Source organism: Neltuma alba, unplaced genomic scaffold, assembly GCF_004799145.2.
Source record: "Neltuma alba isolate B1F8T4 unplaced genomic scaffold, ASM479914v2 tig00011322_pilon, whole genome shotgun sequence".
Lineage (NCBI taxonomy): Eukaryota > Viridiplantae > Streptophyta > Magnoliopsida > Fabales > Fabaceae > Neltuma > Neltuma alba.
This window is the reverse complement of record NW_021636029.1, coordinates 128,475-271,494: the sequence shown is the minus strand read 5'-3', so window position 1 is coordinate 271,494 and position 143,020 is coordinate 128,475. Positions and strand designations below refer to the sequence as shown.

The 143,020-nt window shown below is 33.0% G+C and overlaps 14 protein-coding genes and 2 pseudogenes across 21 annotated transcripts in view; 9 read left to right on the top strand and 7 right to left on the bottom strand.

The window, feature by feature from the left end:
* LOC114711920 (transcription factor WER-like) overlaps window positions 1-195 on the top strand; it is a 1,401-nt gene extending 1,206 nt beyond the window's left edge. Inside the window, exon 3 of the mRNA XM_028896350.1 lies at window positions 1-195. This exon is cut by the window's left edge and continues 279 nt beyond it. Within this exon, the coding sequence (XP_028752183.1) occupies window positions 1-64 (64 nt within the window). The 3' untranslated portion in view covers window positions 65-195.
* A 10,867-nt stretch (window positions 196-11,062) lies between these two features.
* On the top strand, window positions 11,063-12,225 carry LOC114711940 (transcription factor WER-like). Its single transcript, XM_028896376.1, has 3 exons — window positions 11,063-11,267; window positions 11,392-11,521; window positions 11,632-12,225. The coding sequence occupies exons 1-3, from the start codon at window positions 11,105-11,107 to the stop codon at window positions 11,963-11,965; spliced, it is 627 nt and encodes a 208-aa protein (XP_028752209.1). The 5' UTR covers window positions 11,063-11,104; the 3' UTR covers window positions 11,966-12,225.
* A 15,798-nt stretch (window positions 12,226-28,023) lies between these two features.
* LOC114711922 (transcription factor MYB8-like) lies at window positions 28,024-29,515 on the bottom strand. The gene is made up of 3 exons (XM_028896353.1): window positions 29,241-29,515; window positions 28,989-29,118; window positions 28,024-28,877 (listed from the first exon to the last, which is right to left on the bottom strand). The coding sequence occupies exons 1-3, from the start codon at window positions 29,371-29,373 to the stop codon at window positions 28,208-28,210; spliced, it is 933 nt and encodes a 310-aa protein (XP_028752186.1). The 5' UTR covers window positions 29,374-29,515; the 3' UTR covers window positions 28,024-28,207.
* A 7,088-nt stretch (window positions 29,516-36,603) lies between these two features.
* LOC114711924 (transcription factor MYB114-like) lies at window positions 36,604-39,190 on the top strand. The gene is made up of 3 exons (XM_028896355.1): window positions 36,604-36,846; window positions 37,042-37,171; window positions 38,593-39,190. The coding sequence occupies exons 1-3, from the start codon at window positions 36,693-36,695 to the stop codon at window positions 38,936-38,938; spliced, it is 630 nt and encodes a 209-aa protein (XP_028752188.1). The 5' UTR covers window positions 36,604-36,692; the 3' UTR covers window positions 38,939-39,190.
* A 1,429-nt stretch (window positions 39,191-40,619) lies between these two features.
* On the bottom strand, window positions 40,620-44,424 carry LOC114711929 (ubiquitin-like protein ATG12). 4 transcript variants are annotated; one of them, XM_028896360.1, is made up of 6 exons: window positions 44,221-44,424; window positions 44,053-44,146; window positions 42,443-42,511; window positions 42,297-42,359; window positions 41,272-41,328; window positions 40,620-40,957 (listed from the first exon to the last, which is right to left on the bottom strand). In XM_028896360.1, the coding sequence occupies exons 2-6, from the start codon at window positions 44,131-44,133 to the stop codon at window positions 40,898-40,900; spliced, it is 330 nt and encodes a 109-aa protein (XP_028752193.1). In that variant the 5' UTR covers window positions 44,134-44,146; window positions 44,221-44,424; the 3' UTR covers window positions 40,620-40,897. The 4 variants fall into 4 exon arrangements, with proteins under 4 accessions (XP_028752193.1, XP_028752191.1, XP_028752192.1 ...); XM_028896358.1 differs by having other exon boundaries at window positions 44,053-44,111; window positions 44,221-44,415; XM_028896359.1 differs by having other exon boundaries at window positions 41,272-41,325; window positions 44,053-44,111; window positions 44,221-44,415.
* An 11,149-nt stretch (window positions 44,425-55,573) lies between these two features.
* On the bottom strand, window positions 55,574-58,875 carry LOC114711876 (transcription factor MYB8-like; annotated as a pseudogene).
* A 4,431-nt stretch (window positions 58,876-63,306) lies between these two features.
* LOC114711923 (anthocyanin regulatory C1 protein) lies at window positions 63,307-65,388 on the bottom strand. The gene is made up of 3 exons (XM_028896354.1): window positions 65,218-65,388; window positions 64,951-65,080; window positions 63,307-64,125 (listed from the first exon to the last, which is right to left on the bottom strand). Exons 1-3 carry the CDS (start codon window positions 65,348-65,350, stop codon window positions 63,552-63,554), a joined length of 837 nt encoding a protein of 278 aa, XP_028752187.1. The 5' UTR covers window positions 65,351-65,388; the 3' UTR covers window positions 63,307-63,551.
* An 11,395-nt stretch (window positions 65,389-76,783) lies between these two features.
* Window positions 76,784-99,862, top strand: LOC114711928 (probable cinnamyl alcohol dehydrogenase 1; annotated as a pseudogene).
* LOC114711925 (disease resistance protein RFL1-like) lies at window positions 96,341-98,786 on the top strand. Its single transcript, XM_028896356.1, has 2 exons — window positions 96,341-96,592; window positions 98,362-98,786. The coding sequence occupies exons 1-2, from the start codon at window positions 96,350-96,352 to the stop codon at window positions 98,668-98,670; spliced, it is 552 nt and encodes a 183-aa protein (XP_028752189.1). The 5' UTR covers window positions 96,341-96,349; the 3' UTR covers window positions 98,671-98,786.
* Window positions 99,863-102,509: 2,647 nt separating the features above from the next.
* Window positions 102,510-105,152, top strand: LOC114711921 (probable cinnamyl alcohol dehydrogenase 1). The gene is given in 7 exon segments (XM_028896352.1): window positions 102,510-103,183; window positions 103,379-103,492; window positions 103,571-103,626; window positions 103,629-103,800; window positions 103,980-104,265; window positions 104,401-104,551; window positions 104,669-105,152. Coding segments are annotated over 7 exon segments (1,065 nt in total). The 5' UTR covers window positions 102,510-103,094; the 3' UTR covers window positions 104,866-105,152.
* A 1,347-nt stretch (window positions 105,153-106,499) lies between these two features.
* LOC114711926 (protein ELF4-LIKE 4-like) lies at window positions 106,500-108,055 on the top strand. 2 transcript variants are annotated; one of them, XR_003737178.1, is made up of 3 exons: window positions 106,500-106,574; window positions 106,715-106,771; window positions 107,373-107,455. XR_003737178.1 is itself a non-coding variant. In XM_028896357.1 (2 exons), exon 2 carries the CDS (start codon window positions 107,382-107,384, stop codon window positions 107,757-107,759), a length of 378 nt encoding a protein of 125 aa, XP_028752190.1. In that variant the 5' UTR covers window positions 106,763-106,884; window positions 107,373-107,381; the 3' UTR covers window positions 107,760-108,055. The 2 variants fall into 2 exon arrangements, 1 of the variants encoding a protein (XP_028752190.1); XM_028896357.1 differs by lacking the exon at window positions 106,500-106,574 and having other exon boundaries at window positions 106,763-106,884; window positions 107,373-108,055.
* Window positions 108,056-108,325: 270 nt separating this feature from the next.
* On the bottom strand, window positions 108,326-111,627 carry LOC114711930 (uncharacterized). Of its 3 annotated transcripts, none has more exons than XM_028896363.1 (8): window positions 111,416-111,627; window positions 111,218-111,304; window positions 110,957-111,012; window positions 110,486-110,581; window positions 110,301-110,378; window positions 109,310-109,372; window positions 108,895-109,068; window positions 108,326-108,661 (listed from the first exon to the last, which is right to left on the bottom strand). In XM_028896363.1, the coding sequence occupies exons 1-8, from the start codon at window positions 111,597-111,599 to the stop codon at window positions 108,482-108,484; spliced, it is 918 nt and encodes a 305-aa protein (XP_028752196.1). In that variant the 5' UTR covers window positions 111,600-111,627; the 3' UTR covers window positions 108,326-108,481. The 3 variants fall into 3 exon arrangements, with proteins under 3 accessions (XP_028752196.1, XP_028752197.1, XP_028752198.1); XM_028896364.1 differs by having other exon boundaries at window positions 108,574-108,676; XM_028896365.1 differs by lacking the exon at window positions 108,326-108,661 and having other exon boundaries at window positions 108,697-109,054.
* A 635-nt stretch (window positions 111,628-112,262) lies between these two features.
* LOC114711900 (40S ribosomal protein S3-2) lies at window positions 112,263-114,630 on the top strand. The gene is made up of 6 exons (XM_028896324.1): window positions 112,263-112,408; window positions 112,502-112,649; window positions 113,264-113,435; window positions 113,717-113,771; window positions 113,927-114,058; window positions 114,194-114,630. The coding sequence occupies exons 1-6, from the start codon at window positions 112,379-112,381 to the stop codon at window positions 114,371-114,373; spliced, it is 717 nt and encodes a 238-aa protein (XP_028752157.1). The 5' UTR covers window positions 112,263-112,378; the 3' UTR covers window positions 114,374-114,630.
* Window positions 114,631-115,701: 1,071 nt separating this feature from the next.
* On the top strand, window positions 115,702-122,540 carry LOC114711898 (developmentally-regulated G-protein 2). 2 transcript variants are annotated; one of them, XM_028896322.1, is made up of 12 exons: window positions 115,702-115,810; window positions 116,116-116,208; window positions 117,467-117,534; window positions 118,284-118,360; window positions 118,567-118,747; window positions 118,950-119,006; window positions 119,971-120,045; window positions 120,166-120,285; window positions 121,103-121,273; window positions 121,495-121,608; window positions 121,711-121,881; window positions 122,067-122,540. In XM_028896322.1, the coding sequence occupies exons 2-12, from the start codon at window positions 116,139-116,141 to the stop codon at window positions 122,160-122,162; spliced, it is 1,200 nt and encodes a 399-aa protein (XP_028752155.1). In that variant the 5' UTR covers window positions 115,702-115,810; window positions 116,116-116,138; the 3' UTR covers window positions 122,163-122,540. The 2 variants fall into 2 exon arrangements, with proteins under 2 accessions (XP_028752155.1, XP_028752156.1); XM_028896323.1 differs by lacking the exon at window positions 115,702-115,810 and adding an exon at window positions 115,942-116,042.
* Window positions 122,541-122,650: 110 nt separating this feature from the next.
* Window positions 122,651-125,157, bottom strand: LOC114711897 (putative pentatricopeptide repeat-containing protein At5g37570). Its single transcript, XM_028896321.1, has 2 exons — window positions 124,057-125,157; window positions 122,651-123,285 (listed from the first exon to the last, which is right to left on the bottom strand). The coding sequence occupies exons 1-2, from the start codon at window positions 125,096-125,098 to the stop codon at window positions 122,651-122,653; spliced, it is 1,677 nt and encodes a 558-aa protein (XP_028752154.1). The 5' UTR covers window positions 125,099-125,157.
* Window positions 125,158-138,227: 13,070 nt separating this feature from the next.
* LOC114711919 (protein BIG GRAIN 1-like B) lies at window positions 138,228-140,026 on the bottom strand. Its single transcript, XM_028896349.1, has one exon. The coding sequence runs from the start codon at window positions 139,595-139,597 to the stop codon at window positions 138,401-138,403; it is 1,197 nt and encodes a 398-aa protein (XP_028752182.1). The 5' UTR covers window positions 139,598-140,026; the 3' UTR covers window positions 138,228-138,400.
* Between the last annotated feature and the right edge of the window lie 2,994 nt (window positions 140,027-143,020).

The following is a 143,020-nucleotide window of genomic DNA, read 5'->3' as shown; positions in this document are numbered from 1 at the left end:
TCTGGAGTGGGTTAGCCAGTTCCTTGAACTTGATGAAACAAATCTTGGACTCTTCTCACAATAAAAACCTTGTTGTATAGTAAATTTTGCTATGTGGTGTTAATAAATGGTAATCACGAGGCCAACATGATATTCATAAGCTTAAAGCTAGTACCGGGGAATGTATATAACATCAACGTCCTTAATTATTCAGAAGTGATGTAAGGTCCTTATTTTGTGTACTCCGTTAATATAATGGCACACTTGTCTGATTAGGAGAGTGACCTTTGTGACAAAATTGAGTGTTCATCGATAAAAGAGATTCTCTTATTTAGTGTGTGACGTCCGATAAAAGGATACTTAGAGGCACGCAAAATGAGAGTCTTCTACAGATAATACAAATTATACGAATTAACTAGTCCATGCTTATATTATGAATAAATATTCTAGCAAGGTGATGGAATTTAGAAGGACTCGGAAGCACATTAAATCACAAGTGTTTCGTTCGAATTTATTGGTTGGCAAACAAAAAAGAAAACCGAATTTATAGATGTCGCGTGGTATGCTGTGGTTCCTAGAACAACTTATTTAACTCGGTATATATCAAGGTAATTAATTAGCGGAAGAATGGTGAAAAGTGAAAAGAATAAGACAAAAGGACTGATGATATAGTACTGCCATGTGAAGGCACAGGGATGACGAGACCCGAGAATGAAGCCCAAATAAGGGAGTATTCACTATTTGGTCGTGTGTGTGTGTATATATATAATATTCTTCTGTCAAGTTACATCAATCAAAGAGGCAGCCAAAATCATTTTGAGTTCTATTTGTGCATGGAAAACACTGAAGCTGTGGCGACATGCTGAAAAGCAAACTCAACAATAGTGACGCCGGCGATATAACATCTTTGTGTCTACGTGAAATATAAAATATAAAGTTAATACAACTGTTTATTCTCATATTTTGATTAAATTTTGATTTTGATTTGTGTAAGTTTTGAATCATGATTTTTTGTTCCTAAAGCTTTTTTTCATCCAAAACGTTAGTTTATATAGCTTTACAAAGACATGGCTTTAAGTTTAACGGCTATTAAATATTAAGAATAAAAATTAAAACTAGTTAAAAGTATAAAGATCATAATCAAAACTCCTTATTAAAAAGTACAAATAAAGGATAACTTATTAAATACGCAATTGAGGACAGAGAAATTGATTGATTTTGACTCACAAAACCAATTTTGAGGGGAAATTTCGATTTTTTTACAATAAAATCTGATTTTTAATATTCAAACACATATTCTATTATTTTTTTTAATTTTCAAATCTGATTTCATCAACTTAAGAGGGTGCAATCATTCTCATTTTTAGTAGGTATAACTCTTTTTAATTATGTGTAACATATCTTTATTTATGCACATATAATTTTGGTATTGAAAACTTTTACACATAATTAGTAAGTCACGAACGACTAGAGAAGAACTGTGATAATTGAACCATGTCCTTCTGATAAAAAAAATTTGCCAAATGAGGATTTTCCCTAAAAAGGGGGGAATTGAAGACTTTGTTAATTTTTAGTTTTAACAAGAGTCCCCTGTACTTCTAAAAAGTTTAAATGTTAATTCTTATACTTTGACGAGTCTTGGCTTTTGTCTATATACTTGATACTATAAAACTCTGATCTAAATCCTTTTGAAACTATAGGTATGGAGATTTTGGATGGAAGAAATTATAAGGACCAAAAACCATGATCTAAAACTATATAAAACAAAATTTGGCCAAAAACAAAACTATAAAACAAAATCAAAATTCAATTAAAATGTAAGGATTAATAATAATATTAACTTAATATAAAATTTCTATCAATTTATACAATTCTGAAGGTATGGATAATGCGATCTACTTTTTAAAATTTTATAACCCCCCCCCCCGGGTTGATAATAAAAAGGCAAAAACTTTAATGAATGGGCGCTGACTGTGTGCGTGTAATTTGAACATACGATGCCTTACCTATATTTACCTACTCCTCATTATTTTTCTAAAAATAAACTGGTTATGCAGAAGTGATGTAATATCCTTTTTTTGTGTACTTCACTAACATAATGGTACAATTTTCTCAATACTTTAGGATAGTGTGACTTTTGTGACAAAATGAAGTGTTTTCACTTTTCAAACCTTGCTAGAAGAGATTATCATATCTAAGAAGTATTTGGAAACCTTGTAAAACACTTAAAAAAATATTTTTAAGTAAGTCGAGATAAAACTGTTCTAATAAACTTACTTCAAATACTATAAAATTATTTTTAAAAAACTAATTTAAAGTCCAAACACCTTTTTATTCTACGATATGCAAGCAAAATGGGAGTCTTGTAGTTGATAATATGAATCACACATATTAATCAAACCCATGCTTACATATTGGAAATGGATATTCTAGCAAGGCGATGGAATTTAATTTAGAAGGGCATGGAGACATAAGTAATCACAAGCGTTTATTAGTTCGAATCTATTGATTGGCGAAGAAAAAACTGAAGATAGACTTCACTAGCGTTATTATTTGCTCTAATATATTCTTCGGTCAAAAAGGTTACATCAATCAAAGAGGCAGCTAAAATAATTTTGAGTTTTCTTTGTGTATAGAAAACACTGAAGCTGTGGCGACATGCTGATAAGCAAGTTCAATAATATTGACACGCGTATAGCATCTTTATGTCTACCAAAAATATAAAATTTCCATCAGTTATTATACAATTGCAATTCTTAAGGTATGAATAATGTGATTGATTTTTTTAAATTTCACGCACCACATTACATTCACACCAGGCCATTGGTTGATAATAGAATAATAAAAACTTTAATAAATGTATGCAAAACTGTGTACGTGTAATTTTGAACACGCACCATACCTAGCTGTATTTACCTACTCCTCATTATTTTTCTAAAAGCAAAATTGTTTGGTTGGAAGTGCATTAACTTTTGTGGCTCCAACGAGGGAAGAGATTTAATAGAAGAATAACACCGTCGGTACAATTATGGAGGATAAGCAACCAAAAACAGAGAACGAATCAAACTGCACAGGGAGTTAAATAATAGTACTGTCAATTCTTTACATAACTTGCCCTTGAAAATTAAAAAAAAAAAAAGGAATCGAAAGTTCAAGGTATGGTCATTTCCCACTACTTCACTGACTTTGTTCATCGCCATAAATATAGATAAATATATAAGGAATAGGAACAGACTCTTGGAAGCCATTCAGAAAAAGGAAAGCAGTAATAAAAACAACGAACATATGGTTCTTGATTGGGAAATGACTTCAATGAGTGCAGAACAAACAAAATCATCACGATTGTGAAATGATATGATGATCATGAAGCGATCGATTAGTAAGACTTTATTAGGATTTAGGAGGGACCTACAAATTAATTGTGAATAAAAATATTGATAATGAAATTAGAACTTGATCATAATCACTACTGGTTGAGTCATTATTGAAGTCAATTATTAATTTTTATGAAGTGATAGTCTATATGTATAGGTTCTTCTTTAATTTTTTTTTTCCCGAAGCTTTGGTTCGCACTGGAGATAATGAACTGAAACAGTAACAATCGTGCAGGGTTAGAACATAAATTCCCTAAGGGTACAGTTTCATTATTTTGGGCATAGATTCAGCTGGGAAATGGATGGGAATTTATGAAAGTACTTTGTATTTAAGTCCTTTCCAGTTTTTGTCCAGCCAACTCCCAACTTCAGTACTTTCAGTTGCATCATCATTTAAATTTACCGTCTTAAATGCACCAAACTTATTTTTAATCTTTTAATATAGCACCGTACCCACCAAAAAACACACTATTTATACAATTTTTTTAATTACAAATTAAAATTTAAAAAGCATCGGTGACTTCTTAAGTTTGTTCAAGAAGACGGATTTCATAATGGGAAAATTTCAGGAAAAAAATCATGAAATTATCATTTTCAAATTCAGGCACTTAAGTGTTAAAAATAATAAAGAAAGAAGTGATGCCTGATCTAATATTTTATAAATATAGTTAAATAACTAAAAGGAAAAATGACAGATAAAGAAGCTTCAAAATGTGAAATGCCAATTTGGAAAGCTAAGGAAATGTAATTACCTATAGGGAAGTCCTTTCCAAATTGAAAATTTGAAATTCAGTGAAATGACAAAAATGCCCTTTGTTCTTTTTTTTTTTTTTAAATCCAGCCCCTCACCGGCGACCGCCTCTAGCCACCGGCGCCGGCCACGATGTGGTGGCTGCCGGTGAAGGATTTTTGTGACAAGATTTTTTTTTTGGGAATAGAATAATATTGGTTCAAAGTGGTGGGGTGGGATTTGATCCCACAACCCCTTGGCCATTTGGACCAACAAAAGGATAGCCATTGGGCTATCAAAGATTTCTTAACTTTATAATGCAAACAAAAATATAAGTTAACTCTTTTACTGTGACTCCAGCTCGTGACAACAATTTATCTGAGGATGACAAGTCTTAATTGAAAAATAACAAGTCTAAATTTGATATTAACAAAGCAACTTTTCCTTATACATAACAAATAGCAGCATGTGTATTAATTAAAAATGATCATAATTTATTTAAAAATGACACGTCTTTGTTGAAAAATAACAACAATTTATTCGGTATTTCTTGTTATGTATAAGAAAAAGTTGCCTTGTTAATATCAAGTTTAGACTTATCATTTTCCAGTAAAGACGTGTTATTTTCAAATAAATTATGGTCATTTTTAATTAACGTAGATGCTATTTCTTGTTATGTATAAGGAAAAGTTGCCTTGTTAATATCAATTTTAGACTTGTCATTTTATAGTAAAGACGTGTCATTTTTAAATAAATTATGATCATTTTTAATTAATGCACATGCTGCTATTTGTTATGTATAAGGAAAAGTTGCTTTGTTAATATCAAATTTAGACTTGTTATTTTTAATTAAGACTTGTCATCCTCAGATAAATTGTTGTCACGAGCTGGAGTCACAGTAAAAGAGTTAACTTATATTTTTGCTTGTATTATAAGGTTAAGAAATCTTTAATAGCCCAATGGCCATCTTCCCTTTTGTTGGTCCAAGTGGCCAAGGGGTTGTGGAATCAAATCCCACTTCCGTCACTTTGAACCAATATTATCCCATTCAAAAAAAAAAAATCTTGTCACAAAAATCCTTCACCGCAGCCACCACACCGGTGGCCCGCGTCGGTGGCCAGAGGCGGTCGTCGGTCGCCGGAGGCCAGTCGCCGGTCGCCGGTCGCCGGCCACCAGTGAGGGGCTGGGTTTTTTTTTTTTTAAAAAGAACAAAGGGCATTTTTGTCATTTCACTGAATTTTAAAATTTCAATTTGGGAAGGACTTCCCTATGGGTAATTACATTTCCTTAGCTTCCCAAATTGGCATTTCACATTTTGGAGCTTCTTTATCTGTCATTTTCCCTAACTAAAATGCCTTTGTATATTTGGAAAAAAAAAATCAAACATGTTATTTTCAGTACATTTTTTTATCATTATCAGTTTGCAACTTATTAATAAATATCTTGTTATTGCCAACACATTTATTATCATTTGCTGTTTAATATATACTTGTCATTACCAGTTCAAAACTTGTTAATAAACTTTTTGATATAAGAATATTTAAGTCATTTAAGTTACTTTGCAAAATATCAGATCAAATATCACTTTTTTCTGTGTCATCTTCAATTCTAAAGTTCCTGATTTGAAATATCACTTTTTTCAGCTTTTTTATTTGTCATTTTTACTTTCATGATTTAAACCGTATTTGTAGAAATATTTATATATTATTCATCAACAAAGCTCTCTCCACGAATCCATTCCCCCTCACACCTCGTTTCTCCTCCTTGATTGTCATTCTCCTCTCCTATTGCTCATGGTTCATTTTAGACTAACATACAAGTCCCACATTAATTAATTAGAGAGTTAATTAAAAATATATTTAGAAGTTAGAAGTAATTTCCAAAAAAAAATCACAAAAAAGACTTTGAAAATAAAAAAAATTACATACAGGGATTTGTTCACAAAAATTATTATCATTTGCTTATCAATTGTTGTAAAAACCAATACTAATATTGTAACAGGTCCTCATTTACAATTTTTCTATTTTTAAGGTCTTTTTTTTGTTGCAATTTTCTCTAATTCCTATTAAATGCTTTAAACTATTTTGATACTAATATTAAGGACTTCATGCATTTTCATCAACTTCCCTTGATCTCGTTAAAAATGACGTTTGTTTTCAGTTTTGTTGTCAACAATATAATTCTGCCTTGCCACACGTGCCCCATTCCTGAAGAGAGAGGTTCAATGTTTATTATTATTAATTTAAAAAAAAAACTCCCATATTACTTTTTTTTTAAATTAAAAAGATAAACACTAACGTCTCAAATTACAAATGAGATCAAACTCACAACTTCTCATTTACAGAAAAATATCAATACTACTAGGCTACAAGACGCTTCCTATAATACATTACTCAACCCATATTATCCAAAAGCTAAAACATGTCCTCCATTCTGGACCAAAGACAGCTATAGTACCAATAAAAGAGTAGCTATTTTACATCAAATAGATACAAAATCAAGTATATTTCTATATTAATTTTTATGTTAATAAATATGTGAAATGTCTTTAATAAATGTATACGGGTGGCAACAATGAACCAAAATCACGGATACGTGTAGTACAGTCAAACGACTGTATATGAAACTATTTGTCGTACTCGTCGTCAGTCTCAATTAGAAGAATAGTGGCATGCACAGTTGGTAATTAAAAGGAAAAATATTAGAAGCGGACCCAACCATATATGTATTATTTGATACTTAATACTGCCTCCTGTAATAATTGTAACATCTTGTTTGTAGATTATAAACAAAGTCTTACAATTAAGACCAAAAGTAATATCTTCATCACAACATGACCAATATATTATTACCATATATATATGTTTGTTGCCTCATGTCTATAATATAAGAATTAGTTGACTAATTTGAGTAGGTTAAAAAAATTAATTGAGTTAGTTATTTGTAATAAATAGGTGTTATCTTTCCTAAAATATCCTTACTAGTCAAGTGTATTAACTGAAACTTCCATTACTACAAGGACTATCTTAAAAAAAAGATAAATATGAGAGACAAAGTGGATTGGGGTTTTATATTTATGATCAAATTAAAAATTAAACTAGCTCTTATAGTACTTCCGGTCTTAATATAAAGACTCATTTAATTTTATTTTGGTTCTAAATATAGGAATTTGATCTACTTTGTTTCTTATATATATTTATCCATTTTTTTTCAAGATCGTCATTGTAATAATGGTAGTTCTAACAAATACATTTAATTAGTAAGAATATTTTAGAAAAATAATAAATATTTATTATAAATAACTAACTTAACTAATTTTTTAAAATAATTTATTCAAATTAGTCAATTTGTTTTTATATTAAATACTGAGTTAGTATAAAGCACAGGAGGAGATAGTATATATATAGCTTAGTCGACATTGGATGCTAACCATGTCGAGGCAAAATCTATAAATTTTGTCCCCCCCTTTCACACACTTTATTCGGCTCTTGTTTTGTTTTCAAACCTGCTCCCTAAAATTACTTATTATTTATTCTTCACCATATGCATTTCATTTTCATTGCGTTTTGCCTTACAACTAGTTGTTATCATGCTTATTGATCTGCTCATTATTTTATTCCTGTTACTTTTGCTAAAGGCTTTCCATGACTCACGCAATTTAATTAATTATATGTCATATACTAAATATTTTAAAACTATTTCATTTATTTATCTAAATATATTTTCAGCACTATGCTCCCGTACAAATAAAAAGAGTTATTTGGCAAGGAGGATAACAAAGGGACGTTGGTTAATAATAAGATCATGATTGTTATAATTTTGAATTTATTAATTAATGTAATTTATAAATACTGTGTAGATATTTATTTAAATTTTGTACATCTTTTTTCATATTTATTTGTCGCAGACAAGCTAAGGGCATAATTATACTTCCGTAAATGAAAAAAAATTCTTATCGTCATACGTGATTTTCTATGCAATAACTTTTTCCCCATTAATCGATTAAAATCAATATATTGATGGTGAATGTTTCCTTTCCCCTTTGTAATTTTTAATTTTTCAAAATTTTAATATCGTCATACATGATTTTCTATCCAATAACCTTTTTCCCATATTATGAAATTATTGTAAAAAGTATTGACAATATATGAAAATAATAATAAAATTGGCACATGACATGACTCTTAATGCACATCTAGCTATGAGTGTGAATTATATTATTTCTTAGATTAATTTCCCGTCAATCTTAACTATAGGTTTAAAAAAAAAAGGTTTCACAATTTATTAGGAAAAAGTTTGTTAGTTTTCTCAGTTACGTTTAAAATTAAATATTTCCTCAAATGCCCACATGATTACTTATAATTAAAACGGTAAAGAGTTGAATATATGGAAAAGTGTGTTTAGCTTCTCAATCATGTTTGGCCAAGATAGATAGATAAATAAATAAATAAATAAAGGCTCATGATTCGCGAACACATATACCAGTATAATATAAAGAGGAGACGGGAGCCCTTTATTAAGGGACTGGGCTTGATTGTTGTCATCAAACTTTCTAATTAAAAGATATTCCAATAATGCTAACGAAAGATTGACCAAGATCTCTCCTAAATTAAACATTGGCCGTACGCTCAGCCAACTTCACTAATGCAACGTGCATGTGACATGACATGGACAACAAAATCTTTTCCTCGAACTCGCTGCCTTTGACCATCACTTACGTTTGTTGGCACTAGCTAATCATTTCAGGGTTTAGATACGTCTTGAAATTTATATAAATTAAACTATATTATGCATATGCTCAGCATTTCATACAATTTTTAGCTGGTGACAAACCCAAAATGGATATGATAAAAAGGGACAAATCAATGCAAAAAATTTGATCTTATAATAAGAAATGGAGGGAGCATATGTTTTACATGTTTATTACCCTTAATCAATTTTAATTGACTTCTTAATCAACGTAATTTAATCATTTATAACTCATAAAAAAAAACCGGAGAGAGTATATTATACAGTTGACTTTAATTTTAATTTGTTGTCCAAATGAACAATACTCGTGTAGAAGTAAAAGGCGTGAAGTTTGAAGAATGAATTGCACATTTCGAATGCTTTGAATGTATCAAAATAGAGTCATTCTCTTCATGTTTCCTAGTCGTTCTCTCATTTCCATTAAAGAAAGTTATTGACCTTTATGGCACCAAATTCATTTTACTTAATGAACAAGCAATGTCCGAATGGATTCGTATATTCTTCGCTCTTGTCAACACCTAAGGTAGCTTATTCTTATTCTCTCCTTCACTCTTTCTTTGTGTTCTCAGCATTCTTCTAATGCCTTGTTTGTTTTCTCTTCATGTTATTGACTTTGCATAGAAATAAACAGTTCCCTCATGGTTAGGGAAACAAATTTCTAGGAAAGTTGTTGAACAACTCTAGGGGAAGCCACAAACAATTACTTTTAATTTCTTGTCTGCTTTACGTTTTATCACTAAGTTTCCCTTTCGGTGTTAGGAAAAAAAAATCAAGGTAAACGATTTTCAACTTTAAATCAATGAGTTGTCTTGATCAGACGTTTTTAGTTTATATATAATTCACCTACGGCGATCAACTTGCAAAACCCCTCTCCTTTTTGCTAAAATTCTCGATGCTTTGTTTTATATACATAAGAGCGTTGGTTCTCATGTAATAATAATACAGCTTTTACCTCTGATGGTGAAATAAATACTTCAGTTTTAGCAACGTCAGATCATGAAGCACAGAAGTACCTGCACACACGCGCCCGCACATACGCATAAATGTTTAAATTAGTGGAGGCCAGAGAGGGGATATTGCAGAAATTTGAATATAATTTAATGAATTAGCTGTTGGATCAGAAGTTACACAATAAAATACGTGTGCTCAGAACGAGTACAAAAAGACGCAGGCCTAGAGTCCTCAAAAGAGAAACGCAGAAACATAACCAATAATCCCTGTTCCTCATGCACTCACACCGACAAAATAATGTTATCTCTACACTTTGACAAGTGTATTAGTATATTCTCTCATTTGATGCCAATAATTTCATACCTCATTACACTACTTAAATATTTTATCCATTCCTTTCGTTTCGTTATAATACTTTAATTAGCACATGCAAAGCAAAATGAAGAACACTCAGATTACAGATCTATCAGCTAAATGCCAAAAGCTATATATTCTACATATATACCTACTTGTATAAATACTTAATTAGGGCTTCACTTAATTATATATACAGTCACAGTAAATCTGTGAGATTCTTAAATATAATTTTTTAATGATAAAAAAAATCACTAATCTTTGCATTACTTAGCTGGTGACATGAAGATTCAGTGAAATTTTATCAAAACATGCACATCAGTAGACCCATTGTCTAAACAGCTAGAAATTCTGAGCTTTTTAAATCGTATATGGTCCACACACCAAAACCTATTTTGACGATAATCACTTTTGCTTTTGACACAGTACTAATGGACTGATACTTGATCCACGTCTTTATATATATATATTTTTAGCAGTTGTTATCTATCATTTTTGCAATTATGAAACCCTTTATATATAGCCGCCTTTAAAAAACATCTTTTTCTTCTGTAATGCATGTTTTTATCTTGGCCGGCTCCTGGAATGGATGTATACCACGGCCTCTTTGTAGCAGTCATATATTATATTGTAGCAGACATTCTTTTCAGCATTACAAATTAAGGAAAAGAAAAGGCTAAATTAAAAACTAGAAAGTAGAGTTTGTATGACTCGATATATTGCTTGATCATGTCCTTTCTCTCCCTGATACTGACAAGCGTCTTAATTACGATAGTCCCTCTTTCTTCAAGGCACTTTTCGTATACATATAACTGCAAGTCGAAGAATTAAACTTCACACACTCCCAAGTTCACTATATATATATATTTATATATATAACTGCTTCTCACTCACACACACCAGTGTCGTTGAGCTTTCCTCTCACTCTCTTTTATTTCCCTGTTAAAAAGTGCTGAAAGAAAAGCCAATGGCTTGTAGGACTGATGATAATAAGAGCAAAGTGAAAAATGAAACCATGAAGAACGGAGCTGTCAGCAAGGGAGCTTGGACACCGGAGGAAGATAGGAAACTAGCTGAGGTTATTGAAGTTCATGGGGCCAAGAAGTGGAAGTCCATCGCTGCCAAAGCGGGTATCATTCCTTCTTAGAAATAAAGAATATGTTTTGTTTGTTGCGGTTGAGAGGCACAAGGATACTTGTGACGTGGCCATCATAATCTAAAAAGAAAACTCGATGATTTTGGTTGATGTTGCAGGCCTTAATCGTGCTGGTAAGAGTTGTAGGCTGAGATGGTTGAACTATCTTAGACCCAACATCAAGAGAGGAAACATATCAGAACAAGAAGAGGATTTGATACTTCGACTTCACAAACTCCTTGGAAACAGGTTAGCATTATATGTAGCCTTGCTTCGAACCTAATGATGATTATTTTGACATAAAGATTTTAATGTATATGGAAAAATAATAGGAAAAAAAATTGTTCATGAATCTTTAGATGGTCTTTAATCGCCGGAAGGCTGCCGGGAAGAACGGACAATGAGATAAAGAACTACTGGAATTCTCACTTGTGCAAGAAGATAAAACAGAGGGAGCAGCAATCAAGTGGGAGTTCAATCAGACAAGAGAACCAAAGAGTGGTTTTGGAGGAAGCAGTTCCTGAAGAGAATTCTACAGTGCGAGCTGATGATGAAGCCGCATCAAAAGAACCCGATGTTGATAATGTGGATGGGTTCTTTGACTTGTCCAATGAAGAAGTTCAATTTAATCTGGAGTGGGTTAATCAATTCCTTGAACTAGACGATGCCACTCTTGGACTCTTCTCACAATAACACCTTTATCAGTTCTGTTCTCTTGGTGTAATAAATGGTAGCCGAGACGAAAATATGCTCTTCTAGTCCGTACAACCTTCCTGCATCATGTAGAATATTAGTGCACGCAGTGATTAAGTGATGTACACATTCAATGTTTAGATTATTGGATCACTTGTCGCCGCTTCATAGGAGTATGCATGTCTTAAATTTCCCTTTATGACTTAGAGGTTATGTTATCATTATTCTATGATTGGGTATGAAAAAATTATGCTTTGCTACATAATCCCCTCCCTAAATATAATAAACAGTTGCCAGAAATACGTTAAGAAATCTATCTGTCTAAATGTGCCCCTAATTAAATATAGATATTTTTTAAAAAGATAATTTATTAAGCGAGTGGGACAAATCACAAAAGGGGGAGTTTTTAGTAAGATTATTTTTTAGAATATCATGCAATTCTAGGGACACATATTAAAAAAACCTACTCGTTCTTGTCTTTATTATAGGGCACATTTTAGGAGAGATATAAATATACAATGGTTTTTATTATAAATCATTTTATGGGGTATTAATTAAGTTTTTCAATATCACGCTTATTTAAAGTTGCTAGCTATGAGAGATAATGTAATACAAACGCAAAAATTTCTATTTAATATGGATAAAATTAAAAATTGATGATTTTATTTCCATACAAAAGTAATGATTTAACTAACTTTCCTCAGTTTCAATGAGGTTGTTAGAGGTGTCTTAGAGTGAAAAGAAGGAGTAACTAACATATTTACTATTTAGGGACGAAAGGAATTGTGTGTGTGTGTGTGGGTGTGGGTGTGGACAGTCTAGGAAGGGGACGGACAATAACAATAGTAGGTTAAGAAATATGTGACCAAAAGGGCGTTTGGTTCAATTTCTGCCAACCATCTTTTATCTACTGATATTTATTAATTATAGCGTTCTTTTATTTTCGTAGTGGGGACAACTGTATTTTATTTTCAAACATTTAAAACTGAGAGATTGATTAAAAAGTGGAAAGATAGAACTATGAATAGGGAGAGAGAATGCGGGAGGAGGGTGAGAAGAAATTTTAATATTGATGTCTTGAAATACATATGGCCAGTACTGCCATGATTTTTCTAATTACTCACTTGGATTATATAAATGCCGAAGATTAGTGCATAGTTTTTTTTTCAATGTTTATATTTCGTTTTTTATAGAATTAAAAACTAGACCATTGATATAAACATAGTATAATTCAAATTGTATGTACTCCTCTAGTCCTATGTGTAGGATAAAAAAAGAAGGAATTTTTTAGTCCTATATATAGGGTAGAGAGAGAAATTTTTATACAAATATAAAATTTTACCTTTTATTTATTATTGTAAAGACTTTGTTTTTAAAAGATATAATGTATATTAAATAGGAATAAAATTAAAAAGTTGTTGAATTTTACAAGATAATTAATAAAATTTAAGATTTTTCTGAATTTATGTAAAACATGCTAGAAGTGAATTATAAATAAGATAACAGAAGTATATCATATGGTGGTTCATAAACATTGAGAGAAGGAGCAGCGCATTCAAATGTGTACATAATAATTATGAAAGCCTTCACTTGGTTTAGGAGAATTATAAGTATTGATCATGTTATGCACACATTTATGAAATAGATAGTACTACTATATGATAACCGACCGGCTTGTTTGAACCGGGAATTCAGGCTTGGTCTGACGGATTACTCCAAATAAACTCCATAAATTACATTCCTTCTGGAAGAATATATATCCAGAATTCATCCTGCATCATATTAGAGGGACATAAGGAGTCTGAGATAATCCCAACTAGTCACGATTTGTTAAACAATGTAATCTCTTATAAATTTTTTTAATTATGTATTGATAATTGATTGATGGTGATTGATATGATAGAGGTTTCCGGGATGGAGGAGAAATAAACAATATGTGCATAGTTGAAATTTTAAAAAGAATGAGTTGGGGCAAAGGCAAAAAATGGAGAATTACCAAGAGATATCAAAATAAAAATTTAATTACCAAAAAACCCTAATAATAAGTGACCAGCTTGAATCTGTTGTCATTTTCTATTTTCAAACTTGTTATTGCTTACTCTTTACTTGTCAATAGATTTTAAAGCAATTAAATCCCTTCCTTGAGACCTGATTATAATTTTTCAAAAAAAAAGTACAGATTTTGATTCTCTAATTTTATATGACGTTTCATCCGTTTCATTATTTTTTCAATTTTATAAAATATTTTTCACTTTTTTAACCTGAAACATCTTATAAAATTTAAATTAAAGAATGAAAAATGTAAACGCATCCTTTCAGCTAAAAATTGATAACACAAAAATACTTAAAAGCATAGAAACTTTGTCGTTTTTCAACATTTGCAAAAGCCACATGCTTCGATCCAAAATTATAAACGGAAAAGACAATTTAATTCGTCTTATCAAAAATTTAATGTCAATTGAGTCTCATGATATGAATTTAATTAATTGCATAGAATTCTCTTAGAACTTGGATGTTATCTCTAGCACAAGTAAAATAGTAAAAATACCCCTCTTTTCTTCTCTCTCCTTCCCTGAACTACAATAATTAATCACTGATACAGACCAATTAATATTTATTTTTTACCAGCGACCAATTCGAAAAAGTTACCATATAGACATATAGTCCAGATAAGAAGATTAAATATTGAGAAGTCTCCAAGAATTTAATTTTTTAAAAGTAAATTTAACTTGTAAATGATACCGCTCGACTTATAAATATAAGTTATTAAATATAACTTATAAATATGAATTGATTAGCATCTCTATCTTTACATTTTTTTACTATATATTCTAAAGTTAATTCATGCTTAAATTACAATTCATTCTTCTGCTTTTTCAATGATTCTCTTCATAAATTACATATTCATTTATAATTATTACTCTTTTCTTGCAATTTATTTATTCAAATTTTATGAGTCATTTTTTAAAATTTAATTTTTTAAATATTTTTTTATAAGAATATTTCTTAAAGTTTAAAGAACCTGTGAAAATACAAGTGGGTTATAAATTTTAAAAGTTAAATAAATATTTCTTACTTGTAAATGATCACACGTATGTAATAACAAAAAGGTTTTGCAACTAATTTATGAAATAAACATATAACAAAGAAAGAGTTGTAGAATTTGAAGAAATAACATGTGCAAATGGAGGAAACAATTATGAATAAATTTGTAAATGAAAATTTAAAAAATAAAAAAAACGATAAGTTGTAAATTTTAAAGTTTAGTTTAACTTGAGTTCTTATTTTAAGAGAAAGACTTGTAAATAATAATACTCTATAATAATTCGCCGCGACAGCAACGACAGTGAAGAGAGGACAAAGAAAAAGGAGAGGGCGGGGGCATCTGCAGCGATCCTTAAGTTATTTGGATTCTTTGCTTATCTTTAGGCCCTTTTTTTGTTTAGGTATTACTAGTGGAGAAGGGTGGGAGGATCCTATGAATTTCAGAATCCTCAACTCTCAATAAGAATAAGACCGACTCCTTATGTTAGTACATAATACTATCAATTTAATAATTGCTCTTAATATATACAATTAAATGTTTTGGGATGACGTAAAATTTTCATTTACAGTATATATATAATTATAAATAAAAATATCAAGAATCTAGTATCATTTTCAACCAAGAGTGTGGAAGAAATACAAACATATATATATATATATATATTTATATATATATGCTTACTCACGATCAGCACAGCATGCAACAAGTCCCACAAACACAGTATGGACATTATAAATTTTTAATACGTCACTATTAATCACTAATTATTGTTTATTTGTGGGTGAGAATGAGAATTGACAATGACCTACAGTGAACCTATAATATAAAATTAATAATGATGAAAATGTACATATAAAAATAAAATATTTTTAATTAATTAGCCTAGTAGAGCATGGCCTAGCTAGCTATCTGGCTAACAACAAAACTATGCAATTTCTTCTCATTCCATATTATTAATATATATTGGAGACTATGCTAGTGTCTTTCAAGAACCTAATTGATGTGAAGTTAGTGCTTTCATAACTATTCGCTCGTGGTCATTAGTCTAACTTCGGTTAGCACACGTGATATTACGGTCCCCTCAAAAATTCATTAATATATATATTTAACACTAAATTGTATATTTTCAACCGTTCTTCCCTGAAATATGTAATCAAATTTGTCTCATATATACAATTACTAGCTACCGAGCATAAGGACTTACTTTTTCCACCATATTCTTGTATACTTCCAATTTAATTTTCGGTTTTAAATATAAGATTTATTGGACTGGAAGAGTATAAAATATGATAATCACATAGGACTTAGGACTATATATATAGGAGTCTTCCTAGAATTGTGCAATTTTAAGAATACTGCCAAGCGGATTAGTTTACTTATGTATATAGGATCTATGATTAAGGGGGTGAGGCTGTTCCCGGCGGGGGATTAAGGAAATCTAAATTAACGATGTTTAAAATTTTGATAAAGCACCTTTTTAGTGACAATTTTTTACTACTCTACATAAAGTAAATTGTTTGGAAGTGTTTGATAAATTATTGGGGCTCTATAGTATTGTTTTGCGAGTTGGAAAGAAGAAAAAGACTGAAAATCATGATTCATGAGATTCCCCTTTATCCCTTCAGTCCTATCACACATGTCACTTTCCTCGGACAGTGCTAAAGCTCTTTGATTATTGAGAAAATTAAAGGCAATTGGGAAGGTATTATATAAAAGATTTTGCTTATTTTTTTTATATATGTTGTGTTAAAGGATATAAACTTTTAATACTAATTATATCTTCATATTACCATCATTAAATGTTTGTTATTTTTTTGCATAATAATTGAAATGTACGCAATTTTTTCTTCAAATTACACAATGTTATATATCGTTTACTTTAATTTAATCATCAACATTAAATATAAAATTATAACAATTCAATTACTTCCATGTCATGATTACTTTTGTTTAATTTTGTTGTCCTAAAAAGCGTATAATTTATTTATCTGAAAACTTTAGAAATATAAGCATTTTTTAGTTTTTGAGTAATTAAAAAATATTTGAAGATTATGAAATTACTATTAACTTACTAATTAAGAGATATCAATATGGACTAACCAAGGAGAGATGGGGTTGGCAAAAAAAAAAAAAAAAACCAAGGAGAGATGGGTAACGTTTAGCCCGCATGAAGCCCAAGCTAATCAAGACAGAGGATGGGCCCTCCCAAAAGAGATCCAGTTGAGATAATTTGCACTATTTTGGGTCCTAACCCAATCAATGCCTTGACGTATATAAAGGTTCCGCTTCATTTAAAAAAAAAAAAAATCCTATCCATCTTTATTTGTGCAATATCTGTGGCATCTTTTTTATAAAATTATTCTATTATTCTTTTTTTTTTTTGGGTTACATGAAGGGCGGGATCGACCCCACACATTACCAACACACGCACACACTAAGTGCCACTCCGCCAAGAGGCCGTTGGCATTCTATTATTCTTAATATAAAAGCTAAATAATTAATTTATAAATATTAAATAAATTATTTTAACGGATGTGTGTTAATTTTCTTAGAATACCCTTTTAGTCAAGTGTTTTGTAGCTACCTTAATGAGAACTCTCATATTATGAATAATCAATACGGATACTTTAATTCACTCAAAAAAGCTGGCAAAAAAAATTCAGTCAAAAAAATAGGGATACTTCAAAATAAATAAGTTAAATTAATTATTTTGCACAAAAGTGTGTTAATTTTTTTAGAATGCTCTTATAGTCAAGTGTTTTGTAACTACCTTAATGAGAACACTCATACTATATATAATTAATAGGGATATTTTAAAAGGAAAAAAAACTTATGAGTCAAAGTGAAATGAAAGTCTTGTATATTTAATACCAAAGTGAATCCTTGTCCAACTCTTATAATTAGAACTGGTGGCAATATTATGCTCTCCCAGTTCTTATTATAAGTTTTAAATAACTAATTCTTAGATAACAAATAATTAGTTAAAAACAATAAATAGGTTAGAAATATATTTTTGTTTTCAAATTTACCCTTATAATAAATGAGAAAAAAAGATAAAAGAGAATGTATAAGAAATTGTGAAAAGAAAGATCATAGTAAGGAGAGAGAATAAATATTAAGGGCAAAGTTGAAAAGAATGCATTAAATGTTAAGATAAACATTAAATCGAATCTTATAAAATGGATCATACTTTTTCCTAAATTTGAAGCTTACAAATAGGATAGGAGGAAATATTAAGTAGCTGGTGTTTTTGTGTGTGTGTATGTAGTGTATATAACCAATTTAGTGTCCATAGCATACTGGCAAAATGAATTTTGAGGTCTCAAAATGGTCACCCATGAGCTGAAAGCATTTTAGTTGCTTATTTAATGTATGAAGTTCAGCAGTACTTACATTTTATTTTATGCACCGCAGTGGCTGGCGTATAAATCCGTTGATCGACGCATGAATTTTCATTCAAGAAGAAACCCAAATTTAATGTGTATTTGCCATGTCAAACCACAAATCCCGAATTGCTTTTGCCATAAATGCTTTAAATTCTTATACTAACTTAACACATTTTCACTTGATCCATATTCCTCGATTTCCCTTTTTTTTCCCCTCTCTTTTTGCCAAAGCATATTCCTCGATTCAGTAGAGTACCTGTTCTGCAATTTTACTCACTGTTGGAGAAAAAACCTTTAAGGATGGTTAGCAAATATTTTTCATAGTAGCTTTTGAGGCATAATAAATTCTATTGATGTTATAAACGAAGAATTTTAAAACGGTTTATAGCCGTTATGAAAAATAACTTTTCACAGTAGTTTTATAAAGTAACTGCTGTGAAAAAGTAATTTTTCACGGTGGACAAGGCAAAAGGCAGCAAAGGGAGGGCCAAAAGTGACGGTGAAAGATGAGGATTTGTCAGAAAATGCAATTTGGATGGTGGGATTGACGAGGGAACGATGGGACTATGAAACTATGAAAACGCATAATAGGATTTATTTGAAAAATTTTCACCATGATTATCTATATAATTGCCTTGAAAAGTCAACCATCACCACCCTATTATTACAAAAATGCCACTACTTTTTTGTTATAACATTTTTTTAACCACCATAAAATGGTGTTGTTAAATGTGGTTTTTGTGGTAGTGACTATAACTAGCAGGTCTTCAAAATCTGATCCAACCCTCACCTAAAAGAGCTAAAAGCATTTATTGGCTGATAAATTTAAATGTGTTATGAATATTATGTGAATGTCCATTTACTCCTTCTTCTTCATCTTCACCAAGTAACTTCCACTACCTCCACCATCCATTACTTCTCCACTATCCATTACTCCTCCACTATCTATTCACTCTTGTAACTCACCTCCATTCATATTCATAGGATTGATTATCCACTATTTATCATTTAAGGATAATTGTAACCTATGTGTAAGACTATGCTTATAAACAGGACAAGTCATTTGTGTTGTAGTGCAAGTGAAGAATACAATAGTTCTCCCATTCTCTTGTCTTCATCTTTCTCTACTCTACTTTTGTAGCTTCATTTTGGTTTCATTTCATAAGAAAATGCACCGATTATTATTATAGGACATCTCTAACGATCTCACCGAAATTAATAAGAGGTGTCATTAACTTTGTTTGAAAGTGAAATAAATTTCCAAACTTAACTATATTTAAAAGTATAAATTACATTCATGAAATTAGAAAAGCAGATTGTATCAAACTTTAAATAGAGGCAATCCTAAAAATTTGATGCCTTATAATAAAGATGAGTAAAGTATACATCTTGTTCTTTAACTTCATATAAGGTTTAGATTTGGTCCCTTAATTTTAAAAAGTATATTTTTTATCCTTTAACCCTAACATTGTTAGGCTTAAATGATATATTTTTTTGGTGTAAAAATCATGTTTGTTTTAAAAATTAAACTTAGTATATTAGCATTTAAAAATATTTTATTAGCATTTAAGATGTCAATGTCATCATTTTTTGTCTATAATCTTAGGGTCAAAAAACTAAAAATATACCTTTAAAATTTAAGGGATTAAATTAAAACTCTATATAAAATTAAAGGACTAATTAAATGTATACTTTAGCCATTCTTATGCTATTTAATCACCTATCTAAGTAAAAATAAAACTTAAAATTGGAAGAATTACAAATAGGTTCCAAGTAAGAAAATTAATTATTTTATCAGTTTCATTTACATATCAAACTTCAACATTTACATGCCAAACTTCGGCATTTACAAGTAGTCGGGCTTGGGCACATAGATAATTAATTTTTTTATTTGGCGATTGCGTGCAATTCTTTCTTTAAAATATGTATTGTATAGGATATCTGACCAGCTTAGTGACAAAATCATTGTAATAAATCACACGATAATAATTAATTAGCAATTATACAATCTTGGCACGTTTGGCCCCGCCAAAAAAAAAAAACTTGGCACGTGAACCTATCTAACCTACTGTTCCTACCATCTGACAAAGTCAAAAGAAACGCGGGCCAAAATAAAAATGATTAAGAGGCTTTTGAGTAGCTATATTTTATTTAGGAAAATGACAATTTGGTCGCCAAAGACCAATTTGATAATAATTTAATTTGTCCCACTTTTGTGATGATCGTCTCTCTTAATAGTCCTGCTGAATCTAAGATAGATTTGGATTCTATCACCTGGAAAAAAGAAAAAAGAGACAGATCACCTTCATTGATTTTAGTTGCCTCTGCTTGCTTCTCTTCTATTGATTGTATTTGATGACCCAAGATCGGAACTAAAAAAGAATGAGGAGGAAGAAAAATGATGACGATGTTAGAATCCTTAATCTGTATATTATGAATTTAATTGATTGGATTGCTTTATTTGGTTTGTTTGTGTTGCGTTTGATTTTTATTTTGATTGGATTGTTTTAATCCATTTGTCGTCCATAAAGATGAGACCAATAATTAAGCTAGCAGGAAAAAAGGAGGAGGGAATGAAGAAATAATTGTGCGCGGGGTATTTGGTCTTTCTATTATTTTCTTATTTAATTAAGCATAAAAATAAGTTTATGTCCTACATATTCTTAATATTATATCGGAAAGTTTCATGGCCATCATCGTCATCTTCATCTCATCTAATTTTATTCCATTATTTACTTTCTTTCTATCATCATCCTTTAATTTTCTGATAATCAAACATGCTCTTAATCTTTTGACTGCCATGAATAGAAGATGTGAGGTTTAATTATAGGTAGATAATTTGAATATTAACTTTGACCATCTGGTAGGATCAGCCTGCAATGAACAAACTTTTTCTTGTAACGTTTTTTTTTTAAATTTTTCAATGGCCACAAATTAAATAAATCATCACATACAAGACTTTTTATATGATTAGGGGTTGGGTATTCTGTCAACAGAGACCACCAATCCACCATCCCATATAATATTGAGTTTTTCAAATATGTCATTTATTAAATATTCGGATTTTATGTGAAGGATCACGGTAGTTTTTCCCTAGCATTTGGAATATACTTTCTGTGTATTTAAATAGATGAATTGAAATCCAAAGGAATAAATTTATTTTATTTGTCTTTTTCGTGAAGTGTCTCATAGTTTCTCTGTCAGTTTCTTAACATGAGAACCAATTAGAATGTTAAATTTAATCCTGAATATACTTTAATTCACTTAGTCTTCTATATTTATCATTTTTCTTAAAACTAATATACCCAACTTATACTGATATGAAATCTAATATTGCATATAGGGATATTTTAGGGAGATTATGTTAATTTTTCATATTTAATTTTGACCAAAATTAATTAAGTAGCTAATAAAGAGAGCATTTCAAAAGTCTGTTGCGAGAGCTACATGTTCAAAACCGAACAAAACTCGATTGAAACAACCAAATTTAACTGAACAGAAATGAGTAGCGCAGGTTTAGTTTAGTTTTCACGATGTCACTTTTGTTCATTTTTCAATTCACTTTTATTAGTTTGAACCAGACGAATGCGCTCGAAATTATAATCTTCATATTTTCAGAATATTGATCAATTTTATTTTTGACTGAAACCGAACAGAACAAAAGTTTGGTAGAGTCCTAAGTACGTGAGGTGAAAGAAAAAGATAAATAATACTCCTCCGATCCTTAATATAAGACCCATTTAACTAGTTTGATTAGATTAAGGAAGTTAGGTAAGTTAGTTAATTATAAGAAAAGTGACATATTTTTCCTAAAACACCATAATCATTTTTCTTAATACATTCTCTCCCTCTTCTACTTGATTATGGTTGAGAGAGTATCTATAGGGGTAATTTAGAGAAAATTGATAAATATGAGAAATGGGTCTTATATTTAAGACCAAAACCAACTTAAGAATTGGGTCCTATATTAAGGACCAGAGGAGTAGTATCTACGCTCTCAAAATTATGTAATCTTATTCATCAAATCCATTTTGGTTGAAAGTTTGTTAAATTAGTTACTTATAATAAATACTACCTCTGGTCCTAATTATAAGAGCCAGTTGACTAATTTAAGGAGATTAAGGAAGTAAGTTGAGTTAGTTATTTGTCCTAACTAGGTGTTGTTTTTCCTAAAATATCCTTGCTAATCAAGTGTATTGACTAGAACTATCATTATTAGAATGACTACTTTGAAAAAAAAATATAAATATGAGAGACAAAATGGATTAGGGTCTTATATTTAGGACCAAAATAAAAATCAAATAGGCTTTTATATTAAGGACCAGAGGCAGTATTTGTTATCTTTCCTAAAATATCATTGCCAATCATATGTATTAGCTGAAATTACCATTTGATGAAACATTTAATATATATAACTAATATGAAGATTATCTTAGAAAAAATAGATAAATATGAGATACAAAGTAAATTAGGGTTTTATATTTAGGATCAAATTAAAAGTTAAATTAGCTTTTATATTAAAAACAGGAGGTAGTATATGTATAAATAAAACAGACTAAAACTGGAGTATATAGGTGCTTATAATTTTTATCACAACAATAATAAATTTAGAATTTATACTTGTGGAGACTCTTTTTGATTGATCAATCGATCGATCAAAAGCTCGTAGAATCTTAATTATTCTTAACAGAGCACAAGCATCGAAATAGTATGGAAGGAATGGTAAATTCACTGTTGCAATGAGGATGAATTACAATAGAGTATATAAAGACGTAGAGCACGTGATATACATGTGTGAAAGCAGAAAAACAATGTACATGTAGCCCTAATACACTATTCTGGAATTGGGCTTTGTATTGGATTGAGTCTTGAAGTAAGTTGGGCCAGAGTCTGTTCTAACAGCCCCCCTCAAGCTGAACGGCAGTGAGTGCACAGTGAGGCTTGATCTGAGTACTTCAAAATGACATTTATCCAGAGGCTTGGTAAAAATGTCCGCAAGTTGATTCTTGGAAGAGAGGAAGGCAATCTTTAGAGTTTTGGCAGCAACTCTTTCTTTGACAAAATGATAATCCAGTTCAATATGTTTAGTCCTGGAATGCATTACCAGATTTGCAGCCAAGTAGGTTGCTCCAAGATTATCACAACATAGTGTAGGAGCAAAGTGCAAAGGGATACCAAGTTCTTTGAGCAGAGTTTGAACCCAAATGAGATCACAAGTAGCAAGAGCAAGTGACTTGTATTCGGCTTCAGTAGACGAGCGTGCTACGCTTTGCTGTTTCTTGGAGCTCCACGAGATCAGATTAGGACCCAAAAAGACACAAAATCCACCTGTAGAACGTCGATCAATATGGCAACCAGCCCAATCAGCATCAGCAAAGGCAAACAAAGAAGTCAAAAAAGACTTTTTGAGAAATAGACCAAAGTGAAGAGTATGGCGCAAATAACGCAGGATACGCTTCACTGCCTTCCAATGAACATCTCGAGGGTTGTGAAGAAACTGACAGACCTTATTAACAGCATAGGATAAATCAGGCCTGGTGAAAGAAAGATACTGGAGACTACCAACCGTGCTTCGATACAAGGAAATATTAGTGAAAGGCTCACCATCAACTGCCGTGAGTTTGGTAGAGGGAGCCATGGGTGTGCTAACAGATTTACAGTTTAACATTTTGGTTTTCCTTAGCAAATCAATAATATACTTGTGTTGCGATAGAAACAAGCCTTGAGAAGTAAAATGAGCCTTAATACCAAGAAAATAATGCAAGAATCCAAGGTCCTTAACAGGAAAATAGCGGCCAAGTTGAGCAATCAAAGCAGTGATATTATCATTATGGGAGCCAATAATTAAAATGTCATAGACATATACTAACTATACACAAAATGAGAACCTGAAATTCTGGAGAAAAGAGACGTGTTCGATTTGGAAGGAACAAAGTCGAGATGAGTAAGACAAGAACTTAGTTGAGAAAACCATGCCCTTGGAGCTTGCTTAAGGCCGTAGATGGACTTATGAAGCTTACAAACATAGTCTAGAAATTGTGGATTTTTAAAGCCTGGAGGTTGAGTCATGTACACATCTTTGACCAGTGTACCGTGGAGAAAGGCATTCTGAATATCCAGTTGCCGCATAACCCATCCCTTTGACAGTGTAAGTGAGAGGAGAAGCCGTATAGTAACCGGCTTAATAACAGGGGAGAAGGTATCGGTGTAGTCAATACCTGGTGACTGATGAAATCCTTTGGCAACTAAACGAGCTTTGAACCAATCAAGAGAGCCATCTGAGTGAAATTTCTTACGGAAGACCCACTTGCAACCCACGATATTTTTGTTGGGTGGAGGAGGGACCAATGACCAGGTATTTGCAGAGGAGAGAGCTTGGAGCTCAGCTTCCATAGCAGAACGCCACTGTGGGTGACGAAGTGCAGAAGTAACAGATGAAGGTGTATCATCAGAAGTCGAGCCAAGAGAGATGTGATTTGATTTGGGTGGAGGCCAAGGGATCGTACCATCTGTGAACTGCTTTGGCCGAAGGCTGTGAGTCTGAGCACAAGTGAGCATGCGATGGGATGGTGCAGGCAGGCCAGGCGGCGAAGAGGGAGGAGAAAGAGACAGATCTGAGTGAGGTGAGAGAGAGGACGCTGAAGGACGAGGAACAGAACCTGCGACAGATAAAGGAGAAGAGGGCGGTGTGGTGACAGGGGAGGGAAAGCAGGCAGATGGGGAAGGAAGTGGATTGGGCCGTTGGGATATAAGAAACGGGCTGGAAGTGGGCATAGATGGGCTTGGTGGAGTGGGGTTATTATTATTATTATTATTGGCACTATTATTGTGAGGAGAAGGAGAGCCGGGAGAGATGATTGGGTTGGACTGATGAAAAGGTGGAGAAGAGGGCAGAAAGACAACAGAGGAAGGGGAAGAAATAAACGACACACAAGATTGGGTCTGAGGAAAATAAGACTCATCAAAAATCACATCCCTAGAGATGTAAGTCCGTCGAGTTTTAGGATCAAAGCAGAGGTAACCATGGTGATCAGTGGCATAACCAACAAAAATACACAAAGTCGATCTTGGTTCAAGCTTATTTTTAGCATATGGACGAAGATTAGGCCAGCATGCACATCCAAAGACTCTCAAAAAATTATAGTCAGGATTGTGTTGAAACAAAAGTTGATAAGGAGACTTAAAATGGAGGGACGCAGAGGGCAACCGATTAATGAGGTAGACTGCAGTCGCAAATGCATGAACCCGGAAACGTTGAGGTAAAGAAGCATGATGAAGAAGCGCTAATCCAAACTCAACAATGTGACGATGCTTGCATTCAACAGAACTGTTTTGGGCATGGGAGTACGGACAGGTGAGACGATGACCAATGCCTTGAGACTGAAGAATGTGATGTAAAGCTCTATATTCCCCTCCATTATCAGTTTGAACAAATTTTATTTTAGTGTTAAAGAGATTTTCAACATGACGTTAGAAGGAAACAAAGACTTGAGAAACATCTGCTTTGGTGCGTAAAGGATAAAACCAAGTGAATCTAGTAAAATCATCAACAAAAGATACATAGTAGCGATAACCTGAACAAGATAAAACAGGGGCAGGACCCCATACATCAATGAAAATTAAAAAGAGGGGATGAGGGGAACAATGGGAAGAAGGTGGATGTGGTAAAACATGACTTTTAGGAGTCCTACAAGCAAGACAGGAAGATGATAGAGACGAAAAACTAGGTAGAGAATATTTAGATAAAACACGCTGGACTATTCTTCGTGTAGGGTGACCAAGACGAGCATGCCACTGATCAGCAGAGGTTTTGATCCCAAAATTTGCTTGAGGAGTTGATGAAGAAATGGGATAGAGCAGTAGCTTAGTTGGACCTTGGAGTAGAATTTTCTTTGTGAAAAGATCCTTCAAAACAAAATGAGAAGAGTAAAACTCAAAATACACATAATTATCTAAGCAGAATTTAGAGACAGAAATTAAGTTTTTGGAAATGGTAGGGATATGCAAGAGATCAGAGAGAAGAAAAGTGCCATGACTGTTGGACGGTGTAGGCAAGGGAAGTAAGCCTGCTTTAGAATGTGCTATAGGTGCAGTAGAACCATTACTCATGCTAACTTGGTCGTATCCGTGATATGGAGCTGCTCCTAAGTTGAGTTGTGAGAGATCAGAGGTCATATGGTGTGTAGCTCCGGTGTCAAAGTATCAGTTACTATCTGGAACATGTGATAGGGAGGAGTGATGAGCCTCGGCCAGGGATGGTGGTGGAGGAGCCGGATAGGCATGGTTAAAACGATTGAAACAGGTGAGGACGGTATGACCATGTCTATGACATAAGTAGCAATAATTGTCAGAAGGAGTGGTGGAAGAAGAAAAAGCTGGAAAAGGTGAGAAAGTGGTCCTTCCCCTGCCACGTCCTGTACGACCACGTCCTCTGAAAAAACGGCCAGCACGTCCCCTTCCACGAAAAGTACCACGGAAAAAGGCATTTGAGGTTGCTGGTTGTCGACTCACAGCATTGGCAGAAATATCAACTGCCGAAGGAAGATGAATTGTGGTGAGACGAGCTTCATGGATGAGAAGGTAACTAAGGACCTCTTCTGGAGATAGCTTGTGAGTCTTGGTAGTTAAAGAGGCTACTATGGACTCAAAATCAGACCCTAGACCATTTAGTAAAATGAGGATGAAGTCCAGGTCATCCACTGGTCGTCCTGCAATGCTAAGAGATTCGGCCAAAAGTGTAGCTCGTTTGTAATACTTAGAGATTGACTCAGAGCCTTTCTTGAGAGAAGTGAGTTGATGATGGAGATGGAGTAATCGAGCTTGAGATTTCTGTGCAAACAGTGTTTCTAAAGCAGCCCACATGGACCTAGCGGTTTTATTTTTAATAACTTGACCGATCAAAGGTTCAGTCAAGGAGGAAATGAGAACTGAAAGAACATACTGGTCTTTAGAGAACCAAACAGTGTATTCGGGATTAGTGACACCTGTATCAAGAAGCTATGGAGGAGGGGGAGCTGAGCCATCAATGTGAGAGAACAGTTGTTGGCCATATAGGTAGGGAATCATTTGGGCTTTCCATATAGTATAGTTATCAATGGTAAGTTTTGATAGAAATGAAGTGAAACGGTGAAGAAGAGGCAGAAGCTAAGGTAGGAGATGAAAGAAGAGACAAAGAGGTGGATTGAGAAGAAGGAGAGAACGTCGAGCTTACAGAGGGAGTTGTGGATTCAAACATGATTTAAAAAAAGAAAACATTGTGCGAAAATCAAGGAGAGGAAGAGCAGGGAAGCGGCGACTGCTCTGATACCATAACAGAGCACAAGCATCGAAACAGCATGGAAGGAATGGTAAATTCACTGTTGCAATGAGGGTGAATTACAATAGAGTATATAAAGACGTAGAGCACGTGATATACATGTGTGAAAGCAGAAAAACAATGTACACGTAGCCCTAATACACTATTCTGGAATTGGGCTTTGTATTAGACTGAGTCTTGAAGTAAGTTGGGCCAGAGTATTCTCAATATATTTGTTTAGACTATTTGAATTTAAATTGTCAGATCACACATATACTAAGCTAGCGCTCACATTGAGAATTCAATTGACAGGAAGAAAAATTCCCATTATCAGAAAGAAAAACAAATGTTATTTATGAGCACACATGGCTACCTAATAACCATAACAGAAATGGAATAATTTATAGTTTGAGATTTCCCACATCGAGCTATAATTTCAACGTCAATATAATAATACAAGATCGAAATCTTTGTGCAGTGAAACATCCCAGAAGTAATTACAACTAGTATACGCTTTAGAAGATTTCAAAGCCAATCGAATTCATCGTCTCCATCAGAGCCGACATTGATTGGAAATCCTCAGGACTATGCAATATGGAATCATCGGAAACATTATTCAAGCAGGTTTCATTATTAGAAATCGTCGGAGGAGACAAATGATAATAACAACCTTGTTCATCACTGGTGCTGGCGGCGCTACTGTCTGCTTCTTCCACAGCCACAACTTTATTCTCAAAACAAGATGGTTCTGGTATGTCCGTATTCAGAAGATCTGAAAATACACCCTCGTCGATCTCAAAATCCACCATGAAATCCAACAGGTTGTTTGTGACGATTCCCTCGGAATCCACGAAAGGTGGAGCGTCCATTGTTTCCTCATCATCGCAGGTAACGTTCGTGTGATTACGAGGTTGGAGTTCTTGGCTAAGTATCACATTGGTGCACCTTGTTGCTTTGGGTGGAATCGGGCATGGAGCAGCCGTTTTTTGTGGGGGTTTTATGTCAAACTCTGGATCCGGGTCGGAGTCTTGCCCGGCTAAACTCGAGGAGCCGGGTTCAACGCCATTTGAGGTAGTGAAGAATTTTGAGTTACCATTTTGAAGCCTCTTTCCGATGTTGGTGTTCCAATAATTCTTTATCTCATTGTCTGTTCGTCCCGGCAGTCTTCCAGCTATCAAAGACCACCTACGTACGTATAAAACACATAATTCATTGTTAATAACGTTAAATACGGACTAAATTAAGATGATCGAAGGAACAGATATATACTTGAAGCAGAGAGATAAAAAAAATTACCTATTTCCAAGAAGAGTGTGAAGCCTGATAATGAGATCCTCTTCGTCATCAGTAATATTTCCTCGTTTGATATCAGGTCTTAGATAATTTAACCATCTCAGCCTACAACTCTTCCCACATCTCTTCAGACCTGCATATATCATTGTGTGTGTTTGTGTGTATCAGTGATTCAGAATATATATAAATATAAAAAAGCTATACATATACATATAAATATACATATACATATATATATATATATAAATGGCTAACCTGCTCTTTTGGGAAGGTGTCGCCATTTGCCTTCACCATGAATCTTGATGTATTCAGTCAGAATCTTGTCTTCAGCAGCAGTCCAAGCTCCTCTATTCAAACCTTCCTTTGCACAGCAAGGCTTCCTTCCCATCTTCTCTTTTTCTTCTGTTCTGTAAATTGAATAAGGACAGATCTGAGAGAGCAAAGGAAGATGCTATATACCTTCAATAATTTGCCAACTTTTTGCTTCGTGATCACTACTTTTTGATCCTCTCTGTATTATATATTAATTATTCATTTAAATCTGTATGCATGTTATATGAAATTATAAACGTGCTCATAAGGGAGCTAGAGCTTTAAATTATTGAAAACTTAGAAGTTCGCAAATGTCTACTACCGTCAATTGTTAGCGGTCCCCCTTGAAGGTCTCTGTCTGGTGATATGGACACGCAATTTATTTAATTAAAATTTTCAAAGAATCCAAAAGACATCTGTTTGTAGTTTGCAAGTGCCGCATGGGGAGCTGGGGACCATCCATCAGCTGCCTGAGTCCTCTCAGCAGACCCCTTTTTTTGGTTGTCGTTTAGTGTTCACTACACACACACATATATTTGACCCTCGTGTTTACTATACATTCACCGATTTCGAAAATTTTAATTATCATAAATTAAAGGTAAAAATATATATTGAATCTTTTAGCTCTATACAAAGTGTTAGTTTAGTTTTTAACTTTAAAAAGCATTTTTTTAATCTTTTAATTCTAAAATTGTTAGACTTAAATAATAATTTTTCGTAACAAGATTATTTTACAAATTAAATTATATTTAAGAATATTTTATCAATATTTTAAATCCCTATATCATTTTTTTATTAACAGTTTTATAGTCAAAGTACTAAAAAATATATTTTTAAAAGTTAAGAGACTAAATATAATTAAAACCATATATAAAGTGAAAATACTAATAAAATTATATATAACTTGAATCGACCGCAACAAGTAGTAAACATTTAAACATGATTATTGATAATGTGATCAGGTTATGATTACGAAGCCTTGCATAACCTGATGACATTATTAATTTTCATTTATTCATTTAAAAGTCAGTTAAATTGATATATTAAGTAGTACCGATAATATCTTTTCTTAATGACTGATCAGTTTTTAATTATTAGAGCAAGCTCTTCCCCAAAAAAAAAAAGATTTTGGATTCTAAGAAACCTTTCTAATTATCTCTAAGAAGAGTCTAAAGGAATGTACATGTTTGATAGATGACATAACTTGGTGTTTCAGACACAACTGAATTTCCATATGTATTGTCCTTCGTATTATTGTCAGTGCCTAGCTATATATATATATATATATATATATATATATGAAAGGAAGTGGGAAATTGAAATTCTAACTCACACACACGCAGAGTCAAACGCGGACGCTATATTCCAATCGCATAATTTACTTCGAAATCATGTAATTAATCATTTATCATGTTGTGTGTGTGTGTGTGTATTATAAGATGACTAACCCAACGGCCCTTCTAAAGCCATGCAACGCGGTATCTTATCCCTTCCATCTAACGTTCCTCAAAAGTTAGCTGAATATTGCTTATATATAAATGTGTGTATATATAAATAGCTTGAGTGTTGAGTTGTTCAATGAACTTCGTAAACATGTTTATTAACGAAGTTCACGTGTTCATACTAAGAAAAAAGAAGAAGAAAAACGAAAGGGACATTCATTTAATTAATACGATTTACACCTTTAAATCGTATTGGGAAAAAAACTAACGACTCAAAAATGACCCATGAGTCCCACATTAGTCGGGTTACTTTGGAAAAGAGGCAGCCCTGGGCTCGTTGCATGTTTCTCCTGGATGGTCTTATTAGTATTGTAATTCTGAGACTTGTTACAGATATATACCTTTATATATATAAAGTTACAGTAGCCTCTGCTTCCGATTTATAGTGTTTATAACAGATTGAGAAGTCATTACCAATATGAAACAAGAAATTATTAATATTGTGAGCCGTTTAATTTGAACGGTACTATGTATATGGTTATCACGAGAGGTTTGGGAGATTGATTCCCAATTCAAGAACCAAACAAGGAACAAGCCAAACTACGTACAGAAGTGGAGTCTGCGGTTGCATGATACTGAGCTTTAATGTGGGAGCAAGTGACAGATTGATTGTTTTTGTCGTGCCTATTAGAGACGAATCATCAAGAAATATGCAGTTGTCTACCACGTGTAAGTGGGATCACAAGCCCAATTGGCATTGGAGTAGGCCCACGAAACGAGAGAACATGTGTAGAGAAATAAAGATCAGAGAGCAGTTATATACCTTTCACACGCCATAATTAAAAACCGACCAACTATATCTGGGGATCGGACAACTAGATAATATCTGAATGAGTCATTGCTCTACTTCATATTGATCTTATAATGCCCAAAAGGCTCCCAAAATTGAGTGCTAATGGGACGTCTCTTGTTGGCGAAGACTTTCCTAGCTACAACTAATGTGTGTATGTAAAATCAAAAATTGAACAACCATATAATATCTGTCAAATGTATTAATTATAATATCAAAATAAATTCTATTTAACTATGGAAATCCAACTCATCAGACTTCTTCATGACGTTGATGATCACTAAAGACATGAATATGAGGCAAATAAATTAAAGATAGTTACGAGACAAGCACTAAAACCGTAAAGTCGCTAGTTGGGAAGACAAGCCTTCAAATCTGTGTAGTTCTTAGAGGGTTGGACAATAAAAAATTGATACTTTTTTAGTTCTAAATATAAGACTCATTTTATAGTATAATTTCTATTTCGGACCGGAGGAGTACTATGTAAGATTGGATGAGGTTACACAGAGAAAACTGACCAAAAAGAGCAAGAGGAAAGCAGGAGGTAAATGAGTGTGCATTGCCCATTTCTTTGTCAACCCCGATGCTTAGCGTTCAAAACATATGAAAAGGCTCTCCTCTTGAGTATAAATGGATTACAATATCAATTTATGAAACATGAATAAGAAATTATATTACCTCTATGATTGAGAAAACAATGCCTTGTGGTGCCACAGCAAGATCCGCTAATGCCGTGGATTGCTCTCCTGTTTCCAATCTTCCGTATAGCTGTTTGTTTCATCACACAGCCCCGGTTTGCAATTTTCAGCATAATCAGCCGTTTCTACTAATCTCAGAACCACTCCAAAAAAAAACAAAAAGATTTTGCCCCACTTCTTTATTCTTCGATTTTGATGGTGATGTTTGGCTAAAACATTGTTTTTGTTGGAATCCTTCATATTATATTGTTCATGATCTCCTGTGATTACAAGAAATCTTCTGTCACTGCTGATTGATTCTCTAACTTTTGCAGGAATCTTTTTGTACAAATCAAACGTGGTAAAAAATGGCAACCCCACCCATACACGTACACATGTGCACGATAATGCTTGAAATATGCAAAATGTAAAGCAGAATAATCAAATAAACTTACATTAGATGGAAACAAAAATAGCCAAAACATAGAAATCCACCAAATTAAAGAACAAGATGGAGGAGGAGGAACTAAAAGGAATTAGAGAAATCACTGGAATACGAAGGATCACATATGCAATTCTCATCTCAAATCTTAAAATCTCTTAAAAGTTTGTGTAAAAAAAAATTAGGCGTTTCATATTTTTTATTACTTAATATTTTAATGAGTACATTTTGAAATAAAAAATAAACAGGTACTTGATAAACATTAAAACATAAACTTAAGTTAAAACTTCATCAATTTTTTTTAAAAGATTCAAATTTCATTTGAATGATAAAAAATAAAATTCTTAGTAACCCAAAATTTGAGGGGACAGTGGGCAAATTGAAAGACAAGGAGATAGGTATATGTGAGGGGGGTGGGTTCACGGGCAGCCCCGAAGATGGAAGGTGACAGACTGATAGGGAGTTATGAGCCATATATGCACAGGTGGTTTTTGGATTTTATTCATCTTGGCTGTTTTTTCCTGCGTGCTTCCCCTAACGGCTTAATTAGTTGATCTTCCCAAAATTGAAAATTGACGTCTCACTTGTTTATGCACTTCAAAATCTCTCCAATTTTATACTACCTCCAATTGTAAAAACTGTATAATTTTACTGCTAGTTATTTATAATAAATAAATATTATTACTAACAAAATAAAAGATAAACGAGTATTATTTTTGCTAGAATATCTTTGTTAATTATGTATATTAGAATGAAAACCATTTAGCATGTGTGTTCATCATGGGGACCACTTTGAGAAAAAAAAATATATGAAAAAAAGTGAATTAGAATATTATATTTAGAATCAAATTGAATCTCTAACTATTTCTTATATTCAAGACCAGAAATAGTAGATATGTACACATATCATGAAAAAATAAATAAATATATAGACGACAAAATGAATTAGAGTTTTATATTTATAGCCAAATTGAACCTCTAACTAAATCTTATATTTAAAATTGGAGACAATATATACGTGTATACGTATCATTTTATCCATCTACCACTCTTAACTGCTATTAAAGTATTCAAACATATTAAATACAATATATAGAAATAATACTACAACAATAATGTTTAATATGCACGAGGTACAGTTTGTTAAAAAGGAAAATAAGAAAACATTTGTCTAAATTAGTACTTTAATTTTTTCTAACTATCATTTGATTTGGTAATCCCTAACTAACTAAGCAACCTCCTTTAATTAATGAATTTTTATTTAAGGTAATTTTAAATTTTGCAAGAATTAATTAGACGTAGTTAGTTTTTTAATTTACGCATGATTATTGTTAGCATGGGTTATAAAAAGGAATGGAGGGATTAGTTTTACGAATTACAAATATCTTAAAAACTCAAAATATTTTATCAAATTTTTTGTACCATTTTGCATTTCCAAATTTCAGACCCTCATAATAAATAATAATACTCATTAATTTGCATGGATTAATTAGCGATATGAAATTTCTCTATATATAATGCATATATATATAAAGGCATTATACACAAAATAAATAATAACTTATGTTACATGTGGATTTTCTTCCAGACATGGGTTTTTTTTTTTTTTTTGGTTTCCTTCCACTTCATATCATTTTAGATATACACAATACTAATTCTTTCTCTCTGTTTTTTTCCCCATTCTATAATCAATCTATATTGAAGTAGAAGTTAGGCAATAAGAACAAGGATTACTATAGACTCCTCAAAAAGAGAAACAGAAAGAAGTGCGCCTATCTTCGTCGTGCACTCATCGAACGCTTCCTCCAATGTATTCTCCTTCGTCTTCTTGTTTTGCTTTTCAAATTTATTCTCCGGTTACTTCATAGATGCTTCTATGAAAGAATATTCTCTCATGGCAAAAAAAAAAAAAAAAACTTATTGCACTATTGTATTATATTCGATCCTTCATTTCATTTTAATACTTTTTATGTATAGCACATGCAAAAAGTACACAACGACATTCCTACCTACAAGGTGACTCATTGATATTATATCACAAAACGTTATACATCCTCCAATCTACCTTATATTCAGTTCATTTCACTAACCATTTCTTTTTCAAGTTTTTATACATTAAATCTGAGAACTTGGTAACATAAATTGTTACCAATCAGTTTCTTAAATTTCTTTTAAAATTTTTAACTCACAAAGTCATTGGGTTGATGAATATTTGGTAACATAGAAGAGACAAACAAGAATTGATGAGCTGATACTATTGCAGGTGTATACAGTATTTTTTTTTCCCGATGAAGAGATAGCATAGGACAAACTACCCTATGCCTGCAAGTGCCAGGTGTATACAGTATTTGATATATGGACACAGATCGTTTTTCTAGCTGAAGAATATGAGAAGTCCCAAACACTAACATTTACCAGGCAAGGTTTTGTCTTTCTGGTGGGGACAATTCGTATACTTTATTATATATATGTATATATATTTATATAAATCAAGAGGGCAGATGAGGCCATATTCCTGAAAATAATACGTACGGCCTCAAATTAAATACCTATCCCCACAAGATTCCCCAGGATAGCATCATCTTTGGATTATATAATAATTACACTTAACATTTGGACAAACATAAAGCCAATGCCCAATTGTTTGTATGAAAAATGTGCTTAGAGTAACTGATTGAAAACGAGGAGGGAGAAATCAATTCATCGTCTTCACAATGTCAAATAAAAATGCCTACATTTCTACTTCATGTTTGTTCATCTCCAATCAATTTTTATTTTAATATTGCTCACATTTACCCCATATATTGAACTTTCTCTCGTAAACTTGGTGGTAGTTGCAAAAAATTTGGTGAGAATGTGACCGAGTTCTTTAAGGAGGGGAAACAAAGACAATATATAAAACGGTTAAAGTATAAATTTACCTTGAAAGTTTACACTTAGTAGCATTGGGTATCCAGAAGTTTTTGAGTGCAAATTTGTCCTAAAAATTTAATATGGTTTCTGACAAGTATTATTGAAACAATATTAACAGATAACTAATGATCACTGAGCCACTCGAGAATAATTCAGATAATAACGACGAAGGGAGGATTCAAATGCTCCTGATGAATTAGAAAAGGATAATGATCAATGAATTTTCATCTATTTTTGGATATTATATTATTTTTAAAGTTTTTTCAATTTCAATTTTAATTTGCTTTGGATGCTATTTGAGTAGCTTTCAATAATTTTAATTTTAACCCTGAAGTATTTTTCTCAAGTGTATCTAGTATTGGGGTGTATCTAACATCCCGAAATATTTTTTTAAAATGCGTCTAATATCTTGAAGTTTTTTTTTGCCTCGGCATTGAATGCACCAAAAAATATTTTTCAGTGCTGGACACATCTAAAAAAAATACTGAGGTATTAGAGGCACACAAAAATACTTCACGGTGTTAGACACACTTAAAAAAATACTTTAAGATGCTGCTTTAATATATTGGATATATCTAAAAAAATATTTTAGGATGATAAATGCGACTTAACCGTGGTATATGTACCTTAACCCTATCGTGTATGTCTGACGGCCAAGAAAATGTCAGCCGATATGGGGTCAGAAGATATGCCTAGTCTGAAATCCCAGTCAGTTCATTTTTAAAAAAATAATTCATCTTGTTTGATAATTTTGATCACTAAAATTTAAAATGAATTACACGGACATTTTAACGACACATTTTATTTTAGTAAAAGCCTCCCGCAACTAACCATCTATTGCTCAATCATATACACGTCTATACATAACTGTCAGCTGAGAACCTCTTCTACACTGGGAGCAAGTCATAGTCGTCTTAGATATATATATATATATAGAGAGAGAGAGACACACACACACACAGAGCAATTTTAACTTCAAAAATACAACAAAGCCGTCCCGGGGCTCAAGAAAAAGTCTGTCTCGTTATTCTCTTTCTTATCTCTTCCCGAAAAGCTCCGAAGGAAAAAGCAATGGCTTCTGAGACTGATGGTTGTACTAAGAGGAAAGTGAAGGCAGCTGAATCCATGAGCAAAGCACCTTGGACACCTGAAGAAGATAGGAAGCTTGCTGAGGTTACTGCGGTTTATGGGGCAAAAAGGTGGAAGTCCATTGCAGTCAAAGCAGGTATATAGGTGTATATATATATCGATTGTTTGCTAGTGATTATACGTATAAAAGAACTAATTATCGATTTTTAGTTAAGACGATTGGTACCAAAAGATTCTAATGTGGAGCCAAGTGAAGTTTTGGTTTTTCAGTAAAAAGTTGATGATAGAGACAATAATATAATGATGAAGAAGGTTTTTGGTTTTTACGTAGGCCTCAATCGTTGCGGAAAGAGTTGTAGGTTAAGGTGGATGAATTATCTCAGGCCAAATATCAAGCGGGGAAACATATCAGACGAAGAAGAGGATTTGATAATTCGGCTTCACAAACTCCTCGGAAATAGGTCAGTGCATTACCTAATTATATCTATAATTTACGAATCGTTATCATTAATAATATCATAAAACTTGTTCTCATATGTACTCCTTACGAGAAATGGAGCCCACGCCGTCTTTTAACTTTGAGTTAATATACACATAAACGTATTTTTCACATGCACTGCACGAAGTATAAGAAAAATGAATTCGTGCTCATGTTTTTTGAGTACTATTGCATCTCGATACTAATATGTCGGTATTAATGATGATATTTTGTTGATTTGAATGGGTACAAAATACTACCTCCCGTCTTTAATATAAGAATTAGCTGGAAATCTAATCTAATCCTAGATATAAGATTTTAATTCACTTAGTCCCATATATTTATTTATCTATTTTGCCCATCTAAGGAATCTTTATGGTAATTGCAGGAATTATTTCAAAACATATGATTGACAATAAAATTTTAGGAAGAGAAGCACTCACTTACTACAGATAACTAACTTTTTTAATATTTACAAATTAATTATCTAGCTCTTATATTAAATATAAGAGGTAGTATAAAATTAGAAAATAAATGGGAAAATGGAAGAAGAGATATTGGCAAGCAATTACAGGGCGCGGAGCTGTACATGGACCCAATAAATAGTACGTGGCCTTCTTTTTATCCACAAGCTATGTAAACCACGGATTTAAGATTGACCTTATATAGCCCCCCCCCCCCAAAAAAAAAAGCGCACACGATTCTTTGATGTCTAATAATTAATTAGTGAATCATCCTAAAATTTTAAATTTGTGTAAACAATTGTCGTTAATTGTCTAGGCTGCTTATATAAATGAAAAAACGTATGTTAGGAGGTTTACACAAATGTGACCTAATTAAGTTTAAATAGATTGGGGGTATTTAGATAGAAACCAAACTATGGTTTCAGAAGTATTGTTACGGTTTATGAAGTAAATATGTGAAGGAATTTGTCTCGTTTTGCGGAAAAGTGCTTCTGAAATCATGGTTTGGGTGTTGTCAAACACCCCCATATGTACGTATCTAACTTAGCTGGGGTTTAAGAGAGTTATTTGAAATAAATAAAGGCTTAAAGGGATATATGTGCTGTCACTAAGGTGTAACTCTATTAATGAAATAACGGACTAATAATCAACAATTGGGAAATGCTTTGCAAAAACTGACAAGTTTAAGCAAAATTAATTGTCAGGATTTAACAATTAACTAAGGGACTCATTTGCACAAATGGAGTATCTTGGACATTCCAAACTTTCCAACTAAACTCTTCAAATTTGTCAAAGCCTTTAACATGACACACATGGTATTGTATATTGAGCCTCTACTCAATTTCTTCATACATTATATATAACAGCCTTTGGTGAGAAGTATTAATAAAATGATGATACCCGAGTTTTCACTTGAAAGCGATTAAATGTTACGTTGTAGGTGGGCTTTGATCGCCAGGAGACTTCCAGGTCGAACAGATAATGAGATAAAGAACTACTGGAATTCTCATTTGAGCAAGAAGCTTAAGCAGAGGGAGAAGCACCCAAGTGGGAGTTCATCCAGAGAAGAGAACCAAAAGATGGTCGTAGAACAGAAGATTCCTGAAGAAGCTAAGCTAATTAGAGAACAGGTTTCCCCTCAGGAAGCTGTAGACTCGTCATCAAAACCCAAGTTTGATATTGATGGGGTCTTTGATTTCTCAGAAGAAGGTCCCTTGAATCTGGAGTGGGTTAGCCGGTTCCTTGAACTCGATGATAAAACCTTGGGACTCTTTTCACAATACTAAACGTAAATGGTAGTCATAAGGTGAACATGATATTATTCTGTAAGCTTATGGAAGCATCCTTTTGTGTTATTCATTATTGCATCACCTGTCTGAATATTAGGAGTCTGACTCTTGTTACAAATTGTGAAGATAATATTACCTCCGATCCTAATTATAAGACATCATTTGTAGTCTACAATTATGATCGGAGGTAGTATTAATTATGCAAGTTCAATTGTGGAAGCATGGTATGGATGATTTGTGTGTGTTTTGTTTTGGGGCTAGAACAAGTTAACTTTTTTTGTTTCTTTTGGGTATTAAAAGAATGTGACAAAGATATATTATTAAAAAAGAGGGAAGACTGGAAGAAAAGATAGAAAGATAGAAAGGAGATGAGAATACACATAGCGGACAAAGGTTAGCCTAGAAGAAAGTGATGGGCCCCCTATAATTAAATAATCCAAAATAAATAAGTGTCGGGTTACATCATTCAAAGAGGCAGGATAAGACTCTGGGTTATGGTGATGGACAAGTGGGAAATCCATTAGCATGTGCATAAGATATATGTGTGTGTGTGTGTGTGAATCGTTCAGAATGATGAATAAGGATTGAAATTAAAATTAAAAAAATATTCAAATAGTATTTAGTATGATAAATTATTTGTCACATACGATTGGCTAAGTCTATATATGTGGAATGAGAGAATATTGAAGGGACGCAGTATTTTCCAATCCCACCTCTATGAGTTTATGTAATCCCATAAAACAAGCAATAACTCATAGAAGATATTCTTTTAATTATTTTTTCAATCATAATATCAATCCTTACCTTTCATTCTCAATCTTCCTACCAAGTGGAACCTTAATTATTTATTCTATCCCATTTGTCATGCTCTCTGGTCACATTTTCATGTTTTTTTTTATATTTATTGCTTTTAAGTAATTTCAATTAATTATTCGTTATAGGCGCAATAATTATTTGAAGCTAAGGGAAAATATGTATTTCTTAATAACTATGATATTTAATACCATCAAGTGATATTCTTCTATTTCCCCCCGCTTTTTGGGCCAGATTGTCGTTCCTGCTTCACCCTTCACACAATGCATTGCTTTTACACCGGGACTCTGAATTTGTAAGATCACTCCTATCAACGTGAAACAATGGTGGCCGTCATTAAGTCAATTAATGAAGGACCATTAACACTTGAGACATTCCTTCCAGCGAAGATGCCCTGAATGAATGCTCAGCCTTCCTGCATTTGCATTTTCTGCATTCTCTATCATCTTCCGTTGTTGGAATAAAATTTACAAAATTTAGCAGGCTTCTCACTTCCGCCTACCAACTCGCAACTTCATTGCCTTCTTTCTTTTCAGGGAGGCATCGTGTAGGAAACCAATAACTAATGAATATGCAAATATGTAAGAGGTAAATCCCATTAACTACTCATAATCTCATAATTATATGGTATGTACTTGGAATCTCTGTCTACTAATGAATCCATCTTCCATAAGAAGTGGATTTAAAAAGCTCTGATCAAGTTGCTACCTACAAGAGCTAAAAGCATTCAATGGTTGATAACTTAAGATGTACAGCCGTCCTTACTCTTTATGCTTAAGTTTTCACAAGACTGCTTATTTTCCCTGGATGCTAGTCATTAGAATATGGATCTCTGCACTTTTCATGCAGAAAGAAAACCAGAATTAGTCTCTGCATCAGGTAGAAGTCTTGCTCATCACCAATAAATCAGCAGCCATTAACTTATTTTTGTATGGGAAACGAATCATTGGTGATAATTTCTACTTTCTACAAGGGACTGTCCCAGTTAACAAAGTCCTGGTTGAAACTGTTGATAAGCACGATAATGACTAAAAGATGAATTATAGATTAGCACTCCAACATTTTAAGCGTTGGACTCCCAAACCCAAAAATTAAATCAAACGTTATGTACTTCAGTTACAAATCAGCAGTCACTATTGAGAACTAGCCCCATGCCATGGAACAAGCGTAGTTAACCACCAATTTGCCATCGATCCCAAAATTCTGGACAACATGGAGAGCAACGTGAGAAATCATAACATAAAAGATGCAATATGATAGTGAACTAGAAAACTAGCACTTGAAACACTTGCCCATTTTATGATAAGATAAATAACGATAGCACTGGTAGATTAGCTTGTGAAACAATAGAAAACAAAATTAGTTCTTTCTTCTTCTTCCTCTTTTCTAAATTTTGTTTTTCTTTGCGCCCAAATGCACTCTGACTTGAGAATTGATTTGGGCATGAATTAAAGCATGTGATCCCAACGTCACGGAATTTCTTCCTAACTCCATCATTTAGGTATTCATAATCTTACCGTGTCCCTGACCTCTCGCTTTTCCAAGGATGAAATGTAACGGGTTCCAACCCCCTGCTACAACCAAAATATACAATCGCGACATGACGGAGGTTGTAGAGGAGCAAAACAAGGTAGTCATGATGAAGAGGTAAGTGGAGCAGTTAAAGAGGTGTTGACATAAGTATATAAAAGGGGAGAAAGGCTGAGGAGTAAGGAGAGGAAAAGTTATTCAGTCAAGCCTTAGAGGAGAGAGCCAACCTCTCAAGACTTGGCAAACTTGTTATGGTTTGAGGATTTAGCTCTGTATTGCTGCGCTTGGGCATGTGTTTCTGTAGTAAAATACTTTAGTTCTTTTATTCATCTTACTTGCCGGTGTTCAGAGTCTGTAATCCATTTTTGCACTTGTGTCATTTGTAGTACCTTTGCCGTTCAATGTCCTATAGCAATGGTATATCAGTAGCCTTTTCATAATCTTGTCCTTTGTTGCTATGTTTCTGCTCTTTCTAGGCGTAACAGGGCTGTTGGGTTCAATCTTGCAAGCTGTTATAGTGCAATGTTTTTTCAGTGAAATAGTAAAACTTAAGTTTCATCATTTGGTTTGATCTCTGTTCATATTGTTCTGAGTTCAGTTAGAGAATTTACTAGTTCTTAACAAAATGTGAAGTGAATGTCCGGAAATGTCTGGTGCATTTTTGGGGGAAAAAATCAGACTGACCGCTAGAGGTTAAAGCATGTCAGCGTAATTTCTTATTCTCAATGAGTAGTCGTAACATACTAGGAGCAATGTCATTTCTCTACTTTCTAAGCATGAAGCAATGATGATAAAATCTAAATCAAACATTATCAGAATCTTATGCATTCTACTGCACACACATGAACCGAGTTACAACCTCTCCACCAATTCTGTTCTAACAAGGATGGAGAAATTATTATCATCGAATGAAATAATTCACTTCCAAAAATAGTGTCAGAAATAAGAATAATTAATCACAATAAAGATTATCATTGAAAATTAAAAATAAAAGGAGTCATTAACATCTTACATTATACAAATCAATAACTGATTCATCTGGGTTTGGTGAGAAAGCACTATTTACGTATACAAACTGCACAGCCATGAAATAAAATTCAGTATTCATTTGTGGAGTATTTGACAATCAACGTGGTAATAGGTACAGTGATCGTTTACCAATGTCTCCCTGTGGAGTTGCCGGCGAAGAAAGTCTATCACCTTAGCAAATTTATCAGTCCCAGGAATCTGCCATATCAGCAGTATGTAAAATTCTTATTTTTCAGGAATTCATTATCATAGTACACGAAAAAAGGCTTCACAACAAAATTTACAAGCATTCACAAAAAAAAAATCAATTTCAGATATTCCAAAATGGGTTAATTCAATTAATTCATTGTTGACTAGACTTTGAAAACATAATCATACACCTTGAACTTTTTCGTTTTTCGTAACATCAGGAAAGTTTAAAGCCTGAACCTCTACCTAGCCAACCCACCCTTGCCGTCTGAGTAAGGCTTAGGTGTTCCGTAACCCTGTTTTTCATTCAAGAGAAACTGTTTTATTCCGTCTAGAATCAAAGACTGCAAATCCATATAGATAATAGGCATGAAATTATAAATTCAAAGAGCGACTCATTCCATTCCCTTTCCCTGATATCAGGATGAGAATTGGAGCATGAGAAATCATTCAAGCTACATGCCCCGCTAACTCTTCACATATTTAATAATGTCTGCACCCTCTAAAGATAGATCATGGACTACAACTTCACCCAATTAGAAGTCCCTATCCATTTAGGTCATCATAGCAGAATTCAGTAATTCACCAGTTCACTTTTGGAGTATCCCTATCCATATTAGAAGCCCAAGTGAAAGCAAATCTAGCTCCAGTTATATAACTGAAACTGCTTCTTTCTTCATTATTCTATCCATTAATAGCTCTCCAGGTAATATGCTCACTGTGATGATTGTGGGAAACAGAACAACTGCAGCTCAGCAATCATGATACCTTCTTGGTCTCATGAGCACCACACAATGTTGATTCCTACAACAGTTTCTTAAACTTTTTGTTTCCATTCCTAGTCCAATAATGCGTACGTTGATCCTGGGTGGCTTGGGCTGTTTGATGCAAATCACGGACCAAATGAAAAAGAAAAGCCTAAACTTTATGACTGAAACTTCTTTCATTCATAAACACACCAAAAATGACACCGACAGACTCAAAAGCTCAAGTGAGTCAATATTTAGTTGGATGAGATCCCGAACCAAACTACATCGTCATTCAGTTAACAACTTTACGCTCAAAGGATTGAACCCAATTATCATTTGACCTAAATTACATCAATTGTTTCAGGGGAAACCTTGCTTCGACTATCCATGATAAAAGCTACTTACTTTAGTTTAGATCTATCTTGATCCCCGACAGGGAATGCATGGCCCTATTAGTTGAATCAACTTTATGATTTGGAACAAACTGTTGGAAACTACAATAAGCACCTTTCTTACTAGTTTAGGTACCAAATAATGCAGAGTGTATTCAGAGGAGACCCACAAAAAGGAGAAAAAAAATTTTCTGTCAAATGTAAAATATGACCACATATAATTTTCCCGCATCACTTTTCCAATTAAATTCTACAACAATCATGTTGTCATTAAAAAATTAAACTATATTTTTAAAAAAGAGGGGAACTTTGAGGGTTCAACTACAAACGCCACAGGAAAATTAGCAATTTGACTGAAAAATTAGACAACCACTATAAGAAGTAGAAGTCCAACTCCATCGATAAATACCTTGAATTTCGCTTGCTTGAGTATAGGAGCATCACCGGTGGCTCTCAGATGGACAACCACTGCACCAAGATTAAAGCCCATATTCCAAAACCGTCTGAATAATCCATAGTACAGTTTAATGCGGACATGAAATAGAATCGAATTGTTGATTCATCTGTTGAGACTCACCTTTGCGAACGGAACTTGGTGAATCAGTAGCCATGGCCTTATGAAATCAAGGACCCGCACAGAAATCGAAAACTTACTCCCCGATCGGATCTTCCCCTCTATTTCCCGACCGGCCTTCTCCGGCCGAAAAAACGTAATTTTCCTCAGTATTGAACAAGATACGGCCAGAGTCTGGGCAACCAGAAAAAACAAGATACGGCCAGAGGGGAAAGCAGGCGCACAAAGCAAGATGCAAGAAGCGTGCGTAAATGTTTTGGTCCTCTTGGGCCTTAGCCGTCATGTTTTTGTTTTTTTAAATTTTTGGCCCTCATTACCTCTCTGATGTAAGAATTGATTGATTAATTTAAATAGATTAGAAAAATTTATTAAGTTAGTTAGTTATAATAAATAGATATTGTTTTTCTTAAAATATTCTTACTAATCAAGTGTATTAATTTTAATATTTGATGAAACATTTAATATATGCAACTACTACAAAAACTTTCTTGAAGAAAAATAAATAAATATGAGAGATAAAATGGATTTAGATCTTATATTTAAAATCAAATTAAAACTCAAATTAGCTTTTATACTAAGAATAGAGGATAGTATAAATGATAAGAGCCTTGAATTCAGACTCCCCACCACTTACTTTTAAGTGATGAATACAATCTGTTAATGAATCCTCCTAAATTGCACAAAACCAGTTTTAACAACAAAAAATGGTCAACCATATATCTTCATACAAAACCAACATAGTTTCTCAAATAATTGTCAACCAAGTCCTCATTCAGATGTAGTTAAGAGTCATCTACAACGGTTGCTTGACCATGTCCAGCATCATTAACAAACGGATTATATTGGTTCCAAGGTTCTGAACAACTACAGGCACAATCTCCTTGTTTTGTTTCAATTCCTCAGTCAAATTAGATATTGTTTCCTGCATCCTTCACCATAGATATAGTTGGAACTCTGCTTCCCAATCCTATATGTGCGTTCTTTTTCTCATTCTTTCCACCAACAAACTGAAAAAAAGATGGCTACAATATATAATGTAGACGAGATGTCACCTTCAAAATCCACTTCTTTAACATATCTGATCGGGCTCATCCCTTCCTCCCTTTATGAAATTCTTCTTGAAAAGCAGTCCATATATATTTAGCCAATGGTCTGAACCCAAGACTTTAAGCTTTAATTTCTTAAGTACAGTAATTTATACACAAATATATCGTCTATTCATATATTGACAGCCATGCATGTCTTCAGCTTTCTTAGATATCCAAGCATCCTTTTTCTTACAATGTTGCATTTGCCCTAAAGAGTTCAAAACTAGTAGGCTGCCTATTCGAATCTTTATGCTGCAAACAAATCAATCAGAACTATTTTAGATAATTTGAAAGACATTTCTTTGAACAAATTACCATTCTTTTTTCATACTCTGATGTGAAGACAGAACCTACAGGCCACCAGGGCGGAGTGAGCACTAAGATCAGGGTTTCTGTTTTAGCCATTTCGTTCATGTAGGAAAATGGGCCAGTCCACCCTTGGTGGATTGGGCCCAAGCCCATTAACTTTGGGGCTCTAATGCGAATAACATAACCTGTGGGTCTCAAATGGTGATTTGCAATTTTTCTTCAAATTATGGATAAGGACAGACGGGGGCAGAAGTTTTGTTTTTTAAGTTATTGAATCAGTTTAAGAAATGGAACTTACCAGCTTGCCTTTTTTCCCTCCCGCGTTCTCTCTTCTCATTCTCCAAAAAAGGTGCATTTGCTGTGAACATCCATTCCGACTCCATTATGTGATCGGACTTCCGCGCGTGGCTATCTGAATCTGAGATTATTTGACACTTCAGGTATGCCCGAACACCATGATTGGTATCAGAGCCTGCGTTATTTCTTCCACTGTTCATTTCTTTCTGCAATTCTGTGTTTTCATTTTTTTCCCCTATGTGCCTTACGGTTTGGCACTTCTTCAAATTTGCTCTCAAATATTATGTAAATCCTGTTTTATATTCAGTATGATAGTTGTCTATGATGATTTGTGTTATTTATAGTTTTCCTTTGCTTCCATGACCGTCGGATGTTACAACTTTCTTTTGTTGTCTCCAACTATTATATGATAGTAGTCTGCATGGGAGATGACCGAAAACAATTAAAAACATCTGGAAAACGGTAAAAACGTAGGTTTGGAAGCATGAAACTCATAACCAACAGAGTTCGTTCTTGAGCCGTTAAAGTTTTCATTTTTGGGTGTCTGGAAAATGAATTTTTTAGGCTTCAAAAATTATCCCATTGCGTAGAGCTCGGAAAAACGAAGAAAATGACACCAAGAACGCGAAGAACGGATGTCGGATGAAGGAGATATGGGGGAAAGAATGTTTCGGGTCCGACGGACCCGACCCGCGAAGGAACCGGGTCGGTCAGACTCGACTGGAGGTTGAAGACAACCTCCAGCCCCCCCCAAACGACGCCTTTTTGGCGTGACTAATAAAAAAAAACATGTACTGGGCTGGACATAGGATCTAGCCCAGACAAAAAAAAAAGGAATGTACTGGGTTGGAGGCAGGATCCAGCCCAGACCAAAACAAAAAAAAAACACAAAGGTCCGTCCCAAGAAAAAAAACGAATTAAATTTAAATTAATTAATTAATTAATTACTACCACGTGGCGTGTGAGGCCACATGGCTCTCCTGTCTGACACGTGGGCCACCCCATTTGAAAGGGGGTGGCCCGTGGAAGCCGACGGCCTGGCACGTGTCGCCGTCGGCCGTCCAGATGGCGGCGTGTGTACAACACGCGCCTTCTAGGCAAGTGGGCATCAAAAAATTTTTTAAATTTTTAAGGATTTTCTACTTCTTGGGGCGCGTGTAGGCACGTGAATGGTCCGATTAGGGTGTGGTTTGTCTCTAAAAATCTCTAAAATCAAGATCTTCATTTTGATATATAATTTGATAATTTTAGAGGCAATTTAGGATCCATGTATGAGTATTTTAGTGCATTTTCTGGTGTTTTTATGTGGATAAAAATTCCAAAATATTCAAAATAATTTAAATTATTTTGTTCTAGGTGAAAATGAAGCAAGAGGCTTCTAGTAGCACTGAAAATATCAAAGATGGTTCATTGGAATACTCATGCATGGATAATGTTGTTTCAGAATATGAACCAGAGGATCCTGAAGAGGTTCCTCAAGAAGACCCGGAGGAGTTAATGGATTCTGGACCTGAGTCAGAATCTTTATTCCCCACTGAACCCCTCCGTACCGAACCTCATTTGGTCTTTAATGATTCACTAGATCTTCCCAATGAAACCGAAGTTGAGGAAGGAGAAGAGGTGGATCAACCCTGTACCCCTACTTTAGCTATGAGAATAGCTGAAAGAGATGCAGCCAAATTGATAAACATAAAAGGCATCAATGGCATGCTCGCTAGCTACATCCATTACATGACCGATAAGAAGAATAACGAATTCTACCTTAAAGTCATAATGGAGTATATAAGAGCAATAAGGGTTAGAGGCGAACTTAAAGGAAAACCCATAAGAAAATTTTACTGGATCTGGGCTATAGATTTAGTATCATCCTTTATGACCAAAACACGCAAACTTAGGAAGTTGAGGAAAGCGATGCTTGATTACCTTTATGTTCATATCAAATGATGTAATACTTGTATTCGCTTTATTGATGTTTATTATATTAAGTTTTTTTTTGTTTCATGCATTGTAAACAGACTAAGTATGTTATTTCATTTAATGAAATTACTTGAATTGTTGTTGTATGATTATCTTGTGAATAATGTGTATGCTTTTTATAAGTGGGAGCTTTTAGAAGATAAGACTTCTAAGAGTCACAATTTTTGAAGTGCTTATATAAAATTCTTGATAGGACATAATGATTATTGCCTGTATCTGTGTGATGGGAGGTACAAACGTATGCTCTTGATCATGGATCTTATAGTATCATTACTTTCTGATCAAGGATGATATAAGTACAAGACATTGTATACTTCGCTGTGCTATATAACTGAAATGTTCTATGGTACGTCTCTCTTTTAGAGAGAACATAGAATAATGTAGGATAAATTTGTCACAGAACTAAAAAATGACAACTAAGAACAAAATTGCTGAGCTTAATAAGGGAGAAAAGCTCAACGGGGATAACTGGGACATATGGCACCAAAAGGTTCAATACATCTTGGAGGAACAAGATGTGGTTGAACCTTTAACCACTGCAATGGTCGAACCCGAAGCTGGAAATATGGCCCAACATAGGAGAGATCAAGAGGCTTACCTAGTTTGAAAGAAGAAAAACGGCATAGCAAGAATTATGCTTCTGAGTGCCATGGCTAATGACATTATGTGCGAGTTTGAAAGGCACAAAACTGCACAGGCTATGTGGATAGCATTGAAAGACAAGTTTGGTGGTACTTCTACCACTGAACTTAGAAGATTGACGATTAAGTTCGACACCTACAAGCTCAAGCCAAACAATCCTATGAAACAACATCTAAGAGAGATGGCCAACATGATCAGAGAACTTAAAGAAGCAGGCCATGTCCTGTCTGATGAACAGCAAGTGCAGGCTGTTATCAGATCGCTTCCTGCTAGCTGGGAGCACATGAAAGTCAACTTGACCTATGATGAAAACATCGTTACTTTTAACGATGTAGCCAAACACTTGGAGTTGGAGGATGAACGTTTAGAGGCTTACAAGACCTTTGGACCAGCTTATTACACTGAGGATGCCGGTACTTCCCAATTAAGGCCCGATTCCAAGAAGGGCAAAAAGTTTCAAAGTTCAAAGCAGGCTGAGAGCGAAAAGGTATTAGTGAACTATGTGAATTCACATGTTTCATATGTTTCTAGTACTGTTTTTCTAACAGAACCTATTTCTTCTTCTTGGATTATAGACTCAGGCTCCACAGACCACGTAACCAGAGATCGATGATCCTTTATCGAGTACCGTCGGTTGCCGTATCAAAGCAAGTGGCTTTACGTTGGGAACAACACGAGGATGGAGGTTAAAGGTTTGGGCACTTGCAAATTTACTTTGCGTAGTGGGAAGACTTTGATACTCCATGATGTACTTTACGCTCCCGACATCCGGCGGAACTTGGTTTCTATATTGTGTCTGTTAGAATTTGGGTTTAATGTAAACTTTCATGGTAAAGTTGCAGACATTTTTAGCAACTCTATTCTTTATGGTTCAGCTTTCCTGTTTAAGAAGTTCTTTGTTTTGAATATTGTTGGTGATTTCAATAGTAATGAATGCTTTGCTATTTCTTTGAATAATATTGACATAAACACCTGGCATGCTAGACTAGGACACATTAATCAAAATAGAATGATTAAACTAGCAAAAGAAGGATTGTTATGTGCCATTCCCAATATGGAAATGTCACTATGTGAGAACTGTCTAGCTGGTAAGGCAACAAGAAAGCCTTTCGATAAGGGAAAAAGGGCTGAAACTCCATTGCAATTAATCCATTCTGATATTTGCGGTCCAATGAGTGTGAGGGCGAGACACGGAGCTTGGTATTTTATTACCTTTATTGATAATTTTTCACGATATGGTCATGTCTATTTGATCTCGCATAAGTCTGAAGCTCTTGAGTGCTTTAGACGATACATAAATGAGGTAGAGAATCAAATGGACAGTAAAATTAAAGCATTACGAACTGATCGAGATCGTGAATATTTATCTGATCAATTCAAACAGCTCTGTGAAGAAAAAGGGATAATTAGACAACTAACTATCCCTGGCACTCCACAGCAAAATGGAGTTGTTGAAAGAAGAAACAGAACTCTTCTAGACATGGTTAGGTCTATGATGGCTCAAGCTAACCTGCCAATTTCATATTGGGGTGATGCCTTGTTAACGGTGACCTTCATACTTAACCGTGTACCCTCAAAATCAGTCACTTCCATGCCCTACGAGTTATGGACAAAACGCAAACCAGATCTAAGCATCTTGAAACAGGTTAAGAAACAAAACTTCAGGTTATACCTTCTTGCTCAACAATGGCGCCATATGTTGGAGTAGCAAGAAGCAAACGTGCATTGCCTTACATTCAATGGAAGCTGAGTTTGTGGCATGCACCGCAGCAGTGCAAGAGGCTTTATGGCTGAAGAGATTTATAGAACACCTTGGATTTGGAAACAAGGGTACCAGTCCGATGATGGTATACTGTGACAATATTGCAGCCATAGCCTATACTAAAGATCCTAAGTATCACAGCAAAACCAAGCACATTGACATTAAGTATAATTTTGTTAGAGATTATATAGCACAAAAGATTGTTACTATACAATACATTTCAACCAAATGTATGGTAGCAGATCCTCTAACAAGGCCAATAAGCGAAAAAGTTTTTAAAGAACATGTGCAAGCTCTTAGCATACGTAAAGTGTAATTTGTAAACCTCATTAATGAAATTATAATTTTCTGTTATCACTTTATGTGTCTGTCCAAAAGTGTACAATGCCTAGTATGTCGTACAGGTTAAGAAAGGTTGGCTTTCTCACACGAGCAACCTCCTTTGACACTCAAGTGGAGTGAGCAAAGATGAGACATTTGTGTTCACCAGTAAAGCAGCAAAAGAATGCTTATATGGTAGGGAAGAAACACAAACTTTATATCGCCTTGACTAAAGTGTAGCAAGTCAAAATGAGATCCACGTTGATAAAGTTGGATCGAAGTTGGAATCCCACTTCCATAATACCTGTAGCCAGATAATAAACTCTTCAACGTCGACATCATAACAATGAGTAGAGTTAAAGAATTTGGGTTTAGATACTGAGTGTGTCTAGACTTAAGTCTGTACGGTGTTAATGATAAGTCCAAAACGACATACGCTCTTATAATAAAAGAGTAACACCGTAGCATGTGTTTCATACCACATGTGTTGGGAGAACCGCAAAAGGGAAGCAAGTGAAAGATCCCTGCTTCATCTGTGTGAGTCCCAGGGAGGAATTATCCTCCTGTTGGTATCCTTTGACTTTGACAATATCACGAAGATATATTTCAGCGACTGCTACTTTGGCATATGTCCTATGGTCATGATTGATGGGATCTAAGGTAGTATGCTAAGAAAGCAACTGATTCATATCAAAGTGATATTTGGGCGAAAGGAAGATTGACTATGATATACACACCTATGCTAGTGTCTGTGACATGTCCCTTATGACATTCCGTGGTCATAAGTATGGACACTAGACATACGAGAAAGGTAATTTGAGTCAACCATTAACTCGAGAGGGATTAGATTTACCGTGAAAAAGTGTATATAAGTAAATCTAGGACATCTGAGGCATAATTTTAAAATTCACGCTACACAAAAGGAGAAGGTAACTTGTGCTGGTCCTATAAAAGGATTTCTAGTACAGGCACCTAAATGAAGACGTCATGCCCACGCGGTCACGGCAAAGCACTAAGTATGAAACTGAGGGGAGACGAAGAGACGAGACCCATGACACCTAATCCACCAAGTGTGAGTGGGAGATGTAGGAAAATGGGCCAGTCCACCCTTGGTGGATTGGGCCTAAGCCCATTAACTTTGGGGCTCTAATGCGAATAACATAACCTGTGGGTCTCAAATTGTGATTTGTAATTTTTCTTCAAATTATGGATAAGGACAGACGGGGGTGGAAGTTTTGTTTTTTAAGTTATTGAATCAGTTTAAGAAACAGAACTTACCGGCTTGCCTTTTTTCCCTCCCGCGTTCTCTCTTCTCATTCTCCAAAAAAAGTGCATTTGCTGTGAACATCCATTCCGACTCCATTACCGTGATCAGACTTCCGCGCATGGCTATCTGAATCTGAGATTATTCGACACTTCAGGTATGCCCGAACACCATGAGTTCACTTGTGAACTTCCTCTGGATCCTGCGACTTCTTCTTTAGTTCTTTTTTAATATCACCACGTATCCATAACCCTTTGTCCCCTCCAGATCTAAACTTAGCTCGGCCATTAATTGCATGTACTTCGCAACCCTTTGCTATCAAATGTTTTCTTACCTTCCTATCATCTTAAGGCAGCCAATTAATTATTACCTTGAACTCTTCACAAGCCACATGCCTTTGGCCTGTGGGGTGACTTCAATTCCTCCACTCTCCCTCGTTCTTGCCTTTGATTATACTAATAATAGCACGTGAAGGTCCATCAATGGACTCAAAGCTATACACATGAAAACAAAAATTATGAGAATAAAAATTAGGAATTAATAATCACTACTACAATGAAAACTTTTTACTTCTATTTTGCATGACTTTTTACTTCTGTTTTGCGGGGGACATGAAAAGAAGGGACATAAAAAGTACCCCCTTTTTACTTCTGTTTTGAACAGAAGAGAATAATGGTATTATTTACGTCTGTTTTGAACAGAAGTAAAAAATAAAAAATCACTTTTTTACTTCTGTTTCTCCAAAAACAGACGTAAATTGACGTCTGTTTTTCTTAAACCAGACGTGAATTGATGTCTGTTTTAGCAAAACAGACATCAATTCACGTCTATTTTTGGATAAACAGACATAAATTTATGTCTGTTTTGGTAAAACAAAGGTAAATTTACGTCTGTTTTGGTGTAAAACAGAGGTTAAAAATGTGATTTTTATCAATCAGCACAGTCCTAATAAACATTAACCAAATTCAAAACTAATAATATCAATTGAATCTGATTCATTCAAATTACAACATAAAACATCTCATAATGACTATATCATCATGCCAATTCCTAAAATTTAAAAAGACATAAAAATTACTTTTACAAATAGTGGAGATTTTACATATAACATAATAAAAATCCAAAAATTATTAGAACAAAGATTTCCATTGACAAATAATTAATGCATAACAATCTTTTTAATCCTCAAATCCATTATCCAATTAATAAACATCCCATTTTTAAAGCTTCCTCTTAAATGTAATCAACATTCTAATTCAATGCATATAGGAAAAATTCTCTTTTAGACATTTTGACAAACACTTTTGATGTATTAATTTTCAAACAAGTTAGTTAATAAGGATTTTAAACTTCAAATCTATTACCCAATCAATGTAAACAAATTTCAACCTATCTAAATGCAATTTTTTCATTAATAATTTAATGTATACTCAATCCTTAATCTAAATTCAATACATATAGGAAACTATCTAAATGCAATCTCTCTTAGGCATTTTGATAAATACCTTGTATGCATTATTTTTCTAACAAGTATTAACAAGGTTTGAAATCTTTAAATTTTCTACCCAATCAATATATACAAATTTAAAACTATCTAAACACAATTCTTCAATAAAAGTTTAAACAGAAACCTTGGAAACCAACTCAAAATTCCTCAAGTCACACAAACCCACGTACAACATATTAAACCCACAACACATCCGTTGAATGAACTTACCTTCACTGCAGATTGAAACTGTTCTGGCTTGCCTTTGAATCAGAGAGTATCACGACCTGGAGAGACGAGGAGGACGGCAAGCTGTTGTGTGTGTGAACTTCACTGCTTTAGCCTTGTTAATCGACGGTGACGAGCTACTGCAACACAAAAATGATAGCTGATGCAGAACGACGACAATGGAGTGAGGGCTAGCTACAGAATAACGGCCTTGAGAGAGTTGAAATGAGAGGGAGAGTTTCAGAGTAGCTCACTGTTGCTGCAGGTAGAAGACGAAAATGAGAGGGAGAGAGCGAAAAATCAAAGTTCCCGTGCACGCTAGCAACTGGCTGGTGACTAAATTAGCTTCGCAGTACTGATATGAAGCTGATGAGGGTGAATTTTTTTAAAAAAAAATAAGCCACCTTCATGTCTTTTTCTTTAAAAACAGACGTGAAGTAACGTCTGTTTGTATCAAACAGACGTTAATTCATGTCTGTTTGGAGAAAACAGACATGGCTTCACGTCTGTTTAGTGTAAACAGACATGAAGTAATGTCTGTTTTGTGTAAACAGACATAAAAACTATATATTTCTCTTCTGTTTTTTAGAACAGACATAAATGAGGGAGGTAAATAACACATTTTGTTGTAGTAAATGCTCCTTGTAATAACTTACTCCAGTTCCTCAATGATAGGCTTAATCCAAATGCGCCCATTTGTAGCATCTTTTCGCCCGTTAGCAGGTTCACCAGAATGTGGGGGTTAGGGGATACCTACATGTGAGGCATTTGGGGTCACTATAAACTCAGGCTTTCCTATCTCTGGGGTTACCACTGCAGATATTACATTAGGCAAGACATAATTTTATGAAGTAGAGATACTTATATTGAACATGTTAACTACTACCTCTAGTGTCTTTAATATAAAACCTTATTTGACTTTTATTTTGGTCCTAAATATAAAACTCTAATCCATTTTATCTTTCATATTTATCCATTTTTTTTCAAGGTAGTCATTCTAATAATGATAGTTTTAGCCAATATACTAGATTAGTAAAGATATTTTAGGAACGACAACACCTATTTATTACAAATAACTAACTTAACTTATTTCCTTAATTTACTCAAACCAGTCAACTAGTTTTTATATTTAAGACTAGATGTAGTATTATAGATTCAAATGTCAAGAAAATGTATTGACTAATCACGTTAACTACTGTAAGTTTTAACATATGTAAACAATAACGTTAACACCGTCCCCCACAATCCCAAGTAACTGAGGTATCGAACCCCTTAACCAGACCCTACGCATTCTGGTGTTCTTAACTGAGATATCTCCAGATTCATTAATCAAAATAGAAAATAAATTCTGCAACATCTCTAGTCATAAAATAGTAATTGAATGCTTAATTTGGGTCGTTAAAATATAGTTTGGGGCATTTTCGAGAATTTCAAATTTAGAGGCAAATTTGAAATTGATTTAAAAAAGGTCCTCAAAAAATTAGGTTTTTATGAGCGTACTTATGACTGTGTGTGTGACGTAACTATATTGTGCAGCCATAATAGAAAAGGAATTGAATCAGTATGAGACTTCTACATGAAACTAACTTTATTATCAATAATACAGAATCGAAATTTTTACATGACAATGCATGGCACAAGTATATGCTTTAAAAGTTCAAAGCCAATCAAATTCATTCTTTATCAAAGCCGACATTGAATGAAAATCCTCAAAGCCATTCAAGGAACCATCGGAAACATTCATATTGAGAAGAGCCGAAAAGAAGCTATCGTCCATTTTGTTGTGATTTTGTGTGGGTGTGTTAAAGAAAGGATCCTACATTAATTGGGAATGTGGGAAGATAAAAACAAATTGAGCATTAATCATGAACAGATTTTCTTATTATTATTAGGAGTACGAAAATCAAATGTTGAAGAGTTTTAATATCATAAACAGATTAACTGTTTATTTTGCAGGTGCTGCCGCCTACGCTTTTCAGAATCTATCCTGAATCTAACGGACTGTTTGCATGTCTCTTCGAATCAACACAAGGTGGTGTCTCCATTTTCTTCTCATGATCACACTCAACGACGTTCATGTCACGAGTCACGATGCACCATGTTGCTTTTGTTAGAAGCACGTTTGAACTTGATGGGGCTTTCATGTCTGAGTCTTGTCCGGTGAAGCTTTTGGAGCTTGCAACTCCGCTTGAGGTGGTGGAGGATTTTGAGTTCCCTGTCTGAAGCTTCTTTACGACGTGGGAATTCCAATAATTCTTTATTTCATTATCTGTTCGTCCTGGAAGACGCCCAGCTATTAAAGACCACCTATAAAGCACACAGCCACACAAGTCACTATTAATGTTACTGTTATTACTGATGTTGCTCCACTGTTATGACACATCATAAGTCATTCATAATTATATTCAAATTTTATTCTGTCGTCGCAATAATGTTGGGTCATGCATATGCACACAGAATACTTAATCATGATGATCGAACCCAAAATAAGAAGAATTGCTTCAGGAAGCTAGAGTAACCGATAAACCTGTTTCCGAGAAGATTGTGAAGTCTGATGATAAGATCCTCGTCATCTTCAGTAATATTTCCTCTTTTGATATCAGGTCTTAAGTAATTTGACCATCTCAGCCTACAACTCTTGCCACATCTATTAAGACCTGCATATCATAATATAACTCATTCATGTGTATATAAGTGATTCACATGAACCTGAAAATCACAAATTACATATGTATAAAGCATGTAAACTTGTGTATGTAGTTATTGATATATATATACACACACACACACACACATATATAACCTGTTCTTTTGGGAAGAAGTCTCCATTTTCCTTTTCCATGATTCTTAATGTAGTCAGTGAGAATCTGTCTTCTATAGCTGTCCACGCTTCTCTGTTCAAACCATGGTCATCCATAGGACAGCAAGGATTCCTTCCCGTGTCTCTGCACGCGCTATCGAGAGAGAGAGGGAGAGCGCAAATGAATATGATAAGAGAGTGACGAGAGCAAAAGAAGATACTATGTATCTTCGTTAGCTTTAGGATTCGTGACTACTTGTTCCTCAGTGGGTATTATATAGAAACATACACGCTTGGTGACCCACGTTGATGATGTGTGTTAGAATGTCCAGGCATGGGTGAATTTGAGTTGCCAAGGGAATAAGTCTCACTTAGAATAGAGTTGAGCTTAATAACCAATTTTATAATAAAGTAGAAGGATCTATAAATTTTAGCTTTAATGTTTTGTGTTGACATGAGCTACATGGGCTGGAATGTCAGCTAGGCCTCCAACAGTCCCTTAATTTTGAAGTCCTTTCCAAATATGTTTTTTGTTTCTTTTCATCATTAAGTTCTACATAAAATAAGTGACATTTTGATATTTTATGAACAAAAAATGGTTCAATTTTTAATTTTTTTCATATTTTTTTAGGGATTTAATATTCTAAATGGTTCAGTTTCTTTTAAATTTAGAGTATTAAATATTTTAAAAAATCATTAAAAAATCAAAAACTAAACTATTTTTTTAACTTATAAGATATCAAAATGTCACTCATTTTATGTAGAGAATATAATGATGAAAATAACCAAAAAAATTTATTTGAAAAGAACTTCAAAATTAAAAACCAACTTGGGACATACTTGAGGGCAGTTGACACCTATCCATATTTATCATTCTCAGAGGGCAAAAGAAAACCTCTACTCTAAATTATATTGAGACCTTACGAAGTATTGAAAATGAAGGATAGGGACTAGGATTGCAATTGAAAAAATTATCAAAAAAGTTTTTAATATGAGTAATTACTTGTTACATAGGATTAGGCAAACTCATAGAAGTAGGATTAGAGAATACTACTTTTTCCCATGGTATTCCTCAATCCCACATACATGGTTTGTCTAATCTCATGTAATAAGTACTCTCTCATGCTAAACACTATTTTGTCATTCTCAATATCAATTCCTATCTCTTATTTTCAATACTTTGTACCAAATGATACCTAAATTTAAAGTCGGTCATATCCGCACTACTACTACTTGTTGAATTGCCTTAATGAACCCGGACTTTAATTAATAAATTTGTTTGCGGTTTCCATGTGTCTCAGGAGGGACCATGTGCTTTGACTGCTTTAATGAAGATGTTTGGAAATCATATAATTACAGTTGAATTAAATAAATATACTCATTATTCTTATATGATTCTTGGGAAATATTTTTGCATGGGACGTTTGGCAGATTAAACGCAATATAAGAATGGAAATAAGGATGACCCAATATATATCTTTACAGGAAAAAAAAATAAAAAGAAAGATAGAAAGAAAATAGTAGTGCGCGCGCGCGTGTACATTATGATGCTATTGAATTTAATTACAATGCTCGAATTGGATTTTCTTAGTTTACATAATTTTATTTTCAATCTATGGTTTAACTTGTCTACCTGAATCGTATTTCTTGCACAGCTTAATTACAACCCAATCATATCATACGAATTAAAAACCGCGGAACTGATATTTTGACTGAGATAACATAAGGTATGTGGTTTAGGTTGCTGCAAATTTGAATATTTGACATTTTCATAGGATCAGTTTATAAGAAACTTTCTTGTAAAGTTTGTTTCTTAACTTCCTATAAATTATCACACTTCCTTCTCATTTTATTGAGAACATGACAAAAATTATAGTCTTTAAAATATAATTGAATTACAATGCTCGAATTGGATTTTCTTAGTTTACATAATTTTATTTTCAATCCATGGTTTAACTTGTCTACCTGAATCGTATTTCTTGCACATCTTAATTACAACCCAATCATATCATACGAATTAAAAACCTGTAATATCAATCGTTGTCACGCTAAATGCGAGAGGTATGATTCAGATTTGTTTAAGATAAAATTTGACATTCAATTTTGGATTTGATGCATTGGAAAAATATTGAGATTCGGGAGACTCATGTCATGTGGTCTTGAATTTAACATTTTAGTTAGTTTTGTTTTCATATGAATGCAAGTGCTATTTCCAAACTCTCTTCCTGCATTTAAAAAGTAAGTAAAAAAACTTAAATTGATTATATATTTAATGACTAAATTAGTATAAATGTATAATCATTTCACATGATGGAATGGTGGTATTTAACCTTTTTTCAATTAAATTAATTTGAACCAACGTGCTTTAAATCATTAAGATCTAAATACCTTTTTGGCAAAAGCAATTTCTATATACAACACAAAACGCATCAGCAAACGACTCCAGCTAGCATACAAAAGTGCATCTTCTGGGTCGAGGCGCATTGTATTGACAATTTTACATAGTTTTCTGAACTATTTACAGTGTAGAACTATTAATTTGTCCGAATAAATCTAAATAATATCTTTTTGAACAATATTTCAAATTAACAATCACATAAACGATGATATTCATTAGCAGTAACCATTTAAGAATAGGGACAGGTATCCGTAAGGTTTTGGAAAGAAATCGTCGTCTCCGCATTAAACTACCCACAGCCAACCATTTTGATATGAGTAGAATAATTTTAAGTACTCACTGGTTGAGGCAACAAGAACCTAATTGATCAGACAATACTACGGGAAATGATTTAATATATATAGAAAAACAGAAGGGAACATTACAGAGAAAGCATGCTCAGATGGGGAGGCACACACACACACACACACACACGAAAGGGAAAGGTACAAATAATCTTGAAATTAAAGATAAAGAAATTATACTTTAATTTTGTATTCGTCAAAGTTGACCTATCACGGACAGAAGAGTACATGCCTAAAACCAGCTATAACTGGAACATCAGTAAAATGAATCCTTTATTTAAAAAAAAAAAACTTAGTGAGATGAAATTTAAGTCATAGATCAGTACCATTCCGTTCCTTATTACACATAAAAGGTTTTATGATTTCAGTCCTCGACTCACTAAATCATTAAATTCGACTCACTAAAGCATTAAATTAAGGTACTACACTCAATTTTAATGAAGCTTGAGAACACAAGGGGATATATGTGTGCGCGCGCGCTTTAGATTAATGATGATGATATAATAACTGATTCTAAATTCTAGCTAGCTGCTATTTTTCCTGTATTTTATTTGAATTCATTTTTTAGTCACAATCACAATTCTAGTATTTTGCTAAACTCCGTACTGACGGTGATAGGAAACTAAAGTCGAAGAAAAATGGAAGAGATGAATTCGAAGCGGGGGAATATGAAGGCTGGGCAGCACCATTTGCTTCGAACTAACACCTAACGCTCTACCAGCCTCCAATCTGAAAAGGTAAACGAAAGCTTCACACGTCCATCCCATGTGCTTGCTAGGAGCGGAAAGCATAAAATGGAACTAACACAAACAAACGGTTGTGTGTTTGAATTCATAAAAATATACATGCATGCATGCAGAGTCTTACTACCTCTTGTCCTTAATACTAATATAAATGATGTTATTTAATTTGGTTTCTGATGCAAGACCCAAATTCATTTTGTTTATCATATTTATCTTTTTTTTCCCTTAAGATAGTCTTTATAATAGTTGCACATGTTAAATATTTCATCAAATAGTAGTTCTAGCTAATACATGTAACCACCAAAAGTCTTATGGGGAAGATAATACCAATTTATTACAAATAATTAACTTAATTAATTTTTTTAATCTACTCAAATTAATTAACTAGCTCTTATATTAAAGACTGGAGGTTGTATTACATTTGGTTTTGTCATCTAAAAACGAGCTAAAAGCATCAGAAATACTATGTGAAAAAAATAGCATAGTTGATAATTAAAATTAAACTAGATGGATGCCCGCGGGCATTAAAGAGGGATGTTCAACATGCAACTTTTTACACCACAAAATGAGAAAATTTTTGAATTAAGAAAGACATGCTGATTTTACAAACGTGATCAAATCTATAATCTTTTCATTTATAAGAGAGTTCTTATATCATTAACTAGCCACAAGATCATTGGTCATACCAACACTAATGAACACACTTAGCTGAACCAATTTTTATTTTCACAAAAAAAAGTGACTTATATGCTAACTATATCAATTAATTGACACCTCGAATAAAAGGTAACTATTACTACCTCGTACCCTTAATATGAAGATCACATTGACTAATTTGAGGAAATTAAAAAAATTAAAAATTTATTTAATTATAACATATGTTATATATATATTTTTAAAATACTTATGTGTATTATTAGATTATATACCAATTTATAAGTTAGACAAATTAGGTTAAAAAATAATAATTATAAATATTTTAAAGTAATTTTTTAGTTTTTTTAATCTTCTCAAAATAGTCGATTGGGTGTCGTATTAAAAATAAAAAATTGTAAGAATTTAAATATATTTTTAAGAGTTTTGTGTCGGAGACTAATATAATGCCGTCTCCCTGCAATTAACAGTCATAGAATCTTGGCACGTGATCAAAATTCCAATCTAGCTGCTTTAGCAGCCACCTAACAAACGAAGTCAACCCAGAAGATATCGTTTTCCCTGATACACATATACTCAAGTACTTCTCTTAATTTCGTTTTTATTTATTTAGTTATACATATACTTGTTTTATCCTATTTATAGGATAGGAAGAGTATTCTTTTGTCCTTAAAATTAAATAAATTATCTTATTAAATATATTATATGAATATGCAATTTCACTACTCCTAATTTATTGTTTTGTGCACTATCACTTTATTCTTTGATATTTCTCATCAAAGTATAAACATGTTAAATAACAATAAAATTTAGAAGTTATTTGACTTTTGGTGAAATACGGTTGAAAATGGTTCATAAACAAATGGTAGGAGTAACTAACATTCTAACTTGAAAATTAAATAAGTCTAACGAAAGGTCATCAGGAGTAAATCGATCATTTTGGCAGGGATGACTAGGAGATGTATCGGGTTTAGGTAGCTAATTGAATATTAACTTTGACGTTTCGACTGGGCCAACTTTTAATCAGCAACTTTCTGGTAAAGTTGTTTGGTTTTAACATAAAGTATTCACATGTCTTTGATCTGATGGGTGGAATATTTAGAATCACGATGCACTAACCATCCTGGGAATCAGGTTAATGAATATTTATATGATGTGATTTATTATACTACCCGATTTTTAATATAAGATCTTATTTAATTTTTAGTTTGATTCTAAATATAAGACTCCAATCCATTTTGTCTTTCATATTTATGTATTTTTTTCTCAAAGTAGTCCTTCTAACAATGTTAGTTTTAATCAATATATTTTATTAGCAAGGATATTTTAGGAAAGACAATATCTATTTATTAAAAATAACTTACTTAACTTATTTTTGTAATCTTCTCAAATTAATTAATTAATTTTTATAATTAAGATCGGAGGTAGTATTTCGGCTAGATTTGATCTTTTTTCTTTTTGTTTTAAGATGTCATTTGACTCCATGCATATATGCGATGTAGATCTAAAAGACAAAAACTTCCCACTACTGCTATTTTTTTCAAAAGTAAAACATAAGAAGTATATTCTGGTAACGACAAAGAATAATCTCCCCCACATTACTCATTAAGGACAAAGGGTGGAACTTTTCCAATTAGATTATTAATTATTTTTTTAATAAAATAATCTCTTTCCCTATACATAAATACTGTGATTTTGAAATTGTATAATGTGCTCTTTAAACTGATAATGAAATAACAAAGACAATTTTCCCTCTGGGACTGACGGGGCCGGGCAACACGCCCAGAAAGAAAAAGGATTAATTAAACACAAGATCCCATCATGCAGTTGCTATAATGATTAATTACTTTTATATTTAATTTGAGTTCTTTTACAAAATTTTTTTAAGTCTGAGATAAGAAAATAAAGTATAGAGATATTAAGAAATTTAAATTCTTACAACTTTTACAAATTTAACTTGTAAATATGAAATTTTAACTTATAAATATCAGATGTTGAGTTTAATTAACTTGTAAATATGTGAGTTTGGCTTGTAAATTATGAATTTTTTTAGACTTCTTAATATTTAATCTTTTTACCTGACACTTATGATAAATTCTTATTTTTTTTAAATTTACACATAAAATCCTTGACTTTCTTTTCCACCACAGAACTACGTGACAAATAATTGTAATTTTAGGTATTCGTCCCTTTTCAACATCATTTTCTTCTTTGCGTCACAATGCTGCACTCTATAATGACATTCAGAAATTCAATTACTCAGCCAACTAGAAAAAAAGAGTAAAATAAAAGTAACAATGCCATGGCATTATTCATGACAAATAGGACTATTTCCACAATCCAAACTACCTACCTATAAGCCGATAATAATTATTTATTATTTATCTCAGATACTTAATATGTGATCTAGTTTGTAATTCAAATTGAACTACAAACTAAATCTTATCTAAGGACAAGAGGTAGCATCATATATCATTTTTTTCAAAGAAAAATTATTATAAAGTCCCAAAAAAGGAATATAATCACCATAAAATTTCCACTATAAGTTAATAGAATGCATAGATCAATTGTTATTTCTTTTATCAGAACTTGTAATTGCATGATTCTCACTTATTATGTGCTTTTTGATAGCTAGATTTTTTTTTTCCTTGGAGATATCATACTGACTTTCCTTCATTTTTAATGTCCCATCGACTCATGCTCTTTTTATGTGTACTAGTGTGTGTATGAAGCAATCTAAACCATCTCCGTGCCATATAATAGAAAAGGTATCAGATTCCTGCATAAACCTAAATTTTTTTTATTATCGATAATGCAAGATCGAACATTTACAGCACTGCATGGGATGGAAGAGTACACATGTGCTTTACAAGTTTCTGAGAGCCAATCAAATTCATTCTCCACCACTATTAAAGCTGAGGACGACGACATTTATTGAAAATTAATCCTTATCAGAAACGTATATATATAATATTCGTCAAGTGGTGATCGAAGACAAATATGGATCGATGACAACCTCGTTCACTGCTCATGGCGTTCATCAGTAGCTTCTTGCACAACTTCATTATTCTCAAAACAAGACGATGGTTCGGAAATATCGAAATTCAGAAGATCCGAAAAGAAACCCTCGTCCATTTCAAAATCCTCGATGAAATCCAGCTCATTGTTGTTTGTATTATCATTATTGTTATCATTTGCCACTTCTGACCCCGCAAAAGGTGGAAATGGTTCCTCTACTATTTTGTCTTGATCACCACACTTAACGTTCATGTCCCCACCATGACGATAATGAGTAGTGGTCAAATATGGTGCGGCCATTAGTGGTTGGATTTCTTTGCTCACTATAACTCTGGTGCACCTTGTTGCTTTGGTTCGAATCACGCATGAACTACTCGTTTTTTGTGGGGCTTTTGGGTCCGGGTCCGACTTTGTTATGTCCTTGTCCTGTCGGGCTTTGCTTGGCGAGACGCCTGAAGTAGGAGACGACTTTGTTTTTGAATTAACATTTTGAACCTTCTTTCCGATGTTGGTGTTCCAATAATTCTTTATCTCATTGTCTGTTCGTCCTGGCAGTCGCCCAGCTATCAAAGACCACCTACACGTATGATATATTAACGCACATATATATGGTCATTACTGATGTTGATGTTTTGCTCTCACTAGAACACTCTCCATAATTATATAAATGAATCCAACGTATTTATATAATATTATTAATTTTTCATTTTCAGCCCTTTAAAGTGAGTTTATAAGGGGACCAATGATACTCTCAGGTTTTTTTGGCATATTACTATAATACTAAGAAAATTTATTTCTTTTGGAATTCTACATGATGAACAAAATTATGAGCACGTACTATGTACAAAAATAATACTACCCCCAGTCTTTAGTATAAGAGCTCGTTTAATTTTTTATTTTAGTCCTAAATATAAGACCTCAATCTACTTTGTCTCTCATATTTATTTTTTTTCCAAGATAGTCTTTATAACAATGATAATTTTAGCCAATACACTTAATTAGCGAGGATATTTTTGAAAAAATAACATCTATTTATTATGAATAATTAACATAACTAATTTTTTTAATATACTTAAATTAGTCAACTGGCTCTTATATTAAGGACCGGAGGTAGTATAATTTTTGAAAAGATTCAGTGTATATAAGTATAACGTTATTCTTCAAAACGTCAACATCTGGCCTTTCTTTTCTGTTGACTTGAGAGGCGTATTATGGTTTACATGATAGGAAATTAGCAAGGAGAAGAGAGAACGATAGAGAGAAGAATATAATTTCACTCTTCTCCTCGCTAATTTCCAATTATGTCGGCAGCATATAATTCCTAATTTCACTTGTATAAGAAACTACAGGAAACAGAAGGTAGAATTAATCAATGAAGATATGATCGAAAGAAGTGATGAACCTGTTGCCGAGAAGTTTGTGAAGTCTGATGATGAGATCTTCTTCGTCACGGGTAATATTTCCTCTTTTGATACCAGGTCTCAGATAATTCAGCCATCTCAGCCTACAACTCTTCCCACACCTCTTCAGCCCTGCATATATATCACAACAGTAAAACTCGTTTATATTCTATATATCAGAGATAATAACTCACACACCCACATGTGTGTGTGTGTGTGTGTGTGTAAAGCATGGAAGCTTTGTGCGGATATAGTTGTAAGTATGAAACCTGCTCGCTTGGGAAGGTGTCTCCATTTTCCTTCGCCGTGAGTCTTAATGTAGTGAATGAGCTTCTTGTCTTCAATAGCTGTCCAAGCTCCTCTATTCAAACCTTCCTTGGCGCAGCAAGGACTCCTTCCCATCTCTCTCTCTCTCTCTCTCTCTCTCTCTATCCCCCCAAACACACGAAGAAGGTGAGAGAGTAGTGATGACGGGGTCAAAGGAAGAGGCTGTATCTCTGTGAGCTTTTGGGCTTGCGACGACACTTGTTCTCAGTGTGTATTTATATAGTAATACACACACACACACATGCTTAACTAGACATGTGTATATATTATGAAAACTATTGCTTTAAATTCTTGAAAACTAAAGTCTTATAAATCTACACACTACTGCCGATTGCTACGCTGTCTTTTAATGGACCACAGCAAGAATTTAATTAATTTGGTTGCAATTTACACATGCCATAATGGAAGAGGGAGATGGCCATCCATATAAGGAACCAGTTTCAGTACTCATCGCAATGATAAGTATCATTATGCCCATCACTGTAGTGAAATATAAACCATTCAAAATAGAATTTTAATGGTCTAAATTCAAAATTTTTAACTAGTGATTTTTAAATAAAAAATTTACAGTTAAAAGATTACATTTATTTTGGATTATGTACCTTATAAAAAGAAAATATTTTTTGAAAAACTAAAATATTAAATAGTGAATCTCAGTCATCCATAATAAATTTGAATGGTTAAAATTTGACGAGCATCATAATATTCTTACTATGATGAGCATTGAAACTAGATAATTGAGTATTGTTTGGGAATTAATCAATATATAATTAGAGTTGAATTAAATAAATGATAATAGGGATCATGCTCGTACGATTGTATGGAAATCATATGATTATTATGTGTGAGTTAATTAAATTAAATAAATGAGAAATTCACAATAAGAAAACAAAGCCCCGACGGTTTTTCCAACATAAATTAATAACAATGAGAGAGCCACGGGTCATTCTTCCCTTCAGGCTTCAATCTAACTTTCTCTCTCGCCCATTTTGAAAGTTAGCTGAAGAGAGAGACCATGAAACGAAAGGAAGCGAAATTAAAACCTCATCCATCAGCATCAACTTGCCTGTTCGTTTGTGGGATACCGTAATTTCTTAAATAAAAACAACAGGAAATAAAGTCATTATATGCATTCCACAAAGTGGGGAAGCAGAGCTCCACGTACGGTCTGAAATGGTAATGCTTCATGGGAGAAGAGAAAATGTGTCATGATGCGCGATCCAACGTACGATGTCTCTTAGTACTTCAACATCACATGGTCTCTCAAAAATTTTGAGGTCCCGTGCCCCATGCTTCCTTCTTTCTTCAATAATATGATTCTCAAGGGTCGGGAAAGATCAATCACTCAGTTGCAAAATTTATTATTACCTCCTGTACTTAATATAAGATCTTATTTAATTTTTATTTTGATTATAAATATAAGACCTCGATCTATTTTGTCTCTCGTATTTATATTTTTTTTTCATAAAGTAGTCTTTCTAACAATAGTAGTTCTAGCCAATATACTTGATTAGTAAGGATATTTTAGGAAAGACAACACCTATGTATTACAAATAATTAACTTAACTTTTTTTTCCTTAATCTTCTCAAATTAGTCAACTAGCTCTTATAATTAGGACCAGAGGTAGTATCTTACATAAAATTTCATATTAATATAATTTCTCTTCCCCATATGCTATGTTAAAAAGCATCATTCCATCTTTATTCTATATTCCTTCCACTCTTTTTTATAAAATCCCAATTTTTGAATTGGTTCCATCATATAATAAGATCTTATCTGCGAGTTATTTAAACATTAAATTCATTCTAATTAATTGTATTATCTTTTTTCCCATACGTTATGTTTCATATTTTTTATCTCTCTTTAAAAAAAACGTATGTTTTTTTACATATCAATTTTTTTACTAATATTAATATTTTTTTAAACTATGCAATTTAGTTATTTGATCTTATAAGAAGAATTGGAAGGAGTTTATATTATTTATTTCATATAAGTTTTTTAAAAAAAATTAACATTATTAAGTATAAAAAGTATAATTTATCCTGAATCTCATTTAAGTGTGCAAGCCCACAATCCCTTGATTAGAAAAACCAACCATTTCACCAAGTAAATATCGCAAACATTCTTCTTAATACTTCTAAATTAAAACAACAATTATAACCTTGTTATATATGCCACCAATATGACAAGAAGAAACCGGTCATGACATATGATCAATGAGTTCAGATAAACAAATGACTATTCCAGCTTTTGACCAAAAAAACAAATGACTATTCCAGATTTGATATAAAGTCTACCTGGACCCACGTCTAACTAATCAAAGATTAAAAAATCATTATACTACTTCCGGTCATTAATATAAGAGCTAGTTGATTAATTTAAATAGATTAAGAAAATAAGTTAAGTTTGTAATAAATAGGTCTTATCTTACCTAAAATACCCTTCCTAATCAAATATCATTTGATAAAATATTTAATACGTGCAACTATTAAAAAGAGTACCTTGAAAAAAAAGAGTAAATATGAAAGATAAAGTGGATTGGAGTCTTTTATTTAGGACCAAATTAAAAGTCAAACACACTCTTATACTAGTATTAAAAACCGGAGATACTATTTTATTGGAAAAACTAATGACCGTTCCAAATTTCCAGCAAACAAACTAACACCACAAACTTTCTTCTAAAAGTTTAGTTTAAGTTTATGCAGTTGAAACTGGTTTCGTTTCCATGTCAGCTGGCAGCATCACTGTACCTTTCCCCCGCAGGTGCTACCCCAAATTACTTTTTTTCTTGTGATGTTTTTTAATTAGAGTCATATATATTATAATCAAGAACTGTGCGTTTCGCAATGAAATAAGATGAAATAGTAGAAGGTGATGCACAATAATTAATGTAGACCCCCTCCCGCAAATGTGAGGGGCAAAAAACTCACAGGTAACGAGTGAAAAAATGGCCAAATTAAAAAAAAAAGATGCTAAAATATATTTTTAGTCATTTAACTTTATATAAGGTTTTGGTTTGGTCCACTAATTTTAAAATGTAATTTTTAGTCCTCTAACCCTAAAACTATTAATAAAAAATGATAATATTGAGATTTTGAATTTAAGTTTAATTCTAAAAAAAGGTAATTATTAAAAAAATCACCATTTAAAACTAAATTTTATAATTAAAGAACTAAAAATATAATTTTTAAAGTTAAGAATCTAAATTTAAAATTTATATAAAATTAAAGGACAAAACGTATACTTTAGAAAAAAAATTTCACTATGAAAAAAATAGAGTTTATAATTATTGTCTCATTTTTATAAGGATGGAGATTGTAGAAATAAGAAAGCTTTCCAAATTTTTTGTTTGGAAAAAGCTAAAAATATTAATTTGACTAATCAATAGCATCTCCTAAAATCTCAAATTGTGAGCGCTATGGAGATACGTAATTGATAAGTTAAAAGCTAAGATAATAACTAAAAATAATCTCGATGAATTAAATAAATTTGAGTCATAATCTCAACACTAAAATCCTAATATGTGAGCAACTTAACCGACACTCCAAAAGTAATATGACTTCAACTAATATACTATTTGATTTACCACAAAATAAGACCGATATTCTCAGGATGCGTTCTATTTATTATAATATTACTTGATTACCATAGATTGGGGGCACCACTATCTCAATCACTTGGTGTATAAAATTTTCAAAAATAAAATACTACAAATAGTAAATTTAGGCCCACGAAATTTTTTCGAACTGTATTCAACTAAAAATTAAAAAAAATGGAAACTTAATTAATTAATTAATCGGATCCTTACGTTTGTACGATGGCAAGCATGGATAATAATTGGCAATGGAACTTTGGTGGAGAAAAATCGTAACTAATTTCACGTTAATAAAGCCCATTAAATAATTTAAATTACAGATCATCACATGAAGTTTTAACCAATGAACGTGGCTTGGGATTTCTAAATTAATTTACCCCTCAAAAAGATATTGATGTAAAGTTTAAAGGGAAAGTGCCGAGCTACTAGTCCAGCACACTTCTGCTCATTAGAAAGTACCGAGTCAGTCCATTTCTCTCTCTTTCCTCAATTCCCTCCTATTTTTGTTCCCTACCATTGGATCAAATTTTATGGGTTCAGATTTGAGCATAAGTTTAAAACCTGCAAATGATGGATAAATAAATTTGAATCATTGAAATTGAATTTAATTTGAATCATGAGTACTTTGTACTGGAGATGATGAAGAGGACTAAGGGAATATTTGGATAAAATTAAAACCATAATTTTAAAAATATTTTATAGCATATGAAGTAAATATAAAAAATAAATTTACTTTGATTTACGAAAAAGGTTTTTTAATAGCACCCAAACACCTCCTAAGGCCAATATATTGTTGCAGATTGTTCTCGAGAGGAAGCTATAGATGCAGTGGTCCTAATTCCTATACGTATTAGTTGTTTTTTTATTATTATTATCACATGTTGAAATGATCAGTAGGGTAGGATGGTCCACCCTCTTTGACATCGCACTTTCACTGCGTTGTGTCGTAGGAAGATTTAAGAACCCCAACCACTTTTTGACAAAAAAGAAAAGAAAAAGAACCCTAACCACTTTGTGGAATATGCTGCTGGATCAACACACACACATATAGCTTTAGTTCTTTTTAATTGTCACTTGTAGCAGTTTCTCACGTAGATTATTACCTCTGATCTTAATATAAGATTATATTTGATTTTTATTTTGGTTCTAAATATAAGACCCCAATCCATTTTTTGTCTCATATTTACTCAATTTTTTTAAGATAATCCTTCTAATAATTATAGTTCTAGTTAATACACTTGATTAGCAAGGATATTTTATAAAAAAAACGTCTATTTAGGACAAATAACTAACTTAACTTACTTTCTTAATCTTCTTAAATTAGTCAACTGGCTCTTTTAATTAGTACCGGAGGTAGTATTAAATACATAAAATCTTTTACTTTTATCCTTATTAAATGGCTAGTATATTTTTTTTACTTCATTCCCCCTTTCTTCGCTTTTACATTTGTCCCCCTTAATGAATAGCAATAGAATTGGAAATGAAGTATGAAAAAAAGGTACAAATGACAAATAAAAATAACTAAAATCTCTTCCCATAAGTGATAATTAAAAAAGACCTGACTAAAATCTCCTCCCTCGCATTCATCTGTGAGATCACTGTCTCTAGTCATTTTCTTGTGTCCTTTCGTTTTGGATCATTTGAAGCTGGGCCACGCAAACAATCTCACTCAAATTTCAATATATGTTTTAATTTTCAACATGTGATAAAAGCCATTACCTACTCTTACTACAATGGATGGTTTCCAAATACTGATAAGTACTACCTCCACTCCTTAATATAAAATCCTGTTTGACTTTTATTTTGGTCCTAAATATAATACTCTAATCTATTTTGTCTCTTATATTTATACTTTTTTTTTCCAAAATAGCCCATCTAATAATAATAGTTCTAGTTAATACATTTGATTAACAAGGATATTTTAGGAAAGACAACACATATTTAGGACAAATAAATAACTCAACTTACTTCCTTAATCTCCTCAAATTAGTCAACTGGCTCTTATAATTAGGACCAGAGGTAGTAATAACTATGAGAGCGTTTTAAGAAAACCATCATTTTTTAACAGATAACTAACTTAATTAATTCTATTAATCTCTATAAAATTCTTATGTTTGGGATTGGAGGGAATGTTGGTCAGGATGGCGGCCTCCAGCTGCGGGCATGGTTAAAATTAATTGTGATGGCTCCTTTTTTTCAGGTATGGCTGCTATTGGTTTAGTTTGCAGAGATGAAAATGGCTTATTCTTATGGGGATTTGGTGAAGGAATTAAGGCAGATTCAGCCTTTCTGTCAGAGGTCCTTACTGTTAGAAAAGCTGTGTTTATCATCAAAGAGTTAAATCTATCCCATGTTATGATTGAGGTTGATTGCTCGGAGGTCTTTTGGTGCTGGAAGAATAGAATGTGCTGGTTGGATTGGTAGGTAGGAAAAGCAGGAGGTAATTGAAGCCTTGAACGATTTGGATGGTGTGGAAATTACTCTTGTTCCTAGAAAGAGTAATGAAGCAGCAGATTGTCTTGCTGTTAGTTGTAGAAAAGGGGTGTGCCCTTATGGGTGGGTTGATAAACCAACACCACTTTTGGAGAAGGCTTTGGCCATGGATCTGGAAAGGTGGGAATTGTTCAAGGCTAATGAGGTCGCCTCTAGCAGAAGCCTGAATACCAGAAGTGCTGCTTTAGTAATGCGTGACAGTTTTGACAAATGTGGCATTGGCTGATTTGTTTATGACTTGTGTTCCTTTATTGTTTCATTTCGGCTTGTATTCAGTGTTTCTTTTCAGTTGCTGGTTGTCTTGCTTTGTTCTTGTTTGTTTTTTGGTTTAGTTGTGTGTTAGGTTGTATTTCTAGGATTTTTGAGTGCTTTCTCTTTTCGGGCCTTAAGTGGCTATTAGTGTGTGTATCTGTTTGTTTTGTGTTTTAATAAAATGGACTCCTGTTTTGGCCAAAAAAAAGAAAGATTGGAGGGAATAATTATTAGACACACCATCAATTCATCGATCTCTTACAGGGTTTGAAAGTTCGTTAGATCAATTATTTAAGCTTTGTCCCTCAAATGGCTTGCTTCTGACGAGTTCTGAACCGCACAATGTCAGTACGAATGGTGGTTAAGGTTTACAAAAATAAAATACTGGAACTCTCCGATTCTGAATCTTGAAATTTTAATTTCAAATGCTAGAAGGCCAAAGCGTAGGTGTGAATTTTAAAAAATATGATAATAATTAACTCTGCTGAACAAATTGCGAGAATAATTAAATTAAAATCTAAAACATATTCAATTCTTTCTTGAAATATTTTTGGGGATAAATTTAATCTATCGCAAAAATATTTTATTTTTAAAAAAACACACGTACATTTTGGTTGGTCGAGATAATTATCTACTGAATTGATCAATAGATCCAAATGGTCCACACAAAAATAAGGCAGTGGTCGGAGTCAAAGTCGGAAACACCATAATTTCTCAGATTCACTTAAAAGCCTCATCATGAAATGAAACATTTCACCAATGATGATTGATCGTAATAATCTATTTAAATATATAAAAAGAAAAGCTCAAAAAATCAAGAAATAATTATTTTATTGACGAAACAATTCCATACTGATCAAGCTCACGTGGCCTGTCCATCTAGATATGAGTATAATATTCATCTGATTTGTTTGCATTACGATAAAAATTTATCTCGATTATTATTATGTTGAATGGCCGAAAGGTTGGTCAGATCTTGTAAAATAAGACCAACGTGATTCTGGAATTGACCTGAATATTCATAAAATAAGCCGATACAGTTGAAATCATGTGGATACTGTAAAATAAGCCGCATTTAAATAATCCAACTTTCTGTGAATTCTATATTTAATTGTGTGCATTTCTCTTATTTAATGTACGGTAGAGACATAATAATCTGAAAATTTTGAAAATCCTACCTGATTTTTTGACATTTAAACATTGCTAAAACATGTGAAGAAAATAAATTGAAGGAGTGAAAAAAAAACCTCACACAATACCTAATAGAACTTGTGAACAAGATTAAAAGAATAAATAAAAATGGCATAAACTGATTTTTCTTCATATCCAAAGTTCAATTATTCTTGAATTACTACAATAAACTGAAATCATAATGAACTTTTCTCCTTTTTAAATTAACCGATTAAGTAAAATAACGAAATTTAAAGGTCTTACAAAATTTGTGGGGACAGACTGCATTTAGATTTTCTTACGGAGAATATGTGTAATACTGATACATGTCAAGTAACTAGTAAGTATTCAGCCACATATATACACACACTCCTCTGCTTCTATTTATGATACAAAGAGAGAATGAATTTTTAGTTCTATTTATAGAATGAAGAAAAAGATTATTTTTCATATGAATCTAAAATTTTACTTTTCATTTATTATTATATTGGTTTTGATTTCAAAGGATATAATTAACTAGCGATACTTAAAATTGAGAAGTTATTAAATTTTCCATGAAATTAATAAAATCTAAAAAAAATTATACATAAACATGTTGAAGATAACCTATAAATAAAACAAAAAAAGCACCATGCACCAGCGTCGCAGTAGTTTTCAAAGCATAAATGAAGTGGGGACAAGAAAGGAGACAAAATATTTTGTGGATCAAACGAATATGAATCTTGAAAACAATAAAAAAAAGAGTTGAATATTATTGACGTTACGGAAATACATATACTTATATACATACATATATATTTATATATGGAGGCTCATAATTGGTACTTTGCTCTTATTTATAAGGTAGAGTGAGAAGATATTTTTTAATTCTATTTGTATATAAGACATTGGGAGAAATTTTTTATATGAATATATACTTTTATTTTTTATTTATTATTGTAATGATTTTGTTTACGTAAAATGTAATATATATTAAATAGAAATAAAAAAATAGTTAAATTTTAAATAAAAATTAATAAGGTTTAATATTTTTTTTAATTTTATATAAAACTTATTAAAAATAACTTACAGACAGAACCAAAATACAGATGAGACAGTGAAAGACCGGACATTAAAGTGCCATATGGCGCCAGGAGGGCCGCGGGCCGCAGCAGCAATTGTCATTTTCAGAGGGACCCTTTTCTGATAGACTGATAGGTTGCATTTCAAGCACGTGCCCCTTCTTGTTCTCATAATAATTTTGCAGTGTTTAATACTCCCTCCATCTAAAAAAATTAGTTAAAAATAATAAATAAGTAAAAATTAAAAAAATTCTCCAAAATACTTTTACTTATAAGAAAAGAGAATAAAAAAATTATCATAATAAAAAAAATTATAAAAAAGAAAAAATGTGTAAGGGAGAGAGATGATGGTTTAAAAAATAAAACAATAAATATATTGAATATTAAAATAAGTAATTAATGGGAGTAAAATAAAAAATTTACTATAAAAATTTAAGACAACTTATAAATATTGTTTATATTAAGCAATAAGAAGAGAATGGTAGGTATTGCTTATAAAAGGGACGGAGAGAAGAAAAGATAACAACAATTCATGTATGGTTGTTGATGTGTTTGAATTTGTGTTTCTAGGAATATTACTACTTTATCTTTCTAAAAGAAAAAATTATTTATAAATGTAAAGTCAATTTTACTTGCAATAAAAAAGATGAGAAAAAAATGTATAGTTGTGCACCATATTTTTTCAGTACTCTTTTTTTTTTTTGAAAAAAACACTAAAATATCCTTAAAAATACTAAATGACAATTTAAGGCAGGTGAATTTCAAGATCTCAAATTAAATTCTTTATAGTTTATACTATTTTGAAATTTTGAAATATTATAAAATGATAATAATGTCCTTGCTTTTAGTTACTACTTTTATATAACTATATATTGATTATTCTAGTCTAACTATTGATTACTTTTGTTTTTAAAGTTCAGGTGATTACTTTTGTATAACCGTTAATTACACAACAGTAGTAAATAACTAAACAAAAAGTAATCACTAGATCTCCAATAACACTTAATATATTTTTTGAATTTATGAAATAAAAGAAGTCAACAGGGAGACTAGAATAATAATAGTTAAATAAGAGTAGTCATCAAATTTTTACAAATAAAAATAGCTAATCACAATACTAGAGTAGTTAGAATAATTAGTAGCTAAACAAGAGTAGTCATTAGATTTCTAAAAATAAATGTAATCAATAGCCAAAAAAAATAGTCAATACATATAGAAGAGTAGTCGTCGAAACTCCGATGACATGTCACCCGAGCTCTAGTGGCTAGCCACCGGCTAAGAGTGCTGAGATGACAACAACAAAAAATAGTGAAGAGCATCTGTGTAACTTGGTGAAATTTGAAAATTTTAAAATAGTAGAAGAGTTCTAAATTAGGATTTTGTAATTCACCCACACTGATTTATCTTTAACGATTTTTAGGATATTTTATTGTCTTTTTTTCTTCTTTTTAATAGCAGTAGGCGTGAAAACATTTATGAATTTATTAGTTTAATAACTTTATTGACATGCGAGAATAAGGCACATGTAACATGCATATATATATATATATATAGTGGTATATGTTATGATGATGTCAAAAACCTCCAAAAATGAATTTTAGAATTCTATCTCCCAGTTAATGCATGGTTAGTTTATCTTGCATCTTTCATGATGCAAAAAACCATGGAAGATTAGCAAAGACATACATTAAAGGGCTAGTAGATTCTTTCCAGACGTTTTGTTTTGCCCTCAAAGTAAATCAATAATCATTTTCTTGTGCTTTTACGTACTACGTACGGATATTGATTGATTTTTGTCACCCTTAAGCGAGGGATTTAAGGGAATTTGATTTTATCTTGGAAAATAAAACTCTGATTAGTTGAAAGTTGTAGCTAACCAATTTTTTCAATTCACAGTAATTAATTTAGCTAAATTGATTAGGCAAAATCACAAGTTAAGAAGCGTGACGGGATGGCGAATTGATAATTTAATTTTCTAGATCGCTCTTGACTTTTAGACCCTGTTAATTACGAGGCTCAGTTCAATGAATCTCATTTATTATCTTGTACGGTTGTCTTTATAGCACGCGTGAAATTATTGTCTTGATAAGATGTACTCCCCTTGTCTTATTCGCACTTTTAATATTGGGAAAATTAGCTCCAAAATGTAAAATACCAATTTGGGAAGTTAAGGAAATATAATTACCCATAAGGAAAACCTTCCCAAATTAGAATTTTAAAATTCAGTGAAATGACAAAAATGCCCTTTGTTCTTTTTTTTTAAAAAAAACCCAGCCCCTCACCGGTGGCCGGTGACCGGCGACCACCGCCGGCGACAGGCCTCCGGCGACCGCAGACTGCCTCTGGCCACCGGTGTGGTGGCTGCCGGTGAAGGATTTTTGTGACAAGATTTTTTTTTTAAAATGGGATAATATTGGTTCAAAGTGACGGGGGTGGGATTTGATCCCACAACCCCTTGACCACTTGGACCAACAAAAGAGAAGATGGCCATTGGGCTATCAAAGATTTTTTAACCTTATCATACAAGCAAAAATATATGTTAACTCTTTTACTGTGACTCCAGCTCGTGACAATAATTTATCTGAGGATGACAAGTCTTAATTGAGAAATAACAAGTCTAAATTTGATATTAACAAAGCAACTTTTCCTTATACATAACAAATAGCGGCATGTGCATTAATTAAAAATGATCATAATTTATTTATAAATGACACGTCTTTACTATAAAATGACAAGTCTAAAATTGATATTAACAATGCAACTTTTCCTTATACATAACAAGAAATAGCATCTACGTTAATTAAAAATGACCATAATTTATTTGAAAATAACATGTCTTTACTGGAAAATGATAAGTTTAAACTTGATATTAACAAGGCAACTTTTCTTTATACATAACAAGAAATACCGAATAAATTGTTGTTATTTTTCAACAAAGATGTGTCATTTTTAAATAAATTATGATCATTTTTAATTAATGCACATGCTGCTATTTGTTATGTATAAGGAAAAGTTGCTTTGTTAACATCAAATCTAAACTTGTTATTTCTCAATTAAGACTTGTCATCCATAGATAAATTGTTGTCACAAGCTGGAGTCACAGTAAAAGAGTTAACATATATTTTTGCTTGTATTATAAGGTTAAGAAATCTTTGATAGCCCAATGGCCATCTTCTCTTTTGTTGGTCCAAGTGGTCAAGGGGTTGTGAGATCAAATCTCACCCCCGTCACTTTGAACCAATATTATCTCATTCCAACAAAAAAAAATCTTGTCACAAAAATCCTTCACCAGCAGCCATTACATCGGTGGCCGGCACCGGTAGCCAGAGGCGGTCGGCGGTCGCCGGAGGCCAGTCGCCGGCCACCAGTGAGGGGCTGGGTTTTAAAAAAAAAAAAAAGAACAAAGGGCATTTTTGTCATTTCACTGAATTTCAAAATTTCAATTTGGAAAGGACTTTCCTCTGAGTAATTACATTTCCTTAGCTTCCCAAATTAGCATTTCACATTTTGGAACTTCTTTATCTGTCATTTTCCCTTTAATATTTTTCATTCAAATTAAAAAAAATCTTATTAATTTTTTATCAAAATATAACATTTTTTTAATTTTATTTCTATTTAATTAATATATACATATTTAAAAACTATCCATACTATAATAAATAAAATATAAAATAGTATATTTATTTTAAAATTTTAATGAGCTGACTTATAAATAAGACAAAAAAATTCTCTTTCTATTTTATAAATATGACTAAAAAAATATTTATGTATTAGAAAAACTAATATGACAGTTCTTATATTTTCATCAAATTTTGATCCAGGTCCTCGAAGGTTTATTTATTTATTTATTTTTATTTTTGTTCTTTGCTCGGTTGGTTGCTAAAGTCCTTCCGTTAATAATTGCCGTTACTTCAGGTTGACCGTGCTGGTGTGGCATTGATCAAGATTTGACTAAACACCATCTTCCTCACCTGCGACACCCCCTCCCTCATCTTCTTTCTCTCCCTCCTCCACTCAATTTTCTTTAATTTTTTGAGGAAAAAGTTGTAGTTCATTCAGTTTCCTTCCAAACCAACACCATCATCTTCTCTCTCACACTTCATCTACTCTCTCTCCCCACCACTATCGTCTTCTGCCTTGATTTTTTTTTCTTTTTGAAAAATTAGCCCATTTAAATGGGACGATTAAGTCCAATATAGAGTGAAATTACAGAAGAAATAGAATATATATATGTGTCTGTATTAAGGAGATCGGTCATAAGTGGAAAAGGTTCTACTACTCTCTAGCCCCAAAAAGTAAATTAATAAATAGACAAAGAAATTGATGAATCTGAGGCATGGAGTGAAACTTTTACAAGAAGAAATAAAGACAGTGGTGATAGAGAGAGAGCACATGAAGTGTGAGAGAGAGATGATGATGTTAATTTGGAAGGAAACTGAGTGGGAAGAGGGGAAGAGAGAAGATGAAGGAATAGGAATTGTAGGTGAGGTGAAGAAGATGATGTCAGGGCAGATGTTGAACAGTGTCACGTGAAAAAAGGTAACGGCAATCATAGAAAATTATGGGTCCCAAAATAAATAAAAATGATGTATGACTTTTTTTTGGGCCAACAATTCAAAATATGACTTGTATCATATTATTCGAGGCAGAACAGATTGCCATAAATGTTATAATTAATAATTATGTATATTAATTTCCATTATTGCAATGTAAATAAAAATAATATGACATATAACAATTGAAAAGAGAAAAAATTAATTTTTTTGGTAACAAAAAATTAATTTTATTTGCTCGTTCAAAAGGATTAACTATGCTACATAACTCCTGGTCAAAAAATTATGCCACATAACTTATATCATACAATAAAAGCTTCCTTTCTTTCACCCAAAAATTAACTCCTTTACGTTACATAGAGTTTATTTTTTTCGATAAGCACATAATTTGAAAATACACATACACTCACTTTGGTCCTCTTAAAAAAAGCACATTTTTTTAATAGTATGGTAACGATCAACTATATTTTTATATGTGATTTTGATTTTATCAAAAAATTAAATTGATAAATAATAATTAAGTAGTGATGTGGTCTTGTTGCTTTTTCAACTAAGTGATGCTTGTATGCTCATTATTAACCACTGGTAATGTTCTCTTCACTTTGAACCCAAAGCCAATCCATATGATATTAGGTCCAATTTTCAGAAGAAGAAAAATATATTGATCTACAGAATAGAACACACAGAACAAAACTTCACTGTTCCCTCCTTCTCGACCCCAAAAGAAAATTTTAAAAAATAACACAGATTGAGAGTGTTAGGCCCCAAAAAATTTAAGAGTGAAAGAATTGCCTGTATTTTTTTTTTATTTTATGGGCGAGAAAGCATAATTTGTGTTGCACTTCCTTTTTCTGCTCATGTGAAGGGGGAGGAGCAAGAAGGCGTTGAGTTAGAAGGAAGGGGACAATAAGAAAGAAGATTAGGATATTTTAGTGTTTTTATTTTTATGATTAGTAAATCCAATATAAAAATTATTATTCCTTTTAACATTCTAATGTAATCATATTTGCGTTACATTCTATTCTCCATTATTATATTATATTTCATTACCTACAATTCAATAAACCAAACGGCATCTAAAGGTCTTAAAAATTTGTCGGGATAGATTGGATTTAGATTTTCTAATGGGGAGGATGTGTAATATTGATACATGTCAAGTAATTAGTTATTATTCAACCACATATATAGACACACTCCTCAGTTCTTATTTATAGGATAAAAAGAGAAGAAATTTTTTATTTTACTTATAGAATAAAGGGAAAAATTATTTTTCATATGGATGTATAATTTTATCTTTTATTTGTTATTATATTGATTTTATTCTCAAAGAAATATAACATATGTTAATTAAGGATAAAATTAAAAAATATTAAATTTTTGATAAGAATTAATAAAATTTAAATGTTTTATATGAAACATGTTAAAAGTAGAATATAAATACAATCAGAAAAGCAACATGCACCGGCGTGTAATAGTTTTCGAGGCATAAATGAAATGGGGACAATAAAAGGGACAAAATATTTCGGGGATCAAACGAATATGAAACTTGGCGACAGAAACAAAAAGCAAAAACAAAAACAGGGGAATATTATTGGCAGTACGAAAACACACACACACACCTCAATTATAAAATCTTGATTATAGAACGCAAACCAAGTCTTATGTGACGTAACCGTACGACGAGACGTTAAAGTGCCATATGGCAACGAGAAGGCCGTAGGCCGTCGCAGTCATTGTCATTTTCAGAGGGACCCTTCTCTCATACGTTGCATTTCAAGCACGTGCCCCTTTGTGTTGTCATAATAATTCTAGAGTGTTTATTGTCGGTTTGTTTAAAAATTAGGATTCATTAATTTAAATTCGTGATTATGTATGGTTATTGATGTGTTTGAATTTTTGTTCCTATGGATATTATTACTTTATTTTTTAAAAAATAATAAAAATTTAAAAATTACTAAATATTAAATAAGAAATGTCAACAAAAATTTGTTATTGTTTACAAATTTAGTGTTGTTAATATCAAATAAAGTGTTGCTACTAAATTTGATTTAAAATTTAGTAATTTCTAACTTTTTTTAATTATTTTTTCTTATTTTTATATGCAAATCATTTGTAAAAGGAAAAACTTGTTTATAAATATAAAGTCATTCATATAGCGATTAAAGTTTTTTTTTCCCAGTTTTACTTGCAATAAAAAAATAGATGAGAAAAGATGTACAGTTGTAACCATGTTATTTTAGTACTCTTCTTTTAATAGGTGTGAAAAGACTTATTAATTTATTAATTTACTGCGTTTCTTGATGTGTGAGAACAAGGCTGAAGAAACAAAATGGTATATGTTATGATGATATCAAAAACCTCCAAAAATGAATTTTAGAATTCTATCTCCCAGTTAATGCATGGTTAGTTTATCTTGCATCTTTATAATGGAAAAAATTATTAAAAATTGGTAAAGACTTAAATTAAAGAGCTTGTAGATTTTTTCTAGCTAGATGTTTTGTTTTTACCTATTACGGATATTGATTGATTTATAATTGAATCTATTGTTGTTTGCCTTTTTAGTGCTTTGTCACCATTCAGCAGGGATTTAAGACACTACAAAAAAACTGAACTTTCAACGGTAACTGTTAACAGCAACAAATAAAGTCGCAGTTGAAAATATGATTTTTAATGGTGACAATAAGTATCGCTACCAAAAGTGGTAGTAACGGCAGCAACTTCTTATTACTGCCGCCGTAGGTGCAGCTTTCAGTGACAACAAAACTTGATAACCAGTTCATCTAAGCTGTTTGGGTTTTGTTCTCAGTATGAATGCCTGCTTAGACTATTGTGTGGGGCTTTCCCAAAGTTTCAAACTTCACGAGCAATGGGAGTTGAATTTTGAATTTTGAATGTTTCATAGTATTTTTATTTATGAAATTCAGAAAAAGAATCCCTGTTTATAAATTTTAATAATCCGAAGAACCTAATATATTTTCATAGTAGGAAATAAAGGGATTCCTATCAATTGTTAGAGACAGCCAGTGGGGGACAAGGAGCAAGGTATCACACAGCTCATTCATATCAATTGTTAGTATTGGTGACAAAGACATTGTTTTCTCCCTTTATCTTTTTTTCTTCTTTATTATTTTTGTGGACAAGATACGAATATTGTTTAAGGATGTTGAATTTTAGTTGGTTGATGGGGTTGAAAACATTTAGTTGGCATGTGTTCCCCAACAAATTTTTTTTAAATAATGATTTCCCCAACAAATTTTTATACATCAAGAAATTAAAATTGCCCTACATTTAATTAATGATTCTTGCTTACATGTCTATTGTCTCCATATGCTCAAAGCAACACATCATTGATATGTGCGTGTCAGGCTTGTGATTTTTCAAATAATTAATTTAAGGTCATTCCATTTATGCAATTGATCGAGCAAAGAATACAAACTCAGTTTACTACTTTCATGCAAAAGATGCAATTAAATGCTCCTGTGGATACTCCTACTTCTAGCGTCTCTAGTCTTGGTCCTTCTACGTAATTTTTCTTTTGTATTATATAATGTATCTTTTAATTGAATAATTTTTATTTATATTAAAGATATAAAAATACTTTGATGGTTATAAATCTTATTTAATATATTTGTCAGTTAATTACTTTATTTTTATTAAACTTTATGATCACATTTATCAAGAATATAAATAAAAAGTTTTGTATAATTAACATATTAAAATAATCAAACTTTCAGTGGCGACAAAAATGTCGTCACTGAAAATGGTAATCAGTGGCGACACGTTGTCGCTGCTGATTACCATTGTTAACGGTGACAATGGCTGTTGCCACTAAAACAAGCTTCAGTGGCGACATTAGTCTCCACTAATTCTTACATCTCAGTGGCGATATTTCATGGTATCAAACTCTTCATTTTTTAGCGGTGACAACGACTTTTTGTCGCAGCTGAAAATAGACTTTCAGTGGCGACTTTGTTATGTCGCCACCGATAAGTTTCAACCACGGCCGCTACAGTAACAACCTAGTGGCGACAAAATGTCACCACTGAAACTTTTCAATAACGACTTTTGGACTTTATCGCCGTCGAAAGTCAAATTTTTTGTAGTGAAGGAATTTGGGTTTATCTTGAAAAATAATTGGAACTAGGATTAACAATGGATTTAGATGTTTATCTAATTTACAATTAGGATATGAAATATGCCATAATAAAGCCCTATTTTGAATCCATCCTAATTATATTGGCCTAACAAATTAATTAATTAATTTGGATTGGATTATAATAATATTATTGGAAGACGGTTATAAGTTGTAACTTTTTCGTTTTGCCAACGGTTGTAAGTTGTAACTAACCAATTTTTTCAATTCACAATAATTAATTTAGCTAAATTGATTGGGCAAAATCACAAGTTAAGAAGCGTGAAGGGGATTGCGAGTTGGTAATTTAATTTTCTAGATCACTCTTAACTTTCAGTGAGTCTCATTTATCATCTTTTACGGTTGTCTTTATCATTAGCAACGTGAAATTAATGTCTTGATAACACATATTTATGTATTAGGGAAAACTAATATGATTAACTCCAATATAGGGTGAAATTACAGAAGAGATATAATATATATATTTAGGAGATCGGTCAAGAGTGGAACATGTTCTCCTACTCTCTAGCCCCAAAAAATAAATTAATAAATAGAGAAAGAAATTGATGAATCTGAAGCATGGAGTGAAACTTTTACAAGAAGAAACATAGACAAGAGAGAGAGAGAGTGCATGAAGTGTGAGAGAGAGACGATGATGTTAGTTTGGACGAAAATTGAGTAGAACAGGGGAAGAAAGAAGGCACTCTTCCGATTCTTAATATAAAATCTAATTATTGAATTGATTTTGATCCTAAATATAAGACTTATTTATCATATTTATCAAGTTTTCCTAAATTACCCCTAAGGATACTCAATAAATCATAATCAAGTAGAAGAGGGAGTGAGGATATTAAGAAAAATGATTATGGTATTTCAGGAAAAACATGTCATATTTTTTATAATTAACTAACTTACTTAACTTCTTTAATCTAATTAAATTAATTAAATAAGTTTTATATTAAAGATTGGGACATGGCAGTTGAGGTGAAGAAGATAATGCTAAGTCAAATGTTGAACAGTGTCACATTAAAAAAAGAAAACAGTAACGGCAATCATAGACGGAGGGAGGGACCCTGGTCATTAACTGAGCAAAGAATAAGGATTTAATTAAAAAAAAAAACACTACAGGGCCATATTAGTTTTCCCTATGTATTGCATATTAGTTTTCCCTATATATTATAACCACATTTATATATCTTGTTTGTGTGTATAACTTCCTATGTTCTTGATTATAATTACAAGACCCGAATTTTTTTATTTCCTATTTTTATAATTTTTTAAAAATATCCTTATACTTAGATTCTTGTATAATGTGTAAGTTATATTGATAATTAAACTCCTATATAAATAATAAAAGGAGAGGTCTTTTAAAAAAGGCCTGTATATATTTTTTATAAGTAACTAATATAGTTATTTAATTTTTATAAGAGGTCAATTTATTTCAACTATATTTAAATCACAATTAATTGAATATGTTTGCTAGACACAGAAGTACTGTTAGATACTAATCAAATGTAGATATTTCTTTTAATAGGAATTTAAATTTTGATTTATCAAGTTGTAAGAGACTAACTTTTCTCACTAGACCTAAACCGTGTCAGTAACCCGGAGGATTAGTTTGGTATCAGTGCGGTAAAATTAGAACGCAATACATAGACTCGCTTTGTCCTACTGACGTATGCTGACACTGCAACCATAGTTTAAACAATTTGTTAGTTAGACATTTTCGCACTCATTCAAATTAATTTAGTCAAAATTATCGCTCCCAAAATAAATAAAAATGATGTAAGCTACTGTGCATCAATACAAACCAAATTCAAAATATGACTTTTTTTTGGGCCAAAAATTCAAAATATAACGGATATCATATTATTTGCGGCAAAGCAGATTGCCATAAATGTTATAATTAATAACTGTGTAGATTAATTTCACTTATTGCAATATAAATAAAAAGAATATGATCTATAACAATTAAAAAAAGAAAAAATTAATTTTTTTTGGTAACAAAAAATTAATTTTATTTGCTCGTTCAAAAGGATTAATTATGCTACATAACTCCTGGTCAAAAAATTATGCTACAAAACTCATATCATACAATAATAGCTTCCTTTCTTTAACCCAAAAATTAACTCCTTGGCGTTACATAATAAAGTTTATTTTTTTCAGTAAGCACATAATTTGAAAACACACATACACTCAATTTGGTCCTCTTAAAAAAACACATTTTTTTTAATAGTATAGTAACGATCAATTATATTTTTAAACGTGATTTTGATTTCATCAAAAAATTAAATTGATGCATAATAATTAAATAGCGATGTGGGCTTGTCGCTTTTTCAACTAAGTGATGCTTGTATGCCCGTTATTTTTTTTTGCTAAAACATAGGTATCCTTCTATTGGAGGTAATCCTATTTGAGGTATTGTCAAGCACTAAATGTGGACACCTTTTTCAGCAAGAATTTGAATCTTAATTCGTGACGTTGTGAGGGACTAACTCTTTGTACTAGACCCAACCTCTGTTGGTTGTATGCCCATTCTTGGTCACTTGTAATGTTCTCTTCACTTTGAACCCAAAGTCAATCCATTTGATATTAGGGCCAATTTTCAGAAGAAGAAAAATGAGTTGATCTATAGAATAGAACACACAGAACAAAACTTCAGTGTTCCCTCCTTCTCGAGCCCAAAAGAAAATTTTTAAAAATAACACAGATTGAGAGTGTTAGGCCCCAACAAATTCAAGAGTGAAAGCATTGCTTGTACTTTTTTATGGGCCAGAATAATTTGGGCTGCACTTCCTTCTTCGGCTCATGGTTGGGTTGAAAAATTAATCAATTAATGCTATGTTATTAATTAGTTCAAAAGATGGGAGGAGATAAAAAGGATTTTTATCTAAATGAAGCTGATTTTCAACGTTTTTTAAATAGGTGAAACACACACACACACACACACACACGTGTATAAGTATCTAGTGGGCAATGGTGAAGTTACACTTGGGCCTATTAATTGGCATGGCTTGAGATATATATAGACGAAGACGAAAAAAGTTACGGAAGAATGGCAGATCTGAATTAATAGTGATTCAGAATTGATGCATTACGCCATACATATATATGCTTGAATCTTGATCATCTTTTAAACCATCTGAATGCATTGATGTCTAAGGATTAAACTAAAGAACACTATATATATATGGGACTGTGTGTGTGTGTGTGTGTAACATCAATCTGTCCATGCACACCATTTGTGACACCTTAATCTTTCATTTAAACCAGAATTAAATTGATAATTAAAAGACAGACGTTAACTTCATTCAAATTAATAACACCCAATATCGAGTTTTCGCTCACGCGGCGGCATCCAATTTTGACAGAAACGTATATACAACCTAGGATTAATTCCCACAGAAAACTAATTTTATTATCAATAATAATAGTACAAGAGTGAAAGTTTTACAATTCTGGGCATGGCAAGAGTGTGTCTCTGTGTGTGTACGTGCCTTAATTTTCAAGTTTTCAAAGCCAATAATAATTAGACTCACTCTCCATGAAAGCTGATATTGATTGCAAATCCAGTCTAATGGAAGTGTTGGATTTTGGGCTTGGATCCGCTTTGATGGGCCGGATTATTTGACTGGGTATAAAGAGAATATACCAGTCAAATATCCAGGTGATATTGTGATATGTTTGACTTGGTCAAACACCCTGAATCATATCCAATCGGTTACGATATAAATCTAATTAATTTATATTAAATTAATTAATTTATATTGCGTAGATTAAATATATATTAAGTATATATATTTAGAATTAATTGTGATTGATTCTGGATTTAAATTCAAATATCATGATATTATGAGATAAGGATATATTTATATATCTTATCTCAGATTTTATCTGATGGGCTCAGTGGATATTTTTAGCTACCCAAAATACCCCTGACAAAAGCTATAAATAGAGGCTTCCCCCCTCAGTTCAAATCACTCCAATAGTAGAGCTTTCCTACTATATATATATATATATCTCTCTTATTTCTTTCTTGCAAAGAGGTGTTCTGCTGTGCACTTAAAAACTCATACTTTTATAGTCTAACTTAAGCGTGAGCTAAAAAGATCCGACCGACCCGATCCGAGATCCAACCCGATACGTTTTCGATCTATTGTCTAGTTATTCTAACAGAATCATCGGAAACACTATTCAAGTGGGGATTATTATTGTCTTCCACTACTTTATTATTCCCAAAACAGGAGGATGGTTCTGATATGTCCATGTTCAGAAGATCTGAAATGAAGCTCTGGTCCATCTCAAAATCCACCATGAAATCTAACGGATTGTTTGTATTTTCATTGGAATCAAGGGACGGTTGTGATGATGCCTCAATAAATTTCTCATCATGATCACAAGTCAAAAAAGATGCAGCAATTAAGCGGTGGACTTGTTTGCCCAATACTACCTTGGTGCACCTCGTGGCTTTGGGTCGAACCACGTATTGAGCCGTATTTGGTGAGGTTTTTGGTTCTGGCTCTGATGATTCTGAGCCTTGTTTGGCTAAGGTTAACGACCTATGTGCAGTAATACCAGTACTATTTGAACTTGCGGAAACTTTTAAGTTTTCATTTTGAAGCTTCTTTTTGATGTGGGTGTTACGTTCCAATAATTCTTTATTTCGTTATCTGTCGCCCTGGGAGTCGGTTAGCTATCAAAGACCACCTATCAAACACACAGCCATAGCAATCACTGACGTTGGTCTCAGTTATGGTTAGCTGGAGATCTTGTGACATTAATTTCTTACATTTATTATATTCTTCCTTATGCATATTAGTGATATATATAACTGGAGGCTAGCTACCATATGGTTAAAATTAGGATAAAAGTGCAATGGATCGAGTAGTGAAGCATGACTTTGAAGCTAACTTGAAAAATGAACACAATTAAGCATGGCCAGAAGTAGGTTAAGATAGTTATGAGGAAAAAGATCGTCAAATCCAAGACAAAGGAACTGTCTCATGAGGAGCAGACACTGAACCTGTTCCCAAGAAGTTTTTGAAGTCTGATAATGAGATCCTCTTCCTCATGGGTAATATTTCCTCTTTTGATCATTCAGAAGAGATAAACTACATGTTAAATTAACTTCCAATAATTGATACATGGACATAAAAACAAAACGTTTGGGAACTGGTGTGTGTGTAATCCTAGATATCAAAATATATACCTGCTCTTCTGGGAAGGAGTCTCCATTTTCCATGGCCATGAATCTGAATGTAACCAACAAGAATCTTGTCTTCTAAAGCCGCTCATGCTCCTCTATTCAAATCATCCTCAGCACAGCAAGGATTCGTCCCTACCATCTCTCTCCCTCCCAAGGCGTGTCCGTGTCTGTGAAAGGAAGGTGAGAGATTGATGAGAACAAAGGAAGATGCTGCCTTTGGTAGCTTCTGGGTTCTTAGAAGTGTGTCATCTACAGTAATAATGTAATACTTCTTGTTCTAATTATAACACCTCGTTTATACACTACAAACGAGTTTTTATAATTAGGAGTAGAGGTAGTGTGTGTGTATATATGATATGCATGCCTATAGGCGTGTCCATATGAAAGCTAGCTATTGCTTTAAACTACTGAAAACATAAGCCACGCAAATCACTGATCAGCACTACCACAGCCTACTGCTAAATTGTCCGGTTGGCCCAGAATTTAGTTTCACCGAACAAATCTTAAAGGGCTTTGTTTGGATTGCACCTCCAACGTGGAACTCATAATAGAGCACCATCCTCGAGAGTCGATGTCTCAGCAGCTCCACTCTACAACATTTCATTCGGTCTTATTATTAGTCAGAAGCCTCAATAGGTAGCCCTTTCTGGTTGGTTAACTCTTAATAAAAACATTAATATGATGAGCATATAGAAGTTCATGAGAAGAACCCAATCCTAAAAGAATAGCTTATTAGGAGGGACAGTTTTTTGAACATATAAACCCCACAATACTTATGAGATTTTTTAACGTGGGACTCACAATAATATGTCATTAGAAAACTGGTTATTACAGAATTGAGGGCCATAGAGGTCTGAAAACACTATAAATGAGGGCATAATTTAATGGTCATTTGGATTTTAATTCTGCTTGGTTTTCTACGAAAGTGGCTCTTCCATCAAAAAAATGACTTGTCAAGTACTCCTTCTGGTTTAAAATATAAGCCAAATTTTGTTGGCAGGGTTTATTATTTTTTTTATAAGATAATATTCATTTTTGTTTAAGCATTCAATGAGTTTTTTTGGGTTCAATTTTACCTCTTATATATTCTCTTTCTTGTTTGTTTTATTTATTACATCTTTTACTTATTCTCTTCATTAATAAGGACGTATTTAGAAAAAAAAATCTGCTTTACATATTTATTGTTTTAAACTGATTTTAACTAATTTTTTTATAAACTTAAATGGATAAAGTTTAGTTTATATTTTGAACAGGAAGAGTACCAAACAAGCATTCCTTTTAGCTGACATTACACATGGGAGATTACTCTCTTGAACGATTTTCCTTTGTGTTTTTAGTTTTAATCACATACAACCACTTCGAAAGTTCCGGTGTTTTCTAGCTAACGGTAAAATCGAGAGCATGCAATGTGAACGTGTTTTTAGGGCTAATCCCCCAATTATAGTATTAGCGACATGTATGAAACGTATACTTCATTACGTGTAAATTGAGTTTAAATATGAACTGATATAACCAACTCGGAAAGAAAGGCTTTGAGAATAAATCAAAACCTAAAATATGTTGAAATAATTCTTAAAATACTACCTTTGATCCTTAATATAATAGTTAGTTGACTAATTTAAGTAGATTAAAAAAGTTTGTTAAGTTAGTTATTTGTAATGCATAGGTGTTATTTTTTTTAAAATACTTTTATTAATCAAGTAGATAAATGAGAAAAAAAGTAGATAAATGAGAACTATCTTTAAAATACTTTAATTATTAGCTAGAACTACCTTCACTAAAAGAACTATCTTTAAAAAAAAGTAGATAAATGAGAAACAAAATGAATTAAAATATTATATTTAGGATCCAAATAAAAGTTAAAAGAGCTTTTATATTAAGAATCGGAAGTAGTAATCATTTGTGGGGATAAATTATTCCAACACAAAATTTGAAGATACCCCTCACGGTAATTTTCTACAAAAGACAAATCCACATTTGTTTGGGTGCCTTTTGAAACCATAGTTTGGGAGGTGAAACTATGGTTTGAGTGGAATGTCACCCAAATAACATCAATATAGCTGGTTGAGCTAATTAGTGGGCATTGGGTATGACAGTGGCACCACAATTCGTCGCCATCCCAATTTATTTAAATATGGGAATTGTCACCCTATATTTTTGTTAATCCATGCATTAATATTTAGGAACCACGCCAACGTGAAGTAGTATTTCAAAACAAATGAAATGTAGATAGGCAGAGAGACAAAAAATCTTTTCATATCAAATAAGACGAACATTGATGCACGAAGTTTTGGCCTTAGCCACATCAAGGCCAGAGCAGTCATTATCAGATAAGAGGTGGTAGAATTTCAAGCATACGCCTCATCTCTTCGTTATAACCTCCCAATATACTACCTCCGGTCTTTGATATAAAATCTTATTTGACTTTTATTTTAGTTTTAAATATAAGACTTCAATCTACTTTGTTTCTCATATTTATATTTTTTTTCCAAGATAGTCCTCCTAACAATGGTAGTTATAGCCAATACACTTAATTAGCAAGGATGTTTTAGAAAAAAATAACATATATTTATTACAAATAACTAACTTAACTTCTTTCCTTAATCTCCTCAAATTAGTCAACTAGCTTTTATAATTAGGACCGGAAGTAGTACTTCTCTAGTCCTTAATATAAGATCTATTTAATTAATTTGATTAAATTAAAAAAGTTAGGTAAGTTAGTTAATTATAAGACATATGACATGTTTTTCTTAAAATACCATAATCATTTTCTTAATATCCCCTCTTCCTCACTTACGTGATTATGGTTGAAAGACTATCCATAGGGATAATTAAAAAAAGCTAATAAATATGAGAAATAGGTTTTATATTTAGGATCAAAATGAAGTTAACAATTAGATTCTATATTAAGTACCGAAGGAGTACTACTTTAAAACCTTTATGCTAATTTTTTGAACCGTATGTGATAAATTAATTCAAGCATCGTCCTCTACTTGATGACCATACATGAATAAATAGGTTTGGTGGCTCAATGGTCGCGAAACTTTTAATGATGGGTGGTTTTTTTTTGGTATTGGAACACAAATGTTAATAAGATATGATATTTGATGCAAGTTCCCTAATTACTCCTCTGGTCTTTAATATAAGACCTATTTAACTAATTTGATTATATTAAAAAAGTTAGGTAAGTTAGTTAATTATAAGAAAAGTGACACATTTTTCATAAAATAGCATAATCATCTTTCTTAATATCCCCTCTCCCTCTTCTATTTGATTATGGTTGAAGGAGTATCTATAAGGGTAATTTAGAAAAAATTGATAAATATAAGAAATATGTCTTATATTTAGAACCAAAACCAATTCAAGAATTAGATTCTATATTAAGGACAGGAGAAGTACTATCTAACTTTTAAACAACGAAGGATTAGTGATGGAAGTGAAATTTTCACAAATAAGTATTGTATTGGAGGAACACTGACATGTTAGTGGAGGCACAAATTTCAAATACACACCTATAATGGCGTGTGCAAGATGTTAGAAAGGGATGCACTGGTAATTTTCACAGCAGTTCGATAGAACAGCTTTCCAAATAAATAAGAAAAAAATGAGTGATTTCATCATAATTAGATTGAAATGCCTGGTTTGATTTTAATAAATTGCTGCTTTAACTTCCGGAACTTTGACAAAATCATGAGGATGAAATCGATCCAAAAATTAGAAAAAAATAAACTAAATGAAAATAAATGAGTTCAGGATTTTCAAGTGATATATGTCAAGCTTTTGCTTACAGCGTTGTTTTGATACATCACTTGAATATCCCGCTGCAACAGTAAAACCCAAATCCTTCTCTGCATAATAGTTCAGGAACAAGTAAATCAGCAAAGTTGATGGATCATATTTGGTTTTTTTCCCCATAAAAACATCACTTAGCTGCTAGGAAATATGATATTCGATGCATGTTCCGTACAAAAAACCTTCCTTGCATCTAACTGTTTTTTTGAAAGAAATTATTAATGTTTTGCATAATATAATAATGTGATTTTATTTAATTACAATAACAATGAAAATATTTAATCTAAATTTTAATCGTAATATGAAATTGTAGCTTTACTCTTAACACATGATAGAAAACTGACTATATATGAATTAGCAAACGGATCGTTGATGGCAAAGAACAGATCCGCAACAAATTCTGAGACAACAACTAAATAATGCGTACGACTAATAATGATCATTGTAGAGACTAACAAACATTTACAACAGCCTCAGGATATTCAAATAAGCCCTTCTGAAGATCAAGGACCAAGCCAACATAAAGAAAAATTAAGAAAGAAAGAAAGTAGGGAAAATTGCAAAAAAAAAAAACCATAAAATTTGAAAAATTGCAAATATGGACCCGTTACAATATTAATAGGGTTTTGACAACAATTTTATGAACAGGTCCTTGTCTGCAATTTTTCAAATTCTATGGTCTTGTTTTGTGATTTTCCCAAAAAAGTAATGGGTATTGCAATTTAATTTCTTCTCAAACAAAAACCCGTACATAGAATATGCAGATTTAACCGCACAAATAAAAGCACTAAAGGAATAGTACATCATGGCAGGTGGTCTCTATAAGTTATGAAAGTGATTCTGGTCTTACCACTTAAAATTAGTAACTGGCAGTAGTAAATTTGGAGCACAGTTGACATTTATTTAAACAAGATCACACTAAAACTAGATTTGAGACATGTATTTTCTTTTTCTCCCCACGACAATGAGAAAAATAAGCTAGTATCACAACATGCCTACGTGTAGCAATGAATCTTTGCCAAAGTTGATGATCTTCTATAAAGTAGGGAACCACTACTCAACTCTAAATAACTCTGATTTGATTTTTCATAAATTTTTGCAACTATTTGGCTTGGGATAAGTAACAGTTGGCTGCTAAACGTGCATTACTGCATTTAGTTGAAAACTTTTTGAGGGTTATCAACCAACTGGATTTGACCGATGCTAAATATTTTTTGTAGATCTGGCTGCTGTCTACGACCAGGTTTAAATCAAGATATTTTCGTGGCTATAAATTATATCTTCAAAAAGTTTTAAGTGGGCTTTTACTGACCTTTTATAGTCCACTCAAGTGCTTTTCTCCGCCTTGATCATATTGTACATTCAGGAAACTCTGGATCCATCCATAATAATTCTGTCATAATTTTGTTAAATTAGATTTCTCCTGAAGAGGCCTTTTATTTTCTCCCCTATAACTGCTTGCTACTGTTACCTATATAGCGTCTTGTGATTGTCCACTCATTAGATTATTGACCTTCAAATGATGTTTATGTATCATAAAGGCATACCTATTTCTATTTTAATAGGGAAGGATTCGTTGTTTCTTTAATCTTAACTTTGTTTTCTCTTTTGTTGATAGTGCTCACTCCACATCACTAGGTCTCATCAAGACAGTCGGTTCCAGCTACAGTGGATGTATATGAGGTAAGAATAAGAGAAAACACTATATTGGATTCCACTTGAATATCCTGATCATGCCTCTTTGTATTCATTGAAAAAATTTCAACCAGGATCTGGTACTGCTTGCTTACCCAATATGGAAAGTCATAAATATGTTTTCATCAACAAAAGAGGGCTTCAACTTCAATAAAAAAAATAATGGATCATCAATATATAATCGTATTGTTTTGTCTGACTGGAATATATTACTATGTGCTGGTAAATATTTAACATATTACCTTCAGTTCTTAATATAAGATTCACTTTAATAAAGAAATTAAACTACCAAGCAGATCTTATACAGATGAGTCTTACATTTAAGACCAGAGGGAATAAAACAGAGGGATATGGTCCTTGACAACCCATCATTGCATTTGTGTATCGTGCTGCTAGATGCATTGCATGTCTTTGGATGGCTACATGGAACCCATATGATTTTTTTTTAATTTTTATTTTGTCAGTTTCTGTTATCATTTTTGTTTAATTGAATTTAAATATGCAAGTTTCAGTCACGAAGGCTAATGTTGTGATTGTGGAGATTGATTGTTCTCATTTCCTAGTATTGTGGTTTTAGGATGCCGACTTTGGTCATCTTGGTCGTGGTATAACGGTATAACAGTATAGCATAGGATCAGTTTAAAATTTACGTTTTGTGATATTACATATATTATTCTTCTGAGGATTCTTACCTCGATAGGCTTGTCTCATTTTGAAAGTAGAAAACTGAGCTAATGATATGATTGATCTTTCAAATCCTAGGTGGTAATATTGGTCCTAAAAATGTTGATCACTGGTATTCTTTTTGGATTGAAACTCAGACCTTTTATAGCAAAAAATAAAGATTCTTTCCTAGAATCTTGTTTCCGTTGAGATGATGTTGTTCAAGCTCTTCAAACCGTATCATGTCTTTCTAATAATATACAGTCAGATAATTTTGTTTCCCACCCTTCTTTTTTCGTTTCTAAGTTAATTTCTTGCTTTTGAAGTTCAGCCATGTTTCCTGTTTCCAATAATTTATGCATACTTTGATGTGGATCGTCACATGAAAGATGAAATTCCATTGTGCCAGTCTCCCTAATATGTCACTCGCTATTTGCTTTTATAAAAGGACTGTTATAAAGGGACGTCTCCTGTTTCTTCCATCAGATTTCATTTACCATCACCGAACAATTTCATTTACCTTTTAGTATGATCAATAGTCAACCCACGAGTTCAGTGATCTGGTTTGTTTAATTCACTACCATATCAAAATAAAAGATAAACTCTCGAATTTTTTGGCTGTCTTAATCTTTATATTAAGATGTTAAATTTCCTAACTTTTAATTGATTTGCCCCTTTTTCATCCCTCTTAAACAACATTTTGCAGCGTGTCTCGTGTTTTGCTTGGTTCATCGGTTTTATAATAGGGAGAATTTCAATAAACCTCCTCAATAGCCGATTAATATTAGTCAACCAACAAAAGCACCCTTATTTTATTGTCTTGTTTGGAAGATTCTTGTCATCCAACCATGCTTCAAAATGTGGCTTATCATTGGTTACCATGATTATACATGGAAATGCATCTAGTTATCTACTCCTCCAATCCTTAATATAAGACATAATTAATTAATTTGAATAGATTAAGGATGTTAGTTAAATTAGTTAATATGATATGTTTTTCTAAAACACCATAATCATCTTTATTAGTTCTCTTCCATCTTCTTCTATTTGATTATTGTTGAGAGGGTATTGATACAGCTAATTTGAGAAAAACCAATAAACATATTAAATAGGGCTTATATCAACATTAATTCTCAAATTATGTAAGAAATATTCAATTAGAAGTTAGATTTCTAATAGAAGAATTTTAACTGGTGGGGATAGGACATTTAAGTTTGAAATATAACTTTTAATTTGCAATTGGGAACCCTATTTTCAAATGTCTCAATATTTTTTAGAAATTTTTTAAGCATCCAATTGTCATTAATTTGTTCTTTCAAGATTTAAATGTAATTTTTTCAAAAATAATATATTACTACCTTCGATTTTTAATATAAGACATAATTAACTAATTTGGAGAAATTAAGAAAGTTGTTAAATTGCTTAATTATAACATATGTTATATGATCCCTCTAAAATTCTTATATGTATTATTATATTATATGTCAATTTATAAGTGAGGCAAATTACTTGAGAAAAATGATAACTATAAATAATTCAAAATGATTTAGTAACTTTTTTTATAATTTCAAATTAGTTAATTAAGTCTTATATTAAAAGCTAAAAGTAGTATGATTCTCCTCTCCCAAGTTGAGTCAAATGATTATCAATCCATTACCAATAATAGAGTGGAAATATCTTTAACTTAATTATTTATCTTAATATATAGCGATGAAAATTATAGTTTAGAAGTACATTATGTGTGTGTGCACGCGCTCGCGCGTGCGTGCGTGCATGCGCGCATGTAGCAATTAACAATGCCTTCGATATCATTAGCAAAGAGTAAAAACAATGCCTCCTATACCATTGGTCCATCTCAGTGCAAATTAAAAATTCTGATTCTTGACTTGATCTGAGCCGCAAAACTTCAAATTAAGAATCGAACATTAGTCAAAACTTTTTTTTTTACTAGAACATTAATCAAAACTTGAAGCCATAGAAAATGTAATTTTCATATTTCAAAACAAAAAGATTCATTGCTTCAACCCCAACTCAAGAACGGCGATCTTTTGTAGGATGATTCCTGACTTGTTCATTCATGTGAGAATAGACAAAAGCAAAAGAAAGAAATCAAAGCAGCACTAAGAATTAATAAATCAATGTTCATCTCATCAAAGAAAAGTAAAGATCAAGTAACGAATTAGATGCTTCAATTTACTTTTCAAAATTAAAGAATTATAGGAATCATCATCATCATCATTTCAAATCCTATAAATTCGCATAATCGACTGTCTCTTGCAAATTCACAACATATTGCAATCTCTTGGTGTACGAGGTAAGTCTAAACCATCGTATATGTGGTTTTCTTTTATTTTAGGGGAAAATAGTTATTGAAAAAAATTCTAACTTTAGCATTTTGCCGTTTGATTTTGGATGATTGCGAGCTTAGCATCTTCTGAAAGATCAAAAGTGAGAAGCAGATATGGGGCAAGTGGTAGAAATCATATGGGATGTTACAAAGTATTTGTGTGGTTGCGCCAAACAAGAAACTGGGTTTATTTGTGAGTTGGAAGAGAATCTACGATCTCTGGAAAGTAAATGGAATAAGCTTGAAGCTATGAAAAAGGACGTCGAAGCACAAATTGAAGAAGTTGAAGGCATTGGAGAGGGGCAAAGAACACTTGAAGTCGGTGTTTGGCTCCAAAGTATCCAAAACATTGAAAAGGTACGAACTCTTCATTTTACATTTATTCTTTTTTTTTTCCTTTATTTAGTATGTGGTGCTTTTGCTTACTTTGACTGTTTCTGCACATGAATTAGATAATTTCATGTTTAGCATCAATGATGTTGTTAATTAAGTGATTCGTTGGCTCAATAATTTATGATAATTTAATTTAAATGAGTTAGTTCAAATCAGGCCAGTTAAGAACATTTAAAATTTTTTGGATAGGTGTGAAACTCATATTATATTGAATTTATTTGAAATTTTATTACAGTATACAAACCGAACAAGTTTTGGTACTCATCAGAGTGGTGAGTACCCCAAGCTCATCATATCTGGACCATCTAGATCTGATTTACATGATACGGATTTAATTTATTTTTTATTTTTATTTTCAAATAATTATTTTAACGGGTATATGATGTAAAATAAAAATGATATCTTTCTTAAGAACGCAATTAAGTAAAGAACATTACCTTATATTAGCATAATTAAAACTTAATTTGAAAGCATGCATATTGCGCACATAAAAACTTGATTTATCAATATCCGTATTACAAGCTGTCCAATTTTTCAGTTAAAAGAAAAGTACGCAGAAATAAATATAATTAGAAAAATATGTACACTTGATTATCTTTTGTATACTATTAAATACATAGCTAAAAGAATACTTCAAATCGAGAACATATAGTTGTGAGCATAATGTTTTTATACGGTTCCTCATTTAGTACTCATCACAGTAATGAGAACTGTGTGCTCATCATTGCAATGCAGTCTAGATCATCCAAAATCTCATATGAATGATTTATATTTAAAATTTTTAATATGCAATATTTTCAATAATAACTTTATTTTTTAAAGAAGTGTTAGTTATAAGATTATATTTATTTTAAATTTTGTATCTATTAAAATTCAAAATTAATTGAAATATATAAAAAATTTAAATTCAATATGGACCGTCTAAAATCAGTCTAGATGGTTCAAGTTATCATGAGCACTATGAGCATGGAATGTACTCCCAAAAAAAAAAAAAAAAGCTTCCATCCCATATGAACAATAAAAGTTCTCTCTCTTTGCTCCCTCCCTCCCACCCTTCCACAATAGCCACAAATAAACAGCTTCGATGACGGCGACCTTGACGGTTAGCTGTGGAGGGAGGGAGCAAAGAGAGAGAGTACTTTTGTTGTTCAGATGGGAGGAAGCTATTTTTGAAAGGGAGAAAACCAACGTTAGAAGACTGTTAATTGAAGGGGAACATTTTCCACTTTTGAGAGTAAAATTGTGCTCTAAAATATTTTAACGAGCTAAGTGCATCTTATAAAATATTTTAGGATATTAAATACATTTTAATCCTAATAAAAATGTAATATCCTCTGCCTCTATTATAATTTTGTTGAACAGAAAAATAATGAAAATATTAAACTGATGTTTTGATTATTTTTGTTTTACAAAACATTTTTTATTTTTTTATTTTTCAAAAACCTTTTTCAAACTTGTTTTTTATTTTTCGTTTTTAAAATTATAAAAAAAAGCTGTTTTGTTAAAAGGAAACCAAACAAGCCCAGCCAAAATCTTTAACAATATCATTCAGCTTTTTCAGTAAAAAAACTATCATTCATATTTGGCCAAAAAAATTTCATTCATTTATATTAAGATATGCAATTTCTTATATCGATATCAAAGTTGAAATGAAAGTGCGCTTAATTAGTCCTTGTAAGGATTCAGAAAAACAGGGAAAAAGAAATATCAAACTAAATGATTTTTATTCACAGGAAGTAAAAGGTAATCTAACTCAAGGAGCCCAAGAAATCCAAAACAAATGCCTAAGTAAATGTTGTCCCAAGAATTGCAAGTCAAGCTACAAGGTGGGAAAGAATGTTGCCAAAATACTCACTGAAGTAGATGATCTAACGGCCGAGGGACAAAGATTTGGTAAGGATTATCCAATTACGCAGAAAAATACGATGAGTTCCAAAGAAGCCGTTGCAAATTGCCTTGGATGGGCAGCAAGAGATCCCTCTGGAGTTCTATCCCCATACAAATTCAATCGCAGGCATGTACCTTGCATTCTGCTTTTTTGAGTTTGGCAAGATTGCTGCATTACCATTATTATGTTTTTACCTGTGGTATGTGGGGTCGTTTTGTTCAGCATACGATCCATGTTCTTTTTACAGTCTGTTTTTTCATGTCACATTGGATTTGGCATCTAGTGTTGGTTCCATGATCATATGAAATGTTGATTGTTCAGGGACTCCTTTGCTTTGTGCTGGTCTTACTGTCTATTCTCCTATGATGCGCCACAAGATGAATCAACCTGGCAAGTCTCTAGGAGTGATTGGCCTGGGCGGCCTTGGTCATATGGCAGTAAAATTTGGGAAGGCTTTTGGGTTGAATGTAACAATTTTCAGCTCAAGTGCGTCCAAAAAAGAGGAGGCCTATAGTCTGCTTGGTGCTGACAACTTTGTCGTTTCCTCTGACCAAGAGCAGATGAAGGTAAGAAACTAAACATGTTTAGTATTTGCCAAATAAAATTCTCCTTTGACATTTAAGGCATCAATAAGATTGTAGACTTGTGCTTTTTTTTTTTTTTTTTTTTAATATTCCTATGAAATCTGTGGTGATTCCTATGCAGGCATTGCCAAATCTTTCGACTTCATAATTGACGCTGCATCTGGTGATCACCCGTTTGATCCTTACATGTCACTTTTGAAGGTCTCCGGGGTTCTAGTGTTGGTGGGGTTCCAAGTGAGATTAAATTAAGCCCCGCAAGCCTTAATCTGGGTATGTTGACATTTTATGTTTAGAAAATTTGTTGTAATACACAGTTTTATACTTCTGTTCAACTTGGTAGTCTGAACTTGAAGTGATGGGACTGTAATTGCATGAACTTTTTGACAGGTATGAGAACCATCTCTGGAAGTGTTACAGGTGGCACAAAAGAAACGCAGGAGATGATTGATTTCTGTGCTGCAAATAAAATTCACCCAACCATAGAAGTGATTCCAATCGAGTACATAAATGAAGCTCTTCAGAGGGTAATAAATAAGGATGTGAAATATAGGTTCGTGATAGATATTGAAAAATCTTTAAAGTAAACTGAGGACTATCTTTCTCAAATTAGACATGGACGATCTTCAGCTTTAAAACCTTGTCAGTTATATCTTGGAGCTAGCAATGAATATATAGTTCATTGTACATAACTATGTCCTCTGCTGAATTTTGAACTTGTGTGTGTGATCCTCTCGGCAATGAGGAGAAGAATAAACTCTGGAAGCCTTTTTGTGATAGCAATGAAAATGTTCTTACTTGAGATCGAATTTAAGGGATTGTAAAATTTGGATTATTGGCTTACATCTGCTGTCAACTCGGTCTATTTAGTTTTAAATCTTAGTTCTAGTCTTATTTGATTTGGATAGGAAGATTACTGTGATTTCCTTGAAATAACTATTTATTTACTTGTTTTTGTGTTCTTACTTCCTTAATTCCTAACTGTTGCGATTTTTTATTTAACATTGAAGGAAAAAAATATTCAACCGTCAACACAATCGTTATGACTTAAAAAACGATCCAAAGATTGGCCTGATCTTTGTTGATGGCTTTAAACGGATTGCATAAACTAGAAAGAGTATTTTTTTAGTACTGTTAGGTATTAAATATAAACATCAATCTTAATAAGCTTGGCAAATTAACTTAATTAGTTAAATGTATTTTATATTAAGGACCGAGGGATATTTTTAGCTAAAATAAATCTTATATTCAAGACCAAAATTAATTTAATAATTATATTATATTAAGTATCGGAGGAGTATATTCTTTTTTTCATCAAAAAGATGAAAATATATATCTTTTGTCTGTGTTTGGCTTACTAAGAAAATGCTTCTAAAAAACAGTTTTCTACAAATCAAATTAAAACAACTATTTTACATATTTTTTATATATCATAAAATTACTTTTAAAAATATATAGCTTGGTATTCATTTAAACATCCCGCAATGATCAGCCTAAACTCTAAGTCCAAATCGCCGAAAACTAAAAGGATTCCATCTCATTCCGATCTAACGGCCAGGATTTGTCTTCCGCGTCCTCCTTCAAACCCCACATCTGGCTGGTGCTCAGGATCGTATGGTTCGCCTTACGGTCACGCTAGCCTAGCTCTAGCTTCGTCATCCGTCTCACTAGACTGTGGACTGCAAATAGTGCACATCTTGATGGTGAAGCAAACCAGGATTCCAAATCTATCATCCTTCGTAAAAGAGGGAGTTCGAAAAGGACTTGATTCTCTCTCACTACCTTTCTATCCTCTTTCTTTCCACTATCCTTTTTTCTCTTCATAATTATTGGATCAAAATTATAATGGTCCATATTAATATTTTATAAAATAATGTTTTAAAAAATAAATAAATAATTTAAAACTGTTAAAATCTGGTCTGAACAGTTTACAATTGTAATAAAAAAAATTAAAAAAATTTGCTCTATAATAACAGTTTGTAGTTATGAACTGTTTAGATTAGATTTTAACAGTTTAAATTTATTATCTATTTTTTATCATATTTTTATTTTTATAAATGTTATAAAATATTAAATCTGAACTATTGGAGTTTTGATTCAATGGTTGTGAAGAGAAAAGGAGGGTGGTGGAGGGAAAGAGGATGGGAAAGGTAGTGGAGAGAATCCAATTCCATCAAGACAAACCATCATCCAAAAAGCTCATGAGCAAGAGAGAGAGAAAGGAGAAATCTTTGAATCCACTATTAATTTACCTGGTAAAGATTGCTCCACAGAGCCTCCAGCTGTCGCCAGTAGGCTTTTACGTCAGAAAGGTGGGGGGGAATTAAAAAAAAGAAAAAACAGAGAGAGAGAGAAAGCGAAGTTTTCCCGAGAAGTTAAGAAAGAATCGAATATCCGATTCCTAATTAGCAACGAGGCCAGAAATGATGGAGAAGACAGTATCAGGATAAGAAGCAAAGCGACAAAGCCTCTCTCTTCTCCGACGGAATTGGATTCTCTCCACTACCCTTCCCATCCTCTTCCCTTCCACCACCTTCTTTTTCTCTTCACAACCATTGAATCAAAACTCCAATGGCCCACATTTAATATTTTATAACATTTTATAAAAATAAATATTATGATAAAAAATAGATAAATAAATTTAAACGGTTAAAATCTAATATAAACAGTTCATAACTATAACTATTATTATAGAGCAAATTTTTTTTAATTTTTTTTATTACAATTCAGTTTAAATTTATTTATTTTTTTTAATAATATTATTTTTATAAGATGTTAAATCTGGATTATTAGAATTTTGATCCAATAATTATAAGAGAAAAAATAACAGTGGAGGGAAAAAGGATAGAAAGGCAATGGAGAGAATCCAAATCCTTGTCTTGATACGCATCATAATTTCATGATCTGCGCCTTCCTAATGCCTCTTTATCTTTCTCAAGTTGAAATAGATACTTCGGTTTGAGAATTAAGAGGCGCTATTTGCTCAGAAACGAATGTAAGTTTTACTTCACTTTTGTGGGCTATCTAAGTTCGAGGAGAACGTTTTCTCCGACACTGGATAACTGCTGTAGTTCCCGCTACTTGGGAAGCCTAGCAAAAGAAAAGGTTCCTTTCTGTGCAGGAGAGTCCTGCTTTCAAGTCTTCAAAAGTTGTTCTGTCTGTGTCTTTTTTTTTTGATATGATGAATCTTAGAATTAGATCTTTTATGATCATATACCAAAAGGAGTGTGATCTAGAGGGCCAATCTCCCTCTGGCTTGAGAACCTTTGCACACCTTTGTTGCTTTGGGAGGCCTATGTCCAATCGAAACTCTCTCTACCTGAGACGGTTCCTTAGGTCACAGGCTTATGACAGGGGATGATCGGGTTGAGGTTAATTCGATGATGTACTTAATAAAGTCAATAACATGCTCTGTGTCTCTGATTAACTCTGTCGTTCTGGAGGTAATCGATCATTGTGATTTGGTAATTTGGTGTATAACTGACATTATCTACCTGATCTTTAAGACATATGCCTGAGAATATTGGATAGAGATGATTTGAGAATCTAGCAGCTGTGTCGTTCAATCTAAATATCTTATTCACGTGTAATGTCTTCTTCTTCCACCATTTTAAGTACCGTGGTATCGATTGTTCTAGGTAATATAATAGCCGCTGGAGCATTATTGTCAGGGAAGAGCTACCGTTAGATAATGTGACATGCAAGTGATTTTTTTAATCTCGTATCCTCTTGCTGGAAAGAAGATTGTTTTTCCTGTTATCTTCGTTCTTTGCTGTAGGGAGGTTTTTCTTTCCCTTCATTTTTTCCTTGAATACTGTTTGCAAAATATTGGGAATTCATTTGTTGTGCTCACTCTGTGCGATGTCATGTCATCTACAACTCTAGAATGCCTGTCGGATGACTGGGAAGTACATGGATATCTTTATTTTGTTAGTTTCATGTGACTATGGAACGGAAGCTGATAACTGGTTGATTGTATGTATGCTGCAGAAATACGATGAGTTCCAAAGAAGCCGTTGCAAATTGCCTTGGATGGGCAGCAAGAGATCCCTCTGGAGTTCTATCCCCATACAAATTCAATCGCAGGCATGTACTTTGCATTCTGCTTTTTTGAGTTTGGCAAGATTGCTGCATTACCATTATTATGTTTTTACCTGTGGTATGTGGGGTCGTTTTGTTTAGCATACGATCCATGTTCTTTTTACAGTCTGTTTTTTCATGTCACATTGGATTTGGCATCTAGTGTTGGTTCCATGATCATATGAAATGTTGATTGTTCAGGACTCTTGGGAAAGATGATGTTTTCATAAAGATCACACATTGTGGAGTTTGTTATGCCGATGTGATTTGGACAAGGAATAAACATGGTGACTCAAAATATCCTCTAGTACCTGGGTATGTCAACTTCTTTTGCAGTATGGATAATTGTTCTGTCCTCTTAAACTAACATATATGTATGTATTTGCATATCAGACATGAGATTGCTGGAATTGTACAAAACGTTGGTTCCAACGTCCATCGATTCAGTGTTGGGATCATGTTGGAGTGGGAACTTATGTGAATTCATGCCAGGATTGCCAATATTGTAATGATGGATTAGAAGTTCATTGTGTTAAGGGATCAGTTTATACTTTTAATGGGGTTGATGTTGATGGCACGATCACAAAAGGAGGATACTCCAGCAACATAGTAGTCCATGAAAGGTGAACTTATTATATGTTATTTATGCATCCTCTATTATGGATTTTGGCATCATTTTTCTTGAACCAATCTACTTTATAGAGATGTCTGATGTTGTAGCTCAGTTTTGACACGTGTCACCTGGCCTCCTATTGGCAGAGATTATTGCACCGATCATTTTATATCTGGTCTTGAATTTCAGGTATTGCTTCTTGATACCCAAAAGTTATCCATTGGCTTCAGCAGCTCCTTTGCTTTGTGCTGGTCTTACTGTCTATTCTCCTATGATGCGCCACAAGATGAATCAACCTGGCAAGTCTCTAGGAGTGATTGGCCTGGGCGGCCTTGGTCATATGGCAGTAAAATTTGGGAAGGCTTTTGGGTTGAATGTAACAATTTTCAGCTCAAGTGCGTCCAAAAAAGAGAAGGCCTATAGTCTGCTTGGTGCTGACAACTTTGTCGTTTCCTCTGACCAAGAGCAGATGAAGGTAAAAAACTAAACATGTTTAGTATTTGCCAAATAAAATTCTCCTTTGACATTTAAGGCATCAATAAGATTGTAGACTTGTGCTTTTTTTTTTTTTTAAATATTCCTATGAAATCTGTTGATGATTCCTATGCAGGCATTGGCCAAATCTTTCGACTTCATAATTGACGCTGCATCTGGTGATCACCCGTTTGATCCTTACATGTCACTTTTGAAGGTCTCCGGGGTTCTAGTGTTGGTGGGGTTTCCAAGTGAGATTAAATTAAGCCCCGCAAGCCTTAATCTGGGTATGTTGACATTTTATGTTTAGAAAATTTGTTGTAATACACAGTTTTATACTTCTGTTCAACTTGGTAGTCTGAACTTGAAGTGATGGGACTGTAATTGCATGAACTTTTTGACAGGTATGAGAACCATCTCTGGAAGTGTTACAGGTGGCACAAAAGAAACGCAGGAGATGATTGATTTCTGTGCTGCAAATAAAATTCACCCAACCATAGAAGTGATTCCAATCGAGTACATAAATGAAGCTCTTCAGAGGGTAATAAATAAGGATGTGAAATATAGGTTCGTGATAGATATTGAAAAATCTTTAAAGTAGAACTGAGGACTATCTTTCTCAAATTAGACATGGACGATCTTCAGCTTTAAAACCTTGTCAGTTATATCTTGGAGCTAGCAATGAATATATAGTTCATTGTACATAACTATGTCCTCTGCTGAATTTTGAACTTGTGTGTGTGATCCTCTCGGCAATGAGGAGAAGAATAAACTCTGGAAGTCTTTTTGTTATAGCAATGAAAATGTTCTTACTTGAGATCGAATTTAAGGGATTGTAAGATTTGGATTATTTGATTCTAATAGCTTACATCTGCTGTCAACTCGGTCTATTTAGTTTTAAATCTTAGTTCTAGTCTTGTTTGATTTTGGATAGGAAGATTGCTGTGATTTATCCTTGAAATAACTATTTATTTACTTGTTTTTGTGCTCTTACTTCCTTAATTCTTAACTGTTGCGTTTTTTTATTTAACATTGAAGGGAAAAAAAAAAATTCAACGGTCAACACAATCGTTATGACTTAAAAAACGATCCAAAGATTGGCCTGATCTTTAAATTTTCTGATGATTCGTTCACGAGACATCAAAATTCTAGAAAAATGTTACGGGGCAAAATAACGTCAAGGCACAGTAAAACAACGACTAAGCTTATTCACCTTCAAACCAATATAAAGCTTAGTAGACTTAAATTAATACATGTAAAGCACTCTTATAAGCCACCTCAGAATAGATTGATGACACTACGGATTGGAAACATAATATATCAAATGGACATAATTTAGATTCGAATTATAGGAACTGTGATATTTTATAGTCTCAGGGTCAAATTGCACGATACTTTTGGTCAGAAATCATACGATACTTTGTTGATGGCTTTAAGCGGATTGCATAAACTAGAAAGAGTATTTTTTAAGTACTGTTAGTTATTAAATATAAGCATCAATCTTAATAAGCTTGGCAAATTAACTTAATTAGTTAAATGTATTTTATATTAAGGATTGGGGGATTTTTTTTAGTCAAAATAAATCTTATATTCAAGACAAAAATTAACTTAATAATTATATTCTATATTAAGTATCGGAGGAATATATCTCTTTTTTCATCAAAAAGATGAAAATATATATCTTTTGTCTGTGTTTGGCTTACTAAGAAAATGCTTCTAAAAAAACAGTTTCTACAAATCAAATTCAAACAAACTATTTTATATATCATAAATTACTTTTAAAAATATATAGCTGGTATTCATTTAAACATCCCGCAATGATCAGCCTAAACTCTCAAGTCCAAATCGCCGAAAACTAAAAGGACTCCATCTCATTCCCATCTAACGGCCAGGATTTGTCTTCCGCGTCCTCCTTCAAACCCCACATCTGGCTGGTGCTCAGGATCATATGGCTCGCCTTACGGTCACGCCTAGGCCTAGCTTCGTCATCCGTCTCGCTAGACTGTGGACTGCAAATAGTGCACATCTTGATGGTGAAGCAAACCAGGATTCCAAATCTATCATCCTTCGTAAAAGAGGGAGTCGGAAAGAGAGAGGCTTTGCCGCTTTGCTTCTTATCTTGATACTGTCTCCTCCATCACTTCTGGGCCTCGTTGCTAATTAGGAATCTGATATTCGATTCTTTTTTTAACTTCCTCAGGAAACTTCGCTTTCTCTCTCTCTGTTTTTTCTTTTTTTTTAATCCCCCACTTTGCTGACTTAAAAGCCTACTGGCGACAGCTGGAGGCTCCGTGGAGCAATCTTTACTAGGTAAATTAATAGTGGATTCAAACATTTCCACTTTTTCTTTCTCTCTCTTGCTCGTGAGCTTTCTGGATTGATGGTTTGTCTTGATACGCATCATGATTTCACGATCTGCACCTTCCCAATGCCTCTTTATCTTTCTCAAGTTGAAATAGATACTTCGGTTTGAGAATTAAGAGGCGCTATTTGCTCAGGAAACGAATGTAAGTTGTTCTACTTCACTTTTGTGGGCTATCTTAGTTCGAGGAGAACGTTTTCTCCGATACTGGATAACTTCTGTAGTTCCCGCTACTTGGGAAGCCTAGCAAAAGAAAAGGTTCTTTTCTGTGCAGAAGAGTCCTGCTTTCAAGTCTTCAAAAGTTGTTCTGTCTGGTGTCTTTTATTTTGATATGATGAAATTAGATCTTTTATGATCATATACCAAAAGGAGTGTGATCTAGAGGGCCAATCTCCCTCTGGCTTGAGAAAACCTTTGCACACCTTTGTTACTTTGGGAGGCCTGTGTCCAATCGAAACTCTCTCTACCTGAGACTGTTCCTTAGGTCACAGGTTTATGGCAGGGGATGATCGGGTTGAGGTTAATTCGATGATGTACTTAATAAAGTCAATAACAGGCAAACAAGTTATAGATGGATCTCACTGTAAAATTGAAGTGCATGTTGTCTGCCAAAGAATACTTCTAATATAATGTGTGTTGGCAAGTGTTTCCGTAACAAAAAAATCGTGTTGAGCCCAATGTAAACAGCTTTTCTCTCAGCAATTATAGCAAGAAATCTCTTATCTCTGTTTACGTTTTCCCTGCAGAACCATTTGATGATTGAATCACACATTTTAATTGGAATGGAAGGTGACATTTATGGGGATGTAAGTAATAATACAGCAATGCAAGTAGATAGCAGAATCATTCAGGCGTTTCAGAAGAACTTACTTGAAGCCCAGGATATTTTGGATCAAAACAGATTGCTAATCAATGAGATTAATCAAAATCACTCGTCAAAGATGCCACATAACCTCAGTAGAAACGTGGGGTTGATCAGAGAGCTGAATAACAACATCAGAAGGGTGGTTGATCTGTATGCTGATCTTTCCAGTTCTTGTGTCAAGTCTCGAGAAGCTTCATCTGAAGGGGATTCGAGTGGGACTCTGAAGTCTGATGGAAAAGTAAACCAAAAGAGAACTAGAATCAGCTAACAGTTTCAATCTGAGCTTTGGATAGGATTTGTTTCATTCAAGGGATCATGAGACGGGGGAGCTCCTCCATGTTTGCTTTACGTTGAGACTTGTTATGACTGAAATCTTCTTGACTTAGCCTATTGGGTAGAGATAGGATTGGTGGTGTAACTTCCATATATTTCCACACAACCCCCCCCCCCCAATTGTGTTTATCTTTTATCCAAAATTATTTTAATAAGAGTTATAACCTTGTTAATTTTCCGTCGATTAGGAGTAAGAAAGAAATATAATATATATGGAGCTTGTTCTGATGACGGTGCTCATTATTCCTCTTTATTCCTATTCATGATCTTTTTTGGCCCGCCCTTTTGAGTAAAGATTGAGTGTAGTATCTTAATCTCTCTTTAATTCTCTCTCATGATTGATCAAGATTGAGAAGCTACTTTTTTTTCCCCATCCCCCCCGGAGGGGAACAGAAGCTACCTGTATGAAAGCGGAAACCAAATCTAGATTTTTTCGTTTTTAGCGATTAGATTTAGACTAACAAAAAATATGTATGGTTTGTATATCTCCAAGTTCATTAATTTTTCGTCTAAAACCAACAAGGAAGAGAATATTTCCATTATAGATATTCTTGTCTAACAAGAAGAAGCCAATAAGAGGAAAACTTTTCCCTTTTGTCACAAGACTTGGACCATCACATTTATAAGAAAAATTAGAGATACAACTGTTTGTTGAGGTCATTGAAGTTGCTGATTTGCCTTTTCCATTAATGAAGTCAAACATTCTTTCCAATCCGAAACCTTGTTTTCTCCATTGACAACCTCTAATATGAATCCGGATTGTGGCACACATGCCAATGCCTCTACACAAATAAATGCTGCATCTTCTTTGCTCAGACTTCCTCTAGATGCACAACCCTGTCCTCATGAATCCTAAGTCAATCAAGCCTTGATTAAGATGATAAAAACGATTTTTTTAAAAAAATACAGTTTCTTGAGTGTTTATCAAAAGGTTTTGAAATAAAAAATAAAATGAATAAATTACACAAACTTTTCACAAACCACCAAAATAGAGAGATTGATTGTCACTTGAAGAAACTCTCTGTTTCAAATTTCTCTGTACATTATAAAGAATATGTCAATATCTGTACCTCTTCAAAGGAGAAACCTTGCTTCCCACCGGGAATATCTTGTAATAGACCAGCCCTAATTATGGTGTAAGGGATTCCCAAGTTCACCAATACTGATTCATCTTGCTCAGCTAATTTCCTTGCATTGTTTTTTATCAAAGATTGAATTCCACTTCTACCTCTATAAACAGACAACTGCAGCTTTGTTAAAACAGAATAACAAAGATAAATTTGTAAATTTGTACAACAAAGGAATGCTTTGTAGATTCTCTACATTGATGCATTCATGTGTTCAGAAACAAAGCGGCATGAAGGTATGATTAATTGTGACTTAAACCTTATCTTATTATTATTATTTTTTTTTTATCTCTCTCTGAATGTACAAAATGTACTAACTTTTGTGAATGTAGAAGATCTGGATTGAAAATAAAAGTACCTGCGATAAGAGGATTATATGTGTAACTCCTTGTAGGCTCCCAACACTAGAAAGAAAACCCTCCTGAAAATAATCAGAACATAAAGGCATTCCCCCAGAAATTAGTTTTAAGGCCAAGTCTCATATTACTGAGAAGAAGAATGAAACGAAAACATACATGCATTTCCTGAGAAACATATTTTTCAGTCGTAGTCTCATCATTACGAACAAAAACACTGAAAAAAATCCTGACATTTTCTGAGAAACATGTTTCAAGGCCCAGTCTCAATATTTATTACGGACAATAAGGTAGAAAGGTTAAAGCAAAATGAAGGAGAAGTAAGTTATTCAAAAAAGCCCTCAACGTAAGCAATTCCAGCCAACAAATAACTGAGGTAAAAAATGTGATTTATTTACCAAAAAATAGGTGCTTTAGTTGAGAAGTTCAGTCACAAACAGCCGTTATTTTGGCTTAAATATTTTGATTCTGAAAAGTTCAGTTGTCCTAAATGAATTTCTACGTTCATGGATATATCAACACACTCAGGTACATAAAAAGGGTTATTGATTCTTGTGTAACTCTGTATAACAAATTGGTATGAAAAAGCCCTTTTCTTGCTTTTACCCTTTTCTTAGTCAGTCATACTCATAGCATGTACATCTAACCCCAATTTGTTAGTGATTTTTAAGCCGTGATGACCTAGCATTTCTTTTGCCTCTTGTTTCTTTCTTACTCTTGATGTTGTTTTCTTTTCTGGATTTTGGGGATTTTCTTAGTTGTTTCTGGTTTGTGTGTCTAGTCACTTTGATTGATTCGTAATAGCCAAAAGTGATTGAGGAAAGCAATTTATAAATGCCTATTCAGGTAAAATGCTTCTGAAATAAGAGATAGAAAGAAAACAAAGAGTGGGTGAAAAGCGAGGAAGTGGGTCTCATATATTCGCTCATCCATTGTGTGACATTCAAATGCACTTTAGTTTCATATGATCCAAATTAGATAAAATATACATACATTTGGGCATATAATTGTGCGAACGCCCCTCAAAGCTTTCTTGAGGAATCGCCTGTCAGTTGTATCTCCAGCCATTGACTTCACAAACAAGTATCACTTAATTAATACCCAGAAAATGAAACAAATGAACAAGCAAATCACAACAATGCAATATGCAAGTGGTTTCTTGGATTAACTTCATCCACCTCAACATAACTTCCAAAGGCTTCAAGTGCAACCCGCTTATCCTTCACCAGTGCTTTTACTCGAGTTTTTTTCACAATCATTGACAGTATGACCATCTGCTTAAGCAAACAAGATGGCTCACAACTCATTTTCAGCAATCCAGTCAATATTTCATATGCAATACACTCAGAATAAAAAGTTATGAACATAGGGTTGATCCAAAAATTATAAGTTACTTGATGAACTAATGCAAGTAGCTTGATTCAATCAATCCTGCAAAATAATTACACTGTGAAGACCTCTCAAGTACAAAATACTGTGTGTAGAAAGTAGATTGCCCATATAGATAAACTAGTTGCTTGCTTTCCACTTGTGATTCTAAGTTTCTAATCTTCAACATGGGCATAACCAGATCAAAACTTCAAAATTTCTACATAATGCACTAGTTTAAAACTTGTGAATTAACAAGAAAAAGTAAAGTCTTATCAGACCTGACCCATCTCACTATCTCCATCTGTCACAAGTACTGCATCCCTGACTTCATCTTCTGCTTTCAAACAACGGTGTGAGAACAAAAGCTTGAGAGAAAATAGATAATTCCTATGGGTTAGTCCGCCAGATTGTGTATCTCCTCTTATTTGAGGAACAAATACACGACTTGAAAGTATTAGGAGGGGACCATAAGTGTAACTTCTCAAAAATTTAAGGCACATATAAAAAAATAATCATCGATGGATTAATAAGTCATATACCCAGATATTCATCCTCATCTCCTGCGGCAGGTCCATCTTTAGGAAGAAGATCAGGTGCACCATACCATTTTCTTAATTTGGGACCTCCTAAAAATGAAAAAGGAATCAAACCTTGATGCCAAAACTCGCAAGAACCGAAGGGAAAATGTAAAATTTCTTGAAGCTTGGACGAAACGGCAATGTCGGTAGAAAATTCACCTTCAATATAATCAAGAATTTGGTCGACAAAGCTGATTTTCTTCTTTGCAGAACACAAAGTAATAGAACCCTTCTCGCTGCTGAATAGGAAAGAGGAATCGAATGGTCTTCTTGAGTTTTGAGGAGGGAAATTAATAGAATTTTGAAGCAAAAGAGTAGAAGAAAGCGATGAAGCACTCGCCATTACTGACACGCCTCCTCCAACCGTTTCATTCCCGCTAGAACAGATAACCCAATACAACTCCATAAATACCCCTATCAATATGTGATTATTACAAAAGGTACCATTTAGGTAGCATAAACTTTCATATATTTTCCCCAATCCTTTATTTATTGATTTTTAAATTTTTAATTTAATTTCTTTAAGTTTTAATTTTTTATTTGTGTATATACTTTTGAGAAAATCTCCAAAAAAAATCATTGAATTTTAAAATTTTAAATCAGAAATTACTACAAAAATAAATATGTTGTCATTTGTTTTTTTTGTCTGTAGTCATTTTCTTTATGGATATAATAAGTAATATTAATTTGAAATTTTAAAATTCAATAATTATTTTTAATTTTCTGATAACATTTTCCCCTTTGGTTAACGAAACCGAAGCCAGGGCAGAATATATAAATCACTTAATATATAACCAGTTTCAAAATATAATAAATCATTAATTTTTAGTTCGATTTTATAATTATAATTATAATTATAATTATATTAAAATGTCGATTCACATGGACAACATTATTCCCTGTGGGAAGGAGCCTCTGCCTCTTTGGGCCAGAAAATGTCACGGTTAGTCCTTTTAATCATGTCCATAAAAAAAAAAAAATCTGTTAAACGAGACCAACCGTTGGATTGGTTCAACTCTCATGTCAAAACCCTCCGCGGGTCTTTTATCTTTCTAGGGTTTCACAGGCCTAATCGGAGAGGGAAGGCTCAGTTTTCTTCAGAGTTCAGAGAAGCTCACCAACATGACGACCCAAATGAGCAAAAAGCGAAAGGTGAGTAAAAAAATTCTCCTTTCTCCCTCGTCGAATGAAAAAGTTGCCGTTTTTCTCGAAAACTGTCAGTGACGCCGAATTTGTACTCCTCAGTTTGTAGCCGATGGAGTTTTCTTTGCCGAGCTGAATGAGGTTTTGACTAGAGAGCTTGCAGAGGATGGGTACTCTGGTGTGGAAGTTAGGGTTACCCCCATGCGGACTGAGATCATCATTAGGGCGACTCGTACCCAGAACGTTCTCGGTATACTTGTGTCTGTTTAATGACTCTAGAGATGGCGGATGGTGGCGGATTTTTGTTTAATTTTTTTCGCTTAGCCGTGTTGATTGCTTCATAACCTCAATAAGTTTTCTTTTTGGTAGTAGGCAATGAGGTTAATGAGTGTATTTTTTAATGTTTCTGATGAATAATTAGGATCTCTTGTATTATTCTAACTATGGTTGGAGGGGAATGGAGGGGAGTGAAGGGACATTCTATTCTTTTGGCCAGGAGTGAAGGGCCATTCTAATGAGATTTATAAAAAATGAAAAGTGGGTTAAAAAATTTTAGTTAGTTTTTCTCACTCTTTTATCTTACACATTCTCTTTATTGAAATTTTATTATCCAGTTGCCCTTTTTATATCAAAGTCACCCCCCCCTCCCCTCCAACCAAACGGAGAAATCTGAATCTGAATTATTGAGATTATCATTCGTGCGAGAGAAAAGTTGATGTAAATTGGTGTGCTTAATGACTGATGCCTGCTAACAAATTTGGAAAAAGATTTTCTGTATGGTTGTAGATCAAATGCCGTGATTATTTGATTAAACTGGAGTTGCCATATGACTGATGTAGTGTCACTTTCCTTTTATTTGCGAAGGTGAGAAGGGCAGAAGAATTAGGGAACTGACTTCTATTGTTCAGAAGCGTTTCAAGTTTCCTGAGAACAGTGTTGAGCTATATGCTGAGAAAGTCAATAACAGAGGGCTCTGTGCCATTGCACAGGCAGAGTCTCTGCGTTACAAGCTTCTCGGGGGGCTTGCTGTCAGAAGGTATGGAATGCTAGTGAGTTTATCATTGAATTTTTTTTGACAGCAAGTCCAGTTCTGGGGTTTAGAACAATTGAGTTTGAGATATCTAGCTATGGCGCTTGGATTGACCACTGTCAGTGTTAATTTACCGTTTGGATCTTTTGAAGTGTTGTTTGCAATCTTGCTGTTGATATTGCTGGCCATTTTTTTTTTTTTAAAGTCTAGCTGCTAATATCCATGTCCAATGGGAGTCTACTTGTTATTACATCAATCTTTTTGTTTTCTGTTTTTTTTTTTTCCAGGGCTTGCTATGGTGTCCTTAGGTTTGTCATGGAAAGTGGGGCCAAAGGTTGTGAGGTCAGTAAAGCCATGCCATGTGTTCTGCCCTCACTTTTCCACCTTATTCTCCATGAGCATAGCTGTAGCTGTAGCCAGCTGCTAATTTGATCACATGGATTTGTTAAGATTACATGAACTGCTGATGCAATCTGGTAATTGTTAAATATCTCCAGGTTATTGTCAGTGGCAAGCTCAGGGCTCAGCGTGCCAAATCTATGAAATTCAAGGACGGATACATGATATCTTCTGGTCAGCCTGTCAATGAATATATTGACTCTGCCGTGAGGCACGTGCTTTTGAGACAGGTCAGCATATTTGTGTGTTGGCTTTATCCCAGAAATTAGTAGATCTTCAAGTTCTTGCAGTTTCAGGAACTGATTGCTTAAAATCAGCTTGTTTCTGCATCTTTCGATTGAAAATCCTACCTGTAATTGTTGCAGGGTGTTCTTGGTATCAAGGTGAAGATTATGCTTGATTGGGATCCCAAGGGCAAGCAAGGACCAACTAAACCTATTCCGGATGTTGTCACAATCCATCCACCTAAGGAGGAAGAAGATTACATTGTTAGGCCCCTGCAACCGCCCGCAGTCCCCGCCAACATAGAGATTGCTGCTGTCTAGATTACTATTGTCAATCCACATTTTTCAGTTTTCAGAACCAGGAATAGATAAAAGATGTAACTTATTTTCATGCTGGTTGCTATGCTTGAAGAATCGATAGTTTTGGACTTTTAGTTGCTTGTTTTCCAGAGGTTTTACTGCATGATTCTACGCTGGACTAAATGCTACATGCCGAACTTGTATTATCGTTCATTGAGGTTATATATTCGATCCATGTTACGCATATGCTGAGTATTGTAGTGGTTGAATATAAGTTATTCTTGATCTTCTCTCAAGTACAAAGATGGATGATATTTTTGTGAAGTAAATTGCTTCTTGTAATATTTGTCATCAAACAAGGAAGAAGGTTTGGACCAATAATGTATTCTAATTAACTTCCCCTAATCTTCACCCTCAAGTGTTTCCCCTATCTTTCACCCCCGGTGCTTTGACTTGAATTGTGAACTTGTATAAGTAACGAATGTCACTTGCAAATTAAGTGGTTGAAAAATTGTCAAATTATTAAACTCATGAAAATTATTCATCTCTCTTTGTAAATTAATGATCTCATTGACAAATCAGTACTTTAGTCAATGAAGTGCAAATTTAAGGAATGTGTGAAATTATGAGAAGTCATTGCATCTTTAATAAATTAAAATTTTCTTTTTTCCCCCTCAGGAATATACGCATCTCACAAATTAATTGTTATGAAGCTACAAATCAAAATTAAGAGTGTTAAACCATGGAAAAGACCTTTGATCTATATTTTCATCCTCAAATTTCATTCTCGTTGATTAAATCAATATTGTGAATATTAATAAATGTAAAATATAAAAAATATAAATTAATTATTAGTTATAATCTAAATAGAGCAATTCATTTAAATTTTGATACAAATATATAAGACTCATTATTGTTTCTCTAATTTTTCTTGAGTAGCATTTTGCTAGGAAGCCCAAGATAACCCAGCAATAATAAAAATGGCCCCTGCTTTTTGACATATTAAGAAGAAAGAATAAAATTTTTACTACTCAAATAACCATAATTAGGTTTAATGTAAGGAATGAGTCCTGAGTCCGTATTTAAATTTTAGTTAGAAGAAATGCTCATATCTAGTAGAAAGAATGTCTCAAACATGCCTAAAAGGTAAGTTTATCTGTGAGTGGCAACATTAACATAATTATTCATACCTTAAGAATAATATAAATTTTAAAAAAAATTTATATTATATGTATATGCATTGAGTTTGTTTTTAATTTTTCTTCAGAAATTGATAATCAAAATAATAATTATTTCAACTTATTTTTACTTAGTTCAGAAATTTCACCCCCCTCTAACTGGCTCCCAAGCTCCACTGTTGTGAGACCTACGCCTGCAAGCCTTCCCCACTCTTTCCTCTGTCACCCTCATCGTCGGAGACTAATCCTCTGTTTTGGCATTGCTGGGAACCTAGTTCAGGTGAGCCGTCCCTTCACCACCATGTATTTGCCTTTTGATTTCTTTTCCTCTTTTGTGTTTACGACTTTTTTGATATGGGCTCCCAGTCATGGTAATTGATGGTTTAAACCCCATCTTGGAACAAAGTAGTAAAGAAACAGAACTGTTAAGGACTTGAGATTGCCTGAGAGCGACATCTCGCTGTGGAATCGCTGGCTTGTTATTGTGTTCGCAATTCTGCTTAAGTTGAAAGGTTTTCGATATACCTGTATTCATTGCTTTCTAGCGAAATTTAACATTTTTCTCATTCGTCTCTTCTGTGGAAGGTGGCCGCTGGTAAACAGGGATAATGGGTATCATTGAGAAGATCAAAGAAATCGAGGCCGAGATGGCTCGGACCCAGAAAAATAAAGCCACAGGTACTGAGTTGGTGTTTCTTACATATACATCGTTCTTTTTAATTACTTAGATATTTGATCGTTATAATCACAACATCAAGTAAATTGGTATATTTTGTTCGAGGAACGAGGGGTTCAAACAGCGGCATGAAATGGATCACTATCTTGGGGTAGCTTAATATAGGAAAGATGAAATATTTTAGCAAGCCTTCAAGCAAGACAATTTGATCATCACTCTTTTTATATTCTAGTGTTGAAGTGAAAATGCCTCCTAACCCAACTGAAAGAGAAGTCCTTAAGTGATTTGAGAAGTCTGGAAAAGGTGTCAAGGTTGCAGAGAGATATAAATCTTGATGAAGTGTGTGAGTTTGCAAGTGTCTGCCCCTTTGAAGACAAGGGAATCTATTTATAGGGAAGTTGGAGTTGTCCGTTTACTCCCATGGTGGCCATGACTGAGAACATAGGTCCCTTTTAGTATGAAGCATTAAAAATGAGGGATAAAGAAAAGTGGAGCACGAAATCGCCTTACTTCAATAATTCCAAACCAATTTCAAGGGAGAGGGGGTGCCCTTGGCTAGAATAGTCATTCCAATTACAAGTATCTAGATTTTTATTTGATTCGCTAGAGCAATCCTGTAGCATGAAGGCAACTTGACTTCAATGTTATCAAGCAACTCTCAAGGATCATCCCTAACTATGAAAATCACTCCTTCACAACACTTCCAATCACGTCTGAGTTGGACACCATTGGGCACTATGAAGCAATTCACTCTTAAGAGGGGTTTGTCATTGGGAGTTTCAATTGGATTATATGTCATAGGCCACCAAGCATCTGCAGAAAGCCAAGAGAGGGGACTCTTAGCGCAGCACTTAGTTGAAAGGTTGCCACACTTGTTTGCATGTACTGCACTAAGCCTGGTCAGGCACAAGTGTATTTTTGTATAAAGCGTATTGCACCAAGTATATCTTGGCAGATTTTATGTTAAACGTTCCAGGTTAGATTTGTTAAGAAATCTTAAGGGGAGGTATGTAAATCCTTCATTAGTCCTCAGAATAAGTGGTAACACTTCTCTTAACTAATGATGACAACTCATCTTCATAAGCATTCTTCTACTTCTCTTGTGAAACATATTTATGTTTTTTGAATAACTAAAATAAATGAGTATATGTAGTTATAGATTAAATATAAGGAAAGAGCCATCAAGGAATCTAAGTTTATCTCCTATTTCTTCGTTACACTTCCAGTACAGAAATGAATTTACATTTTCTAACCATGCAGAGTATCATCTGGGGCAACTCAAGGCAAAGATAGCCAAACTAAGGACACAATTATTGGAGCCTCCAAAGGTATGTAAGTCTACTTTCTTTTTTTTCATAGTTTTATGCATATAATATGTTTATGTTCTCTTTTGCTTAAACTTTTTTGTTTCCTTGACATTTTTCATGAGACTATTGATTGTTTGGATGAGATTATTTCCTCCAATTAAAAATTAAAGCAGGCTAGAAATGTTTTGGCTCATTTTTAATCCACTTTTGCATTGCTCTGTATTTCATCTAGAGAGCTTTATAGGATAAATGATGCTAGAACAGACATAGGCACATATATCTTGTGCACGCATCACTGATACATACTTGTAATCATTCCACACATGTATTATGTACTAAATTAAAAAAAAAAAATTGGAAAAAGATGAGTATTAGGATTCTTAGTAGCCTTGGAAGGGCTACAGAATTTTGTGTCCTTAGTGATTTATTTGTTTCCCCATTTACTGATTTTGACCAACCGGTATTCTGCTTTTATATTTATTTTGTGCTATGGTTTTTTCAGCTAAAAATATTCATGTTACGGTCATTGTGCTTCTTTGGTTTACGCTTTACATATTTACTGGACAGAATAATAACAAGTGTCCTCACTTGATATGTGGTGATGGTTTTGTGAATATTTTATTATTCTATTATGAGTACTGGATGAATTTTGTGAACAATATCACCTTATTTTAGCTTGCCTAGGTTTCTCAATTTTCGGTCTACCATAGCCAACTATACATCTGTACATATTCTTGTAAATTTTTCTATCTTGTCGAATCATGGAACAGGGTTCCAGTGGAGGTGGAGAGGGATTTGAAGTTACAAAGTATGGCCATGGGCGAGTTGCACTCATAGGATTTCCAAGGTCTGTACTCTGACATATACTTATCTCCCTTAAGACTCATTTTTCATTTTTCCAAGCTCCTAGGAAATTAATTATATTATTAATGTTCAATATTTCATTATTTTGCTTTTACCCTGCTTCTATGTGTGATTTATGCACACCCTTGGATGCCGGGCATTGTATACCTAAATTGTACACATTCTTATCCTTTCCCTTTTCATTAACAGTGTGGGGAAGTCAACTCTTTTGACAATGTTAACGGGCACACATTCAGAATCTGCATCCTATGAATTCACAACGCTGACCTGTATTCCTGGAATCATAAACTACAATGATACTAAAATTCAGCTGCTTGATCTTCCCGGAATTATTGAAGGTGCTTCTGAAGGCAAGGGGCGTGGGAGGCAGGTAAAACAATAATTGCTTGTTGCTGTCATATATTTCTTTCCATTAGTAAGTTTTAGGGCAGCATTTGCCGTAACAAATTGATAATTGAAGATAGATGTCCGCTGACTGAAGTTGATGATTAGTTCCTTTCACAGATTACTTAGGGTATAATGACTTAGGCATTACTAAAATGACAAGAATTTTTTTTTGTCTATATTCTCAGGTTATTGCTGTTGCCAAATCTTCTGACATAGTACTGATGGTTCTTGATGCCTCTAAAGTAAGTGTTATTTTCTTTTCTTTTTTTTCTTTCTTTTAAATGGTTGGCACTGCTATTTTCTAGTGTACCTTCTCTCATTCCTTATGTCTGCATTGCTATTTGATAAAATAACATGTCAATTTTTGCATTAATCTAGGCAGTATTTAAAGAATTGTTCTCTGCCTGGGAATCGAGTTAAACCTTGAAGCATCACCCTGGTTACTCTATTGTTATAGAATGATTACTCATTATCCCTTTAACTTTCTTTCCCCTCCACTTGGTAATAAGTAACAAATATGTGAGTTGAACATTTCAAATCCTTCATTTATGCAGAATTTTAGACAGACACTCTGGAACTTATTATTCTTCCATTGTAGCAGAAAAACATTTATATGGAAGTAGGGAACGAAGAATCTCCCAATCCATCCATCAGTTCAGTCAATTAAAAAAAAAAAAAATCCCAATAATTACTCAAAGGTGCAGTGGTCTAATCAGGAAAGCAAGCTAAGTAAGAGAGAAATGAAGTGATAAAGACACATGACTCCAGCACTTCTCTTCTACTTAATAGTTGCCTATTTTACCTTTTGGAAATCGCAATAATTGATGGATGATTCCATGGCTGTGAAGTTAGATTGCAAGGGGTGCTATTTCTTCCCATTGTTCATCTTTTTCTAGGATTTGGTTTTAGTTTGAAATTGGTTTTAAACCATACCAATGAAATTTTTTAAAAAATTTGGGTAACTTCGGAGCTTTTCCTCATGGAATAGATGAAGAGTAAGTCTTATATGATCATCAATCTATGTTAGAACGATTTTGCATGAGAAACCTTAGAAATTTTTCAAGGACCTCAATTATTTTTTACAGATTGCTTGGGGAATTGCTCCACATTCTGTATGCATGTATTAATTGTAGTATTTATTTTACTGTGAATTGAAAAAAATTCTAATCTTGGCATAAAGTGAGTTTTCCCCTAAATATCTTCCAGAGTGAGGGTCATAGACAAATATTGACAAGGGAGCTGGAAGCTGTTGGCTTACGATTAAACAAGAGACCTCCCCAGGTGAGTTTGTGCCCTTACGATATAGATGATTCAAGACATGGTTTGTTTTTCATTTTAAATTCTTGGGTAGCCTTTATCTACTTCTCATCTACCATTTCTTTGGATTCGTCCTTTTGGCAGATATATTTTAAAAAGAAAAAGACTGGGGGCATTTCATTCAACAGCACTACACCTTTGACTCATGTGGATGAGAAGCTGTGTTATCAGATTCTGCATGAATATAAAATTCACAATGCAGAGGTATATGCGAAATGCCAGTGTGCATTTCAATTCAAAGGGCATACAAATATGGGATTTAGAATTATGGAGTTGTTAGTTGTAGTTATTTTAATGGAAATTATAAATAAGTATAATTGTCAATTCCGTAGTTTGTCCAAATATAACGGGGTGGGTGATTGCCTCTACTGCTATAAAATCCTTGACCAGTTTCATTGTGTAAATCATCATTTCCTCGACCATTGCTTTTCTTTTCAGAAGGTTGGAAAAGACTGAATGATTGATTAAAAGTACATGTCCCTTTCTTTTTCTTTTTTTTCTTTTTTTCCCTTTTACTGGCCTTCGGTAATGAAATACGTGTTTTTTCTGTATCAGGCTATTAGTGTTTATGATAGAAGGGAGTAAAATGTATCTTTTCTTCTGCAATTCGCTTATTTATTCTGTTTGCACACTTTACCTGCGCCAAGCTTCTCTAATAACTAGCAGTCAAGTCATTTTCTGATCTATTCCTAACTCATTAATATGGTGCATCTGTATATCTGACCCTTGGTATTATGCGTCTTCAATTCATGTCTCTGTATGTAGGAGTCAAGTAACATGATGATGAAAGCTGTAATTATGGAAAATAGATCAAAGTAGCATTCTGATGGATAAAGATTAAACAGTTAGTCTGCCAATCTAGTTGTGGTATTTCTTGTCTTAACGGCATATTGATAGCGCAATGCCCTCTTGATAATTTCTGTATTTTGCTATATGCACAATATGTAAAATATGTAATTCAGTGTCTTTTTTCTCTTTCTTACCACCTATCCACATGAAGGGATGACAAAATTTATTTCAGGTTCTTTTCCGTGAGGATGCTACTGTGGATGACCTCATAGATGTTATTGAAGGGAACCGTAAATATATGAAGTGTATATATGTCTACAACAAGATTGATGTTATTGGTATTGATGATGTGGACAGACTAGCCCGCCAGCCTAATTCTGTTGTCATTAGTTGCAATCTGAAGGTGGGTTCCATAAATACTGAACAAACCATATCACTGATTGATTATTTGTGGGGAACTATGCTGTGATGTATATTTTGGCAGCACAATACAAGACCTCGTATAGTTTTAGTTCTTTTGGCCTGTTTAATTGGTTATTCTGTCACGTAAAACATCGGATTCTTTTTTGTTTTTAATTGTTTGATATTTGTCATTGCGGCTAAATTTCATGTCTTCATATACAGCTGAACTTTGATAGACTGCTTTCAAGGATGTGGGAGGAAATGGGTCTGGTTAGAGTTTACACAAAGCCACAAGGCCAGCAGCCTGATTTCTCTGATCCTGTGGTCCTTTCTGCAGTATGTTGATCTTTTAACATATTTCATAGATCTGTCAATAATATTTGGTTCTTTATGTCTTTAATCCTTCCTTGATGATCTTACTCTTGTAAATTAATGCAGGATAGAGGTGGCTGCACTGTAGAGGATTTCTGCAACCACATACACAGAAGTTTAATCAAGGACGTCAAGTATGTTTTAGTATGGGGTGCAAGTGCGAGGCACTATCCTCAACATTGTGGCCTTGGTCATCTTCTTCAAGATGAGGATGTGGTTCAAATTGTTAAGAAAAAGGTCAGGAAAACTGCCCTCAACTTGTTTTCTGTAGTATGATTGGCATACATTTCTATATCATCCTTCCAGCAAAATTGATTTCAGCTGAACCCATATGATAAAACTCTATTTTCCTTTTCTTGCTACGAGTGGAACACAGTAGAATCCTGACAATGAGCTGCTGGATGCGATTAATATTCCTGCAGGAAAAAGAGGAGGGAGGAAGGGGCCGATTCAAATCACATTCTACAGCGCCTGCTCGGATATCTGACAGAGAGAAGAAGGCCCCCCTGAAGACATAATTGCAACGCTACGCTGTACTACATTGTCAGTGAGATGGGTGGGAGGGAGGACCACAGGTTGATATTCAAAATCAGAAACTTCTAAGGTCATTGAATTCTGAAGGTTCCTATTATGAAGAGCATTGTATCCTCCTGGGCGCATGCTAAGGGAAGCACATAGGCTTTTGCCACCCATGCATTTGTTGTATTTTTGTTTGGTTTTCTGTTGTTATTTTTGCTTATCTGGTGATTGTTATGACTTAAATCTATGAAGTGGGCATCTGACCTGAAAGGATAATAAAGATAGAGGGAAGAAATCGGGACTCGTTCATTGATTAGCCACTTTGACACAATTCTGGGTTTGATCTATTTTTCAAGTTTCAAACCATTCAGAGCAAATATTCAATTTATCTTAGTTTCTTGTTTGTAAGTTCCTTTTGAATCTTTCTGCTGGGCCTGTTACGCTTCAGTTCAAATAGTACTGGGAGAGCATGGTATGATATATTTCTCTAAATCCAACTACAACCTGGAGGCTTTATCATTCTCTTTTCACTCATCATCTTCTTAACTTTTTCCACATCATCCCACCTGTCCTTCGATGCATAAGTATTTGCTAAAATAACATAATTTCCAGAATCATTTGGGTCAATTTCGAAGAGACGTCTGGCTGCAATCTCACCCAGCTCCGCGTCACCATGAACCCTACAAGCCCCTAACAAAGAACCCCAAGCTGTTGCATCATCTCTAGCACTCTCCTGTATGAGATTGCATGCCCTTTCCAGTTGCCCGGCTCTCCCAAGCAGATCAACCATGCAAGAATAGTGTTCAGATAAAGGCTTAATTCCAAATGAGCATGTCATCTGCTTGAAATACATACACCCTTTTTCAACAAGACCAGCATGACTACATGCATTGAGGACTCCAACAAATGTAATTTGATTTGGCTTGACTCCTTCTTTTTGCATCTTTAAGAAAAGATCTAATGCATCTTGTGATTTTCCATGCTCAGCCAGGGCTGTGATTAATGCACTGTAAGTGATCACATCTCTGTTGCTCATTCTGTTGAATTCCCTCCAGGCCAAGTCTATGTTTCCACACTTTGAGTGCATGTGGATCAATGCGTTTGATATAGCAAGCGTCCTACCTGATATGAAAGTAATGAGTAAAAGAATAAGTAGTTTCCAATAAATTCAAACCTTTATGCGAGGGAAGGGAAGTGTTTGTCTTTTTACAATTTTCGCTTGACATAAAAACTAATAGAAAGACTTACTTGTGCAGAACCAAATAAATAAATAAATGAACGAATGAGTAAAAGCAAAGCACAATCCAAATATCGGGTTTGCTAATATCAATAAATTAAACAGGCCATTTAACCATGCTGAAATAATATGGATTTTTCTTTATTTTCAAAAGTAATGCAAACATCCATAAATTTTGTTAAAAATTACATAAACCTTCTTTTCTCTATTAGCAAAACCTAGATATCTATATCTATATCTATAACAAAGAAAATTATAAACTCTCTTCTCAAGTTCATTATAATTACAAAACTTTCCGTTCCTTTTTAAAGTACGTATAATTTCAACAAAACTTAAAAAGACTTTAATAGGGAGAGTCGAGTATGATTTACCCTTTATTCTTAATGAAGATTTTTGTGGAAAAAAAATGAAGAAATTCATGTAATTTTCAAAAAACTTCAAGGAAGTCATGTAATTTATAATTAATATTCACGAGAAGAAAATAAATATTACAATTGACTAGTTGCCTATTCATTAGCATAAGATGAACCAACAAAAATCTTATTCCAATATGCTTGTAGAAACCCTTGGTTAGAAAGGCTTTATACAAATCCATAATTGATTCCTAATTAACAATATCAAATTGAAAGGTTTTAATAGAGGCGTGTATCACTTACCACAGCAATCGTCCTCAAGTTGGTCAGAGAATGTCCTTGACAAATGAACATCTCTAAGTTGTGCACAAGCTGATATAGCTCCCACCATAGCCACATCAGTGATTCGAATCTTTCCTTCTCTCATGTTGCTATACATCATAATAGCTTCCTTTACAAAACCATTTTGGGCATAACAAGCCACCATTGCTGCAAAACTTGAGGCATCCGGCACCGGTATATCGTCAAACACCCTTCTTGCTTCCTTCACATCACCACATTTCCCATAACCAGCGATCATTGCAACCCACGTGACCTTATCCTTCTCTTTCATCATATCATACAATTCCCTCGCAGCTTTCATATCTCCATTATTTGCATACCCAGCAACCATAGTAGTCCAAGTATATGAATTTCTTTCCTCCATGTTCTCAAACAACCCCATTGCATCAATCATCATTCCCACCTTCGTATACGCACGAATCATAGCTGTCCAGGCAACAACATCTCTCTCACTCATTTCATCAAACACTGCTCGCGCATCAGATACTAACCGACATTTTGCATACATATCAAGAATTGCAGTTTGCACAATCTTGTTTTTACATAACCCAGATTGTGAAACTCTCGCATGCACTTGTTTTCCTACAGATATAGCTGGAATTCGGCAGCAAGCGTTGAGCACCGAAGAGAACGTGAACCCAGATGGCGAGACCCCATTTTCGTGCATTCTAGCGTACAGAGAAATGGAAAGGTGGAAATGATCATGAAGTGCGTATTTACGTATGAGCAAGGTCCAGAGGAAGCCATTTCTGCAACGGGGTATTTGATCAAACACTCGGGAGGCATAACGAAGATTATCACCGGGACACTGGAGGATTCGGAGGAGAAGACGACCCGCAAAGTATTGGTAGTGATGGGGCGTTGCGAGTTGTCTAAGGAATACAGCTTGGGCTTGTCGCAGATGATCGATGGTTTTACCGGTATTGAGGAAGTGACCGATGAGAGTTGAAGTTTTGTGCTTCTGGTGAATGATCAGAGACAAAGATGCTGAGATGGTGTGCATGAACTTAAATCACATCTTCGCAATTCGCCCTGCGTCACGGGTCACAGCAGCTTCAATCAAACTACTAGGAACACCAGTCAACTGGGAAATGCCATAAATATGAATTTCATGGTGTTTCCTAACTACATTCATGCTCTGATATATTTCAAATTAGGGTGTTTGATTTATAATAAAAACATTTTTTTAAAAACACTTTCGAAATTATTTTTTTTCATATATTTATTTCATATATTATAAAATTATTTTTAAAATTATGGTTTGTTTCTAACGGTTTTTTTTTTTTTTGCATTTGGTTTGGGCACATCTCAGTGTTTGAGAAGCTTTGGGCTTACAAATCCAAACAAGGGAACCCAGGTAAATATGGGCCTCAATGGCCTTATTGGACTTTGGAGCTTCTTGCAAATTCCTCACTTTTTTTTTGGTAACAGTAAATTCTTTACTTTTGCTGTCCGAAATAGCATTTTCTTACTTAAAAAATATAGTAAAATCAAAAGATGATCTTCTTCTGAAAAATTATTTCCTTATTATTTATAATACTCTTCCAGTCCTAAATATAAGAACTATTTTTTTGTATAAAACTAAAAATTACATTACAAAATTGGTCTTTTTTTTAAGAACTGGAGGAGTATATATTAAAATTTATAAATTTAATTCATTCTAAACTTGAAAAAATAATTATTTTATGTTATTTGAATGCATATTCTTGTTATACAATATGTTTTTATAAGAATGTATGTATTTGCTATTTTTTAGTTATATCTATGCCGTCCTCTCACTTTTATTCTTCAGGATGGTGTGAATTTGTTTTAAGCAATAGAAAAGAAAAGAAAAGAAAAGAACGACGATATTCTATGAATCAGGCAATAATTAACACAACACCGCCAACCAATATTACTTATCAAGTTTGATGATATTTACACGCAACAGAGACATTTTTGACCTAAATTAATTTCGACAAGAAAAAGACGTCTGTATGTTGGCCAAAAAAGAAAAAAGAAATGAAGACCTTTATAGATATAGACACAAATAACCATGAAAATGAGTTCCATTTAATGTATATGAGTTAATAAACTTTGTCTTGGAACTATTCCAATGTCCTTCCTTGCATCGCATGCGATTTCTATTATTGGAGTTAATTTATTGTTGTTGTTTTGTCACTCTCCATCACTGACCCGTTTGTGTTCTTGTTTTCAATTATCATTTCAGACATACTAGAGTCAATAAATTTTAGTATGCGTCAATAATTTTCACAGCCTCATTAGTAGCTTTCACTGAGTTAAATGAACAATTTCCAATAAAATTCTAAAGTATTCTTTTCAGTGAAAATCAATATCCTGAAGTAGTTTTTTGTATGCAATTTTGTTTTCAAAGTAATTTTCTCAATATATTAATAAGCACCATAAACTCAAGAGTCAAGACAGTAAATGTTACTGAAAAATATTTTGAAGTACCAGATTGACCAAAAATTACTTTAGAAAAAAAATATTTTAGAATAATGGATGTATCAAAAATTAGTTTAGAGCAGTAAGTATTACCAGAAAAATGTTTCAGGATGTTAAATGCTACTTAACTTCTTTTTTTATAGACGATATATAGCATCATATATTCATATTTTTTTAAATTTTGATTGTTATATGTTTACTTGGAAATTATGTACTCGTTTTTATGTTTTTCCCATCGAAAAATGACCTTGCAATCAATTAAGCCTATTCAAGTTTTTGCATCGTGTTCCAATATAAATCCCTTGTGGATGAGAAATTAAGAGAGAGAAAAACAGATGTTGGACAATTGAAATGTTTATGGATTTTTAATCTAATCCTATCATAAACATTCTTACCATTTAACTCTTTCTCTTAATAGTATACTCGGTTGCTAAATTTACAGAGACCAAAAAAGTTATTTACATGTCTAAGTTTCTTTTTCTTCTTTCCAAAATCTACACATTGTTCCTTTTTCGCCAATCAAGATTTCAAGCAACAAGTACTTAATATTGGTGAAGATGATTTTAGTTCCCATCAACTTTAATTAATCGTTTTCATATGTAGAGAAACATGCTTGTTTTATTAGGCCAGACAAGCTGAAAAATAATGCACATGATCTAACACGATCCATGAAAAAGCCATGCTTTTGTGGTAGGGCATAGTGACCACTAAGGTAGGTGACCTAGCTAGTGAAAATTTGCAGCCCCTATATTATCGCCTTCAATCATCCATATTCACTTTCATCCACCTATTTCCTTTTATTATTGACCCCAAAAACCAAGTTGATTCACATACACACACACACATCAAGATAATAACGAGTTAAAGCAGTTTAAATAATATAGTTTTAACCTTTACGAAAAGAATTCTTTCCAATGCAGCCAATACAAATCAAAAGAGACAAATATATTAATTGGCATATTAACATGTTAAATAGGACTCACCATGCATTATATAGTACCCCTCTAAAACGAGGATATTCTACATGTTCCTTAATATCGTGTTTTGTCTAAAGTATTAATTTCTTTTTATTTAGTATCGTTAACTAGCTATAAATTAAGCTTATTAACTAACTCAGCCCTCTAACTAATAAAAATAACTTTGATACTCCCTTCAGTCTCTAATATAAAAGTTATTAAAGCATTTTGAGTATATTAAAGAAGTTAGATAAATTAGTTAATTATAATATATGTGATTTTATTTTTTTAAAATACTCCTATGTAATATTATATTATATATTAGATTGTAAAATTAGATTAGTTTGAGGAAAATAATAAATGTGTGAGCTAAAATGGATTAAGGGTTTATATTGAAGATAAAATGCAACCCACTAACTGATCCTATATTAGAGACTAGAAGGAAAACTTTATAAGAATTGAAGTAACTATAATTTAAACTTACTTTTTTAATTTATGTAAAATGATTAATTGGAGTTTATAAAAACCACCGGAAGAAATATACATGTCCTCTAATAGTACGAGGAGAATTTGGATTATCAGATGAGTAATCTAGTTAGGGTAAGAAAAAAATTGACCTCTTCCTAACATTACTGCTACATACATACATGTAAGATCTTAGGTGTAAATCCATAGCATCTAAATACAACATAAGACCATCTCATTATTTTTGAGTCTCTTCTTCATTGTGCTACGCAACAAAGACATTTACCTAAGACTCCTCTCAAGTCTTGCCTGTCTGTAATACCTATAACAACTCAAAACCCTACCTATAATCTCACCACTAAATGACACGTACACATAATTCAACACCACTCCCCCCCCCCCAAAAAAAAAAAAAACCTTAGTATGCCGAACAACATGATGTTAATCAACTAACTACACAGTCTCGTATAGCTCCATCAACCTTATCCTTCTCAAAGTTACCAGCAAACATCGGATGCCTTAAATGTATTCACTGCATAAAAAGGAAAAAAAAATAAAGACTCTGCCCTAATCATTTTAGCTTCACTGTGTCAGAGTATAACCTCTATGTCCTGTATGGATAGATGTGGACGTGAGAGCCCCTTGGCTTTTTCAAGAGCGCTTGGTCTCCCAGTAAGGCAAGTAAATAACTATATGTAATAATATCGATTAGATATTTGAGTGATTTTTTTGGGCACGCGTGCATACGTTGCCCAGACTAGCGACTACAATTATATATATACGTGTGTGTTTTGCTAACACACACACACACTGAAGTGATGGGGGTGTGATTGATCTGTTGCACAATAGCTATGGAATGATATTACGTTGAAAATGATATTCGATGTTCTTTTAGGGTAAAATTTTAATTTCTTTTTTTTTTTTTCAGTAGTCAAAGAGCAATTATGAAACTTGCACCCTCTGATAGAATATTTAAGAATCAAATAATTTTTCAATGGATATACAATGTATACTTATCTTAAAATTGAACTCTGAAATTGAAAAGAGTTTTTCTTTTCCTTTTTTTGAATCTGATCTATTATGCTACGACAAGTCTAGTTATATGTGTCTAAAACATAATTTACAGGATCATATAGCGTGTCCCGACTCATATTAACCATATGTGAAGGATCGATGGGTGTTGGGAGTCACATATTATATTGTCCATTTGATCTCTCGAATGAAGAACAAATTGATATGAAACGATTTTGAGAAAAACTTTAATGAAAAATTTGATCTTGATAATTGATGTCTAATTAAAATTGATTCCTTTCCAAACTAACAAGCCTCCATAAAGCTAGTTAGGGATTATTTTAACCTAATTAGTGGCATCATATTTCAGCTTTGAATATATGTAACTACTTAGCTTAATTTAAATTAATCAGACTAATATAATATAACTTCCTGCATATATGTCGGTTTAATAGCAAAAGACAAAAAAAAAAAAAAAGGATTCCTCAACTATATGAGAATGTGAATTGATGCATGCGGAAGGTACACCGATTCCTCTGTATTTCATTAAGAACCTGCTGATTTTATTAGACTTTAATCTGAAATATAGGTCTTGTTGATTCTAGTTTTATAAATGTTAGGCCAAAATCTTCATGAAACTTGCCAGTTCAAGAGATTCGTTAATGGCGGAAAATCAATATAGTTGTCAGTGAAGTGGATATATAGTCAAGCAAAGTGGTAGGAGTCCTTCACGTCACTATCCTTTGGATAAACTTCTCTGACACATCTAGTTTTAAATTATTATTATTATTAAGGTATATTAATAGTACCACTCACTTCGTGAATTTCAAACTGGTCTGTATATATTTTGCTCAGTGATATGAAATTCCTACCCCATTCAAGAACAAGACAATGACGTTTCTCCATGCCGAACAACAACTAACTCCAATTTATGAATGTCCTCAATAAATACAAACGAATGAATCACTCAATTATATTAACAGTATTCACAATCCCAAACGACCAAAAACTGTTCTCCCGACGGTTTATATACTTCGAATATTCTACATCCTCTTTTACTTTAAAGAAAATAAAATCAAACTCCGTTATCATTAATCTTACTTCAGATTAAAAAATCTCCATATATATACTATTGGGTGATGTGCTTCAACAAGTTTCTTTTAACACATGCGAAATTATAAATATTTGCAAATTAAAGTGTATATATATAAAACTTTGTTTTTTTTTTTAAGATTCAATTATTACACGACACACCATGTGAAACCTTAATGAGGTATATGGACTAGTACGATGCTCACTGGTATGGCTTTATAAGGAACCCTCCTATATATTAGAGTCTAGGGTTAATTAGGCGCGTCCATCATGTGGAACCTTAGATAACCTAGATGAAGGATGATGGCATCTGAATAGAATATACGTGACCATTTTCACTCATCACAATATTTCTCCACAACAAAAAAAGTCTCTTTCGTCTTTATAATAAAACATAAAGTAACCCCCAATCAACACGAATATAACTTTCATAAATATGGCAACTAGCCCCTCACGTTATAAAGTAACAGATCAGTCGATATATATATTATTACTAAACTATGCGTATAAAGGAGGCTGTTCTTTTTCTTCTATGGATCGGTGATGCGGAACGCGTAATTAAAAAACTGCATGCAATTTTTTTGGTAGATTCAACAAAAATAATTGCTGTATTGAGCTGAAACCAGTAGAATATATAAAGACTGCGAGAGTTACGTTGTCTGTACGACTTTCAGCAATTCCAAGGTTTGCTCATGTGTGATCTCTCGAGTATATCACTATAATATTCTCAATAATCAATTAGAATTCGTGTAGTTTAAGAAAACATAAACAATATCAGAAACATCGTAGCTCGTCTCTTGTAGCCATAAGCGACCTCCGAAGAATTAAGTTAAATTCTTGCTTATACCAGTGATTAAAACAACCAGTTTAATATGTTGGTAAGACATGATGTGAGAAACGATTGTGAGAAGAAGTACAGAAGTCTCATCATGTTAAACAAACTCGTTTAAAAGAAGAGATAGAAGGATAAAATAATCCCATGAACTGTCTTAATGTTTTGGTCTTATGCTCACTTATTTATACATTTTCTTGCTGAACTGTCTTAAGGTTTTGGTCTTATGCCCACTTATGTATGCATTTTCTTTCCCATCGAGTTTAAACAAGTACTAGTGCTAAACAAATACTTTTTTTTTTGAGTAGGATGGTATCGCTGCCTCAGGGTATCCCAGCACAACCGGCCAGACTAATCCCAAGTGCACTCGCAGGTATCGAGCCCATGACATGGTAGGGAAGGCGCCTTACGTTCCCGTTTGCGACCAGTCGGACTCGACCCTTGCAGGCAGTGCTAAACAAATACTTTACATTTATGGCATTGTCATTGATTCGCATTTAAAATGAAAATTAGGGCCTCCTTTTCTCTTTACAGTTAGACCAACTATGTGTTTGAGAGAACTGGAATTGCGTGTGCAAATGGAACTTAACGCGTAATGAAAGGGGGAAAAAGGAAAGGAGAAGTAGGGAGGGAAGCTAATAAGATATTTTAAGAAGCAAGGAATCTGCATAGAGGCTGAGCCACAAGTCTTTGTATTTCCAAAGAGAAAAGGAAAAGCTGCTTCAAACTATTTAACTGTTTCAAGACAAGCAATCTTCTTGGGATCACCAAAATTCCCTTCATCGCTTTTCTCTTTTTTCCATTTCATACATATTGACACAACCCACAGACACTCTCACAGCAGCACACATCCAAATCCACAACGACACCCCATTTTACTTTCTTTTCTTTTACTAAAGCTGCCTTCTCCACACTCCCTCCTTCTTTAAAACCCTACCACTTTACTTTCTTTCTCTTTACCAACTCTCCCCAATATTCCATTCTCTCAACCCCACCTCTTTATACAAACCAAAAGATAAATGCATTAACATTTTGAATCAATGTGTAATTAGTCTCCTTAAATGTTTATTTCTTAGTAGCTTTTAGACTAGCTTAAAATAAATGTTTTCACACTTTATGATATAAAACTTCTTTTATATATTTATTTTGTACAGTGCAAAATTACTTTTTCACAGCTAATTCAAACAGGAAAGGGTATCTTATCAATCCATAGAAGTAGCATCAGAGTGATGCGAGAACAAATTTAAAATCTTTTAAACTCAAAAGCTTGTGGAGTAGTACTTCCATTTCTTGTATTATTCTTGTTCTCACTTGAGTTGAAATAATAATTTAAATTTATATGAAAGAGTATATAATTAATGTGAGTGAATGAATGAAAGAGAATGAAGTTGGCGTCCACGTAAAAATGTCGTCTAGTACTAATATAATGAGGGAACAAGATCAGAGTGGGAATGAGAATGTGAATAGGAATGATTTCATGATTGATATATGGCAGAGAGATGATGATCGATCTCATCAGGATCTTAAGGGGATCGGTGAAGAAGATGGATAGATAACACACGTGTGCATGCATCATAGTCCTGGGACATGTAGGACCACCCCATCACGTGTGGGTGGGATCCTATATTTAAAAGCAACTTCAAAGAACCAAAGAACCAAGAAATTAATACTAAACCCAGAAGCAAAAAAAAGGAGATGATAATGCAGATAAATAATATCGCTTACGTTCTGGCTTTATTTCATTTCAAGCTTTCATTAATGGCGTGCTCGCTTTGCTTACAGATAGGTGTTTGTTTGGATCAGATCAAAGGGATCGGACTGGCAAGAACAAGAACAGATCTCAAAAAACAAAGCAACAACATTTTATAGTATTAAAATCTGTAATACCAACGATGATTCTGAACTCAAATAACCGCATAACCAGGTTCCAAATTACTATGAAAGCTTCATGGCCATTTTTTAATGTACGCACATAAAAACAAGACATAAATGCTCACTCAATTATAAATAGTATTGAAAATATATATATACTCTCCTGTCTTAAATATAAGACCCATTTTGTAGTGTAAATCTAAATATAAAACCTATTTTGTAATGTAATTTACACTACAAAATGGGTCTTATATTTATGACCAGAAGAGTATATAGATATATATTGTTATAGTGAGATGCTCTATGGGATTTTAGTGTAAGAGGAATGGCAAAAGAGAAATGCAAGGTATGAATATTACTACCCCTAGTCCATAATATAAGACTAGTTGACTAATTTGAGTATATTAAAGACATTAGTCAAGTTAGTTATTTGTAATAAATAGGTATTATTTTCTCTAAAATACCCTTATTAATCACATGTATTAATTAGAACTTCTATGTAATGAAACATTTAACATATATAACTATTATAAGGACGACTTTGAAAAATATATAAACATGATAGACAAAATTAATTAGAGTCTTATATTTATAATTAAACTAAATATCAAAAACTCAAAATAGTTTTTATATTGAGAACCGGAGGAGGTAGTAAAAGCTCTCCACATTTTTGGACGAGTACTGTATATTTTTGGGGGGGGGGGTGATGATTGAAATGGAGGAAAGGAATTGAGAATACGTACGCAGAAAACGAATATATATGATACCCCACTATGCACAAATAGAATACAACATTATAATGAATAATATAATATGAAAGGTGACGCGGTTTCATTATATTGGCTTATTACAAAAGCAGAATATGATAATGCACGCACGCCATTGTTGATTCGGAAAGAATGTGGCTCCATAAAGCAATATATTTAATTTGCATCACAAAACAAAGTTGACAGCCCAATATATATCTGTTATTTACCAACCCTAATTAATTAAGTTCTTTGCATTTCCCCAGCTTATCAAAAGTTGCTCCCAATTATTGATCAGGATGTACTTAACTTGCACCTAGATGGCCGCATTCATCTTGGGAAAAAAAAAATACAAAATACCTCCCACATGATTCTTTTTATGCAAGTCACTTCTAGCATTTTCACCAAAACTGGGAGTTTAAAATTTATTTACTAACAAATTTCTTAATTTTATCCCTATTAAACCCATTTTTTTGAGAAGCTAAAGAGCTTGAAAGCATAAGGCAACACTAAATGAGAAAAATATAATAAATATTTCATATGATATTTTAAAGAAAGGATAAAAAATTCTCCTCCATTTCTTATAAAAAGAAATTTGAATTTGATGATTTGGGGATGTTTGGTATAATCAAAAAAACACTTCTCAAAAGTGCTTTCCCGTACACAAAATTCTTCTAACATATTTACTTTATATCATATAAAATTATTTTTAAAATTATAATTTGGTTTCTAGTTAAACACCTACGCAATAATAGTGGAGAGGGGGTTTGACTGTAAGTTACTAATAACTGGCTGAAAGGCGACTCTCACGAGGATCCACCCTTCGGCTTGAGAATAGGGATGTTGATGAAGGGTTACTATGCAGTGTAGTTAGAGTGGGAGTTCGCTGATTTCGTTGTTTATCTATTTGGTTGATTATTCTATTCTCAAATAATGTTGGATAAGTTTTATAATACACCTTTCGGCAAAAAAAAAAATCCTATAAGAAGAAATAAAGAACGGAAAGGAATGAGAAAATAATTTGCAGTGAATTAAACTAAAACAACACCACTATATTACCATATATAGTCGGAAAAAATTCCTGAACCTTTTCTTTTTTTTGCCAACCGAAAAAGTTCCTGAATCCATAATAAGACAATAGAATACTCACATATGCTAATTAAACAGCACAATATTATGAATGATGGATAAGTGGCCATCAACCTCTAATAGTACTTTTAACGAGGCTTGAACCGGAATTGATCTTCCTTTGGATGGCTATAGGAAAACCAAATCCCGCCTTCCCATTCTTAATATAAAAGTCGATTGAAAATTTAATTTGATCTTAAATGTAAGACTTCAATCTACTTTATCTTTAATATTTATTTATTTTGCTTCCAAGTAATCCGCATGGTGATTGCATACTTAAAGAGTTTCCATCAGATGATAGTTCCAAGAAATATGATTATCAAAGAATATTTTAAGAAATACAACATCTATTTATTATAAATAACTAATTTAAATATCTTAATATTTGCAAATTAGTATATAAATGACAAGAGCAGTGTTTGTGTATATATTTCACACATACAAAACGAAAACTAAACATGGTATACATATGGAGTCTAAAAATGAGTCACACTCAATTTATTAGTGCTTTAATAGTTTATAGTAATAATTAATTTTTATTTTTTATTAAATAATGTTGTATTCATGTGTGGTTGCCGCATGATGGGGAAGGGACATGGCCAACAGCTAGTATGGATGCTTCCACTGTTTGACAGCACAACCCTTACAAATAATGAGTAAATATTATGTACGGACAATATGGTTGCTCGATGCATAAAACAAATTCCTAAATAGAGGATCATTTCAAAAGCCAATAAAGACACATAGTGTGAATAGTGTAATTTAATTTGGGTCAAATCCATCAATAAAGTAAATAATTCTCCTCTGTTCTTGTAGGCCTACTTAACAGTATTATTTATTCATTGATTTTTTTTTATTATTTTTAAGGACAACAAAAGTAATATAAATTCTCACAAATTCTAATATGTAACGAGCATTCGTCCTAATTAAAACAATTTTAACCACTTAAGCACGAGATCTCTAGTTTGCATTTATGTAAATTCAAAAAAGGCTGTTAGAATAGTCATTCTCAATTAAACTCTACAATATTTAAATCTGACTCCGTTCAGTTCAATTAGATAGTTATATTTCAAAAAAAAAATATGAATAAGATAAAAAAATTAACATATATAACTTATAGAAAATGAAACCGTAATACAGTATATAAATTGAAGATTGGCATTCTGAATAATAATTTTAAATTTTTAAGATCAACTCTATTGTTTAGTTAGTTGGAAGCCATTAAAAAGAAAATCCAACGTCGTTGCTGTGGCTATTATATCACAAGAATTGGAGGAATTATAAATATGGATGAGTGCCGTTAGTGTGTTACAACTAATTTTTTTAATCTAATCATGTAATAATTAAAGATAATTATTTAATTCTTAAGTTTTAAAAAGTTTGATTAGTTAATTATTGTTTACAGTGCTACCTAAAAATTCTCATTATTGTGACGAGCCTTCCCCACTTCACCAACCATATTAATGCATATAAAAACAGTAACAAACATGTCGTTTCAAAGCAAATACTACTATATATATAGTTAGTTTAAACAGTTTGTTTAATTAAGCATATAATTATAATTATAATATTCACAGTTGCGATGTCCGCTAATCAATTCCTTAATGTTGTGTTCTATCATATTCTCTATTGCCCTATGAAACTTTTTGGACATAGCAAGCTTGTAGCCTTTTCTTTTCTTATAAATTCCAAGTTATAGCCAGCTTTGAATGTTTCACTATTTTGCCTTTAATTAAACTACGTTGTACAAAAATATTCAGTTAATGACTAATTAATGAACATTCCATACTGTTATGATTTAGTGGTGTTTCCCAGTATTTATTGTTTGTCCACCCCCCCCCCCCAAAAAAAATTTCTTCTCTTTGTTGATCAAGTACATGGTTCTAAACCCCACATTTATAATACTACCCCCAGTCCTGCATGTATAAATCAAATAACCTATTTCTTAATAAAATTATTTAAACATAACTGATTTGCAAATATTAATAAAATGGCTTAAATTATTTTTTTTGTGAAAAGTGTGTGTTGATTTTTCTGTAAGACATCATTAATCATTTATATTGAAAATTACTTCATAGATTAAAAAAAACTCGTTAAATATGTGCAATCAATAAAGAGAATTTAAGAGGGGAAAAAATAAAAGTTTAGATTTTAGAAGATAAAGTAAATTAAAATCTAATACTTAGGATGAAAATAAACCCGTCAACGAGATCTTATATTGAGTAAAAGAAAGGGCAATTTTTTTGCCCTTTGAACACTTATATATAGTTTGTATATAATATAAAATTCATAGATAATAAATATCTGCATTATTTAAAAACAACAAACAGTATGACTCACTTTAGATGCATGCAATTTTACGAACTGTGGATTATTAAGTTCCATTTTTCTTTTTCCATTTTCAAAATTAAAAAAAAACGTAAGAATCCCAATAAAGTTTGTAGTTTTGTCCTTTTTTATTTTTTCTCCTAGTTGGTACTATGTAGTTCGTAGTCTTTTGTCATGAAAACTAAAGCCTATGTGTCCTAAATAAGTACTTTAGGATCAAATAAAGTGACTTAGTTTCTTAACATATATATTATAAAAAATTATTTTGAAACGCTTGCATTCCCTAGGTTTAGACTTTTCAATTTTAAAGACGAGGGGAAAAGGAAAAATGTATGAAAAAGGGAAAACATATGTTCAAGATGAACTTGAAACATTTAAAGGTTAAAAAAAGAAGAAATTTGGCTTGCACTGAAGAAAAAAAAGATACAAGCAATGACAAAGAAAAAAGGTTTTGATTAAGAGCATCATAAAACGGGCTTAACATATTGATTAAGATGAATTAATTTTAAAGGTTTATATGTGTTTTCAAACATCGAATAATATCGCATCAAATTACTCAAAGACTAGCTCTTTTGGCTTTTAATAAGCCAACCAAATTTAACATCAAAGATTTTAGCTAGAGAATCCAAGAATTGCTCTTGTCCACATCTTTAGAGGACCATATATTTCTGCCCTTTATTTTTACTTAATTAAACACATGGTTACTTCATTCCTCTTGTTGCTTCCATTGTTCGATATATATAATTAAATGAAAATGTGAAGAGTAATTATAGTCTATATAAAAAGCAAATAATATAATAAAAATATTAGTGTGCATATATAGAATCCATTTCTTTCAGTATCAATTTAAAAGAAAGAAATTAAAAACCACATTAAATTAACATGTGGGAACTTTTTGACTATTTGCTCTCAGGCATATGTGGTGCATGAAGAATAGATTTTTTTTTTTAAAAAAATAAAAGATAGGATTATATTGAAGCAAAAAGAGGTCCCACATACTCGAGAGAGAAAGCAAAAGTCCCTCTTTGGTTTGCCATTAGTGAATGTAGAAATTCTGCCTTCCCTTTCAACTTCATCTCCTTCGCCCCCTTTCTTTTCTTATCTTTTTTTTGTGTTAATTTTCATTCATTTCTCATGTAAATTTTCCCAATTTTTGCTCTCTCCCAGTCATTTATTTACCTTTTTGGCAATCCGCTCTTTAATGACCTTGCTCACTTTGTAAGTCATCGCACTCTTGAAATAATTAACGAAAAGAGATTGTTGAGAGCTTCTTCTCTAATATTAACAACAAAAGAGACATACATATAATAGATGAACTAGAAAGAAGAAAACAAGATTATATGACTAACAAAACCAAAAGAAATATCTTAATCTTATTCTCTAATGTAACCCCCCCCCCAACTGTAACTATATTTTTGACAGCAGGAATATTACAGCACGAAGCCATTGTTGGCAATGGCTCGACTGGTATTGAAATGGGTAGTTTCATACACTGGCAATTCTTCTCTATACCTTTCAATATTCCCAATTCCTGAAAGATTTTCCAATTCAAAAAGATCAGAACTTGAACAGCTTGCTGCATCATCAACATCTTCTTCTTCATAATGCATCATTTCAAACTTGTTAATATCTTGGTTCTTCTTCTGATAATTCCTCAACAAATCTCTGGCGTACTCCTCCACTCTTCGACTCTCCTGCATCACATGTAACCTTAGCTCCTCTTTATTATTACTGTTCTTGCTGATATAGCTGAACTTCTCGATACCCTTTTCTCCTTCGTAAAGATTCTTGTGCCCACATGGCCTGCAATCTTCATCAACTATAACACTAACTGGGCAGAATCTCACAGACCTGTTGCCCTTAGCTGTTGATCTTGATGACGATGGGGTTTTGCTCAAACAAGACCTCGAGAACGAAGATGCTGAAGAACAAGTTGAAGGTTGCGTCAGAGTGTTTGACGACACCACCTTTGGTTTCTTTTTGGCATTGTTGTTTCCACCACCAGAATTGAAGAGAGAATTCAGAAAGCTAGCGAGTTTAGCACCTGGTGAAATAGGTTGTTTCGATTTCTTCAAGTCTCCGTATAGGATTCGTCTCAGGGCTTTCGATTTCGCCTTCTTCTCGAAGCCATTTTCCGGCTTTGGCTTCTGGGTATGATCAGAATAGTTCCTGGGTGCGTTTAGAGAATCAAGGTTTGGTTTTTGAGGAAGAGCAACACTGGTTCGAATTGGCTTCAGCCTCTGGACGCTATTGAATAACTCTGATGATGACTCTGAAGAAGAAAACCCGCCATTTGAACTGGAATCTGTGGAGCTTGAGCTAGAATGTATTGAATTTCTTCGAACATCAACTTTCTCGCATACCCTTGCGTCCATCCAGTTTTCTACCTTTCGAGATCGACGAGAGGTCGGTGCTTTAGCTTCGTCACCATGATTATTATCGAAGAAGTTGCTCTGGTTCTGCTTCTTCATGGTTTCTCTGTAGAGCACAAGCTGGTTTTCTCTCCCCTCTGTTTCTCCTTCATCAATAGATCGATAAATGGCGTCGAGAAGAGTAGAAGAGAAAGAAGGGTTCTCCTTGTAATGCCTTCGGTAGCGATCTCGTTGTGATTTATCCCACCTGTCCATTGGTTCGATTTCTTTTACTTTTAAAAGGAGCTATGGTATGAGGATGAAAGAGAACAGAGAGAAACAGGGGATTTTGAGGGTTCTCAATTACTTGGACCTTTGTTGTGTGGTTCAAACTTCGAATCGTACTGCAAAAGCTCAAGTGGACTCAGAGAGGTCCGAGATTGAGAGGGTAGAGAGAGAGAAAGAGAGATTAAGGGAAGTAACAAGGCATGATTGTGCGAAGAGACAAAGAGATTCGCCTCTCCTATAAAACAGAGGAGTCTGGGATGGGTATTTCAGAAAATGCAAGGTTTTAAGAAGAGAGAAGGAGAGAGAAAGGAAAAGAAGGCATGGAACATTGATGATGGTTTTTAGAGAGGGAAAGACGGAGTGAAAGAGAGAGACTGTAATGAAAGCCAAATTCCACGCCTGAGAAGAGAAGAGAGAACAAAGGATGATTGAGAGAGAGAGAGAGAGAGAGAGGTGTTCTTGAGAGTGTTCTCTTTTGAATGCTCTTATAAAGGGTTGAGGGAGATGTATTAGAGGCATCCAGGCTGTTAATGATGATGTGGAATTCTCTTGTTTAATTTTAATGCTGATTAGATTCTCTAACTCGCTGATTTATTAGACAATAATTAAATACACGATTTGTATTAACATTAACAATAGTTTAACATTCAAGAATTATTTTTCTTAAAATTATGATTCATATTAATTAATCTTTGACTTTAATTTTGAAAGCATGAATAATAAAATTAAAAATATGTCAGCCATAATTTACTTTTGTAATCTCTTAAAAGTGGTAATTTTCAAATTTTTAATTATTGTTAATATAAATTGTGAGCATTTAATTATAATTTGGCTTGGATTTAGCTTCTTATGTATAATCTCTGCTCTGCAATGAAGTGACATTAGATCCTTACTTTTTCTTTTATAAGAAAAGAAAGGAAATTTATTAGTGTGTAGGACCATGCAAAGCAGATATTGATCTTAACAGCACAACCTATTTTGGCATGGGTCCATATGTTTTGTTTTGTTTTTCTTTTCAATTACATTAATTAATTTTTCTTTTCTTTTTTTCAAAATTGAATTTCCACGCTTAATTCTCATGCCCCATGGGGCCTTCAATCATCCTGCAAGGAAGATTCCACTTATGCTTCATGAGTTTATTGATCTGTTAATTAATTTAATGTTCCAAATGTTTACATCATCAACAGTACCTTCATTACTCATGTTTTTATGTGATACTACCTTCGGTCCTAATTATAAAATTTTATTTATAAATCATAAACGAAATCTTATAATTAGAATCGGAGGTAGTATTTCATTTAGTTCAGTACGCGCCAAGAAATTAACAATATAAGTACATTACTGAAAATTCCCCCTATTATAAATTTTATTGTCCAAAAGCTATTTGTAAATTTTTTCCATTTTATATGTAATTGAATTGAAAATAAGATATATAAAACTAAAAAAAAAAAAAAGAGTTTCACACATTCATCCGAATCTTTTAACAAATTTTACATAATTTTAAACAATAAATTTCATAAAGAAAAACCTTTCAAGTTATTTTCCCTTCAATCCTTAACCTTGGCATGGTATATTTCTTCATGTTGACATTTCCACAAACAACAATAATACTATGAAACAACTTCACTTTTAGCTACAGTGTGCAGTACAAAAAAGTCAAAATTTAATTTTGAAAATTTAGGGGGAAGGAGAAAAAAAAAAGATTATGATTTCTTGACTTTTTATTGTACAAAGACAAGTTAGGCAATAGAGAAGTTGGGGGGAATGAAAGTACTGAATAGTGGAATTAGGAAATGGAAAGCAGGGAAATGAAGAATGACATTGGTAAGAAAGCATTTATTTTATATGGATGTAGTTATTTAGGAAAAAGAAGGATATAGCATTATTGTGTTAGAAAATTACTTATAAACATTTTAGCCTAGAAATTTATTATTCAATTATTTTACACACACACACACGAGATTTTGATTAGTCATTCACTGCATTTCATATTTACTTCTCGTATGTTGTTGGAGAAGAACCTATCCAGAATAAATTACACATATGATAATGTTTTTAAAAATATATATATATACGGATGACTACTTTATGAATTTTACTTGTATCTCATAGGCTTTCCTTATGTGTGTGTGTGTGTTTTGAACTTTTATATTTTCAAAATTTACATGAACATTCTCTAAAAACAAAAACAGCAAGGAGTTACTTACACAGTGTTGCTTGAATTTTGTTAAAATTGTATAGGCTTCTTTTTTTAGGAAAAGCATTTTATCTATTTTAAAATACAACAAAACAATATTATTTTGAATTTTTAAAAACTATGGTTCAGTTTAGGAGAGTTATATATATGTATGTATATGTATATATTAGATTTTAGCAATAAAAATTTGTATTGATTGTATTTACATGGGATATATACTAGTCAAGGAACAATTGCATAAAATATATTACCCTATTTTTTCTCAGATTTCATAATATTTGCTTTACAATTCGAAAAACTAATTTCATAATTATATATTATATTACTAATAAAAATATTTAATTATGAGAGAATTACAATCAGATTCCAAGAAAAGAAAATAATTACTAAAAATCCCAATAACAAATTAAGCAGCATATAATAACAAGTTTTAGGGTAGGAAATGACAACTTCTGAAACTTGTTTTGTTTTTTTTTTTTTGAGGACCTCATTATAGTTCTTCCTTTAATTATAGATGCATTAAAATACTATTAGTGCGGTCAACTAATACAGCTCCATGACGAATACGGTCATCAACTAATACCTCATTTAAATTAGAGGGAATTACAATCAAATCCCACAGAAAAGAAATAATTACGAAAAGTCTCAATAACAACCTCAACAGCATATAATGCAAGTCCTATAGTGAGAATAATAACTTCTAGGACTTGTTTTTTAATTGTTTTTCTTATTTGGGACTTCATTATAATTCTCTCTTTAAATTAAAGCTACCATTCTTTTGCCGCAAATTATTTTTCCTTCTGGTGTCTCCTGAGTCCCGATATTTAGTAATGTGAATGAATTTGAATTCGAGTCAAGTCAAATTTAAGTACTAAGAGATCAAAAAAAGTCCAGCTTGACAAAAAAAAAGGAAAAAAAAACAGAGAGATAAAATTCTCTAAATTTAAATTTTCAAAAATTTGCATAATGAAGGAGATTTAATCATTTTCACTCAACCCGAACTATTATTAAAAGCCAATCACTGTATTATTATCATTAGAATCACTTGACTTCTTATCACTAATTAGGATAAGGTTGACATTCTCTCACTCATCTCGGATCTTTTTAATTTACTAAAATTATTCTTAATGTACTGTTAAAACATTATTCTTTTTCTTAATTTTTTTTGTTCAAAATAAATTGTTTCTTAAAATATTAAAATTTATCCGTTTTAG

What these genes read in the sequence shown, in the direction of transcription:
- LOC114711926 (XM_028896357.1), top strand. Translation starts at nt 107,382, where the DNA reads ATGATTGAATCACACATTTTAATTGGAATGGAAGGTGACATTTATGGG.
- LOC114711897 (XM_028896321.1), bottom strand. Translation starts at nt 125,098, where the DNA reads ATGCACACCATCTCAGCATCTTTGTCTCTGATCATTCACCAGAAGCAC. An exon ending in ACTTGAGGACGATTGCTGTG is followed by an intron (nt 123,286 to 124,056) that starts GTAAGTGATACA and finishes CTTTCATATCAG; the next exon opens with GTAGGACGCTTGCTATATCA.
- LOC114711929 (XM_028896358.1), bottom strand. Translation starts at nt 44,254, where the DNA reads ATGGCTACTGATTCACCAAGTTCCGTTCGCAAAG. An exon ending in ACCAAGTTCCGTTCGCAAAG is followed by an intron (nt 44,112 to 44,220) that starts GTGAGTCTCAAC and finishes ATCTTGGTGCAG; the next exon opens with TGGTTGTCCATCTGAGAGCC. An exon ending in AGCGAGAGGTCAGGGACACG is followed by an intron (nt 40,958 to 41,271) that starts GTAAGATTATGA and finishes CATGTTGTCCAG; the next exon opens with AATTTTGGGATCGATGGCAA.
- LOC114711940 (XM_028896376.1), top strand. Translation starts at nt 11,105, where the DNA reads ATGGCTTGTAGGACTGATGATAATAAGAGCAAAGTGAAAAATGAAACC. An exon ending in GTCCATCGCTGCCAAAGCGG is followed by an intron (nt 11,268 to 11,391) that starts GTATCATTCCTT and finishes TTGATGTTGCAG; the next exon opens with GCCTTAATCGTGCTGGTAAG. An exon ending in CACAAACTCCTTGGAAACAG is followed by an intron (nt 11,522 to 11,631) that starts GTTAGCATTATA and finishes ATGAATCTTTAG; the next exon opens with ATGGTCTTTAATCGCCGGAA.
- LOC114711898 (XM_028896322.1), top strand. Translation starts at nt 116,139, where the DNA reads ATGGGTATCATTGAGAAGATCAAAGAAATCGAGGCCGAGATGGCTCGG. An exon ending in AATTATTGGAGCCTCCAAAG is followed by an intron (nt 117,535 to 118,283) that starts GTATGTAAGTCT and finishes ATCATGGAACAG; the next exon opens with GGTTCCAGTGGAGGTGGAGA. An exon ending in TGGTTCTTGATGCCTCTAAA is followed by an intron (nt 119,007 to 119,970) that starts GTAAGTGTTATT and finishes AATATCTTCCAG; the next exon opens with AGTGAGGGTCATAGACAAAT.
- LOC114711925 (XM_028896356.1), top strand. Translation starts at nt 96,350, where the DNA reads ATGGGGCAAGTGGTAGAAATCATATGGGATGTTACAAAGTATTTGTGT. An exon ending in GTATCCAAAACATTGAAAAG is followed by an intron (nt 96,593 to 98,361) that starts GTACGAACTCTT and finishes TTTTATTCACAG; the next exon opens with GAAGTAAAAGGTAATCTAAC.
- LOC114711924 (XM_028896355.1), top strand. Translation starts at nt 36,693, where the DNA reads ATGGCTTCTGAGACTGATGGTTGTACTAAGAGGAAAGTGAAGGCAGCT. An exon ending in GTCCATTGCAGTCAAAGCAG is followed by an intron (nt 36,847 to 37,041) that starts GTATATAGGTGT and finishes GTTTTTACGTAG; the next exon opens with GCCTCAATCGTTGCGGAAAG. An exon ending in CACAAACTCCTCGGAAATAG is followed by an intron (nt 37,172 to 38,592) that starts GTCAGTGCATTA and finishes GTTACGTTGTAG; the next exon opens with GTGGGCTTTGATCGCCAGGA.
- LOC114711922 (XM_028896353.1), bottom strand. Translation starts at nt 29,373, where the DNA reads ATGGGAAGGAAGCCTTGCTGTGCAAAGGAAGGTTTGAATAGAGGAGCT. An exon ending in ACACCTTCCCAAAAGAGCAG is followed by an intron (nt 29,119 to 29,240) that starts GTTAGCCATTTA and finishes TGATATATGCAG; the next exon opens with GTCTGAAGAGATGTGGGAAG. An exon ending in CACACTCTTCTTGGAAATAG is followed by an intron (nt 28,878 to 28,988) that starts GTAATTTTTTTT and finishes ATACGTACGTAG; the next exon opens with GTGGTCTTTGATAGCTGGAA.
- LOC114711930 (XM_028896363.1), bottom strand. Translation starts at nt 111,599, where the DNA reads ATGGCGAGTGCTTCATCGCTTTCTTCTACTCTTTTGCTTCAAAATTCT. An exon ending in AATTCTTGATTATATTGAAG is followed by an intron (nt 111,305 to 111,415) that starts GTGAATTTTCTA and finishes TTTCATTTTTAG; the next exon opens with GAGGTCCCAAATTAAGAAAA. An exon ending in GCACAATTATATGCCCAAAT is followed by an intron (nt 109,373 to 110,300) that starts GTATGTATATTT and finishes GATTATTTTCAG; the next exon opens with GAGGGTTTTCTTTCTAGTGT.
- LOC114711919 (XM_028896349.1), bottom strand. Translation starts at nt 139,597, where the DNA reads ATGGACAGGTGGGATAAATCACAACGAGATCGCTACCGAAGGCATTAC.
- LOC114711900 (XM_028896324.1), top strand. Translation starts at nt 112,379, where the DNA reads ATGACGACCCAAATGAGCAAAAAGCGAAAG. An exon ending in AAATGAGCAAAAAGCGAAAG is followed by an intron (nt 112,409 to 112,501) that starts GTGAGTAAAAAA and finishes TGTACTCCTCAG; the next exon opens with TTTGTAGCCGATGGAGTTTT. An exon ending in GTGGGGCCAAAGGTTGTGAG is followed by an intron (nt 113,772 to 113,926) that starts GTCAGTAAAGCC and finishes AAATATCTCCAG; the next exon opens with GTTATTGTCAGTGGCAAGCT.
- LOC114711923 (XM_028896354.1), bottom strand. Translation starts at nt 65,350, where the DNA reads ATGGGAAGGAGTCCTTGCTGCGCCAAGGAAGGTTTGAATAGAGGAGCT. An exon ending in ACACCTTCCCAAGCGAGCAG is followed by an intron (nt 65,081 to 65,217) that starts GTTTCATACTTA and finishes ATATATATGCAG; the next exon opens with GGCTGAAGAGGTGTGGGAAG. An exon ending in CACAAACTTCTCGGCAACAG is followed by an intron (nt 64,126 to 64,950) that starts GTTCATCACTTC and finishes TCATACGTGTAG; the next exon opens with GTGGTCTTTGATAGCTGGGC.